The 144,179-nt window shown below is 38.9% G+C and overlaps 9 protein-coding genes across 9 annotated transcripts; 4 read left to right on the top strand and 5 right to left on the bottom strand.

The window, feature by feature from the left end:
• The first annotated feature begins 10,269 nt into the window (after window positions 1-10,269).
• LOC149297728 (cathepsin S-like) lies at window positions 10,270-19,118 on the top strand. The gene is made up of 7 exons (XM_089488141.1): window positions 10,270-10,372; window positions 10,949-11,091; window positions 12,512-12,703; window positions 13,671-13,853; window positions 16,535-16,694; window positions 17,851-17,971; window positions 19,019-19,118. Exons 1-7 carry the CDS (start codon window positions 10,270-10,272, stop codon window positions 19,116-19,118), a joined length of 1,002 nt encoding a protein of 333 aa, XP_089344267.1.
• Window positions 19,119-28,445: 9,327 nt separating this feature from the next.
• On the top strand, window positions 28,446-34,123 carry LOC149297727 (cathepsin S-like). Its single transcript, XM_089488189.1, has 7 exons — window positions 28,446-28,548; window positions 29,224-29,366; window positions 29,743-29,925; window positions 30,574-30,756; window positions 31,781-31,940; window positions 32,673-32,793; window positions 34,018-34,123. The coding sequence occupies exons 1-7, from the start codon at window positions 28,446-28,448 to the stop codon at window positions 34,121-34,123; spliced, it is 999 nt and encodes a 332-aa protein (XP_089344315.1).
• A 10,119-nt stretch (window positions 34,124-44,242) lies between these two features.
• LOC149297726 (cathepsin L-like proteinase) lies at window positions 44,243-48,991 on the top strand. The gene is made up of 7 exons (XM_089488188.1): window positions 44,243-44,345; window positions 44,820-44,962; window positions 45,383-45,571; window positions 46,550-46,732; window positions 47,514-47,673; window positions 48,062-48,179; window positions 48,886-48,991. The coding sequence occupies exons 1-7, from the start codon at window positions 44,243-44,245 to the stop codon at window positions 48,989-48,991; spliced, it is 1,002 nt and encodes a 333-aa protein (XP_089344314.1).
• A 13,765-nt stretch (window positions 48,992-62,756) lies between these two features.
• Window positions 62,757-63,719, bottom strand: LOC149297725 (olfactory receptor 6N2-like). Its single transcript, XM_089488187.1, has one exon. It carries the CDS (start codon window positions 63,717-63,719, stop codon window positions 62,757-62,759), a length of 963 nt encoding a protein of 320 aa, XP_089344313.1.
• Window positions 63,720-68,158: 4,439 nt separating this feature from the next.
• Window positions 68,159-69,115, bottom strand: LOC149297724 (olfactory receptor 8U1-like). Its single transcript, XM_089488186.1, has one exon. The coding sequence runs from the start codon at window positions 69,113-69,115 to the stop codon at window positions 68,159-68,161; it is 957 nt and encodes a 318-aa protein (XP_089344312.1).
• Window positions 69,116-75,875: 6,760 nt separating this feature from the next.
• LOC149297723 (hydroxylysine kinase-like) lies at window positions 75,876-79,884 on the bottom strand. Its single transcript, XM_089488184.1, has 4 exons — window positions 79,542-79,884; window positions 78,564-78,706; window positions 77,447-77,630; window positions 75,876-76,333 (listed from the first exon to the last, which is right to left on the bottom strand). The coding sequence occupies exons 1-4, from the start codon at window positions 79,882-79,884 to the stop codon at window positions 75,876-75,878; spliced, it is 1,128 nt and encodes a 375-aa protein (XP_089344310.1).
• A 6,150-nt stretch (window positions 79,885-86,034) lies between these two features.
• On the top strand, window positions 86,035-97,686 carry LOC149297722 (long-chain fatty acid transport protein 2-like). Its single transcript, XM_089488255.1, is given in 11 exon segments — window positions 86,035-86,509; window positions 89,639-89,848; window positions 90,808-90,966; window positions 92,265-92,389; window positions 93,005-93,199; window positions 93,511-93,601; window positions 94,655-94,853; window positions 95,593-95,690; window positions 96,679-96,809; window positions 97,509-97,637; window positions 97,639-97,686. Coding segments are annotated over 11 exon segments (1,860 nt in total).
• A 1,022-nt stretch (window positions 97,687-98,708) lies between these two features.
• On the bottom strand, window positions 98,709-118,267 carry LOC149297721 (alpha-mannosidase 2C1-like). The gene is made up of 26 exons (XM_089488183.1): window positions 118,134-118,267; window positions 114,862-114,987; window positions 114,397-114,520; window positions 113,907-113,977; window positions 113,481-113,658; window positions 112,619-112,808; window positions 111,698-111,804; window positions 111,281-111,391; window positions 111,036-111,128; window positions 110,809-110,925; window positions 109,838-109,933; window positions 109,535-109,680; window positions 108,380-108,503; window positions 106,488-106,609; window positions 105,941-106,026; window positions 105,551-105,709; window positions 104,433-104,515; window positions 103,857-103,951; window positions 102,892-102,996; window positions 102,650-102,806; window positions 102,276-102,419; window positions 101,697-101,806; window positions 100,714-100,793; window positions 100,349-100,494; window positions 99,283-99,386; window positions 98,709-98,826 (listed from the first exon to the last, which is right to left on the bottom strand). The coding sequence occupies exons 1-26, from the start codon at window positions 118,265-118,267 to the stop codon at window positions 98,709-98,711; spliced, it is 3,126 nt and encodes a 1,041-aa protein (XP_089344309.1).
• Window positions 118,268-132,838: 14,571 nt separating this feature from the next.
• On the bottom strand, window positions 132,839-137,431 carry LOC149297720 (endonuclease 8-like 1). Its single transcript, XM_089488182.1, has 8 exons — window positions 137,010-137,431; window positions 135,757-135,876; window positions 135,495-135,558; window positions 134,793-134,892; window positions 133,966-134,090; window positions 133,717-133,744; window positions 133,399-133,457; window positions 132,839-133,195 (listed from the first exon to the last, which is right to left on the bottom strand). The coding sequence occupies exons 1-8, from the start codon at window positions 137,429-137,431 to the stop codon at window positions 132,839-132,841; spliced, it is 1,275 nt and encodes a 424-aa protein (XP_089344308.1).
• Window positions 137,432-144,179: the final 6,748 nt, after the last annotated feature.

Below are 144,179 nucleotides of genomic sequence, written 5' to 3'. Positions count from 1 at the left end.
TAATCACCACAGCAAGCAATTTTAATGATCCAGTAGATTGAATGAAACCCACTGTCCATCCCATTTGGTATTCAAAGAATTACCTGCCTTTTGAGGCCATCCACTGTTGTTAAATGATGCTCTTGTGCCTATGTCTTTGGCATACTTAAATGGGCCACCTGGGAAAAAAAATATATATTTTATATATATATATATATATATATAAAATCCCTGGCATTTTTTTTTATTGTAGACTTCTAGTATAAAGAATGCAATCATCCAACCACTTGGGGCCTCTGATGCATGAAAGCATGTAAACCTTGCACAAATTGAGCAAAATCTACAGTAACAGCAGACCAAATCAGGTAATTAAATCACAAATTATATACCTAATACAATGTTTACAAGGTGCTTTTGGTATTCGAGTATTGCTTCATGTTAGATATTAGAGACCTTACAGAAGTACAAGGAAGATTTTTTCTTCTTACTGTCACATCATGCTTTTTCTATCATCTTCCATTGAAGAATTTTGCAGGGGTTGTTTTTTGAAACAGTTTGTGTACAGTGAAGCTATTGCAACAAGAAAAAAGAAAAGTACATTTACAACATTTAGTTACATTGTTTGTTTTATTTTTGCAGTGAGGTGATTTTGTTGCCACTGGTTGTCATGATGCATTAGACTCATTAGAACATTATTTACACCCTGGTATCTCAAGAGAAAATTTGCATAAATTCAGTAAGTGATTGGTTTTATTCTATTTAATCGTATCATAGAAACTACAATTACTTATAGATAACTGCTCTAATAATCTTTAAAATTAGACAATATTTTTAATTTCTGCTATCAGGTCCCCCATACCATTTTACTCTGTGACAACAGTTTCCCCAACAGAATATTTTTTTAATATATCATTTTTAAGTTGTACTGTTGCCAATATAACATTTTTAATTTATAAAAAGCCAACATGTTGTTTTCTGCTAGAGTAAGGTACTCCCCTTGCTGGTGTTCCAGTAGGAAATAGAGAACATAATGCATGTCTGTTATGATTAATTAATCAACTGAACACCCATCTAAGCTTACTACTACACACTGGTTGACTTAAAAGGGAATGTTGGGGAGCTTTAACTAACATTCTAAATAAGAGATCTATACTTAATTTTGCAAAATGCTTATTGTGAAATATTCAAATTATCCACTAGAGGGCAGTCATTTGTTTCAGTAAACTGCTGTGGATACAATTTTGCATATGCAAGGTATTATGATGGTTAGAAGAGAAAAAATATATACATGTATACACATATTTCAGTGGGTAATAAAAGAGATAGCGTAGGTTTTACTGTACTGTCTGATATAATTCCCCCACCTTTTACTTGCTGATGCCTAAATGAGGGAGCCATGGCTCCTATATTGTTTTTTCTGTTGTCCCTGCATTTAATGTTCTACCATTTTCCATTTTTTTCAGGATTTTAAAGTTCAGCAAATAAAATACCAAGACAGATTGATCTGACAAATTTGGTCATCTACTCACCATGTCTACTTTCAATAATACTACACAAAATATGACAACAGCCAGACCTAATTCTTCGAACTCCGGTGTAACATATTCAATTGTTGCATGCTTTGCTGTGATACTGTGTATATTTGGGCTGCTAGGTAATGCAATTGTCTCCTGGATTCTTTTATTTAAGATAAAGAGGACCAAATACACAGTGTACATTCTTAATCTCGCCCTTGCTGACTTTCTCTATTTATTCTTTGTTGCCATTGTTATGCTTCTAATGGTCGATCAAATGCTAAATTTCAGAATGCAAACTAAGATGACACTTACAGCCTTAGAAATCATGTATGACTTTGGATACTTGTCCGGCATGTTTTTTCTGACAGCCATAAGTGTTGAGAGGTGCCTCTCTGTTCTCTTTCCAATATGGTATAAATGTCACAGGCCAAAGCGCTTGTCAACCATAACGTGTATAGGCATATGGCTCTTAGGTATCCTTTTATCGCTTATTGATAACTTAGTCTGTCCTTCAGCATCCTTCATGAAGGGTACACAAGAATGTACATCAGTACAGATTTTCACTTCCTTTTTGACATTTGCATTGGTTATTCCTTTGATGCTTATGTCTAGTTTCACATTAATCTACGTGATCAAAACCACATCAAAAAAATGCAGACCCCCAAAGATCTACATAGCTATCATAATTACAGTTCTGGTTTTCTTGATTTCTGTTGTACCTATCAGACTATTGTGGATTTTGCTTTATTTTAAGGTGTTAGCATCTAATGTATACTATGTGGCCTTATTCTTTTCCAGCACATACTGTACTGTGTTTAACAGCATGGCTAACCCTTTCATTTACTTCTTTGTGGGCAGACAGAGAAAAAGGAAGTTTTGGGGTTCCATCAATGAAGCTCTCAGTAGAGTGTTTAAGGATGATGATACTGAATGTTCTAATGGATCATATGGAAGTACCACTGTTACAAACTTGGGCTAGAGGGTAGCAAAGAGGCATAATGTTTCTGTATTTGGACTTATCTTAAATTATGCTAACTGTAAATATACATCACTTTATTACTTTGAATGGTAGACTTTGTAAGGTGCATTACATGTGCTGTTTATTTTCTTCTAGCAGTATGTATTTTACAAGTCATAACAAGGTTAAGATACAAATCCAAAACATGGATAGAACTTTTGGAAGCTGAAAAAAAGTTCACCTCTCCAGGAATATTAGTGGAAATCTGTTTTTTTTTTTATAATTTTGAGTAGTAGCATGCGTGAGATTAAGCTAAATGAGGAGAGTAACAGTATCACATGATCTACAAAAGGAGGTACCTAAAAAGTATTTGTAAAGTGCAGTTTGGTCCCTAGTCAACTTTGAAATGAGTCATTATTACATCTTATTGACTAGGATTTTAAATCAAATCCTGATCATTTAACACAATGATCAGGAATATGAGCAGGAATATGTAAAATAGACTATTTGCTGAACATAATGTCCCAGAGACACTACTCATTGTACTTCAAACAGATAACCACCTCTAGGTATGATCTATTTGACTATTCCTGTAGGGGACATATTTTATTTCAATAGAAAATGATGTTAGCAGATTGTAAGGTATAGGGTGAGGATTCAAGAAAACATTTCAAAACACTGTGTTTACAAAACATAGTGGCTAATACATGGAATAGCTTTCAAGTAGAGACATATAGAGTGGAGATGGCCACAAATGGCAGGAATAGGCCTACTGAAGTCTTGGCCAGAAAATAAAGTTAAATAAATCTCCATTCAAGTTCTATTTCCTTTTTTCTAAGTTGTATGATCTGTATTTTATTATTATTTTATAAAAAAAATCATACTACTTTAATACTATAATACTTTCAGAAAAATGATTTTATTCACTGCACACAAATCAATGAACTAGATATGTTGATTTATATATATATATATATATAAATAAATATGTAGAGCATACTGTATATTGTGATGCTACTTCATCAATCATGTAACATTTCTTCTCTGCATACCTGGGAACTTCTGGGCTCCAGCTACCCAGAGCCTTCCCTTGCAGGACGCGGCCAGGACTGCCCCCTGACGTCAGTGGGCATTCCCGCTGAGGTCAGGGGCGTTCCCGATTACATCAGTGGGAGTTCCTGCTGATGTCAGGGGCATTCCCGATGACAGTGGGGGCATTCCCGCTGATGGCACCGGGAAACACCCCCATTTAAAGGTAAAATGGGCGGGGGGTGTCAAGACCAAGGTCCCGCAACCAGGAGGATTCGGGTCGTGACCCGAAGTACTGGAGAAGTGGTGCTTCACCCGGCAATCTCCGGGTCAAACCCGGAGAGTTCCCAGGTATGCTTCTCTGCCATGGTTTCCTGTTACATTGTTTTTAAATACACTACTGGCTCAGATATTTTATTAATGTAACTATACACCCATGCTATCAGTGCCTGAGAATGCCAAATATCAAATGGATTAAACATTCATTATATGTTTTTATGTGTGTTGCAATTTTACTGTGTTTCTGATTGTTGTCTTTTTTGTCAAATGTATAAGGCATATCTGGGAGAAAGAGTAGCATATTGGTGGTATAAGGCATATCTGGGGGACAGAGTGTCATATAAGCGGGTATAAGGCATATCTGGGGCATAGTGGCATATAGGGGGTATAAGGCATTTGTGGGGGCAGAGTGGCATATAAGGGCATATAGGAAATATAGAAATAAAAATCCATTTTTCTAGATTATAGTTTTTATTAAATAAAAAAAATAGTTTATATTATTGTGCATTATCTTAGAAAATGTGGTTAAAACTCTTTGTTCCAATTAATGCATATCATATTATATTGTGGTCCAGACTGGCCACAGGACACACTGATGGAATACTCACTTCACGCTTTCTCTCTATTACAATGTGAAGAACAGGTCATAATAGGCTAATAGGAGGTACTGACATATGTTATTCAGATTAAGAATCCAACATTTCAAGGATATAGCTGAGTCTGTACTGTAAGAACTAGTTCTGCCACCACAGCAGAGAAAAAGCACAATCCACATAAATAAATTTAAATTAAAAAAGCATTAAATATATGTCACCTCTTTAATTTTAGGATTTAATGATGTTCCATGCAAGATTTATCTCCTCTCGGGTATATGTTACGATTATTTCGTCAGTGTTTTGTGGTCAAAGAGTAGTTTAATATGCATATGTGTTTCATAGTTCATTACTGTGGAAATTAAAATGTGTCTGAATAAATTGAATAAAGTAAAGAGTTTTCTATTTTGCTGTAACTTTTTTTTAAAATGAATTGCATATTTAAGACTCTACACATACAGGGGTAGTAATTGAATATGTATCAAATATAAATTAATGTGGACACACGGGCTCTGATAAATATACAATTATAATAAAACACGTTACACTGAATTCTCAGCCATGCTGCAAAATAATTTTTTTCTTCACCGTTCTGAAATTTCTGGCAGTAAAGTACTACCAATGAAATCAATGGGAATATGTCCTGGCAGCTTAAGTAGCGAATCAGTGGTAGGAAAGTGCTCCTATTTATATCAATGGGAAGACTTTACACATGTGCGCCCGGGTCTAAGCACAAGGCCCTGCAAGCACTGTTCAGCAGAGTGGTGGTGATTACATCATGTGTAGGGAGATGCATTTGGCTAAATTCATCTTCTGTAAGATATTTAACTGGGGATGGGGAAAGGGGTACATTTATTTGGGGGCATTCTGCAGAACCCCCTTATGCATTTACAAAATGGACCACACGCAAATGTAAAGGGACCACCCGGGCTGCCTTATTCCCTAGCATGCAATCACACCCTCAACCCCAACAACAACAAAAAAAACACCACACTGACTCTGCAGATACGGAGGAGTCTATCAGAGTCAGTGACGTCTTCCTTCCGTTTGACCCTAGCTTGACTCCCTGTGAGACATCCTCATGCCAAATGCGCAGGGCATGAGCACAATACTATGCCAATAGCATGGAAACATTGCATTGCAGGTACAGAGCAACTGAATAACACTCCAACTCAACATTATAGGTATAGATCAACTAAAAATTACATACAAACTCAGCATTGAAGCAATAGATCAAATAAATAATCTCTGGAAACCCTAAATTGTACATGCCACACAGCCCAAATGCCAGTCCTGGCACCCAGATTGCACACATATGACTTGCCCATAAACAGCCTGCCTGTGCCATCTTTGCCCTCACTTACACAGCCATGCTGTCCCACACATATACATAAATAAATACATACTCAATTACACACACTCTTATATTCACGCATTCACAAATACTTGTTTATTCACTCATTCATACAAACTCATGCGTAAGATGGCTGGTGTGTCCCTTTAAGTGTAGATGTTTCCATTAAGTTTCAAAGTAGCATTTTAGTTGGTCATGGAATCACCAGCCACACATTTTCTATCTTAGTTTAAACCATTAAAGCTTTAGATTGTGAGATCTTTTGAGCAGGCTCTTCTTATCTCTTTCTGTATGTCAAATTGTTTTCTTATACACTCTACAGAGCTGTGGAATATGCTGGCGCTATAATAAACAATACATATTAATAATAACAAGATTATAGAATCAAACCTATTGCTTCCCTGTATTTAGCATGCATTGTAGTAATACACCTTCTTACAGTGAGTTTGTCCTCATGTCTTTGTCTCCTACCTTCTTATACATAACTTTATGTTTTTGTTGTATCTGAGATCTGCATTTTCAAAGTGCTCTCTTCAGTATATATATCTGTATTATATTTAATGACATTCAGTTTTTTGTGGACATACAGGTCTGCCAACAGTCCAAAATGTCTACCCTTGTCTCCATAAAAATATGATTCTATAGTCTAATGCTTAATCCAACTAATATGGAATCCTACTTTATAAATGAACACATGTACAAACAGGTAAAATGAGCCATCCAGACAAGTTGGGTGATGGCCGTTTTTGTTATCCTACAGTATACATTGCATGCTATTGATTTATTCTCTCAAAACCTTGGGGATATAACTGACAGGCTAAATATTCTTTTCCTTGAAAAAAATTATAGCAACAAACATGTACGCAGTTTATTGGTTCCTAGAGATACGCAATATTATATAATAGCTAACATTTATGTTTCAGCTTTCTGTTTTCATATTCCAATAAGCAAGTCCCCACCCTTCAAGAATGTTTATTGTTTAATTCCTATGATCACAGTCAAGACCATCCTGACATCTATCTCTTCATACTGTACCTATCACTGTATATTATCTAAACGAATACCAGTATGGTTTTAGTTCACTGATAGCATATGAGCATTTCATATCAATAGATTTAAAGATAGTTATCATGAGTAACTGTTATTCTAAATGGGGAGAGGGCAGTACAGTGTTAGTCATCAGAATGGAAAGAGCAAAAATCTAATCAAAATAGCATTTATATATAATTGTAGTCAATCTGACAGCCTAATATTTATGTATCTAAAAAGCAGAAATCTATTTTTTAGAGCTGTAAAGTGGACAGATACAGCAAAGAAAAATTGTGAAGAGTGTAAAACAAAGAGCCATAGTCCTACAGTTCTGTCAGGCTCCACAGAACCATTAACATTATCCTTTTACCTGGGTTGGACTAAAGACAGGTATTACTGTTAACCATTAGTGTAAAGACATCATATACTGTAACACTCTTAAGAAACATTCTAATAATGAACCTTTGCTTTCGCATTAGCTGTACAATAAAAATAAATGTGAAAGTTACAAATTGTCTGGTGTGTTGCTTCAATGAGGACTTATTCACCAGCTGATTAAGGTTTTTTCATGTTATAAATAGAATTCGCAACTAAACTTCTTCCTAAGGCAACACAGCACAGATATTGATGCATTTACTACATTGCGACTGCTGATGATTATTCTCTTCTCAAGTCTATGTAGTGTATGACATTTAATCCTGGGTGCTCACTTAAGTCAACAGGAACAAAGGACTATGGTATATTTGTAAGTTGTAGTGTACTCTGGTCAAGTCTGACTATGCCTAGGCTGGCAGGTCCAGAGGGGCAATTAGGTTCCCCTGTGTGCCACTGCTCCGTAGACCATAGATCAGCTTTCTTCCTTGCAACAGGTTCATTTACAAGATCTATGCCTAGTTGGCCAAATTGCTATAGCAACCTTACCCAGTGCAAGTAGACTTACATTGGTTTAGACAGCTCACACTGTGTGGGGATCATGAGACACATCTGTAACTGGGTAAAAGAATATAGTTCTCAGATTTGCAAGGAACACAAACCCAGTGGTCTGTAGGGACAGTTAGACATGAATCCAAAATACTCTTTTATTTACTATGTTCTAAAGCCATCTATTGGACAGTGATGACCAATCCAGAAGAGTGACACTGGAACAATTCTATATTGTTAAAATGCAGTCTAAAGTATGATGATCCTGTTAATTACACATAAAATACCACTAAAATTAACAAAAATGTTTAAATAAAAAGTTGTACTTTTGTGATATGTATGACATTTTTTGCTTTAGTCTTTGAAAACCCATTCTAGGATTTGAGTTCAATATCATATCACACTTCCTCTAACATATCTGGTAATCAATGGACATCTTAACTGCCTGAATAATTATCTTTGTTAAACTATTGTGACAAAACAGCTTTTAACTAAGCCAAGGCAAATGAATGCTAAACCTTTGTGAATAACATTTTCCTTTTTTATAAGAATGCCCTGCCATGAAAGTCTTGGTTTTAATGGTTGGTTCTTTTTGCCATTATTTTTAATGTGTTCATCGATGATGTTCAGAGGGGTAGGTGAAACACTATGTGAGTGTAGGTGCACAAGGCCCAGTACACAACCTGTGTTTTCAAGATGATGCATGCCAGGCATTTCCAGTACAGATTTAAAATTACATAAAAGTTAAATTAAACATTAAAGTTATAATTAAAGTTCATTTCATGGTGAGATTTAAAAATTTAAAGGATGGAACATGGTATGTATTCAAAGACACGGTCAGTAAGGCACTACTGTAGGTCAGGCAGATGTTGAGATCAGGTACATCAGCTGGTATGGGCAAATAGGAAAAGTATGAATGGACACCACAGAATTAATGGATTCCAACCTACCACAGTGTACACACATACCGAATACTGTTGAGCGTTAGGGGAAGAACTAAGCTGCCATTCATACAAACTTAAAATTGACTCATAAGGTACAGAATAGAAAAAATAAATCCATTTGTAAAAGTAAAATAAAAAAAAATCTATATGCTTCCTCAAAATTGATTTGTTTGATTTGAAAAGGGATACCTTCTGGGCACATGACATTACTTAGAATAGAATGTGCTAAGGGAATATTCTACATTAAATATGGTAAACATTGTATAGTGTTAGCATGAGTGTTTGTGTTAGTATGCATGTGCGGGTGTTAGTGTATGGTGTTAGAGAGTCAGGGTCAGGGAGAGTCAGGATGAGCCTAGAGTTCATGGCACCTGGAAGAGAGTGCCTGTGTATTTATGTGAAAGAACATGTTGTTAGAGTGATTCTGCGTATTAACATGTTTGTGTAGTTTTCCCCTGAACCTCGGTGAACAGGAAGAGCCTGACTGGTTCTGTATAATGCATAGTTAAATCAATAGGAATTCTTTAAAGTCTCCTTCTTGCCCTTCTTGCTGGAGAAACCTACAATTGTTGGCCCTTCATAATTAAAATAGAAGAGAGAACAATGAAACCACAACTCTTAAAACACTGCAGCCAACTTTCCATTTAGTAAATAACCCCCCCCAAAAGATTTAACCCTGAACACAGGAACAGACCTTTCCAACACACCATTGTTCATGTAAGAAAATCTGCTACAAGAGCCTGCAATCATTACCTCTTTGCCAGCTGATATGGCCTAGATAGCATAGATATCCCTCTAAGTAACTTTCAAGAGTTAATGTATAATCATATGTACCACTCACAGGTAAATTATCAGACCACTGTTCCAACTAATCACACTGTGCAAAGGATGTTACCTATCATGCTACTGTTAGTGCTGACTTTGATAGGAGGGTAGAGATATAGGGGGTGCAGAGTTGTTTTGGCTCTGTAGGTCAGGCTCAGGAGTTTAGATTTGATTCTGGAGGGTATGGGGAGCCAATAGAGCAGCAGATGAATAGATATCCCTCTAAGTAACTTTCAAGAGTTAATGTATAATCATATGTACCACTCACAGGTAAATTATCAGACCACTGTTCCAACTAATCACACTGTGCAAAGGATGTTACCTATCATGCTACTGTTAGTGCTGACTTTGATATATAAATACCACTAAAACAACCTATGAACATACACTATAAATAGTTTCTGATTGCTTTTCTGGTCTTGCATGAATAGGTTTTCCCTTAACATTTGGGGCTTTTGACTCCTGTACAGCACTTAACATCCTTGTATATGCTTGAACTTTTTTAGAAACAGTCATGGATTGTACATAAAATCTTATCACTATAAATCAAACTGTTCCCAATAATCTGATTGGCACAGTTCTGATGTAGTTACCGATATAATAAAGACTAGATATAATAATGGAAAGAAATGCAAAGATATAAATAGATGCCAGTGGGTAGATATTTTATACTCAAGACTCACTGCTGTAAAACATGACAGTCAGGTAAGTGTTATAACATAAAAATATAAATGCCATATTAAAATGCAATTGGATATAAAAAATTATTGCACATAGCTTTACTACAATATTAACTTATTGTTTTTGCGTTATTTTTTATTTATATATTCTCTCTTTTAGGATGCATCAAGTGAAATGTCTGTTGCTGCTCTCAGCAATTGCAATCTGTGTTTCATCCTCACATTTCCTTGATGCAGAGTGGAATGTATGGACATCAAAATATGGTAAGATTATTTAAACCAATAATACAAAAAATATAGTTGTTTTTTTAAACACACAGGATAACAATCAGTATTCTCACAACTGGAAGCAATATTGTGATGGTTAACTTGTATTACTCGTTTGTTCTTCAAGTTAAGAATAACAAATTGTAGCTAAATACAAAAAAAATGTTTTACATATCATGGGAGATGTACTAGAGTTTGAATACCTAATTCAATACAGACTCTTTAGAGTTTACAGAAAGTGGATCATATATTGTCTTTGAAAATACTACACTGTAAGTTTAATTAAAAATGAATAAATAGGGAAAATTACTAATGGTAAGCCAACTTCACTTGAGGGCATTTTCCTCACTTTTTTTTCCATCATTTACATAAAACCGATTTTTTAGCATTTATTTTTTATTTTGTTTCTAGATATTGAATTTTCAGGTCAGGGTTTTGAAAGAGCCAAACCTGCCTCAAAATCCATGCAGCCAGAGGAATATTGAGCAAATGAACCATCTGTAGTTGTCATACTGTTAATATTCTGCACATTGGTTAATGATTAGATTTTTATTAAACATTTAATTGCTACAGGGAGACAATACAAAGATTTAGAAGAAGAGCAATTTAGAAGAACAGCCTGGGAGGCCAATTGGGAAAGGGTTCAGAAACACAATCAGCTTGCTGACCAAGGTCTCTCCAAATACTGGATGGCTGTGAACCACTTTGCAGATATGGTAAGTTTACAGGTTTTTAGGAAGACTTTACAGATATATACCCTTATTCACTGTGTTGGTTTCATTTGCAAAAAGTGTACAAAATCAACAATACATCTTTCAACTCTGTAATGCATCATGTATAGTGCTGTGAGAATATTACACAGCAAGTCTTTTTTCTACCGTATATAACTTGTATCATGTTTGATCTCTGTGACCAAGAGTATACTGTGTCCAAATGAGAAGAGACAAGGGACATTGCTAGATCAAGCCTCCATAGGGCCCTAGGCAACTCAGTCTGCCCCTTGATGTTTATAAATATAACCCAAGAATTTTATATATATATATATACACACACAGTTTCACCCGTGATATCCTGTTTATACAACTAGATCAGGTGTGTGATTACAGAATTGTAGTGATGGATAAAACTTTTACAAAGCTATTAAAATTACTAAAATATATTGTCTCACATTATCTAGAAGAATTATGTAATTATACATAAATAGCATAGTTGTATACTGCTTCAAACAAAGTTGGTTTTCAGAGAGCTTTTGAAAGTCGCGTACAAGGGAGGAAGTCTGACGGAATGAGAAGTGATATAGCCCAGATGAAATCCTGAATGCATGAGTGAGAAGAGGGAATGATGGTAGGAGGGAGATGCAGGTTGTTAGAGTAACAAAGAGGTTAGAGATGTATTTGGATAGGAGGGTAGAGATATAGGGGGTGCAGAGTTGTTTTGGCTCTGTAGGTCAGGCTCAGGAGTTTAGATTTGATTCTGGAGGGTATGGGGAGCCAATAGAGCAGCAGATGAATAACGGTGACAGAGAAAGATTAATCTAGCAGCAGTGTTGAGGATGGATTAGAGCGGTGAAAGGCTGGAGAGGGGGAGTCCATTTAGTAGGAAATTGCAATAATCCAGACGAGATCTAACAATGGGTGGATTAGTATTTTGGTTATTTCTTGTGTGAGGAATGGCCAAATTCAGGAGATGTTTTTCAGGTGTAGGTTAGGGACTGCTAGTGAGGGATGAAGGATGAGGGATGAAGGATGAGAGCAGAGTCTAGTGTGACACCAAGGCACTGAACTTGGTTAGTTGGTTAGATGGTGGAGTTATCAAGAATGATAGACATGTCAGGAGTTGTGGATGGAGGAAATGGTGGGATAACCGTAAATTCAGCCTTTGGTTGATTGTTGATAGGTATTTGACTCATTGACTTATATTCCTATATAATGTACAGTCCATTCCTACATTTATACTGGTAAGGCCAAGAAATGATAATTGGTGATATTTTTTTTTTCTTTCATCTACACACTCTTTCACAAAGCTGAACTTCTAATGGAATCAAAATCCATGGCCTTTATTCTTTAAAAAAATGGGGTACAGGATGTTTATGCTTCTAACTTTTATCAATTTATTTAAAGAGTTTTATCATTTCAGACAAATGAAGAACTGAGGTCCAAGAGCTGCCTTATGTACTCAGGAGAATTTTCAAAGCCGAGTAATATTCCACAAAAAAGCCTCAATGCAAAAAATCCTAATATTCCAGAAGAGGTTGACTGGAGGAAATCAAATTGTATTACTCCTATTAAAAACCAAGGAAACTGTGGATCATGCTGGGCATTCGCAGCGGTAACAAAATAGATACATTTATCTTTTTATTATTAGTTCTACTGCCATTAAGTATAGTTACTTGCAGGGCTGGACTGGCTCATTAAGATCCCTGGAACATTTCCCAGTAAGCTCCAGGGTCGCAAAACAAAATATGACCCCTCCAGTGTGCAGCAGCAGAATCCTTAGATACATGGAGAGGGAGAAAGTGAGCAGACACTGTGTTAGGGAGAGTGGGAATGTGTATATGCGAGCAAAACAACACTTGCTGCAGAATCAGTATATAAAATAGATGGCAATTTTATAAGACTACTTTGTATGTGTCTTGTTAGACACCAGAAAGAGCCCTAAAATATGCTTACTAGTGATAAGTATATTTAATAGAAATTCATGCAAGTTAGTTGGGATATGATGATGTCAGGCATTTATTAAGGGTGATTGTGCACATATAATGTATATGATGCACAACAGTGCTGCTTTGTATTCCCAGTCTGGCCCTGGTAATCATACACTTGTACATTGCTTTCTCTGATTTCGTGTTACTCTTGTATTTTGCTTTCACTCATAGGATTTTGTGTTACTCCTGTACTTTGCTTTCACTGATAGGAGTTTGTGTTACTCTTGTATTTTACGTTCGCTGATAGGATTTTGTATTACTCTTGTATTTTGCTTTCACTGATAGAACTTTGTAAGTTTGTGAAGGGTTTCTCTCGTATTTTAGCTTTCACTGATAGGATTTTGAGCATTTTAATACCCTAGCTGCTTTTTGTTTTCTTTTTCTATTGGCCACCTATTATTTATTTTATATTGTCCTGATTAGCTAAGCAATAACATGTTTCCTGAGTAGAATAAAAAGTTGTGTTATTGTTGTTTTGTTCATGAATTAAAAGCTAAGTGTTAAGATTATCTCTACTTTATCAAAGTTAAGGCAGCAACATTTAAATTGGAACACACATATAAATATAACGTAAATATGTGTACTTTAAAGATTGGTGTAGTGGAATCCCGTTTATGTCTAAAGAATGGAAACCTTGTCCAGTTGAGTGAGCAACAACTAGTGGACTGTGACACCAATGACGGTGGCTGCTGTGGTGGTATGCCATTATTAGCACTACAATATGTGACAGAAAAAGGTGTAATGAAGAGCCAAGATTACGAATACACACAGAAGGTAAGTCTCATAAATCATTTTGTAGACATATTTTAGCTTCTACCATACCCATACTGTCCCTTTATCTTGCCACACCATCCAACACAGGTGCCCTGATTTGGACACAAACAAAAACAGGATAAACCTCGCACAAGGATCACCAACAAACCTGTGAAACACCTGTGTGCTTATAAAAAAGTGTGAACGTACTTGGGTATCAAAATATATACCTTAAGGCAGATCCAAAAAATAATAAAAAATGATCTGCAAAACAAAATATAAGATGATTTCTTTGTATTGTGCCCTGATTTGGACACCTGAAATGTTAGCATGTAAACTTTTTTTTCATTCATTGTAAAATCATCCTATTGTTCTCATTTACAATTGTAATTATTTGTACCACCATTAGTTTGTTCTAGTGCTCTTGCCACTTGTTCAGTTTTATGTATGCTAGACCTTGATCTAAATGTGACAATGGATTTAGGATTTTACTCTCAGTCAGCAAAATTATTCTGTATCCATCTAGCCTTTTATGTATCTGTGTGATTACAAAATAGCCCATCTTAACGTATTTTAATGGTAATGTTAATTTGTAAATTGTCAGCTTCAATGTAATCATTCAGTTTGACTCTCCTCTCGTACTTGTGGAAACATAGGTAATATCCCTATGGTGTAATTGTGGAAACATAGGTAATATCCCTATGGTGTAATTAACTTTGGGAAGGTATGTTACCTTATTATATCTTGTATTCTGTGTTCCTCTGTTGTTTTCCCACAGCTACAGTTCTCATCTTGCCTCCTCTTATTCTTCGATGTTCTTTCTTCTTCTTTTGTCTTTCTCCATCCACATTTCCCTGTTATCCAGGTACTTCCACAAAAATGCAGAGCCTCCACCCACTCTCTCTCACACAATTGGAGGAAGGGGAGAGGCTGTCTTTGCGGGGTGCACCATGGCTCTGCCCTTTTGCAGAAGTACTCTAAGAGGATAATTTGTGAAGAAAGATTCTGGCCCTTTTGTGGAAGTACCTCAATAATGGAGATGATACCAGAGATAAGAAGATGAAGAAAGAAGACAGATGAACAAGAAGAGGCAAGAGAAGAAGCACAGCTGCAAGAAAAAAGACTGGGACATGGAAGTGGTTTGCAGAGAAGGTAGGGAGACATTGAATGGGAAAGAGTGTGAAAGAGCATGAGTGAGCATGAAAGAGTGAGAGTGAGAGAGCATGAGTGCGGTTGAGTGACAAGCCCCTGGGCTTAGATGGTTGTGCATTGGTGACCTCACAGATCTGAGGTCTGAATAAAAGACTACCTTGATTATAACACAATGTTGTTTTTCAGATTAATTTTTACTGAAAAAACGTATTTTATAATCATGCAAATACGGTAATTGTGATGCAAAAGGGGCACCTAACATTATTGTTGAGTTCATGTAGAGAACTTTTTAAGAATAGCTTTTCTGTAGAGAGGGAAATAAATACATATTTGGTGGGTAGATACTAAATACTGGTCATCAGGATGGGATGTGTAACCAAAGCTGCAAATTTATAGTATGAGGAAAGGGAAAATTGATAGCATTATCCACGGCAATCAGTGCCATCTTTAGGAATAAAGGATCCTGGGCAAGCCTCCCTAGTGGGACCCACCAGCCAAGTCATACCCACCACTACTCATGTTTTCTGCTGCCATATCTGGAAAATATTTCAAACATCAAACCACAGCTGTTAAGGGCATCCAATGGACAGCTCCTGTGGACCCCTAAATTGAGCTTGATCCGAAGGTAACTGACTACAATATGTGGCAAAAATCACAAGGTTATTTTTCACATAAGACATGTAGTTTTTGTTATAGATACACCGATCAGCCAAAACATTATGACCACCTGCCTAATATTGTGTAGGTCCCCCATTTTGAGGACATAACAGCCCTGACCCGTCGAGGCATGGACTCCACTAGACCTCTGAACATTAGCAGCAGATCTTTTAAGTCCTGTAAGTTGCGAGGTGAGGCGTCCAGGGATGTATCCTGGTGCCATGTTTTCTCCAGGTAAGGGATGCACACACACATGGCCATCCACATAATGTAAACTTGATTCATCAGGCCAGGCCGCCTTCTTCCATTGCTCCTTTGTCCAGTTCTTATACTCATGTGCTCAATGTAGGCGCTATCTACAGTGGACAGGGGTCAGCATGGGCACCCTGACACGTCTGTGGCTACGCAGCCCAATACACAACAAATTGTGATGCACTGTGCGTCCTGACACCACTCTATCAGAACCAGCATTTACCTTTTCAGCAATTTGAGCTACAGTAGCTTGTCTGTTGTATTTGACTACTTTGGCCAGCCTTCCTTCCTCACGTGCAGTTGCACCGCTTTTCCTTCCTTGGACTTTTGACCACTTTTGACCACTGTAGACTGGGAACACCCCAGAAGAGATGCACTCTTTGAGATGCTCTGGCCCAGTCGTCTAGCCATCACAATTTGTCCACTTGCCCATTTTTCCTGCTTGTAACACATCAACTTTGGAAACAAAATGTCCACTTGCTGCCTAATATATCCCACCCACTGACAGGTGCCATGATAACAAGTTTATCAGTGTTATTCCCTTCATCTGTCAGTGGTCATAATGTTATGGCTGATCAGTGTCAAACTGGAATTTAATAATCATTTGTAATTGTAATTATTTTAATTATTTTCTGGAACAGAAATTTACCTGCTTATACAAACCTGATGAAGCAATTACACTGAATGCAACAAAATACTATGGTGTGCCTGGAGAAGATAACATAGCAAGTTCTGTGGCATCTGAAGGCCCAATTATAGTTGGATTTGGAGTGGACATTGAGTTTTCTTTTTACATGAAGGGTAATTTATCTTCTCCTGCAATATTGATACTTATCAGTGCTTTTTTAGAAAATGATTTGTATGTGAAATAGGTAATCTATTTGCATACTTCCCCAACAGTAGGTAGGCAGTAGGAAACATCAAAGAAAGCAGATTGAAACAGGATACTAGACAATTTGATTGAATTCCAAACCGCAAACCGGACTAGGCATACTACAATCAACTAAGGGCCCACACATTCCTCATGTTATATATTTTGCACTTTTCTTATAAACAAGTTTGTATAATTATTATCATATAACTTGGTATATATATATATATATATATATATACAACCAAATACAAAAAGGAAGCACTCACCTGAACTAGCATTAATTATAAGGGGGTGCTGCTGAAGACCAAAATCATACACAATCTCTAAATCAGCGCACACACATCAAATAGATTATAAACTCTCATGACTGTAGTTAAAACTACTTAAAAACACCTTTCTAAGATGACAAAATTGGAGTTTTAGTCACATTATATGGCCATATTATGCTAAGCCCACCACTACGCCAAAGTACTCCAATGTAGGTAGGTCCTAACCTAAATACTGTTGCTTATATATATATATATATATATATATATATATATATATATATATATATATATATATATATATATATTCTTTTGTCCCAGCTCTTAATTGACTCAGCAGGCGTTCTCGTTATTTACAATAGTTGATGTTTCAATGTTACTGTGCATTAACAGGGCTGTCAGACTCCAGCTGCAGTGTTTAATGATTTTATTAACAGATCTTCTTAAAACATACTATATAAACTCCAACTTATATTCAGTGCACATGTGTCTCATCCACTTAACTACATCCTGATTAACTGCAGTCCAACACATATTAAGCTTCCCCCCTGGAACCAAACCCTCTCTTTGGTTCCATACATATTGATACAGTTGATACTTCATATTAATGGGTTAAAAGTCACATTTGCCATAAAATTATAAATAGGTAAAATTAACTCAATTACAAAATGATTGTATATATGCATTTATTTATTTTTTACTAGTACTGAATCTGGAAATATCAAAAGCTTTGAAGTATATGCTCTGAAAATGTGGGCAATAACTTTTTGAGTGCAATTCATATTCGTTATATTTTGGTATGATATTTTAATAACAGGGGTTTATGACGGTGGCTGTGCTCCTTATCCAAATCATGCCATTATTATTGTGGGTTATGGAACAGAATATGATAAGAACAATGAGGACAATAATGAAGATTACTGGTTAATAAAAAACAGGTATGTTGCTGACCTACTGTATATCCATACCTGGGAACACTCAGGGTTTTTGAAGGGGTGGATTCTCAGGGTCATAAAACCTGGAACTGACTCATTTGGATTCTACCCCTCATATGTTAATATATGACTTCCAACTGGTGCTTTGCTATCCTTCAATAATAACAAACCAAGGTTTCCATTAGGACTGGTTTTAGTTCAATTAACACATTTGACGATTCACTATATAGAATCTTTATTATGAGCTATTAAAGGGCAAATATTTCAAGAGTCTCAGGATCAGCTCATTTAAAAAGTTCCCATGTATGCCTATATCAGATCATAATATGGTTATATGGCACACTGAATACTGTTGGAATACATTATGCGCAGTTCTAGGAGATTGTTTAGTTTCATTTGCATACGATTGGGTTGTACCGGTATATGGTATTTTTCTAGATTTTTTTTCACGCAAAACAACCTCCTTTTTTTATTAAAACATTTTTTGTCTTCCTGTAATTTGAACAAATGCCATTTTGTTTTTTTGATATAAGTATAATAAATTCAAATGAAACAAATGTAAGTGAGAGTGAGGCAAGGCTAATAGCTTGCCCTATAGTAAGTCCCCACTTTCAATGTCTCATCAATCACCCCAGTGGTTTACGTCTGGAATGGCATTTTGTATGGGATCAGTCTTATATATTGTAGATAACTTTCTCTGTAATGGCATAAGTACACTAAAAACAATTTAGACACTCCTGAGTGAGGCTTTTCCATATCACAGTTATCACACAATGCCATTTTGCATATTTTGAAACATGTTTTACAGTTTATAAACATAAGTATAGTAGGTGCCTAAAAGTAGTAAAGGGATTACATGATCAATCCATTGGTTCTTCAGCACCACCAGCAGATTCCAACTGTCTATGAATATTTGTAGAAACAGTTATGCATTTCTATCTGCCATTGCTTTCGCTTGGGACCTTTCCACATTGTGAGGTGCAGGACATCAGACCCTACTCCAGGTGACAATCTTAACTTTTTTTCTTATTTCCTTTCTTCTTCTTACAGCTGGGGCGAACAATGGGGAGATGAGGGCTATGGAAAAATAAAACGCAATGTTAACAAGTGCAGTATTGCTGACATGGCTGCCACCATTGATCTTCAATAATTGTCTAATGTCAAGTTTCTGCTGGATAAACCGCTTTTTATACAAATATCTGATCCTTACAAATATATTTTTTCTCTTTTTATTGAATAAATTGTCAAATGCTTTAAATTGTTACTTTATAAAATGTGCTAATAAAATAACAAGACAAATAATAATTTATGTCTCTATTCAGGAATGTATGCTGCATTATACCAGTTGGGGATATATGTAATCACAATGTTTTTGTCACGACTGCCATGACCCATGACAGCGCACACCGCAGGAGTTTTTAGACCTGATACGCCTAGCAAGAGGTTGAACCCCAAGATGACAGGGACTTTGATGATCCCAACAGTGTGGAGACTCAGGTATAGGCAGGTGTAAATAGGCACTGAGTAAAGGTAGCAAAGCACTGCAGGAGTAGCCAGGTACATGTATAGGTAATGCTGCAGATGCCTGGACAGGTACCACAGGATGCAAGGCCAGGTATGCAGGAGAGGTAGATAGCCAGTGACGGGTTTGGTATACTAAACAGGTAATCAGACAAAGCCGGTACACAAGAGTGGCTAGTCAGGTTAAGCACATGTGAGCAAGGTAAAAAAATCGCAAGGTAGAGGGCAAGCCAGACAAGCCTGGAGTCAAAATAGAACTTCAGGAACCAATACACCAAAAACATTCAGCAGCACCATACTAGGGTGCCTCTACATAGCAGTACTAGATTTTAAAATTGCGCGGTGCAGGCATGCTGGCTTCCTGACAGGACCGCATAGCAGAGAGCACAAGTTTGCTTGGTAATAGCGGGTCTCAGCAGCATGACTTTACCCCTCACCCAGGGCTGGCCAAAACTTCCCAGGTTTGTCAGGAAACTTGGAATTAAAGCAGAGCAGGGGCATGTATATCACTCAAGGATACCCACAATCTTTTTTAATCCCGCTCCCGCTGGTTTTTATGACCAATCCCGCCCACTCCCGCAATGTGGCTGTTCTTCTACTCCCGCCCGCTCATTTGTGGCCAATCATGCCCGCTCCCGCCACATTTGTGGCCAATTAAGCCCACCTCCTTACCTGAACTGCAGATTTCCTGCGCAGTCCCGCAAGGCTGCCCTCGAGTTGCTCCCTCACAGCATCTCTTCTCTTGCTCCGCCCAGGAACAAGGCGGAGTCACGGGAAGTGATGTCACATCATGTGACTCCGTTTTGTTCCTGGGCAGAGCAAGAGAGGAGACACTGTAAGGCAGCCTTGCGGGACTGCACGGGATTACCAGGACCCGCAGGTACAGTGCCTGACCGAATTGTGGAACTCTGATACTGGACTTGAAGTCCTGAAGTGTTGTGGCACCCGGAGGACGTTGGGGTGGCTGGAGCGTGGCCATTATCAGTGTGAGTTTGGAATACCCCCACAATACGCTCATGCTTGTGGTCTCCCCAACTCTATAAAGTGTAGCACTGAGAAAATGGACCTGACACTGTTTATAAAGTTTATAAATAGTTTGTATATAGTCAGGATATAAAGCAATGCATATAAAATTACTTTTATATAATCACTAATAAATAATACCAATCCATTAGGGAATTATCTATAGTCAAAGTATATATATATATCAAATGTATAAAAATAAATATATAGCCACTCAGAGTTGAGGCCTTGTGTTTTTCTTGTGCCAAGTGCAAAAATCCAATAGACCTCACATTGGCACAAGCGCCTATACCTATCACCCCTTCTAATCGATGTTTTCACACACTCTGTTTGAGACTGAAAGTGTTTACCCATCAGGGATTTAGGATCTCTATGAATGATGGACCTATGCTGTTCCCGTAAATGGAAGGCTTGTCTGACCCACATATTGATTGTGACAGATATCACAAGTAACCAAATATACTACAGTATCCATATTAAATTCGGCATAGGTTTTCAACTCATTGCATTCCTGTAGTTGATCATTTAACTGCATTTAAAATTATCAATGGCTTTTAACCAGGGTGCAGAATTGACCCTGCCCCAAGATTTAATACAACCAGTTACCCAATATTCTGGAAAGTTACAGACCATTCTCATAATTAGAGCATGATTAAGTAGTATTTAACTATATTACAAATTATTTTGTATTCTGCACTATAGGTAGTATTTTTACACTTGGTTTTGAGCAATTGTTCATGGCTAAAGTAATCAACTATTCGCTTTTCTGACAAAATCAGCCTCTTGGAATACCCCCTCTCCAAAAATCTATCTACGAGATTCCTAATTTTCTTTGATACGGCTGCTCAGTGCTACATATCCTTTTTAATCAAATAAACTGTTGTTTTGGTATTCCCCTAAACAGATGCTTCAGATGACCAGAATCTGCATGTAACAAAGTGTTCCGAGAGTTAGACTTCCTGTATACACCTATGGGGGCTTTTAGGGTGAGTGAGCTGGTCAGCCCCAACAGGAAGGTTCATGGGGGTCTCCAGTTCTCTAACTTGGCAGTTGATGGGGATTTGATTAAGGCGAAGATTCCTCATTCGAAAACGGATCAGGTTGGTAGGGGACCACTTTGTGGTCCTGCAAGGTTTGCCAGGGAGCCAGGTGTGCCCACTTACCACAGTGAAGGGCATTCCTGGATGTCAGGCCTAGGGTACAGGGGTCTCTCTTGGTCCATGGGGATGGAACTCCCTTGTCTAGGTGTTCCACCACTGTTTAGCAGGTTTGGGTTTACCGGTATCTGGGATGCCGGTAGCCATGTCAGGGATATAATTGATATGCCTATGCCAGCAGGTGGTGGTGTTACAGGTAAGTTATTTTATGTTGGTGTTATTGTTTGTTAAATGCAATTGGTTGGCTCAGATCCCAATTAATTCTAATGAAGTTTATTAAGTGTTTACAGTTATTTGCATATTTATATATCTAGATTATAGTAGTTTACTTGATTAAGTGACATATTGAGTTGAAAGTTTTGTGGACAAAATCTATCCATTAGCTAACTTTAATAAAATTGTTAAACTTTGTATTTGTGTGGTCTCCTTTATTTAGGGTTCAAAGGGGGGGGTATGCTGGCTTGGGTTCTACCTCATTCATGTGGTCAGTTAAAATGTGACAGAACCCATAAGGCTAAAGTCCTCCAAAATGATGGATTATGCATTAATTATATATATAAAAATATGTAAGCCTCAAGCAGTTAAACAACAGAATTTAGAAAATCTATGCCAGGAAGCATGACCTCAAAGATAAAAACAACACATTATCATAACAGATAACATGTATGCAGGGCCCAAAACTGACAGTTTATACATCAAAATGGACATATCTGGGGTTTAAATGAAAAAACCATGATGTCCAGACACCTCACACATTATGTAAGAAGAGACATCTCATGTATTAATTGAAAGAGATGGGCCGAGTCATATATAAGAAAATGTCATGAACGTGGGTTTTCATGAATTTTTAACTAGGTTAGTGATGTCGAACCTATGGCATACGGCCAGGTTGCCAACTGATGCCCTTCTGTTTCCTCTGCTCCCTGCTGCCACCCGCCTTGGTGCTGCCCTGAGTGAGGCGTTGGGAGCGCAAGGCCTCTATCTTGGTCGCAGTGCTAGCATTTCATGCTGAGCCCCAGAATATGATGTCATTTTCTGGCGCTCAGCAGTAAACCATTGAGCACTGTGGCACAGGAGCGAGGCAGAGGCCTCGCACTCCCACTGCAGGACTTCAGCAGGGTAAGTGAACTAAAAAGGAATAGGGGTAGATAGTGGGAAGGGGGATAGATAGTGAGAAGGGGGATATTAAAAATATTGAAATAAATAAAGAATGAGAATGAGTGAGTGACTGAATAATGAATGTGTCTGTGAATTGTGTGAATGAGTGAGAGGCAATTCAAAAACTGAGCACTGAGACTCATTCAGTGCTCAGTTATTGTACTGTGCAGACCCTGTGATTTTCTCTCCTTTCGTTCCTGATTTAACCCTTTGTGTACCAGACCCGGCTTGTATGAGATTGACCCTTTGAGTACCAGACCCGGCTTTGTATGAGATTGACCCTTCGTGTACCAGACCCGGCTTGTATACGATTGATCCTTCGTGTACCAGACCCGGCTTGTTCAAGATTAACCCTTCGTGTACCAAACCCGGCTTGTTCAAGATTAACCCTTTCTGTACCAGACCCAGCTCCTGTTCCACAGCCTGCTTCCTGCGTTCCGGTCTCCACCTGTATTTTTTGAGGAACTCCTCTAGGGTTCCCTACAGTAAGATTAGTATGGCATGATCTCCCTGAAGTAAACCCATGTTATTTCTGATCTTGAAATCCATATAATTTTAGATGTTCAAAAATCATATCCTTTAACATAGTTTCCATTATTTTTCCCAGTACTGATACAACACTTAGTGGCCGACAGTTGCCCGGCTCATCCCTTCTTGTGAATGGGCACAAAATTTGCTAATCTTCTAGGACTACTGTTAACAATGATTGGCTAAATAAATCTGTTAACATTTTTCAAGAAATTGAGGCAGGAGACATAGGAAGAAATTAACTGGTAGTTCTAAAGTATGAACTGTAAACACGTTAAAGGGGGAGTTTATTGTGCGAGACAGCCTCACAAAATAAGAGGCTAAAAAATAAAACATCTCCTGCATGGAAAATAGCTGAAGGGTGGACAAAAGGGGGACATGCATGAAGGTGATTCTACAGAATCCCCCCATGCATTTGCATGGAAGAGACCACACACATAGGACTTCTGAGCTGCCATTTGCATTTAAGTGTATGTGATGCTGGAATGTCCCTTTAAAGTTAGAGTACAGTCACATGGCATGTGATGGTGGCTCATGTAGAACAAACTTTAAAAAGGTTTGGAAACAGGACATTGCACCTTGGACGGCAAAGTGGACAAAGGGAAAGATCCCATTTACATCTTCGACACAGGTACTCAAGAGCCAAGGGAACTCCAGAAGCAAAAGGAACAAATGATATAGATGTACTAGGGTACAGGACACGAGAGCCGGAGCCAAACACAAACTAATGGAACTGTAGGAACTCCCAATACTGTTAGCACAAGGGTACAGGAGCCAAGGAGTACCACAGTGCAGGATTGTCGGAGCATAAGCACAAAATCACCTTCACTGGAAGCAAATCAGGCATGGAAATGGGCAGGTTTGCAAAAGAAAATAACAAGCTAATTGGATAAAGCCAGGTGTATGAACCAACTTTTACCTACGGATGTATCAATAAAAAGCCAAGAGGCAATATAGCTAACATATGAACCTAGGTGGACCTGATATATTATCATTACCTGTTTCAATCTGAAACTGTTTATGTTACAGAAAAGCACATCACATGTGACATTGAATCTAATGTTTCATATACCTTCAGAGTGTTAATCTGTGGAAGATTAACACTCTGTTAAAATTGTTAAACTTTAATAGATATTTAATATTACTGCTACAAATGTTAAAACAAGAATGGTAGCTAATAGCAGTGCCAAAAGATTAGTTATTCTAAAAAAAAGTTAGTTACTCAAGGGTGTGGACCATCCTTTCAATCAATTTGATAAGTACTTTCTCACCAAAACGCACTTTCCTTATCTCAACCCTTTAGTCAAGTATGATCAGGATCTACTTATCCTAGTGCATGGGCAGCTTTTCAGTTATTGTTGAATCTTAACTCTCATCATCATCAAACAGCTTCTGGTGTGAATGGATAATTGTGAATCATTAGTAAATATACACAGATGAATCTATTTCAAGCCTATGCTTCCATCTTCTGCATATTGCTATACTACAGACTAGACAGGTGGAAATGGTCCAAAAACCATTCAGACACAAGTTTTGGTTACTTTTTGGCCCATTTGATTTCAGACAACAAATTCCGTTTCCTGCACGTTTGGTTTGGATGAAAAATGTGGGTCATTTAAAATCTCCATCACCCACATTTACTCTCTCATACTCTCTGAATCTCACTTTTTCCTTTTGGTTCACTCTTCCAGTCTGTCATGATCCTACCCAGGCTGCGGAGCTGCATATCTCACTCTTGTTTCAGTTTCCCTGTTTTGCTTGAATCCATTCCTGGATTTCCTTTTGCACTGTTCTGATCTCCCATTCCTTGCTTCTGCTTCAGCTCTTTGCGTTTGCTTTGTATCCTGTATAAGGTGTGCCCCTCCCGTGTGTTCTGTTTGTCTCAGTCTGCAGTCTAAAGGTATGTCTCAGTGCTATGTGTTTGGGTTACATGTTTAGTTTGTTTCGTACCTCTGTCAGCAGGGATTAGCGTTAGGACCCACCGTCACTGGAGTACTTTGGCGTAGTGGTGGGCTAAGCAAACTATGGCCATAAGATGTGATGGAATCTCCAATAGTTATCAACCAGTCCTAGGCTAGTTTCTGTATTTTTGTTTATCAGTCTGTCCCTTATCCCCGGTAGAGGGGTGTCCTGTCCTGTTCATGTCTTGTTCCATGTAGTGCCCTGTATCATGTTTATCTTGCCTATTATGTTTCTTGCCTGGTCTCCCTATCCCTTGCTTGTTATGTTTCTTCTATAACCTCTGCTTAGCTTCCACACTCCAAGCCTGCAGCATCCTGCACATGAGTCTTGTGTAATGTCTCATGCCTGTTCCAGGGAGCCTGCAGGATTTAACTTCGTTCTGGACTACATCTGCTGCTATATCTGGGCGCTGGTGTGTGGCTGCACAACCCTAGATGTTCATCACCCGTGTGAGTGCAGTCGTCCCGCACCAGGCCCTGTCCTGAGACTCCGCTACTGCATACTGAACTCCTGAACTCCATCTTTGGGTGCGCTGGGTCATTACAGTCGTCCGTATGGACCCAGTTTCCTGACACAGTCTCTCTGAATGTCTCCCTACCTTCTCTGCCAAACACTTCTGCTCACAGCTCTGCTTCTGCGTCTCCCACCTTCTTGTTCTGCATCTTCTTTTCCTCCTTTTTCCTCTCTTCTTTCTTCGTCTGCATCTCCACAGACATAACCTCACGGGGGGGGGTAGTTATGTAACTTATGTAACTATTGTATCTGCTACCTTTGACAATGGTGCTGGTATACTCCGCTTCCGTGTCTCGCATCATCTTCTTCCGGCTACCAAAAAAAAAGAAATCGTGGGAAAGGACGCCACCAGAAGCTCAGCCATTTTTGGCAGAAGTTTACACAAGGTTATCTTCGGGCAAAATGTAGGAGCTTCCAGTGACGTCCTCTCCCGATCCGCCAATAAGTTGGAGAGGAGTTTTGGTGGGAGATGAATAAGCAGCATTCCGAGACACGGAAGTAGAAGTGGTCAACAGAGAAGATAGGGGGACATACAGAGAGTGTGAGTAAAACAATCCTGTGAACTGTAGATGGAAATTTTCATCTCTTTCGTGGGGGGGGGGGCTCCTTTTCAGAAGATGTGTAGACATTGACAAAATCAGCAAATTTCTTTCAATATGCAATTTGTACAAATCCGAACAGGTCTACTACAGACTTCCCTACCATCCCCAAATTTTTATTAAAATACAACTAGTGTTTTGTAATATATGCTTGTCTTTCCATAGACCTCATGAAACCTGGGGCTCCATGCAAGTATGCATTTTACTGTGCCAGTTACCCACAGCCTACCCTTTGCAAGACGCGGCCAGGTCTCACTGGCGAATTGTCACGTCACAGCGTACAAGGAGACACCGAAGTCAGGTAGGACTGGCAAAGGATGGTCCAGAGAGCCGAGGTCAGGATACCGGAGAGCAGGAACGTCGTGGGAATAGCCGAGGTCAGGATACCGGAGAGCAGGAACTCGTGGGAATAGCCGAGGTCAGGATACCAGAGAGCAGAGATGTCATGGAATAACCAAGGTCAGGATACCAGAGAGCAGAGATGTCGCGGAATAGCCGGGGTCAATAACAGAGAAACAACAGGAACGCGTACTGAGATAGGCACTGTCAACATAGGAACGACCATCAGAAGGCAATGTCTCTGAGTCAGGAAGTCTCTTAAATAGGCACAGGAGTTTAGGCACTAATTGGAGATGTGCCGCCAAATATTCAAAGTGCCGTTACGTCACTTCCTGCGCAGCCATCTTGTGTTTGGCGATTTCGTAATCTCCCCATATAGGTCGATGTAGTATCTGCAGGCGCCACTAGGTGGCGTGAAGAAGAACGTGTCCGGACACCAGAACAGGACCTGTCCTGAAGCTGCTGGGAACGCAGCGTGACGGAGGTAGGTCTTCCTTGCCGTGGCAGCGGCTGCCTCTGCTGTGCAGAGGCGGGGGGTCTCCCTCTTCTTCGCAGCGTCTGCGTCTGCCGTGCAGAGGCGGGGGGTCTCCCCCTTCTTCGCGGCGGCTGCGGCTGTTGTGCAGAGGCGGGAGGTCTCCCCCTTCTTCGCAGCGGTTGCGGCTGCTGTGTGGAGGCAGGGAGTCCTCTCCCCAGTAGCGGCTGTGGCTGCCGTGCTGAGGCGGGGGGTCTCCCCTTTTTTTGCGGCGGCTGCTGCTGCTGATCCGAAGCGGGGGGTCTCCCTCTTTTTCGCGGCAGCTGCGGCTGCCGGGCCGAAGCGGGGGGTCTCCCCCTACCTCGCGGCGGCTGCGATTGCCGGCCAGGAGAACCGGAGGATCTCCCTGCCCGGTACGTGACAGGAATGAGACGTTTCAGGACCCTGCTCCTGCAACATTGAGGATTTGGGTGTTGACCCGGAGAACTGGAGAAGCGGCGGAGAGTTCCCAGGTATGGCGTAGAGGTCTGCAGGATCTAGTCTGGGATTCCCATTTTCTCTTTACATGGGGGAACTCCAACTGACATCGGCAGAACTTCCCACTGACAGACAGTAAAGATATTATAAATTAAGTGACCTGTGCCCAAGCAGCAATATAATGTTGCTTAGAGTTGGACAGCTGATATCATTAAGTAACAGTGAAGTGTTAAGACCATGGTTCCAGATTACACAAACATGTGTTAGTGCTTGATCTCAGATGGTGGTTCACAGAGGGCCACACATCAAAACTAATTTCGTTTTTGTATGAATTTGCATTTTTCACTTTTACACTGATAAAAATGTAACATGTATGACAGGCACAGCTCTTTTTGTTATTTTCTTAATTAATTATAGATCTTATCATTGTGGTTACAACAGCTCCTGCTTATGTGTTTTTTTAAATGGAAGTATTGTGGCTTAGATAACAGCTCTAATGACAAAGAAAGGCGTATAAAAAGACATAAGCAGAGATCTCCTTATTCAGTAGGAACTAAAGACAATCTAGAAACCACAACGTTCAGGTAAATTATTATTATTTTTGTTCTCTCTATGTGGGTTACAAATATCTTACACCAAAATATAAGAAAATAAAATGTACATATTTATGACTTTTCATTTTAAATTATGGAATTATTTATAGAAAATATGTGTTATTGTCTTTTAGGATGCATTTCAACAAACATCTGTTAACTTTTTCTGTGATCATCATTTGTGCCTCCGCTGTTCATTTCCTTGATCAAGAGTGGAATGCATGGAAAACTAAATATGGTATATACCTTCATCCATACACTCTGCATGTATTTATTTTTCAGATTTGTTATTGATTTTCACCTTTTTTTATATTCTTCCTTTATTAATCTGAACTCTTTGTCTAATTTTGCAAACCAACTACTATCTTTTTTTGTAGGATCAAAACTGTTAAGGTTACTAGGTACTGAAATCATTATTCCACAAGTTTCACTTCTCTTGCTTTAAATGATTTTGCTTCACCAAAAATGACCTGTTCCCAGAAAATCTATAGTATAATGACATATATGGGCCGGTTTTATGGCATTTAAAACACAGATGATTCAGATAACAGTGGTAACTTCTCAATGATATACCCGTATGACTAAGGGACAATACGTATGGTCTATGTAAAAATTAAATATACTTGTAGAGTTATGTCAGGGAAGCCAAAGTTTTGTAGAAATGCCAGAAACATGTTGAAACCTGGATCTACAGAGTTATACTAATAATATTTTCTTTATAAAAGTTTAACGGCATCAATATAGGACTATTCTTTGTTTAAGAAAGAATATATATAGAGAGAGAGAGAGACAGAAAGAGAGATGTAATGTATAGCACACAAGTTGTATTTTCCAATATTGCACAGTACACATTACTGAAATATACCTTGACAAATGTAATGATAATTATCATAACAATTGCATCTCACCTTAGGAAAAAAATACCCCAATTACAACCAGGAATTATTACGGAGGAATGCATGGGAAGCTACCTGGGAAAAAGTGCAGCAACATAACAAGCTTGCAGACCAAGGTCTCAAAAGTTACAGAATGGAAATGAACCATTTTGCAGATATGGTAAATTAACAAATGTCTGTTATAGAAATATACACATATTTTATAGGTGATTACAATGCATGGATATTGAAAAATAACATTAAAAATGTTAAAAACATACCATGCAACACGCCAAGTTGGTGACGTTTTGAATTATGTCATGATGTCATGTTTATGCATAATATCATTCATGCTACTTACACTGGGAATTATTGCACCAATCTCCCCATAGTCTCAATGTATTTAGAAAATATATTTCGAAAACACATTTGGGATTTTAGATACCGTACCCATATACACTACAATCTCCTTTGTACAGCTTCATGTTTGCCTACATATTAACCTGAAAGACATAAAAGACCCAAGAAATGTATATTACCAATTTGTACTGTTTCAGACCACACGGAATTCAAAGAGTTGCTTTAAGAACAACAGAAAATCAACAATAAGGAATATTCCTGCACAAAGTTATGTAAGGAATACTAATATTCCAGAGGAGGTTGACTGGAGGAAATCAAATTGTGTGACACCAGCAAAAGATCAAGGGTCCTATTGTGGCTCTTGCTGGGCATTTGCAACGGTAAAATATATTTCTTTTCATGACGGTATCTGAATTTTGCTATGGGATATATCATATTTATATTGTACAAATTATTTTTTTAAGTTAGAAACTTTAGCATTTCTAATATAATTTGTTAAAACATGCACTAGGGTAAAGTAAGTCCATTTTGTTACTCATTAAATAGTGATCATTATGCCGTTTATAAGGTATGTAACAATGTTTTAAATGAAAATATTTATGTTTTGTAGCAAAATATATGTATTAGAAAACCCACCTTATGTGTATATGATGGAATCCATCTTAATTTCCTTTTTTCACAGTTTGTATGAGCCTCCTCAATAAACTTCTCCCACTTCTAAAGAAACTGAAATCTATTAAATATATGGGCCTTGCCACAATTTGCAGGAATCTTAAATCCTATATTTTATAATTATACAAAAGTTATAGTTGATTAAGAAAACAAGTATATTTTTGCAAAAAGGGTACAAACGCATTTTGTACTCTATTGACCCCAGCTTCCCAGCATTATTATTACTATGGTTCCCATGCTTATTGAGAATATGTGAAAGGAGGTTGGGAGTAGGGATGAGTGAATGTTGATTGACCTTCCTGGGAGTCAGAGTCCATCAGATTTACTTATAGCAAGTTTTTTTTTTGTTTTTTAAGGTGGGTGTGGTTGAATCACATTACTGTATTCAGAATAATGAACTTCCTTTGCTAAGTGAACAGCAGCTTGTGGATTGCGATGAAAAAAATGATGGTTGTTGTGGTGGATTCCCGGTCGATGCTTTGGCATACGTTACCCAACATGGAATTATGAGGAATAAAGACTATGAATATTTAGAAAAGGTAGGATTCTGGATCATCTTCTCTTTCAAGCGAACCTCTAAGTGGTTTTTGAGCGGTGGGTTCCTCACAAAAATGTTGTTCAATGATTTTTAATTTCAAACTTTGAAAAGAAACTTCACATGGGTCTATGTTAATTACACATAAAACAAATGTGTCAGTTCATAGTTTGGGGGGGGGAAAAATCTGAAATAACGTTTCTTAAGCTGAGAAACAAAATGGGACTCCATTAGGACAAAATGTAGTATTTATCATTTCTTTTGCTGGGCATGCTGTTGAAGGAAATAACCCTCTGGCCTATGGGGAGTTTGTTGGATAATTAATTAGATTTATAACCAAAACATTACCAAAAAAATGAAACAGGGTATATTACTCCTTATGGGCAATTTTAATTGTGTTTTTTTACACAGATTTGGATAAGAAATCTAGAAGACAGGAATATTTACAACATAGCTAGACAATTTTGGGAGTTGTTGGAGAATTATACATTATAGGACATATGGCATATATACAATCAGTCAGAGAAAGATTTTTACTGTCTCGTTGTACCTACTCCAGAACTGATTTAATTCTGTGGAAGACATTTCTGACTAGACTTCTTACCCTGGATCACTAGATGCTGAAACTGCCTTTGATAGGGGCACCTGGGAGTTTGTAAAATAAACTATGGGGATATCAGTCCTTAAGGGAAATGGAGTCTGACTAGAACAGCTGATAGAATTACTGGATCAACAAATGAAACCTCAATTTTGCTTAAAATTAACTGTATTGCTAAACTTAGGATTCAAACAATCTGCACAAATAACATGTTGCCCCAAGATCTCTCTTTCAAGATGTTGGTATTGATATAGTATGTCAATTAATCTGTTATATCAATAGGCAATATTTTATAAATCTTTTTAATAGTTTATAATTGAAAAACTATATTGACATAAAATAATGTCAATATTATTTAATGCTGTTTGTGTTTGAAAAAAACAAAAATAAATATAATAGACATCATTCAACATTTTCTTTCTTTGATCAGAAATATGCTTGCTCTTTTAACGACGATAAAGCAGTACATTTGAATGTGACAAAATACTATACTCTGCCTGGAGAAGATAACATGGCAGCATCAGTGGCATTTAATGGACCTATTACCATCGGAATCGCAGCTAGTGATGACTTTATGTTATATAAGGAAGGTAATTTGCATTGGACAAGAGTGAATACCGTATATCATAGAAACATACAATGTGGCTGCAAATAAGAACTATTTGGCCCATATAGTCTGTCTCTTTTTGCTGATGTAAAGACCAAACCTTAATCAGTCCTTGGTCTAGTCTATTTGGGACAGCCAGGTGCATATCCCATATATGTTTAAAATACATTTCCTTCCTACCTACCATACTCTCAGTATAATAAAACTTCCTTATACTACATCTAAACCACTAACACTCTAGTCAGACCATCCAGTCACTTTGTGATTAAAGCTACTTTCATTTATTTGGAGTCTCTGAATTTAGGACTAAACTGCCTCAGTGCAGAATAAAATTACAGACTTTGAAAAATGATCCTTCCAGCAAGTATTTTAAAACTTGATAGGTTGTTCAAAAAACTTGAAGATGAAAGTAAAGTGACTTGGGAAATTCAATGCAGTGTGTTTCTCCTGGGTTTTTCAGGTCTATATTCCTACAAGTCTACAGGGACTAAAACAAGGAGACCTTTTTTTAGATCAGACATAGAAACCAAAAGTCTTTTTAGCCCCTTCATTCTAGATGACAAGTATATTTTATCACATAAAGCCAGAGTTTAACACACAGCAAGTATGTAGTAGTGTAACTACCACAATTTCTCCTTTAGATTTTTTTTCATATTAAATGACAATACACTGTTAATTGTTCTGAATATCACTGACACCTTTTCTTTAACACTAGGTATATTTGATGGAGAATGTGCTGAAGAGGCAAATCATGCAATAATTATTGTGGGCTATGGGACTGAAAAGAGTGAGGATGATGATGAAGAAGAGCAGGAATATTGGATCATAAAGAATAGGTGTGTTATGATCTGTAACTTTCTTTATATCATATTCATTAAATCCGTTTTTATATGTCAGTTTTTAAAGGCACACTCCAGCCGTCATATTCACTTTAATGCATATAATAGCTGATTTGTCCCTTTGCATTTTCAAGGTTTACCTTTTGCATATGCATAGGGGCATTCCACAGAATCCCCTATATCCATGTGTTCCTTCCCCTGCCTCCCAGATTTTGACTGTACAGGAGATGTGTTCAACCAAACACATCTCCCTGCACATGACATACCCACCAACAGTCTGATATGGGTCTGCTCAAACCCCATTTTGCATGTGCAGCGAGTGCTCCTATTGATTTCAGTTGGGTTGTTCATGCTCTATTGGGTGAATGGGCAGAAACACCACAAAATATTCTGAAAAGCCTTCCCAGAGGAGTGGAAGCTGTTATAGCTGCAAAGGGGGGGGCCAACTAAATATTAATGTCTATATATTTAGAATGCAATGTCAGAAAGGTCCCTGTTAGTGTGATGGTCAGGTGTCCCAATCCTTTTGTCCATATAGTGTATATATAAAGCAGTAATTACCAGACAATCACAATACATATATAAACATATTGTGTATGTGAATATAAATATATATACCCACACACACATACACACGCACACACACTATTAGAGGAAGGCTGGCAAGGGACAACTACTTGATGTGTTTGCAATTTTATATATAGCCACCAGGATGTCTAATAAAGTAAAGTCTTACATTCTGTGATGCCAGGATCCTTTTTCTGCACCTTACTTTTGTTATAAATATTTTTTCTGGACAAAACTCAAAAGTGCACATGGTGCATGTTCTCTGTCAGTTGTGTTCTAGGCTGCTTTATTATTGGGTCACTTGGCTTTGCTTGCCCTTTGAGCTGAAAGTTGCCAGCTCTTTCCTGTACATTATTTTGACTGATTCCTGGTGTTACCATATAGCAATATTAGGGCTTGTCTAAATAATCATTTTGAGCATGAGGAAAGTGGCCAGTAGGATGCTGCTGATCACTTGTATGATGTCATACATGAGCACAAATGAAATGATTTAGATCCCCTGGGACAATAGTACATATACCTGTGTGAAATCTGTCCTGGAGATTTGAATATATTGTCCCTCATATCATTCATGTCCTAATATGTGTGTCCAAATATACGAGACTTGCTTTTTCATTACATGTTATTCTAAATGTTTGTATTTTTTTTATATAGTTGGGGCAAGGAATGGGGAGAAGACGGTTTTGGAAAAGTGAAGCGAAATGTTAACATGTGCAATATAGCTGAAGAAGCAGCTTCTCTGGATTTCACATTCCACTGAAGAAATGAATAAATTTTATATTGCAACAAATCTTTTAATGCTTTGCAGTTTTACCCTACACAACCTGTATGTGTATATATACATATTATTGCAGTATATTTCGGTTAATAATTAAAGGAATTCACGTTTTTCTGGTCTTCTAATTGGTTGTATGATGGAGCACTCCATCTGTTTTTATTCTATAATGGTTTATAGCTTTATCATATTATAATCACACCTATAACTATGATTTTAACATGTATATGTATTGTAAAATCTAACATCTAGAATGTTCCAATTTAGTCCATGTCAAACATTGTATCTCACTTATTAACCCTGTTTAATACTAGAAAGTTATTTTCAGTCATAACCATTATTTAATACCTAAAATAAGGATCCACACGTTATCACTCCTAAAATTAAACCAAAGTCTGATATTGCCCACAAGCCGTAAAAGTAGAATAGCGAGCAGATCAACGCTGAAACGTCTCCTACTGGACTCACCCTTTAGGAAACAAAACTATGCAGACTAGTAAACGATTCCAGAAATGTCTCACCATACTATTGATGGCCTCCCATAAATTTCAGTTTTTGTTGTGACAGCTGCCAAAGCCTGCATATTTGACCTCCTTTAAGCGCCTGCCGGCTCTACCACATCAGTTTTCACAAGATCCAATATGCACACTTTCACTTTACCACCACAAACCACCCAAACTGGCTCACAAACTGAGCCATAGCCTTGTTCTACATTACTCACCTACAAAACAAGGAAGGCCAATGTTGAACTATAGGGTTATCAAAGATCAAATACTGTATTTATGTCCAACATCAAAACAATTTTGTTGTGATATAGATTGCCTTCAACAAAACGTGAAGAGGGTAACTAACAGCTGCAAGGATCAGCTATGACTGCTCCCCACATTTTGGCTCAGTAGATACATGAACGGAAAATCAAGATGTTGCAGGTGGCTGCAGACAGCAACAAATGTTCATTTTAGTGTAAAAACTACACACCAAACCTGCTGAATGAACTTAGCAGCCTATTATAAGAAAAGTTAACGCCCAAGAAAATTACCTTCCTGACTCACCCAGGACTCACATTGTTTTTTTCTTAGGAACGTACCACTCTCTTGGTACTCCAGAACTGAAGTCTGATATATGAATAGAACCTATATGATTCTTAGTCATGACCTCAATGAGCTTCTTCTGGGAATGATCCTTTTCACAGGGAATGTGACACAACCTCCCTTTTTGTGTAATCTTATTTAAAGGTGATAATTGTTAACCTTATTTGCATGCGCCTACCCAGAATCCCTTTCTGAAGGAAAAGCAAGCTGTCTGGTGTCTGTAGATGAGTGTTTAATAATGCTTCTCCTACTCCTTAAATTTAAGTGGAAGGGTTTTCCATCACCTTTACCCACCATAACTTATGCAGTGTGTAATCTTATGTAAGGCAACATAAAATCTGTAAAATGAAAGGAAAGGTGCCATCCTTGTCTATTAGAAGAGGCCCTAGGCTGAAGTCTAAAGGTAAAAAGTACTATGAGGCATCCCTTTGGGAGAAAAGGTGATAGTACGAGCATAAAACAACTCTTCCCCCAGCCAGTTAATAGGAAATCAGTTCCCAACTCTCATGGTCCAAAAAGGCCAATAAGAAGGCAACCAAAAAAAGTGTGACTTCCAATAATTCGTAAATACCCACTAGTCAATCAAACCCCAACAATAACCATTAAATCTTTTGTTAGATCACCCCTATAACATTACAATAAAAAGTGGCAACATACACCTATTTATTTTGGGTGTATGTTTAGCTGTACTTTTCTCCTCACCCATTTAGTGTACCCACACAAGTTATATATTTTTTTTTCAAGACAAGAAGGTTTTCTTCAGATACCATTTGATCATATCATCCTTTAAAAAATAATAAAATATGATGGAAAATTGAAAAAAGAACAAAACTCTTTTTTCTCACTTGTATTTGAAAAATCTTTTACTCATCCAAAAAAGGTAATGAAAAAATCTGTTATATAGATTCTACAATTTGTCCTAAGTTTAGAAATACCCAATGTTTATATGTTTTTTTGCTTTTTTTCTGCACATTATGGGGCAATAAGTACAAGTAGCGTTTTGCTATTTCAAAATCATTTTTTTCCCAAATCTGGTCGTTCTGCCACATGTGCTATTTTGGGTATCTTTAAAGCCGGCCAATGCAATTTACCCCTTCAAACTATATATTTTTGAAAACTAGACACCCCAATGTATTTCAAATGCTGGTTTTTAACCATTTCCATGCACTAATTCTACTACCACCCTTTGTCAAACTTTGTGGTAGTCATTTATTTTGTGTTTTTTATCACAAAAAGTGCACTTCCGGTATGGATTTACAGCTCCTGGTGTATGTCACTGTCAAACAAGTCTCCAATATGTGTTCAGCAACATCTCAAGATGTAGTGCATTTTAATAATATGACTCCTGGGCCCGGTCACAACAGGGTTAATTACTTAATTATAGTCATATAACTTGTAACTTAGGCGTCAGGCGTCAACATGTACAGACCACTGTGCTGTATAGATAAGGAAACGCCCAAGCACATAAGAACAAAATGGCAAAGGACCTCTATTTAGTGTGCCTGGACAGCATCATAACATGGAGGGCTAGCCTGCGTCACCTAGAGATAACACCATGACGTAAAGACACTTGTCCCTGGAAGATTCTGGAAAGTTCCTAGAACAGCTATAAAAACCTAAGGCCGCAACTACCAACTTTAAAGCCTCGCCTGCGTTGTTTGCAAGAACATGCATGGGCAGCCCAGGATGGATCCAGGGATCCTTGCGTCAGAGACAAGTGGCTCTTCGAAAAGACTGTTCTGAGGGGTTTCCCAGTTCCTGCTGAGTTTCGAGTTAATCAACTTAGAGGAGTGATAACTACTTGGCTCAGTGATGTATTACTGTATTGACATTTGACACTATAGCATTGATTGCTGTGATATTGATTGATTGCTTAACTTGTTTTACACACATATATATATATATATATATATATATATATACATATAAGTTTACACACATCACTATTTTCTATCTGCTGTAGTAAGAGTTCTATATAGTAAAGTTTCGCTTAATAAAATGTGGCTTCAGCTGATAAATACAAGTGGGTTATGTGATATTAATGGTGACACCCCGCAAGCTGTAATGAATCAAAACTTTCCACAGTCCTTGCTCTCATCTTAGACATGTGGCTCTAAGACTCTGATTTTATGACCTTATGTTTCAACATTTCTTCTCCTTTGAAATAAACTTATCTCCTGTACTTCATTAAACCCCTTTTATATATTTAAACGTTTCTATCACATCCCATCTCTTCTCACCACCATATATATAGAGATTCCTTAGTCTTTTTATTTTTTTAAATGCAAACCATTTACTCTCAATATATTGGAAAGATTTTAAATGCAAACCATTTACTCTCAATATATTGGAAAGATACACAAATAAGTACAGTGGCATAACCACTTCTCTTCACTCCTCCGTTTATGCTACCCAACTTTTAGGAACCCTTATTAAATTGCCAAAAGCAACCTTTTCTATTTCCAGCCGATGCCCAATTAGCTTGGCAAGCACTCACTGTCCAGCCTCCTGCACCAGAAAAGTGACTTGTAGCCATAGGGCCTCACAAATAGAACGGTGAACAGCTTTATGCTGACATAATTGAATACGTTCAAACAATTATCAGAGGTGTTTTCAATTTTATTAAAATGAGCAGGATGGCAAACGCTTATAGCCAATGTGTGGAACTGCGACTTATTAAGCAATACTACCTTCTTTTCATCCTCCCCTTTCTTGTCCCTATAATATTGTAAAATTGTTAGCTCTAATGATATATGTTAATGAAACAGAAAGGAAGTTTAAAACTAAAACTTATTTTAAAGACATGGACAAAAATACATACTGTATTTGAAGTCCACAATAAATCATGATCAAAATGGTTAAAGAATAATTGAAGAAAAACAGGAATAATAAGAAAAAATGCTTTCCATTAGTAATTTTCAACCTCAGGCAAGGGCGAATAGTAATAGATTTACAGAAAAAAAGGATATAATATATAAAATAGTGGCAGATAGTAGAAAAATAGAAATGGAATAACACTCACACTCTCACTCACTCTTGCTCACTCTTTCGGCACAGAAGGTAGGGAAACATTTGTCCTTCATCTTCTCTTTTCCATGTTCTCTCTTTTATCTTCATCCGCATCAACCTGGAACGAACGTCTGCCAAAATGGTGAGATCCACTCGCCTGATCCTCCAATCGGGTGGAAGGACATCACCAAATGCACCACAGAAGTTCACCTTAGGGAATAATTTCAGGGACATACTCACATCCGATTGGAGAATTGGGCGAGAGGACGTCATCGGAAGTACCACCATTTTGGCTTAATTTTGCGCCAGGTTTTGTCCGTGGAGATGCGGACGAAGATAGAAGATGAAATAGAGAAGAGGAAGACCAAGAAGATGGGGCAGAAGTGGAAGTGGTCAGCAGAGAGGTAGGAAAAATTTAGAGAGGGTGAGAGACAGAGTGAAGAAGAATAAGAGTTTGAGAGAGAGTGAGTGAGTGAAATGGCTTTGTACAAACAGCCAAATTTGCTAAAATTCTGTAAATTTGCAATTCACACAAATCAGACTGCACAAGTTTGCCATGTTTTACACAGAATTTTGTCTTATTCATTTCATGCCAGACGGCATATCTTCCTGGCATATGTTGAAATGTGACAGAATTCCTCACAAAACGATGGATTATTACCGTATTTGCTCGATTATAAGACAAGGTTTTTTTCAGAGCAAATGCTCTGAAAAATACCCCTCGTCTTATAATCGGGGTCGTCTTATAATCAGACCTCAAATAGGTCTGACTATGAGACGACTAAGACGACTAAGATCCAGATCCCCCGCAGCTGCTTGCCCCACTTACCGGTGCTTCTGAGTCCCCGGTGTGTAGCCGGGGCAGCGTGTAGATGTCTACACACTGCCCCGGCTACATGACAGGGGACTCAGAAGCACCGGTAAGTTTGGAGGAGGGAGGGGGAGGAGGGATGGAGTGTTAAATGGGGGGCATAAGGCATTTCTGTAGGCAGAGTGTTCTATGAAATGCTTTTTAACCCCCTTAATGCCACTCTGCCTCCAGAAATGCCCTTTTAACTCTCTATACGCCACTCTGCCTCCTGAAATGCCTTAAACCTCCCTATATGCCACTCTGCCCCATAATATGCCTTTTAACCCCCTTAATGCCAGAGTGGCATATAGAGGTATAAGGCATTTCTGGAGGCAGAGTGGCACATAAGGGGTCAAAAGGCATATCATGGGGCACAGTGGCATATAGGGTTAAAAGGCATATCATGGGGCACAGTGGCATTTAGAGGGTTAAAAGGCATATCATGGGGCACAGTGGCATATAGGGGGTATAAGGCATTTCTGGGGCAGATGTGCAGGACTGCGGGGGCAGGTTGGAAAATAGAAGGAACTAAAACCAAAATATTTTTCTCAATCATAGCTTTTATTAAAAAAAATAGTTCACATGAAATAACATTTACTGGTAAAACTTTTTTTTCCTATAATGTCGTCTTATATTCAGGCTTTTACTTTTTTTTCCCTAAATTAATATTCAGATTTGGGGGGTCGTCTTATAATCGAGCAAATACGGTAATTATAATTATTGTATATAATTATTAATTATATATAAAATTCTTATTAGGGCTGAAACAACGAATCGATAAAATCGATAATAATCGATAACGGAAATCGTTGTCGACGATTTCCGTTATCGATTAATCGAGTGATCGATTCGTTGTTGGAGCACTCGGCTCCTTTTACTTACCTCCGCGAGCGTTCCCCGCTTCCGCTACACGCTCTGCACTCTCCGCCTTCTTTTAGTTGCGTGACGGATGTGACGCGTTCCGGAGGTAAGTATTCTTCATGTCTGTGCGAATCGCTCCATTCGCACAGAGCGGTTCGCTCTGTGCGAGTGGCTCCATTCGCACAGAGCGAACCGCTCTGTGCTAGTGGCTCCATTCGCAAATAGCGATTCGCGGGGGTGGGGGTGGGGTTTCAGGGGATGCAGGGCAGAGTGGGGGGGGGGGCAGGCCAGGGTAGGAGACTGAGTGCAGGGCAGAGTGGGGATGGGGATGCAGGGTGTGAGTGTGGGGGCAGGGCAGGAGACTGGGTGCAGGGCAGAGTGGGAGACTGGGTGCAGGGCAGAGTGGGTGCAGGGTGTGAGTGTGGGGGCAAGGTGTGAGTGTGGGGGCAGGGCAGAATGTGGGGGCAGGGCTGGGTGCAGAGCAGAGTTGGAGACTGGGTGCAGGGGCACAGTGCAAAGTGCTGGGTGCAAAGTGCCAGGGCTGGGTGCAAAGTGCCAGGGCTGGGTGCAAAGTGCCAGGGCTGAGTGCAAAGTGCCAGGGCTGAGTGCAAAGTGCCAGGGCTGAGTGCAAAGTGCCAGGGCTGGGTGCAAAGTTCTGGGTGCAAAGTGCCAGTGCTGGGTGCAAAGTTCTGGGTGCAAAGTTCTGGGTGCAAAGTTCTGGGTGCAAAGTGCCAGTGCTGGGTGCAAAGTGCTGGGTGCAAAGTGCAAAGTGCTGAGTGCTGGGTGCAAAGTGCTGGGTGCAAAGTGCTGGGTGCAAAGTGCTGGGTGCAAAGTGCCAGGGCTGGGGCAAAGTTTCTTGAACAGTAATAGTCCACCTCTTTTCAGAATGTTTGGGGTTATTTTGTTTCATAAATATTGTGTTTGGGTTTTTGTACTTTGAAAATATTGTTTTTTTATTACATCATAACAAAATAAGAATGTTAATGTAAATTTTAAGTTGTTTTTTAACATCCAGTTCATTAAATTATTTTAAATAAACAAAAAATTTGCATATTGTTTTTTTTTATCCGATTAATCGATTAATCGAAAAAATAATCGGCCAACTAATCGATTATTAAAATAATCGTTAGTTGCAGCCCTAATTCTTATAAACTTAAAATAGTTTAATGGAAAAAATGTTAAATGCGTTATTGGTCAAAGCGTTAAGATGAACACATTTTAGGAGATCTATGTCAGGAAGCATGATTTCAAAGATAAAAACAACACATTATCAGAATGGATAACAAGTACGCAAGGCCCAAAACTGACACTTACAGCAAAATGAACATATCTCGGGTTTTATGTGAGAAAAGCATGATGTCGAAGCACCCCACACATGATGCGTGAGGAGATATTTCATCCATCAAGTGAATCTGATGGCCCTTGACTTAAATAAGTACATATCATGAACATGGGTTTTCATGCCTTTTCAACTAGGTAGCAATTGATGGACTTTGGTTTTCTTCAGCTCAAATTAATAAATCAATATAACATTTTGACTTTTGTTTAGCAATATCCTATATAATTTAAGTGGGCAAGTGGCATTAGCTAACCACATCCACTGAATTTTAGCAAATGTTTGCCAAGATTTAATAATATTGTACTAATAAGGTATTATGAATATTAGTAGCTAATGAGATTGTTTGCAGTATTCAAAATTGTAATACAGCTGTTTGTCAGCCAACAAACCAGATTTTAAAACTGCGTTAAAACTATATAATTATAAAAGCACATTCCACCAGCTTAAATATATTTACTGTAAACTTCAAGTGAACCATACATTTTGAATCATTTCTCGTTTGTTCTATAGCTTATAAAATCCCCAATAGCATACCAACCTTTCCTTTCAGGTTCCTGGGACACAATGGAGTGGGGCTTAAAGAGGGCAGGACCACACGCTCTGCGTGACCCTGCAGCATTGAGTTCTAGGCTACCCAGAACAGATACTGGGGAGTTTGGAGCTCATTTACAAGCATTTAGGCCGTGTGTCTTAGATATACACAGTTTAAACGCAAAGATGTCTGTACACAGTGTAATGCATAGGTAGTATTTTTATGCCAGGACAGGACCGAATTTGATGGAACAGTAACCAAAAACAGGACTATACCAGCAAATTCAAGACTGTTAGCAGGTATGCAATGGAGAGAGTGGTATTCATTTTATTATATTTTATTTAAAATGTAATCCCACCTACATTTGCACAAAATATTTTATTAATATTTAGCTTACATAACTAACAGAACTTGGTTTACCAAGGTCCATCATCAACTAGCACACATCACAAGCTGTGACAAGATGCAAAAACAAGGAATATTTTTTTTCCCAGCTTTTATATTTCAAGGAATTGAAGCAGGAGACATAGGAAGTAATTAACTGACTAACAAAGTATGTTAAAGGGGAAGTTTAACGTGCCAGACAGCCTCACTAAAGAAGGCTAAAAAAAAGGAAAAGATCTTCTGCATGCAAAATAGCTGGGATGGACAAAGGGGCAGAATGCATTTGCAAGGGGAACACCACACAAATTTAAAGGGACTTCTTAGGGTTATATGCATATAAGTGTATGTAATGGCTGGAATGCTAAATTACAGTAACATGGCTTGCGGTGGTAGTTCATTTAGTTATTGTTGGATCTAAACTCTCATGGTATTAGGGAAGGAAAGGGGGGGGTTGAGTGGGGTGTCCCCCCCTTCCCTAATACCATCACTTGTTTTAAGTTATAACCTCTGTCATGTTGATCAGTATTAGACTTGTGCGCCGGTCAACTCTTCCTGTTCGTCTTCGTGGGGGGAAGAATCTTCGTATTCCGCGAATATTAGCCCGTTCCAGTGTTTGTTACGGGCAAATATTCATGTACATTCTTCATGTTCGGTTTTTTTCTTTGTTTTTTGCCGTTTTTGTAGAAGGTGTTAATACGGGGTTAACGCGGTACGGGCTACGCAGCAGCTTTGGCGCCAGTATTTTAAGTGGTTGATGGCAGACGAGCCCCCTGCTGGTGACCAATAGAGTCGCTCGTACAGACTTTTAAAATCCTGGTGCCGCAACTTGGCTGGGAGAGACCACTGGTCTCCCTGCTCCAAGAGTTAAAAGTCCGTACAAATGACCAGTAAAGTCCAAGACCATGGTCTCCCCAGGCCAAGTTGCGCTGTCAGGAGTTAAAGGGCCGTGCGAGTGAGCCTATTGGTCACCTGCAGGGGACTCCTCTGGCATCAACCAATTGGTTGATGCGAGAGGTGGCCCCTTCAGGCGACCAATAGACTTTTAAAATCCTGGTGCAGCAACTTGGCTGCAAGAGTTAAAGGTCCGTACAAACAACCAATAGAATCGCTCGTATGGACCTTTAACTCTTAGAGCAGAGAAACTATGGTCTCCCCAGGCCAAGTTGCGCCATCAGGAGTTAAAGGGCCGTGCGAGTGAGCCTATTGGTCGCCTGCAGGGGCCTCCTCTGGCATCAACCAACTCCTGACAGGGAACTTGGCGTCTCCCTGCTCCAAGTTTAACTCCTGACGGCGAGCTCCATTACTGGAGCGGAAAACCGTAGGTTCGTTGTCAGGAGTTAAAGGGCCATGCGAGTGAGTCTATTGTTCGCCTGCAGGGGCCTCCTCTCCCATCAACCAATTGTGGGAACATTTGGCCATTCAACCACTAGAGAATGTGTGAGGTCAGGCACTGATGTTGGAAGAGAAGGTCTGGCTCACAATCTCCGTTCCAGTTCATCCCAAAGGTGTTCAGTGGGGTTGAGGTTAGGGCCATTCAAGTTCTTCCTCACCAAACTCATGTCTGACAATGCTAAGTGTGAAGAATATTCAAAATATCTTTAACTTGGATCATTGATTATGAGTTCTACACAAGAAAAAAATATTTCATTTCTGTATCAATTTGCATTTTTCATTTGTTCCATAATTACAATAATTTAAGGCATGGTACAGACAAAGCTCTTATGTGTCATTTCCTCAATTAGTCAGAGGTCTTATCATTGCGGTAACAACTGTTCCTGCTTATCTGATTTTTAAAATGGAAATCTTGTGGCTTAGATAACAGCTCTAATGACATATAAATAGAGCAGAGGTCTCCTTATTCAGTAGTAGTAGAAGAGCCACATCATACAGGTAAATTAAAATAACTTACATTTTCTCCCTAGGTAAGTTACAAATGGCTTATACTGAAATATAAGAAAATTGAATGTAATTTTTTTTTAATTTTTAATTTCAAATTATAGAGAGTTATTTATAAAGACTATGCTTTTTGTCTTTTAGGATGCATTTCGACAAACATCTGTTAATTTTTTCTGTGATCGTCATTTGTGCCTCCGCTGCTCATTTCCTTGATCAAGAGTGGAACACATGGAAAACTAAATATGGTATATACCTTCATCCATATGCTCTGCATTTTATTCTTTAGATTTGTTGTTGTTTATTTTCTCCTTATTTGATATTTTCCCCCTTATCAAGACTGTATTTCCCATGTGAGGTACTTATAGTTTAGGAAAAAATTGGAGAGTTCTGTCAGGGAGGTCAAAGTTTTGTAGAAATGCAGGAAATATTGTGAGAAAAACCCAGATTTACTTGTTGTACAATATTTTTTTCTATTGAAATGGCACTGTTGACGTTCAGATAGAGAAAAAAGTTTACAGCTTCAGATATTAGTTATTTTCTTTACAAGGTTTAACTCCATCATGACAGGACTATTATTTAACATTTATATATCTATATCTATATATATATATATATATATATATATATTGAATTGTATACAAGTTATATTTCTTCAGATTTCAAAACTATACTTTGACATATTTTATGATAATTATAGTAACGAATACATTCTACCTTAGGAAAAAAATACCCCAATTATAACCGGGAATCATTTCGGAGGAAAGCATGGGAATCCACCTGGGAAAAAGTGCAGAAACATAACAAGCTTGCAGACCAAGGTCTCAAAAGTTACAGAATGGAAATGAACCATTTTGCAGATATGGTAAATTAACAAATCTGTTGTCCAGTTATTCCATAGAGTTACCACTAGAAAAATACACATACATATTATATAGATGATTATAATGCATGTAAATTAGAAAATTCAAGTGAGATTACACTTAAAAACCTTGAAACATACCTCGCCATATCCCAAATTGGTGATGCTGTTTTTGTTGTTGTAAAATGTAATTTATGTTACTTACACAGGGGATTATTGTACCAATGTCCCATAATCTCATTTTCTGCCATCACAAAGGCTGCAAGCATATCTCCCTGTATATAGGAGAATAATATACATATGGAGTGTTAGATAATGTGCCCATATACACTACAATTTCTTTGTACAGCTTCATTTATAATCTATCTATACATTAACCTGAATTTACATGAAATGTAAAATTACCGATTTGGACTGTTTCAGACCACAGAGGAATGGAAATCAAAGAGCTGCTTTAAGAACAACAGAAAATCAACAATAAGCAATATTGCCACAGACAGTTATGTAAGGAATACTAATATTCCAGAGGAGGTTGACTGGAGGAAATCAAACTGTGTGACACCAGCTAAAAATCAAGGCGGCTTTTGTGGATCTTGCTGGGCATTTTCAGCGGTAAAAATATATTTCTTCTATATATTCTTCTTCTATATTTCTAATATATTTTGTTAAAACAAGTGCTAGGGTAAAATGAGGCCATTGTGTTACTCATCAAATAGTGAACATTATGCAGTTTATATGGTATTGAACATTGTTTTAAATCGAAATATTTATGTTTGGAAGCAATATAGATATCACTTTATCTTTATATAAATATATATATATATATATATATATATATATATATATATATATATATATATATATAGGAGAAAACCCAGCTTATGTGTATATGATGGGAGCCTCCTCAATAAGCTTCTCTGACTACTAAAGAAACTGAAAAATATGAAATATATGAGCCTTGCCCCATATTTCACAGATTTGAGATCCTGCATTTAATAATAATTATGCAAAAGTGATAGTTTATTTAGATAAACAAATATATTTTTGCAAATAGGGTATAAATGTAAAAAAAACAAGGTGTGTCTACAGTGCTTAAGTGATAGTAAAGCTGCAATTTGAACTGATACCCTTAATCACAAACAAACATATAAAAAAACATACAAATGGTGTACAAAGATGCACTTCTCATAAAAAAAACTGTAGAATTATGGTGTCCCCACCATGTGAACTATATAAGAAAGGAAGGTGTTCAAAAATGCATAAAAAGGTACAACATTTTAAATGTAAACATAGGATAAGGTTGAGCTTGAGTGCAAATTGGTTTTAGGGTACGAAGGTACTTTGTACCATATTGACCAGAGTTTTGGCACTATAATGGTGTTACATTCAACCATGGTTTCCATGTTTATTGTACTCCCATTGAATTAAAGAATGGATAGGGTGAAAGGAGGTGGGGGGTAGGGATGAGTAAAGGTTGCTCGACGTTTTTGAGAATTTCATAAACAGTTAAAGAAAGTGCCAAAGAGTCCAACAGATTTGCTTCCTTCTCATGCCATTTTTTTTGTATATTTTTTTTATTTTTTTTTTAAGGTGGGTGTGCTTGAATCACATTACTGTATTCAGAATAATGAACTTCCTTTACTAAGTGAACAGCAGCTTGTGGATTGTGATCCAAAAAATCAGGGCTGCTGTGGTGGATTTCCGGTCGATGCTTTGGCATACGTTACCCAACATGGAATCATGAGGAGCAAAGACTATGAATATGTGGAAAAGGTAGGATTCTAAATCATCATCACCCTAGCAGTTTTTTAGCTGTGTTGTTCATTTAATGGTGTTTAAACTTTAAAGTGGGACTTTACATTTGAAATAATAATTTCTCATGTTGTGGGAGAAAAACATTCTTAACAGGGGACTCAATTAGAACAAAAGTATGATAGCACTTTGTATTCTAAGTATCATTCATTAAACTTTTGTTTTAAATAAGGCAGTTGCATACCTTGCCCGTCATACCCCCAGCCACCCCCAGGACTTATCGACATAGTCGCTGTCTGGGATATGACATACTATCCCAGTGCTCCCCCTGCTGGATGCACAGCACCAGGTACAACATGCTATGGAGAAAACCACCATCCAATGGCAGTGCAGTCACTGAATATATATGTTCTACACATATGCATACTAAATACCAACCATTTTTCCTTTTTAAGATGGCTTGAGAATATTGGCTTTAAGCTGTAGAGAGCTCCAACTCGAGTGGTGAAAAGCAAACTGTCAAATAAATAAGCAAAAATTACCTTACTGCACTAAATGAAGTACATTTAACACACTAAATACAAATCATTTTTAAAATCATATTTTAAGGAGGAAATGCTTGGGACTTAGATGTAATTTAGAATTTAGGCACACTTTGTAGAAAATATATTACTTCAGGATGTTTTGTGACAAGGATCTAACACCAACATTTATAATATGTAGCTGAGAAGCAAAAGTATTGGCCACTGTACTATATAATGATAGAATACATCTTATTTAACATTTTCCTTTTTTCAAACAGAAATATGTTTGCTCTTTTAACGAAGATAAAGCAATACGTTTGAATGTGACAAAATATTATACTCTGCCTGGAGAAGATAACATGGCAGCATCGGTGGCATTTAATGGACCTATTACCATCGGAATCGCAGCTAGCGATGACTTTATGTTATATAAGGAAGGTAATTTGCATTAGACAAGAGTAAATATATAATAGATGTGACGGCAAATAGGAACCATTTATCCAATCTAGTCTGTACATTTCTCCTGATGTAAATACTAGGTGGTAAACAAGGTTTAAAGGGATGTTGACAAAGGCCATCATAGATTTTGACTTGCTGGTTCATGCACAATTTCAGAGTGTCTACATCACCAGTGATCAGTGGTAAAACTATTATAATGATGCCTAATGAATTTCTATGAACTCAAGTTATGTTGGAAAAGATGGTAATCCTATTAATTAATTTTATCATTAATGATAATATGATATCTTTAAAATAAAAACACATTTAGCACAAGAACTGCTAATTGTTCTGAGCATCACAGATACTTTTTTTTCTATAACATTAGGTATATTTGATGGAGAATGTGCTGAAGAGGCAAATCATGCAATAATTATTGTGGGTTACGGGACTGAAAAGAGTAAGGATGATGAAGAAGAGCAAGAATATTGGATCATAAAGAACAGGTGTGTTATTAGCTGTCAATATATTTATATCATATCTATTAAATTTGTTTTTTATATGTTACATTTTACAGGCACACTCCAGTCATAATGTGCACTTAAATGCATATAACAGCTGACTTGTACCTTTGAATTTTCATGGTTTTTCTTTTGCAAATGCATGGAAGGATTCTACAGAATCCCCCAATATGCATTTGCATGTTCCCCTGCCCCCCCAGTATATATGTCCAGCTGATTTTCTGCACCTTGTTTTTGTTATAAATAAATTTTTTTGGACAAAACTGAGTGCATATAGAGCATGTTCTCTATCAGATTTGTTTATTATTCAGTCACTTGGTTTAGCTTGACTTTTGGACTGAAGGTGACCAGGTCTCCCATGTGTATTATATTGACATATCCCCAGAGTTACTATAAGGGCTTGTCTAAACAATCATTATGAGCACAAGGAAAGTGCCCAGTAGAATTCTGTCAATCACTTGTATGATGTCTTGCACAAATGAAATTATCTAGACCCCTGGGACAATAGTAAATAGACCTGGGTGCAATCTATTCTGGAGATTAGAATATTTTGTCTCATATTATTTATACGTTACATTTGTGTCTAGGTTTATGAGACTCTCTTATCATTTATACCCTGTATTTGTGTCTAAATTTGAGACTTGCTATCTATTACATGTTATCCTAAATGTTTGTATTTTTTTATATACAGTTGGGGCAAGGAATGGGGAGAAGAAGGTTTTGCAAAAGTGAAGCGAAATGTTAACATGTGCAGTATAGCTGAAGTTGCAGCCTCTCTGGATTTCTCATTTGACTGAAGAAGTCAATGCATTTTTATATTGCAACAAATCTTTTACTGCTTTGCAATTTTACCCTACACAATTCATATTATATAATTGCAAAAGCAAATTTCAGTTTATAATTAAAGGAATTCAAGTTATTCTGGTCTTCTGTCATTATGAAAAATGTCAGCATTGTCGCTTTACTAATCTGAATGTCCAACCACAAACCACCAAAACTGTCTCACATACTGAGCAATATGCTTGTTCTCCTTCACCCTTATGTGACTAACACCTTCAAAACAAGCAAGCTCTCCAAAACAAGCAAGGGACAACATTGGACCATAGGGTGATCAAAGAGGTAAAAATTGATCAAAGGCACAAAACCTGTATTTTATGGTATTGTATCCTTGTGCTATATATATCAATGTGCACATTTGTCAACAAAACCCGCAAAGTGGGTCACTAGCAGCTGCACGGATCAGCTCTGACTGCTGCCTACATTTTGGCTCAATAGACACTTGAAGGGCCAATGAACAGGATACTATAGGTGGTTGCAGACAGCATCAAAGGCACATTTTAGTGTAAAAATCTATTAACTTAACAGTGTATGTAACAAATGTGAGCAGTTTTTTCCCTGTGACTAATGGGTTAACTGCTGGTTTAATTAAAACAGGTGCCCCAGGTTTAATATGTCATGATTACTTGTGGATTTCAAAAAAAGAAGCAAAAGGTTCATCATTTTTCATCTGAAATTTGTGGGGCAACTTTAGTCACACTCTCTCAAGCTCTCTAAAGGTTTCTCTACCTTCTCCAGAGACATAGAGACATAACCCTTCGGGAACTTCTGCCACATTGGCAGCACTTGCAGTGACATACTTTCCCCAAACAGATGACAGGTCATCACCAAAAGCCTAACCTAACTTCAAGTGTGGGCAAAATGTCTGAAAAGATAAAGGAGAATATAAAAGATAGAAGAAGAAGAACATGGTCGACAGAGCATGAGAGTGAATGAAAGGGTGAGAGTGAATGGGCCCCGTGTAACAAATTCCGTTACCAAATAAAAAAATTAATTTGCTTACCAATGTTCAACACAGATAGTTCTTTGGCAGATGTGTCATATTGCAACTTAGACACTTGCCTCTTGAGTCATATTTTTTCTGGCACACTTGGTATGAAAAGATAAAGGAGAATATAAAAGATAGAAGAAGCAGACATGGTCGACAGAGAATGAGAGTGAATGAAAGGGTGAGAGTGAATGGGCACCGGGTAACGAATTCCGTTACCAAATAAAAAAATGAATTTGTTTACCAATGTTCAACACAGATAGTTCTTTGCAGATGTGTCATATTGCAACTTAGACACTTGCCTCTTGAGTCATATTTTTTCTGGCACACTTGGTATGACATTTTTTGCATTAATCTACTACCGATGCACTCAGTTTCCAATGCAAGATGGCCTTCCATGGGGTCCTTACAGTCACTCTTTGCTTTATTGCACACATTCTTCTCTAACTTCATAACTGATTTGGCTTTGCTGTTAGCTTGAGGATGCTGTGGAGATACACTCAAACTACCATTCAGCAGCAAATTTTCTAAACTGAATGTTTGCAAACTGGGGCCTATAATCTTGAATAATAGATAATCACTGGTGGGAACTAGACTTGGGCACCAGGAAGCTCTTCGCGTTCGTCTTCGTGCTCGTCTTCGGGGGGAAAAAAATCTTCGTATTCCGCGAATATTCGCCCGTTCCCGTCTTCTCTTGGGGCGAATATTCGTGGACATTCTTCGTGCTCGTTTGATCTTCGTTTCCCTCCCGGTTGCCTAGCAGGGGTTAACAACAGATCGGAGCAGCAGCAGCTGCCGTGAAGGAACGTGTATGCAACTCTATTGGTCGTTTCGGCAGGGGGCTGGCCTGGCATCAACGAGTGAATTGCAGAACGCACTTCGTTCGTTGATGGCAGGCGAGCCCCCTGCCGAAACGACCAATAGAGTTGCACACACATACCGAGGTGTACTGTACACAAAATGACCTAGACAAATGCTCCAAGGAACTTGGCCTCCTTTTTATCTTACACAGTCACACATCCATAGATGTTTAATAAAATAATAGGGATTATTTTACATTTTTAAATTGATTTTGGACCACTTGTAATACATGCCTAACATTTGCTACCTATTTACAATGGCAACCACCCAACTTTTACTGGACAGGACTGGAAAAAAGCAGGACTGTCCACCAAAATCTTGGGTGTGTTGGCAGGTATGCGGATGGAAAAATGAACAAAAAAATAGCTTAGGGTTAATGTACGGTTATGTTTAAGATTAGTAGCAGTGCACTGGTTTGGTTAAAGATGTATTATGTCTAAATAATAATTTAATTTTAATGGGTTTTTAAAAAAAAATTAGGGGTTTATTTAAATGTATTTTAAAGTTAGATTTATTATTTAGTACTTTATTATATTTATTTAATGTTTATACTTGTGCTACCTACCGAGCTATAACTACCTACGTGTATTTGCATACCTAGTTTAGCTAAATTAGATGGGACAGGACTGTCCCTGAAAAAGTTGGGTCTGTTGGCAGGTATGTGGATGGAAAATGTTATAGGATTAAGTGTGAGTTATAGCTTTAATGCTAGTTAGTGTAGAAGTGAAGGCCAGGACAAATAACAAGAGGAAAGGTCCTTGGGATTTGTGCATTGTACGTGTGTGTGTTATGTGTGTTATGCATATGTCACTGTGTTATATGTGTTATGTCACTGTGTGTGTTATGTTTGGTTGGTTGTGTATCAGAAGGAAAATAATGAAATGGAAATGGAAAAGAAAATGGAAAAAGGCGAATGAGTGGGCAATTGGCGACCCACTCACCTGTTTCACCCCAGAGCAAAGCATCCAAACACTGTCAGTCTTAGACATTTGGCAGCAGACTTCCAGAGCTCAGACATAAGGTCCTAGCGTAAGCTGGCTACTCCGGCGGAGGTAGCAGGCGTTGCCACACCGCAAACAGACGCAGCCAGGGGGGAGAAACTGCCCTTACCATTAGGGACATTTTGGGCATGACTCTAGCCAGGAAGCGAACTGGCAGAGAAGAGATGCTGGCACCACCAGCAGCATTGAAAAATGGGAAAGGCAAATGAGTGGACAATTGGCGACCCACTCACCTGTTTCACCCCAGGGCAAAGCACTCAAACACTGTCAGTCTTAGACATTTGGCAGCAGACTTCCAGAGCTCAGAAACTAGGCCCTAGCGTAAGCTGGCCACTCCGGCGGAGGTAGCAGGCGTTGCCACACCGCAGACAGAGGCAGCCAGGGGGGAGAAACTACCCTTACCATTAGGGACATTTTGGGCATGACTCTAGCCAGGAAGCGAACTGGCATTGAAGAGACGCTGGCACCACCATCAGCAGCAGCAGCAGCATTGGGAAAGGCGAATGAGTGGGCAATTGGCGACCCACTCACCTGTTTCACCCCAGGGCAAAGCATCCAAACAACTGTCAGTCCTAGACGTTTGGCAGCGGGCTTCCAGATGCTCAGACACAAGGCCCTAGCGTAAGCTGGCTACACCGGCGGAGGTAGCAGGCGTTGCCGCACCGCAAACAGAGGCAGCCAGGGGGGAGAAACTACCCTTACCATTAGGGACATTTTGGGCATGACTCTAGCCAGGAAGCGAACTGGCATTGAAGAGACGCTGGCACCAGCAGCAGCATTGGGAAAGGCGAATGAGTGGGCAATTGGCGACCCACTCACCTATTTCACCCCAGGGCAAAGCATCCAAACAACTGTCAGTCCTAGACGTTTGGCAGCGGACTTCCAGAGCTCAGACACAAGGCCCTAGCGTAAGCTGGCTACACCGGCGGAGGTAGCAGGCGTTGCCACACCACAAACACATGCAACCAGGGGGAGAAACTACCTTAAACATTAGAGAGAAAAAAAATTTACTTTCCAAGCTAAGAGCTGGGTAACCCAACTTGGGCAGATTGAATTTAAGAAAGGCAATCTGCTCCATCAGATGAGGTGCTGTCATGAACCGGGGACACAGGTAGATAAGGAGCCCAGGTGCAGGGGATACAAGGGGCTCTGTCTGTACCCCACGATGCATGATGGCTTGGGGTTGGTACAGACAGGCGCAGGAAATAAATCAAAGACTGAAGATGCGGATTAAGAGTTGTATTGCATATGATGGTACAACAATATAGCAACAAGGAAAGTCTCTTGGCTGAAAGCCCACTGTATGGGGCACACACGGCAGGGAGCCCTCGGGATGGGGCACACACGGCAGGGAGCCCACGGGATGGGGCACACACGGCAGGGAGCCCACGGGATGGGGCACACACGGCACGACTAGAAGCCCTCTTGCAGGGCACACGACTAGAAGCCCTCTTGCAGGGCACACGACTAGAAGCCCTCTTGCAGGGCACACGGCACGGCTAGAAGCCCTCTTACAGGGCACACGGCAGGTTGCCCACTTGCAGGGCACACAGCAGGTTGCCCACTTGCAGGGCACTCGGCTTGGGAGTCCACTTAGTGGGGCGCTGGCCGCAACTCAGGAACACAGCAGGTTGCCCACTTGCAGGGCACACGGCAGGTTGCCCACTTGCAGGGTACTCGGCTTGGGAGTCCACTTAGTGGGGCGCTGGCCGCAACTCAGGAACACGGCAGGTTGCCCACTTGCAGGGTACTGGGCTTGGGAGTCCACTTAGTGGGGCGCTGGCCGCAACTCAGGAACACGGCAGGAGACAAAGCAGGAGCAGATCAGGAACCAAAGCAGGGCTGGGCAGGTTTATAAAGGTTGTCTTGATCATGAAATCAACTGCAGCTGGACCTGATAACTAGTCTGAGTGGTTCTGAGTGTTAAGGGCAGCCACTAGTGGCTGAAAACGTAAAATGAGTAGCACAAAGTTTAACCAAGTCCATACAGCGAAGGGTGAACGTGACAGGTGCCATGCGTGAGCGCTGTGGACTCAGTATGTTTCCAGTCATAGAAAACACGCGCTCACTTTGAACAGTGGTTGGCGGACATGATAGAAGCTGCTGCGCAACCCATGAGAGTGCAGGCCACACACTCTCAGGCGCAGAAGGAACTTCACAGAGGTAAAGTTTGACCATTTCAGCAGCACTACTCTCCTTTCTGCTGCTAGCTCTGTCAGATGGTCCAACTATACTCCCAAGTGCCTCTTCCCAAAATGCAGCTGCTCCACTCAGCTGTGTTGTGCTGCTTGTGGCACTGCTGCTGATGCTGCTGCTAGGAGTAGCAGACCACATCATCTCTTCCTCCTCCTGCACCTCTCCCTCCTCGGACAGCATTCCCATTTTACGCTGCCAGTCACGCACCTTGTTGACCAATTGCTCCCGGTAGCTACTGAGAACATTGAATTTCAAAGCTAGCTTTCCCTTAATTCTTGGATCGCAAAGGCACGCTAGCATCATTTCGGGACTCTCTTCCATGCGTTTGCGAAGGTGTACTTTTAGCAGATCCTTCAGCTTCCTGACTATGGCTGCTACGTCAGGATGTAGAGTGCCACCTTGAACAGCCTCACGGTTTTCAAGGAACACATCCATCTTGCTGCCTAGATGGGAGAACACTGGGATTACCTGGGCTAGACTGGCAGTGTTTGAGCTTAAATTTTCTGTGGCATCCCTGAATGGTTTAAGGACTGCCACTAGCTGGGCGATCACTGTCCAATCCTCTCTATTCAATGGAGATGTAATCCCAATATTGTGCTCTGAGGCAAGATTATGGATTGCCCTCTGCTGCTCCAAAATCCTCTCCAGCATGTCTAACATGGAGTTCCACCGTGTACTGACTTCCTGACGTAGGCAGACCTGACCTCTCTTGCTCTTCTCTCAAAAGTTGGCTAGCCTTGACACTATGGTGAAAGTGCCCAGCGATCTTTCTGCAGCGGGACAGAACTACTGCTACCACATTAGTTCCTTCTGACATTGCTGCCTTCACTACAAGATGGATGATGTGGGCTGCACAGCGCACACCAACAATATGACCATCTCGCAGCGCTTTCACCATATTGGCACCTCCGTCAGTTACCACAAAACCAACTTCAATATTGGTGCCCGCCTCTGCTCCCACCCAAAGGCTAAACATTTTCCTCATTGCATGCAGAATATTTTGGGAACTGTGCTTTTCATCCATCACTTCTGCATGGAGAAGGAAAGATCGGTAGCCTGCTGCAGCAGCTTCCTTAGACACACCGGGCTGCCACCAGTGTGCTGTCAAAGAAAGAAAGGCATTCTGGCCGCTAGGTGCACTCCACAAATCTGTTGTGAAATGAACACACTGACCAGCAGCCTTGGAAAGCTCCTCTTTCACTGCTGCAACACAGGACCGATACAATGAGGGGACAATGTTCCTGCTGAAAGTGGAACGTGACGGAACTGTATATTGTGGAGCCACAGCCGCCATCAATTGTTTGAAAGGCTCCCCTTCGATCATAGAGAAGGATGCCCCTCCAACAGCAATGAACTGACCAATCAGTCGCGTTACTTTATTGGCCTGCGGTTTTCCCTACAAAGGAATGAGATCGCTTTGGTTTGGGACCCCTCTGAGTCTTGCTGCTAATTTGGCTCTGCTTGGTACCTTGCATGCTGCTCGTGGATGGGGAAGATGCTGCTTGGGGCAAAAGGCACTTCTTTTTACTCACTGGGCTAGTAGAAGTACTAGTTGTGCTACCCTTTAACTTTGAACTTGCTTCTGGTGCTTTAGGCTTTCCATAAAAAACCATAGAGCTTGTGGGCCTAGCCGCACTACTACTGCCTGTTTTTGGTGCCTTTCCTTTACTTGATGATCCTTCAAGCAATGCTTCCCCAAATGATAAGCGAAAGCTTGGCCTACTTGGCCGACTAGACTGACGCAAAGGCTGCATCTTAGAACTGGTGCTGGTGGTGCTGGTGGTGGTGGTGGTGGTGGTGGTAGATGGAGCTTGTCCCTCCTTAGTCCCAAAAGGAGGATCCATTTCAAATTTTGTGTTGTGTGTGTAGTGTAATGTTTAAAAAAACTTAAAAAAAAAAAAAAAAAAAAGGGGGGGGATAAAAAAATGAAAGAGTTTGAATTTACATGGGCCTTAGAGCCTATCCTACTACTATGCTAAACCTAAAGCTATATTAGTATTCTAGTCTAACTCTAGGCAGACGCTCTCAAGCCCACTAAGCTAAAGTGAGGTTAAATTATATATAATATTATATTATTAATAGATTAGAATTACTTATATTAGGGATTATAGATAGACTATAGTTTATGAATTAGAAAGAATTACTTATATATATTATAGATTATGAATTAGAATTTATATTATATTATATAATATATGATAGATTAAGAAGATTAAAGATTAGAATTATTTTAGTACTACAGCTAGTAGCTTGAAGCTTTGCTTAGTACAGTTGTTGTGGTCACACAGTCAATGTTTCTTGAAAAGAAATTAGACCAGCCCCGGAGCAAGAAATAGGTGTAGGGGCACCATGACCGGGGAAGGAACGAGGAGCACCCCATGACCTAACAAGGGGTTAAAATATTGGTTAGATACATACATCCTCTGTGACTGCTTGGCCCCTGTGTGAACTTTTGCCCCCACACTCTGAATGTTCAGGAACAGGAAGAAGGGGAGGGCACTGGGTGTCATCAACTAAATAAATTTGGGAACCTGCTCACAGATGAGCTTGTAGGTTTTTTAAGTAGGCGAAATTCCCACCCTCCCTTCCCTCTTTTTCTTTTGTTATATCGTCTTGTGTGGCGGTTGGTGTTTACATTTTGGTCATTGTTAATATGTGGTTGACTGGTTCGGTGCTTGAGACAACTATCTAAGGTATGGTTGTACTCGTGGTGCACATGCCTCAGGGCGGAAGTGCAGAACACTCCCTGGGCACCTTGCTCAGGTGATACGTTGGGTGACGTGTGGTTGCTGGGCTTTGGACGCCGGCAGCCTCTACAGGTGACGTGGTTTGTTACGCCCTTACCAGCCCTATAGATATACGGTGTTATATGGTTGGCTTGTAGCCAAGAATTTGTGGTTTATAACGTTTAAGAAATATGATAATGAGTGTCACGGTTGGGGATAATACCGGGATTTTGACCGTGGCCAAATTTATCCAAAATCGAACAATAAAGCAATTTTAATTACATACATTGTCTATGTGTCTTATTTGGGGAATGGGGCCGAAGTTGACGATACTAAGGTCAAGAAATAAAATAAAATGTCACAGCAAAACAGTTAGCTTCACTGCTTGCTGAAACACACAGCACTTATGCGGCTGCACTCACTAACCCAACAAGTTCACTTCACTGATGGACTGAGGTGAGCAAAACCCTAAGGGTACTTTTAATGAAATTGAAATAAAATGTAAAATAAATGAGAAAATCTTTGCAAAACAGTTAACGTCACTGCTTGCTGATCAAAAAAGAACACAGCACTTATGCGGCTGCACTCACTAGCCCAACAAGTTCATTTCAGTGTTGGACTGAGGTGAACAAAACAAATGAAATAAAATGAAAGATTATTAATTAAGAAAAATTGACTTGGTCTCTTGCTGTTGCTAAAACAAAGCACAAACTATAGAGCTGCAGCACCAGTACTAATAAGATTAGCTGAACTATACGCTAGTAGTAATTAATTAATATTATTACTTTTATTTATAGCTAATTTAACTATTAGGATAAGAATTATAGAATTATTGATATTAATTAATGATTTTAGATTAGATACTAGTAGATGTCTTGAATGTCTACAGTACACTCTACACTAGTATACTATTACTAACTATAGTATATATAACTGACAAATATATATATAATTTTATAATGTATTCAATTATTAATTATTAATATTACTGATTTTAGATTAGACACTAGTAGATGTCTTGAATGTCTACAGTACACTCTACACTAGTATACTATAGTATATAATATATATATGACTGACAAATATATATATATAATATTATAATGTACTATTAAATTATTATATATTCTATTAAATTATTATTTATAAATTCTATTATTTAATTTATTTAAGCAGGACAGGCAGTAGGCACTAGTGCCAGCCCAGGGCAAGGGCACCCCAGTGCCACTGAGGCACTGGGTGCACTGTCAATTCAACAGCACTATACACTACAGTTGATGACAAATTAAATAAAAAAATAATTAAATTAATCAAATTATTATTATTAAATATATTAATTAAGTAGAACTGAAGTGTGGATGAAGTACACTGTGAGAAATGGCAGGCTAAGGCTTACCAGTCTCACACAGAACAGAACAATCTCTCTGTAACGCTCGGATGCAGCACAGCAGCGTTGCCAAAGCAGTCACAGCGAAAAATGAATGGATCTCTCAGGCAAGCTCTGGTCTTATAAAGGCGCCTTCAGAATTCAAAAAACAGCAGCACAGGCATTGGCCGAGACCCTTAGCGTGACGTCACAAGAGTGAGCTGATTGGACAGACGAGGATCAGCTCACTCCTGTTTGAAATTCGTCTTCTCCTACGTTTTGCCGGCACTGTATTCTCTTCGGCGTGTCTTCGGAACGAACAAAAAAACGGCCTCTTCGTGCTCGTTTTCATGTTCGCCCGAAGACGAATGCGCAAGTCTAGTGGGAACACGACTGATAACAGTTGAGGCAGGACACATTGGGGCTGACCCTAGTTCAGGGGCGTCCAAGTTTTTTCTGCAGTGGGCCCCTTCATCAGAATTGTATACATGCGCGGGCCGCACTCATTTTTCTGTGAGAGAAAATATGGCCTTTAATAAGATATGCAGATTGAAATAAAGTAAATGACACAAAACCTTTACTTTTCCTCTCACTGATTTCTGGGCCTAGAAAGTTTTATCCTCTGAAGTGACTACAGATTCAGGATTCTGGATAAGTAAAAATTAAATAGCTCTATTTATTCTCGGGATGTACTGAAATGAAAATTCTTGACCGAAAATTCAGGGTTCACTTGAAAATGCCCCCCCACACAGACCTTTAAAAATAAAACAAATAACCACACTTTTAATAAAAGTAAGTAGCACACCAAAATTGTACAAAGATATTAAATAACAATGTTGCCGTTAGCAATCACACTCCTGTCATGCCAAGTCAGCCAGTGCATGCTGAAACCTAGATAGCTGCCCCCCTTGAGTATTGATGCTGCCAGTCGTATGGAGTCTGCACATCACTTACAGCCACCCTGTACCATGCCCCTTTACAGGGGGCCCGCAGGCCCCATGTTGGACGGGGCAGGGGGGTAGATAGTGATAAGGGGCGGGGGGGAGGCAGTGAGAAGGGGCAGGGGGGAGGCAGTGAGAAGGGGGGGGAGGCAGTGAGAAGGGGCAGAGGTGGTAGATAGTGAGAAGGGGCAGAGGGCAGAGATTTTCTTCCTTTCTTTTTTGGGGGATGGGGGGGCACCAGAGGAGTAGTCCGCACAGGGCGCCAGAACACTTAAGGCCGGCTCTGGTGGTAGCTTTGTGCTTTACCTCTTCTCTCCAGATTGCTCTTCTGATATGATTTTACTTTACTTGAGATGTTTCGGACTATTCATTCTTGCAATTTTCAAGCTATTCGTATAGTTTGCTAGTTTGTTTACCTCTGCACTGATATTTGTCTTTGTAAAGAATTACATGTGCTACATAGATCAAAATGAACATTCTAACAATAATAAACACAACAGTACTTTCCTTGAATTAGAGAGTCTGACTAACTAAAATGCAATTATAAGGCTTTTAGCTTTTTTAAAGTAGCAGAGCCTTCCAATAACAAGTTACTACACTACAAAATCTAATTTTGTGTTCATTTTTTATAGCATTTTTAGTGTTTTTGCTCTTATTTTACAGAAACAATAAACCATTTCCGAAGGAGAAAACTAATCTTAAGTGTGCATTTCTATCATTATTCCACTTTCATGGAAATGCTTTAGAGTGTTCAATTTCATCCAAAGAAAGATCAAAAGCGTTTAAGAGGCGATCAACGATCGCCTCCTAAACTTAAATGGTGTCGCTGGAATGCCTCGATCAGGAGGCATCCAGCGACACCAAACACTTACCTGGGGATGGACTGTGACCGCTCCGGAGAGCGGTCACAGCCGCAGCTGCCGGTGATCTTCTCCATCAGCAAGATGGCGGCGGTCCGGGAAAATTCAATAAAGAAAAACAATAAAGTCTAAAAAATTCGCTAGACGGTCTCCAGACCCTCTAGAGAACTCTGGCTCCACTTGCAGGTTGAATATAGGTACTGCATTCAACCATGCAAGTCAATGGAGCTCAGCTTTCTAATCACAGTGTGATTTGAAAAAATAAATTAAAAATAAAATAAAATTAATAATAATTAGAAAAAAAATAGTAAAAAACCAGTAAAATGTAAAAATAATTTCCCACTGATGTCACTATCAGGGGAACCTTCAAGTTGAAAAAAAATGTTAAAAAAATAAAAAAAAAAGGCAAAAAAAAATATATATATATATATATAAAAAATATATTTTTGTGAGCAAGTCCTAAAATTAGCATATTAGCTTAAAACAATTCTCGCATGGAAAGAGTTAAAATACTGGCATATTAAATGCCCATGGGGTGTCTACTTTTAAAAAATGTATGATTTGATGGGGTAAATTGAATTGGCCGGGTTCAACAAGGTCCCAATTAACACGGGGGGAAGGATGGCCACACATCTAATTTCCAATTAGAAAAATGCACACGTACCAAATGTGGCCTTTTAGTTCCCCCCAAAAATGACAAACCCATGCATGTGGGGTATCACTGTACTCAGGAGATGTTGCTGAACACATATTGGGGTGTCGTATGACAGCGGCATATACCAGGAGCTGTAAATTCATACATAAAGTAGGTGTGTGTGGGAAAAATACACACACAAAAATACTACTGCAAACTTTGAAAAAATGCTGGTGGTAAAATGTGTGCATGCAGAGTTAAAATACCAGCATTTAAAATACCCTGGGGTATCTAGTTTTCAAAAATATATGGCTTTATTGGGCATACTGAAATGGCCCGGCTCAAAGATGTACCAAATAGGGCATGGGCAGTGGATCCCCAAATGCCAAAGTTCAACATTGAAAAATGTGCATGCCCCAAATGTGGCCCTTTTGCCCCCGAACAGCCAGGCAAAATCATTCATGTGGGGTATCACTGCGCTCAGGAGATGTTGCTGAACACATATTGGGGTGTTTTGTGATAGTGACATATACGAGAACTTTTTAATTCATACCTGAAGTAAAATGTGTGTGACAAAACAAATGGAAAAAAATGACTATCACAAAGTTTGACAAAGACTGGTGGTAGATATGGTGCATGGAAAGAGTTAAAATACTAGCATTTGAAATACCCTGGGGTGTCTAGTTTTCAAAAATATATAGCTTTATTGGGCACACTGAAATGGCCCGGCTCAAAGATGTACCAAATAGGGCATGGGCAGTGGATCCCCAAATGCCAAAGTTCAACATTGAAAAATGTGCATGCCCCAAATGTGGCCCTTTTGCCCCCAAACAGCCAGGCAAAATCATTCATGTGAGGTATCGCTGTACTCAGGAGATGTTGCTAAACACATATTGGGGTGTTTTTTGATAGTGACATATACCAGAACCTGTTTATTTATACCTAAAGTAAAATGTGTGTGAAAAAACAAATGCTAAAAAATTACTACCATAAAGTTTGACAAAGGCTGATGGTAGAATAAGTGCTTGGAAAGGGTTAAAATACCAGCATTTGGAATACCCTGGGCTGTCTAGTTTTCAAAAATATATGATTTGATGGGGTAAAATGCATTGGCCGGCTTCAAAGATACCCGAAATGGCACATGGGGGGAAGAATTACCAGATTTGGAAAAAATGGCTTTGAAATAGCAAAACGCTACCTGTACTTATTGCTCCATAACGTGCAGAAAAAAGCAAAAAAACATAAAAACATTGGGTATTTCTAAACTCAGAACAAATAGTAGAATCTATTTAGCAGGTTTTTTTTATTACATTTTATAGATGAGTAAAAGATTTTTCAACTAAAAGTTAGAAACAGTCATTTTTTTCTAAATTTTTCACCATATTTTATACTTTTTTTAATAGTAAATAATATGATACAATCAAAACAATGTCATCTAAAGAAAGCCCTTTTTGTCCTGAAAAAAACAATATCTAATGTGTGTGGGTTCAGTAAACGGGAAAGAAGAAAATTACAACTAAACACGAGCAGCGCAGAAATGTTAAAACGGCCATTGTGACGAAGGGTACAAAAAGTAAAATCAGCCTTTGTCACGAAGGGGTTAAACTGACCCTGTTTAGGTGACCCATTCTAATTGCTCAGACGCTGCTTAACACATTCCTGCAGTGTCATAATTGTGGAGAGCACACAGAAAAAACTTTATTTTTATGATTCTATCATGAAAATGTAACAATATTTCTGACCTCATAACTCTTAATAATCATTTTATAGCATTCTTTGAAGATACCTGCTTGGATACTAGTCATCTTCCACCCACATGACCATCTTGTCTGTCCAAGTTTCCAGATAACGTTCATGGCAGGATCTGACCTCCAAAATGGAGTCAGAACCATGGTTTGATTTTCTTATATACAGTATGCAAGATGCCACCTTAACCCTCACTATACCCTTAATAAAGGCATTTGCATGATAACTTAAATATAAACAATATACAATAATACAGCAATTTCCACAAGTAATACTTATTATGCTGGAGCAGTTTTTATGAATGGATGCATTTTTCTAAAGCAAAACTTGAACAATAATTCAATTTTACAACAGAACCATGTTATTATCTGAAATGTACATTGAACTCAAGGTACACCACTGGGAACTATTTTTTTCTCTGCTTAACTTTTAATGTGAAAGATTTTTTGAGTGACTTTTTAATTTCTTTGTTTCTTAGACTATAGACAAGAGGATTCAAAAGTGGAGTCAAAACAGTATAATTGATAGCTACCAATTGGTCATATCCTGGTGTATACCTTTCTCGTGGTCTTACATACATAAAGGCTACACTCCCAAAGAAAATGAACACAACTGCGAGATGAGCTGTACATGTTGAAAAAGCTTTTTTTCGTCCTTCTGCTGTGTTCATCTTTAATACTGTGATAATAATTTGAATGTAAGTCAGTGTAATAAATATAGAGGTCAACACAATGATGCAAGAGTTAATGATAAAATCAGCAATGACATTGAGATATGTGTCCGTACAAGCTAAATGCAAGAGAGGTGATAAGTCACAAAACAGATGATGGATATTATTCGATCCACAAAAGGGCAGCCGAGAAACTAAAATCAGTTTAGTAACAGGACTCAAAAAGCCACATAAGAAACATCCACTCATTAGTTTTTTGCAATACTTGAAAGTCATAATAGTTGCGTATCTGAGAGGGTTACAGATAGCTACATAACGATCATATGCCATAACTGTTAATAGGTAGTTTTCAGTGATTCCCAAGGAGTGGAAAAAGTACATCTGAAAAAGACAGCCCATGAAGGAGATATATGCTCTGCCGGCCCAAAAAATTACCAATATTTGAGGAACTGTTACAGCAGTATAAAATATATCCAGTAAAGATAGCATACCTGTAAATGTGTACATGGGTGTGTGGAGATGTGGGTCAAACCAAGTGACAAAAGCTATTGTTATATTTCCAAAAATTATGAGCACATAAACACAGGCTAGAAACCCAAAAAGAAGTTGTTGGATAGATCCAAGACTTGAAAATCCCAAAATGACAAACTCAGTAACAGTATGGTTCATGTTGGATGAAAATAAATGCTGTATTTCCATGTCTGAACAAACAAAAACATGTCATCTGTAAAAACAATTAAGTTAACTAATGAGGTCAGTTACACAAATGCTATAGCTGCATTTTACTACCTGTTTTTCTCTGAAATATTAATATAATAATCATTTTCTCTCTCGTAGATGAAAATATAGAAAATGGTAGATTTCAAGGCTATCGTTTTACTGGAAGCAATTGAAATACAATAACTCATATTTCACCTTACAAAGTTTATTTTCGCAGAAATGGATTAGATATATGCATATAAATTGAGTCACCTCACTTGTAGAATGCTAATATTCTTTGAGCTGATATCAGTAAAGCAGGGAAGATATTGATTAGTGATTACTTCAAAACATTAACTTTGAGTCTCAGTATTTTCTTGCTGATGGTGTTCATCTCAGGGAGCAATTATGCTGATGACATAAGAAACAGAGTCAAATATAATTGTACCCACTGACGCAGCTCTTGTACATTGTATAATATTCTATACCTGGATTCATGTGTCCTTCAATGCTAATGAACATTGCCACTTATTAATTAAAAATGTGATACAATTTATATGTATTATTTACGCCAGTTATGCCAGCCAATCATTGAAAAGCCCCTTTCTTCACTCTATTAATTCTTAAAGGATTATCTCACACTAGCAATTGCTTACCTGCTAGTTTTACATGCTTTATGAAACATGATTTCAATCATTGTACAAAAAGCTTTTAAATCCAACATATATACCATTGGTAACACATCTTAATCTATAAACAAGCAAATCCCCAAAGTATTTAAATAATTATCTAATGAGTAAAAAGAAACATATACATTTAACAATCCAAGAAAATACTTTTGAGAATTTTGATGTTTTTTTCCAGTGCTACCCAACCCTTCCTGTCCAATTATTAAAACAAAATATTTTTGTTGTGTTATCATGCGGAAATTGTGATATTTACATTCTTAACAAACCAAACAAAATCCTAAAAAATATAATGCATTTACAAGAGTCTATTTCTGATATTCCACTGCACTGATTTTGTGTTTTGTGAGAAATCTTCAGACAAACTATATTTAAATACAATTATGGAACATATGGAATAAAATGTATTTAAATAAAATTATGGAACATATTAGTTATAAAGAAAAGATGGAAACGTTGAATATGCTTACGGCATAAAAAATGTGTCTTCGATATTATGATTATATTATTATACACAGACTTACAGGAACAATACTAAACATCCTTTGATGACCTGTTCTTTAACCCTTAAACGCCCCTATGGACATCCAGGTGTGTCCTTAAAAGGTGTGCCAAGATTCCTTTCATGAGGTACCTGTATGCCCTGACTTTATTGCAAAGATAGGGACATCTCCTGAGCATGGGATGTCAGACCAGAGCTGCCATAAGAAGCTCTGCGGCCAAGGAGGGGGACACAACCTCTATCTTTCATGAGTAAAGCCTTAAATGTAAATAACTTTTCAGGTGTTTTACTGAATTTTCAGGGTATGTTTTAAATCAATTCATACATCAATTAATAGTTTTAGTCAATAGTCATTTTGCCACATTACTCCCCCCCCCTCCCCAGAAAATGAGCTTTATCTCACAACCTTTGCAATTTGAGAAACCAAATCCATGAACTTCTAGGATTGGTTTGGGAAGTTAAAAACTCAGCTTGTGCAAAATGTCAATTGATTGATTGATGGGCACATTTTGGTGCATTAAGCTCGTTTTATATAAGGCTGTTCACATTAACTTTTTAAAAAACGTGTTAAATGTGAATAATGCTTAGTATTCTTTACCCAGAGTCCTGATGTCTTCAGGATATTTTTGAATAGATGGACTCTTGTTTTGTGGAAAGTTTAGAGCAAATCAATTAATAGTTTAATTCATTTACCTATGTTAAGCCATATCATTAATTTGCAATTTGGGGTTCCAAATGCCATGAAACTTTGTAGATTCTTAGGTTTGGGACGTTAAGTTAACTAAGGTTGTGGTAAATTTCAAAGGCAAATGATTGATGTTTGGGCACACTATAGTACATTAAGCTTTTTTTACATTAAGCTGTTCATGTTAAATATTTTAGGATTGTAAAAAAAAGTACTTACTTATGAATTACTTTTGGAATGCTTTACCAAAACTCCTGAGATGGTCTGTATATGTTTGAATAGATGGACTCTTGTATTATGGAAAGTTTGGAGCAAATCAATTAATAATTTAATTCATTTAATTCATTTTCATATGGTAAGCCATATCATTAATGGAAAGCATGGAGGAAATTGGTTCTTTTTTTTGTACGTTAAGCCACATTAAGCTTCCCCCCCCAAAAAAGCTTAAGACGTGGAAAACCAAAATTCTTGAAACATATAAAATAGGCCTGGATATCTAAAACTTCACGTTAAATGTTTTAAGATGTCACCTTAAAAAATCCTCACACTGTTCTAATAAGAGCATATAACTTTATATGTACATATATTTTTGTACACTTCCAAGTGTGGCTCATTCTTTTAACCCATTAAGGACAATGGGTTGTCCTTAAACCCATTAAAAACAATGCATTGTGAGCCCGTACATCTAATGCCCTTGATAAACATTCAACATGCCAATGTAAATGCTGTGTGGTACAAGTAGTGTTTACAGCATGGTATTAATATAAATGTTCTATGTGAATCAATGTGTACATATATTGACAACAAAATTGGGCAGAATGATTGTGCTGATCTGTTGTCAAATTATGTGTTTCTATATGAAATGTTAGGTTTATATCATGAAAATAAAAAACATAAAACCTATGCCAGTGGCCAATGCCCATCCTAGCACCTTGTCGCCTTATTATCAGAAACAATTAATGTATTTATTATAACAAAATAGTAGCAGATTTGAGAGTACTAAATCTAGAGCAATCAACACAAACAAAAAAAGATTTCTGTTGATACCTTGGACAGGTAATGGCTTTCCAGTGCTTAGATGTAAGGCTCCTTGTTCACAGCTTTAACATTTTTTGTTTATTTCCATGGTTGTTTTACAAATAGCAAAGAGCTTGAAGAAAATATCAGATTATCAGGATTTTTTTATTATTTTTTTAAAAATGAAATACATTTCAAATTATAAACAATCATAATATACAGTATCACATTTATTGTTTTAGAGATGAGCTATCCATACAGCAGTGTCATGGTGTCCATGTCACCATATTTTGGAAATTCATCAAACATAATTAAAATACTTTAATTCTACTCCTAATCTTAATAAAATTAACATTGTTCTTTTTGATTTTTTTTTTCTCCCGCTGGTCAGTAGGGTTTTATACCCATTTTTGTGACATTTGGGTAATTTGTAAGCAAGATATTTTTTTCTGATGTTAATTAAAATAAACTGAAAGACAATAACAATACATTCTAATTAAATATTTATCAACATGTGAGCATGTTGGTTTCTTGGCGCCTGAAAATATAAAAGCTTTTTGTTTCCAAAACAATACATTAATGATTGATCAATCAGTGAATGAATCAGTATGAGATCAAAGTATATGGTGAGGCTCTTTGTCATCAAATTACTTATAATACAAATTATGCCTTCATGATGCAATAAATAAATTGTTCAAGTTAGTTGAGTTGATCATGATTCTGCAGAATCAACCAAAGTTTAGAATTACTGGGTGTCCTTAGTACTTTGTTTACATTTAAAATATGTATGTATTTTTATAAACGTATTCATTCATACATGGGCAGTTAACACTTTTACAACATATTTTGACTTTTCTGCTAAAAAGGGAAAAGATCAAATATTTCAAAGTTGAACCAAATGGCTATAAGTACACATTATAGAAAAAAACAGTTCAGTTAAACAGTGGTTTATTTAAGATGTTTGTGTATACAAAAAGCTAGCTCATAAAACATTAATACACATACGTCCCTGAAATACTAAGAAAGACACAGATACCTACACATACTCTAGTATATCTTCATATATATATACCCAAGCCCATTACGAAAAAGTATTTATTTTATATAGCCATTAACATAACTAGAGTAAGGCAAGAGATGCAGGTGTACACCTGTAAAGGTGTAGGGACACTGTCCATAAATCCTATGTCAGTGTACATTACTTAGCTGTAAAAGGGCAATACAAATTGGTTAAATAAGCTTTATTGGAAGATACAGAGATTATGTTTCCAGTACAAATCCCTTGTAGAGAATGGTAATTAGGTTTCATCCAAAAAAATGGCATGATGTCATAAAAAAATGAAGTCACTGTGAAAGCACATGATGTGCTCAACATCACATAGTACCCAGTCCCCCATATACAGCAGAATGGGTTTTGTACTGCTTGCCTTGCCAACATTACTTATAGGTGCTTCCCTTTACTTTTGCCTTTGGCCCTCTGTGTGCCCCCTATCTATTATTTCTGGAGAGGCCACTGTGTGAAAGTGTCATATATTAGGGTTTGTGTAAATTATAGCCACTTTTTATTCCTGATACTTTGCTCTATGCATCTTGCACGAATCTTTTTAAATGCCTCTTTAACTTGATTATTTCGCACACTATAGATTAAGGGGTTAAGCATTGGAATAATCATGGTGTAAAAAACAGATACAAACCAATCTTGGGTCTCTGATGAGTCTGATGGAGGCTGCAAATACATATAAATGACAGTTCCGTACAGAATGAAGACAGACGTTAGATGTGATGAACACGTGGAGAATGTTTTCCATTTCCCTTTAGCTGACTGTATTGTTAATATGCTTGATATAATAAATAAATAAGAAATAAGAATTGTTAGAAGAGTCAAAACATCTGTAGACCCCACCAGAATGAACAGGAGGAGCTGAACTAATTTCTTGTCCCCACATGCTAATTTTATCAAGGGCGGTCCATCACAGAAAAAATGGTTGACTCTATTTGGGCCACAGTAATATAAATTCAAAATAAAGCAACAAAGAATAACAGATAAACCAAAACTTCCTATATAAGATATTGCTAGAAGCCAGTAACATAATCTCGGTGTCATTACAACTCTGTAAAGCAAGGGCCTACAGATAGCCACAAATCGATCATACGCCATAGAAGCTAGGAGAAGTAATTCGGTAATTCCAAATCCAGCAAACCAAAAGAGCTGAGCTGCACAGTGGCTGAAAGATAGCACTGTATTATTAGTTAAAAGGTTTGCTAAAGTCTGAGGTGCGATTACAGTAGCGTAACATATATCTAAAAAGGACAAGTTTTTTAAAAAGAAATACATAGGGGTGTTTAGTAGCGGATCTGTTTGAATAAGGGCAAATATACCAGAATTACCAAGCACTGTTACTAGGTAGATAAGCAGGAAGATACCAAATAAGCAATACTGCATCCGACGATCTTCTGTGAAAGTTTTAAGGATGAACTCAGTCACTGTTTCATTCTGCTTTCCCATGTTTTTCTATGGATCATCCTAAGAAACCGAACAACACAAGCTTAGAGTATTAAGTGATACATTCATAGCAAAGAAAGAAAGTGTTACAGGTTAGGTAGCTCACCTAGGTATCGTATTAATTGTTTTCTTGGTTTTTTTTCATGAAAAAATGGATTGCCTGCATTTAGTCCCCCAGATCCAGATTTTCTTGTTTCCTGTAAGGTGTGCACCTATGGAGAATATATAAAGTATATATATATATATATATATATATATATATATATATATACACACAACGCCGCACAATTTTGCATTCATCAATGTATGACTTCCCATACAAACCGAGTTCCGATGCATGCTAAAAAAATATGCAAAAAGATGATGTCAAATGCAACCGTTGCCGAGAAAAATATGGCAGATAAAACACATACCTTTTTATAATCCTGAAGTATTCAGTAACATTGCATGGAAATCTGAAAACATATACAGTTATATTATATCTACAAACTCAGATTGCCTTAAATATATAATCAGTGGGTTTTCCACATAACATTTCTAATTGATTCCAAAGGGGTTTGCAATCTTTGTTACATATATGGAAAAAATAAAGCAATTATCAGTATCATAATGATACTGTATATTTTATTTCATGGGAGCTTACTAGTTAGAAATGAAACACACAATGGAATTCATCATCTGTATTAATTTACTGAAATTTGTTTTAGAGCAAATTCTGGTGAAATAAAATATTTCGCCAGACCTTATTAATGTGTTATTGGCTTCTCATCAGTCTGGTTGTAGCTTGATGTCCAGGGGTTAATTGGGAGGAGGTTTAATCGCACCTCCCCCAACACAGTAATAAGGTTTTGGTAGCAGTATAAACTGCTTTGTGTGCCCACTATGTAGGAGGTGAGAGGAGGTTCTCACCCTATTGAGAGTGGGCCATGACGTGGCGGTGAGCTTAATTATGCTTTGTCCAATTCATATAACCAAAACCTCTCATTTATATTATGTTTATATATTTGTTGCCAACTTTATTAGGCTAGGTTTCCACTTGGGTTTTTGTCCTGCGTTATTTTCTTGATGAAAAACGCCACTGCATTTTCCTGCGTTTTGGCGTTTTTTTCTGGCGTTTTAGCCTTTCTGTGGAAATTGCTTTTTTGACCTTAGGCAGTTTTTCCAGCCTTTACACGTTGGAATTTTCACCCAGCTAAAAGGGATTAGGATAAATGGCTCCTCCTGATGTCATCTCCTTGGTAGAGTTCTACTTAAACACGCCCTGGCGGACCCTTTTGTCTCTTTTCTGTGGTTTGTAAGGCATGCTTTATTCCGAATGTCTGCTCCTCTAGGAAGATTGGCCCCAAATGATGGTGCAATTTGTTTGCTGTTGCTTTTGGCAGGCAGGATCCAGTTGGGTATGTTTGTTTGTAATGGCATGTTTGTTCCAAATGGTGTAAAATTCAATATGAACTTTGTTTTGTGTGAACTGTTTGTTTCCAGCCTATTTTTCGTAGGACACACAGATACTGGGTCCATCCTCTGCATTGTAACTGTGGAAAAAAAAACTCCATAAAAAACGCCAAGGCAAAACCCACATGGCTTTTTCAGGCTAGGTTTCCACTTGTTTTTTTTAGCTAAAAACGCCCATAAAAACGCCAATAGCGCCGCCTGGCGTTTTTTTAGTGAAAAAACGCAGCAGCCAGATGTTAGCTGTTCTTCAATAGGAAATCGCAGAATGCCATATCCACTTGGCGTTTTTTTGTTTGGCGTTTTTTCAGTCCTCTTTGGCGTTTTTCTGCTTTTTTGGGCTCTGTGGCAGTTTTTCAAAATCGCAGCATGTTGACACTCTGGCGTTTTTTGCAAGGAAATCTTGGCGTTTTTCTCCAATAGAAGTCTATGGGAGAGAAAAAACGCCATGAAAAAGCCATGTGGGTTTATTGCCTTGGCGTTTTTTATGGCGTTTTTCCACAGTTACAATGCAGAGGATGGACCCAGTATCTGTGTGTCCTACGAGAAATAGGCTGGAAACAAACAGTTTCACACAAAACAAAGTTCATATTGAATTCTACACCATTTGGAACAAACATGCCATTACAAACAAACATACGCGACGCATCAACTGGATCCTGCGTGCCAAAAGCAACAGCAAACAATTTGCACCATCATTTGGGGCCAATCTTCCTAGAGGAGCAGACATTCGGAATAAAGCATGCCTTACAAACCACAGAAAAGTAACAAAAGGGTCCGCCGGGGCGTTTAAGTAGAACTCTACCAAGTAAATGACATCAGGGGGCAGATACTTGCCATTTATCCTAATCCCTTTTAGCTGGGTGAAACTTCTAACTTGTAAAGGCTGGAAAAACTGCCTAAGGTCAAAAAAAGCAATTTCCACAGAAAGGCTAAAACGTCAGAAAAAACTCCAGAAAAAAACGCCAAAACGCAGGAAAATGCAGTGGCAGTTTTCTTGGCGTTTTTCATCAAGAAAAAAAACGCAGGACAAAACCCAAGTGGAAACCTAGCCTAATGGGCGTTTTTGCAAAAAAAACCCAAGTGGAAACCTAGCCTTAGGGTGAGAAGCGCAGAGAGTTTTTGTTTTATGTATACTCTGTATAGCCAATACACCGTATTTGCAGCATGCTCACACCTGTTTGGTTGGTCTCTTTTTACACATTTGTATTGTTTGAGCTAGCTTAGCGCACCAACATTTTTCTTTGCCTTGTTTGCATATATATAAAACATATGCCTTTGTGTGTAATCTCATCTGCTCCATACTCTCTCCTTGAATGTCAGAAATAAAATATGGTCACCCCAGCCCTCACTTGTAGATGCATTTCTAGTCTCCTGCGATGCTTTGATGACATCTTTGTCCCCAAACAGCTTGTCTGCACCCCCCAAACGTTTTGTCTGCCACCAGAAAACATGAGAAGAGAAAATCCTAGTGGTGTGGAGGGAGGGTCATCTCAGGGTGGGGGGTCATCTGAGGAGGAGGCCTAACCATATGTTCTATAAGGGGCCCCAAAACTTCTGATGGCAGTCCTCCATTTCAATAAGATTTACTTTAAGCAGCAACATCGTAGGATTTAGGGAGGGATCCAGGCCCACATACATACACATCCATGCTACAAACATACACAATTGTGTTTAATACACACATGCACTTACACATACAAACTTATGCTATTACACACACTTACACACTAATGCCATTACATATACACACACGTACACACTCATGCAATCATATGCACATTCACTGTAACATACATGCATTTATACTCATTCACTTCATCTCTCCCTGCCTCCTTCTCTATATCATTCTCACCCTATATCTATATCATTTTCACCCTTCATGCCTCCCTCCCTTCCTCACTCCCTTACCTTTCCCATTACTCCCTCCTCTAACCCTCTTACCTTACCAGAGGCTTCTTTCTTGCACAGTGTGTGTGAACACCTGGGTTTACCAATCCCCACACACACTGCATTTCCTCTTCCGTGAGCTTCATTTTTTAAGAATTTCGAAGCTTACAAAGGCACCCCAGTCCCATGTCTACTGCTATGCCCACCTGTATTCCAATCCACTGTGCCATCATCTTCGTAACTGCTACCAAAATGTGAACTGCTGTATACTACTAATCCATAACCACAGCATGGAGTAGAAAGGACCTATAGCCCTCCTATGTCTATCTGTCAATCACTTATTCTGTACCCTCCTACACACAGTCCCTTCTAGCTTTGTCTGCTGAAAGAGTACCAAAACAGGTTGTAATGATGCTAAATCCAGATTGTATGAATCCACGTGCACAAATCTGCTAACTATGACCCAACAACTAGAGGAATAACAAGACATTTTTACTGGAAACATTTTATTTTGGAATTTATATGAGTAGCTGTTCTATGGTATATTCATTATTCCTCCTAGCAAGATATCCTGGTCTCCACAAAGCATTTAAACTTGCCAAGAGTCATTTTTGGTTGCCTGAATCTTCAAAGAGTGTTGTAGCATATGTGAAACCTGTTCCAGATGCAAGGGATCTAATGTTTGTCTGCTGAGATTATTAGAGTTGTTAGCAGTTCCCGATCTTTCCTGGATATCTGTCTGTAAGTAGACTTACCTGTTTCCAAAGCTGTAATTTATGATGGTAGTGATGGACTGCTTGACTAAAATGTTGCATTGAACCCCTCTCCAGTTGTTATTGTTCACACCATCATTAAAGTAGTACAACTGAATGGTGTTCCCTTTACCAGAATTTCTGACAGTAGTCTGTTTATGTATGATTGCAGAAGCATTTCTGTCACACACAGTGTATTGAACACACATTGTTTACTGCATTTCAACCAATGACTAATGGACAAACCAAGCATACGACCCAGACCCTTGACCTGTATTTGTCCTCCTTTGCAAGTTAACTGGAGGATATCTGGGCCTCATATAACGAAAGGCAGGCATGACTCAACTGGACTGTCACCTTTTTTTTTTTGCAAACTATACCTATAACCCTACCTTGCTGGTTCCCCCATAATTACATATACAAACTGAATACCCACCTACTCTCTTATTTCAATGCTCTAGAATTATATCAAAAGAGCTTAGACGAGCCATGCCTCTGCTGTCAGTCACCATTACAGACCATCTCCATCCTATGAACTAGGTGACCATTATTTTCTTTTTGTGCTCCACTAATATATTGAGGATCACCTGTGCATCTATGAAATTGGGAGCAAGGATTGTGGAATTGCATAGTTTTACTGCATCAAACCCTCCTACCAGGGGTGTAACTAGAAGCCTCAGGGCCCCGGTGCGAGAATCTGTTAAGGGCCCCCCCAACCCAATCGACCCTCCTCTCACACCATCTACCCCCTCTCCCCCGCTTCTCCCCCCCCTTCTCAGGCTATCTACCCTATCCCTACCCCCTTCTATCTACATTTTTTTTTGTTTTTATTTCCTTTTATTCGCCAACCTGACCCCCCCCCAGTTATGCACATCTGCCCCAGGCTTGCCACTCTACCCCCTATATGCCTCTCTGCCTCCAGAAATGCCTTATACCCCTATACGCCATAAAAGGCATTTATGGAGGCAGAGTGGCATATAGGGGGTTAAAAGGCATTTATAGAGACAGAGTGGTATATAGGGGTTACAAGGCATTTATAGAGGCAGAGTGGTATATAGGGGTTAAAAGGCATTTCTGGAGACAGAGTGGCATATAGGGGGTTAAAAGGCATATCATGGGGCAGAGTGGCATATAGGGGGGTATAAGGCATTTCTGGAGGCAGAGTGGCATATAGGGGGACACACTTACATACACACACATGCCGATTTTTTAGTTTTTAACAAATACAAAAAAATATTATACAGTTTGTACAAAAAGTACATTAGTTTACTGCTCTTCTGCTTCTCTTCACTTCCGTCCTCTGGTAGCTGCACACAGTTCTCTTCTCTATCCTGACAGGAAGTCACCGACCCGACATCCAGTGCTCCAGCAGTCTGAGTGCGAGGGGGCGGAGCTTTCACCCCTCACGCTGCTCCCATCACTATGCGGCCATCAGATTGCTGGGAATGTAATCTAAACGGCCGATGCGTGCTGATGCCGCCGGCCGGAGTTACTTTAACACTTTTTTTTTTATGTAATATGGCAAGCTGGATCGGCTTGCCATATAAAGTAAAAAATAAAAGTATTAAAGCAGAACTGGCCGGCGGCATCAGCACGCATCAGCTGTTTAGATTACATTCCCAGCAGTCTGATGGCCGCATAGTGATGGGAGCAGCGTGAGGGGTGAAAGGTCCGTGCGAGGGGGCGGAGCTTTCACCCTTCACGCTGCTCCCATCACTAGGCGGCCATCGCACACGGCTGCTGGGTGCTGATGCCGCCGGCCGCTGGCCGGCACTGCTTTAATACATTTTTAAAATTTAATTTTAAAATTAAATTAAAAAAACAAGTATTATAGTAGCGCCGGCCAGCGGCATCAGCACCCAGCGGCCGCTTAGATTAGATTTCGGGCAGCCTGGGGGGCAATTGTCCCCCTGCCCAACCCACCCCTGGCGCCGGAGGCGGCTTCCAATCCCGCTCCGCCGGCCGAATCTGCGGGCCCACCGGGAAATTTCCCGGTATCCCGGTGGGCCAGTCCGGCCCTGCTTGGGCCCCCTTGAGTGGCAGAACTCCAGGGCCTGGTCGCAGTCGCGACCCCTGCGACCCCGGTAGTTCCGCCACTGCCTCCTGCCTAACTATTGGCCCTACCACTACAAGATTTTTCATTTTTTTGCAAGTACCCCTTAAGCTTCTAACTCATTTCCAACCCTTTCTCCACTTAACATGAAAAAAGAAAACATAGCTTCATACATATGCTCCAAAATGTAGGTAGACTAAAGACTTATAAAGAATGACATTATCGTTAGATATTCAAGAACTAGAATAACTAAGGGATGAGGAAGGACTTATTTGATAAATGGATGATGGAGCAAGAGTGGTCTCACCATGATTGGGATAGCTTTTCTGGAACTAAGCAGTTTGCACACCCTGAAAATTCTGTTATATTGAAAATATGAGAAATATATACATAGCACGCATGCTGTAGAAGCATATTTGATATACAAAGGGGATTCAGTTAAATGTTCATCTTTAATAATTGCAGTTTGGTTGTTTGTACACTTTTTATAGTGGTAAAGAAAATGTTAATATAAAAGTAGCTGATACATGTCCAACATACAGTTGTACAGCTTGTATAAATGTTGTACTGTTGTAAAATTAAACAAGCATTATTTCAAATGAATTTCTAGAGAAATATATCAGTGTGCTTCTGAGTTATATGAACGTGCGGTTTCCGACCAAACCTTCTCTACAGCTTCTTTGCCTATCTCTGTCAGAGTCACTAAATGCTTCCATCCAGTTTTTGCCGTGATCATCAAATATTCTTCATTCTGTGGACATAACAGGACACTGTGCCTGGCCATCACAAGTGACTGGGCAAATCTACAACAAACCAAGTTGAATAAAGCGTCTCTTTCTTCTTTTGTCAGTTCAATAACACTCTCAAATCCTGCGAGTGCATATCCCCCTGCACAGATAGGATCACTGCTTTCAATCATCATATACATGATTGTTATTGCAACTTCAAAAATATAGTAGCCTTCACTCATATCGCTAAAGTCCAGAACACCAGACACTTTGTACTGATCACATCCAACAGAAGTACTGGTCTTTTGCATTAGTATATTATAATCATTGAGGTCTCCATGATTTATACCTAAAGAAGAGAAGCAACGTGAACAGACATTTTAAAAACATATCCATTCTTGTCAGTAAAGTCCACTAGATCCCCAAAGAAGAAAAGTCAGCACAAACATTGCAAGTAGTAATGTTTTAAGCTATTGGTTTCCTTTTAAGTCAGTCTTGGTTTGTGCCGTGCCACTCACCAGCTTGGCCACCTTTATCTGACATAATTGAATAATGGGGTGTGTATGTGTGTGTGTATATATATATATATACCGTATATACACACACACACACACACAATAAAGCAATATTTTTGTTTTTCCAAATTCAGTATTTTTACCAAAATGAATATTCCTGCAAAAACAGAACATTGCAACTATTTCCTATTTATGCTTTAAGGCTCTATAACTTTATTTGCTGTACTTTTTTTCAAGGCATGTTTTGGACTCAATTTTTTAAAAGATACATTAAAAATTCATCATTTGGACTACCACTTTGACACAGGATCGACGTACTTTTGGGAAACTCAGTCGATTACCATCCCTTAGTATAGCCTTTACATTCTGGTTGGAAGATGTGTGTGTGCCTGCCCCAGAAGTGGCTGGCCCCATCTCCCTGATGTTGCATTTACCTCTGTATCAAAGTGTATGTGAAAATGAAAGGTGCCTGCATGCTAGACTAGCTTGCCAGCATGCCTGAAAAATCTTCTGATCCCTGTTTAAATTCAAGGACTATTACACATTAGGAATGGCACATATTATGCAATATTATTGAATCTAAAATATCAAAATAGCAATATTGAATGTACAATATCATATTGTCCCTGTTTTCTTCTTCCCCAGTGTTAAGCCTCTGCCACCAGTGGTGGTGGCTCTTCCTATAAACCTCTGTAGTCTAGTCGCTCAGAGATCTGTTCCTTCATTGGCTCAAATCCAAGGACAGGTGGTCACGAGCCACAGAGTCACGTAACATCATGTTATGTGACCCTGCTACCTTCTAGCCTCGGGGAGGCAGGAACGCAATGAGGTCACATAACGCAATGTAACATGACCACTTGGCTCATGATCAAGTGCAAAAATCTGAGCAGCCATTCTAAATGGAATTGCATCAAATTAAATCCCTTTTCAGTAAACAAGATACTTACATTTGCGAAAGTTCTTTAGGTTTGGTGCCACGGATGTCTCGTACTGTTTAATTACTCCTTCAATGAGATCACGTAATCTCTCCTCTTTAATTGCATGAACATAATTCCTTAACAAGGGCGTGTTAGACAAGTTCCAAATAAAATCTCCCCGATCAAATATTTTTTTGTTTGAAAAATTGAATTCCTAATGTGAAAAACAGAATTGTTCCTGAATATTAAAATATACTCTTGTAATTGTAACTTTTGCAAATGGGCTATAACATGCAAGTTATGAGTAACTACAAAAACAGTAAGTAAATCAGATACTTTAGATACTTTAGATTCTGTCCAAAGCCTTGGTGCAACTTAATTTACAGGCTGATTGGGCACAGACAAAGAAGAATTAGAATGTATTCTCACTGGAAAAAAATATACTCCATTCACTTACACACTCAAGTTAACGCACTTACACAATCATAATAACACAAACATACAGCTTACACTAACATACACTTACTCTTACTTATATTCACTAACATGCACACACTTCCTCTCGCACCACGTACACCTACACATCCATGATAACACACAAATACACAATCATGTGTGTATACATACAGTGGATATAAAAAGTCTACACACCCCTTAAAATGCCAGATTCTTGTGATTTTAAAGAATGAGACAAAGTTAAATCATGTCAGAACTTTTTCCACCTTTAATGTGACCTAGAACGTGAACAATTCAATTGCAAACATCACAAGAGCCTGGTATTTTAACAGGGGTGTGTAGACTTTTTATATCCACTGTACATTTTCATTCCAACATACATACATAATCCCTCCCTTACCCTCTTACTCACTTGCTCCCTCACAGCTATGTTTTTCTGGCTACTCGCACACCGTGCCAGCAGCCTCGCTTTTACTGCTGGGTCAAGTATCCTCACATTATGTGACTCTGCTGCTTTGCTGCCAGTCTAATGTTCATATTTAATGTTCATTAATTTTATTTTACTCTTGAATGCCATAAATCATAAGCAACTGTGTGCAGTACAACAAATGATCAAAAGAGCTAGATAAACCAGTTTTACACAACATCAATATTTTTATCAAAAAAAGCAACTGAACTGGAGATAGTGTACCTTATTTAAACATTCATCAATAACTGCTGCCATTCGCCCAATGTTAAATAAAATGTCAGGTGTCGCAACAATTTTAGCCACTGGTGTTCCGGGCAAATAGGTCAGCAATCTCACCACATGTTTCTGTGTTGCAGATCCATTGCCTATAAATAAGAAATACACATACTTTTATTTTATTTGGCTGAGATTATATAAAAGTAAAAAGTCCACTAGGGGGCGCTCGTATGTTCCATTCAATGAAAAATAAAACAGAGAAAAAAATATATAGTGGCTGTTTCTATACACCACACACACATTGGTATCCTACCAATGGACCCTTCAAACCAGAAGAATATACGGATGTGACCAGATTATCGCCAGAAATTACGGGCATCTTGACACTTATTTAAGTGTAAGTATATCTCCACTTGTTGCGTACCTAGCGCTATATACACAATACACTATTGGATTCTTTTCTGGTTTGTTTCCTCGGTATATATTCCTGTATATGGACCCCAAGGCCATCTCTATGACGCACTGAACCCCATCAACACACTGTGAGTGGGAAATCTGCGATACGCAGGGCATAACACACTGTTTTACTCCTACACTATATATTTTTTTCTCTTTTATTTTTCATTGAATGGAACATACGAGCGCCCCCTAGTGGACTTTTTGCTGTATTACTTCAACACCCGGAGAGTGTTGCTTAAGGGTTGCAGCTGTGGTTCCAGATACACAAGGAAAGTCATTAAGGTTGATTATTCCTACCATTCACTATCCTATTCCCTATACTGGTTTTTCTCACCTTTTTTACACATATTATATAAAAGTAGTAAGCAAAAGATATCACATTACATTTATTTTTCGAGCGCCAGCAGAATCTGTAGCGCCATAACACTATATAATTTGCCAATAAAATAAACACATATTATTCATACTGATACAAAAGCAGAAGAGGACACCGCTCTTGTAGTAAGGGTGATGTGGAGATCTTACCTATCGCCTCGTAAGACAGGATTTTACCAGTATTTGTGAAGACAGGTCTAGGAGTAGGAATCCCCACGTTGGATAAAAACATCATGACATGTGTCTGAGCTTCAATCAGTTCTACATTCTTACTGTCTTCACCATTTGTGATCTTCATTACATATTCTGGGCAGTTGCAGGTCCCGTCATTTTCTGCTCGTATATAAAAATTCTGGTCATCGTAACTCGGAAGAGGCTTAACTCCAGAGGCTTTTAAATTAAACAAGGACTCAGCCAGCCTAATTACTTGTGATTCACTAAGGCATGGCTTGCTGGCCACCACTGAATTTCCAGATTCATTTTCTGAAGACATATTTGGTCTACGTATAAAAAAAGACAACATCAAGAAAAAGCATATACAATGGACATATAGCTAATTATAACTACAGTATATATATATATACATACATACATACATACATTTTTTAACATGCATATAATGGGTGATTTTTCGCAAACTATTTCCAATATTAACTGTGGCAACTATATGTTAAATATATTTTTGGATTGATAAGATATGGTATATGGCATAGGTAAAATTTAAGGCTAATAGGAGACCCTGCACAAAATACTACAAACATCTATGATCGAACAGGTTTTGATATGTCCCCGATCCCTGGAAGCCTAGCTTAAAGTTTGCAACAACACCTAGGACCTATTTATACCCAGGACTGTATCTATAACAAGGGGACATCCTCTACGGCTGGAGGAAAGAAGGTTTCTACACCAGCACAGACGGGGGTTCTTTACAGTAAGAGCGGTGAGATTATGGAACTCTCTGCCAGAGGAAGTGGTGATGGTAAACTCAATAAAAGAGTTCAAAAGGAGCCTGGACGTGTTTCTTGAAAGCAATAATATTACAAGTTATGGATATTAGATTAATAGGGACAGAACGTTTATCCAGGGATTTATTCTGATTGCCATATTTGGAGTCTGGAAGGAATTTTCCCCCTGGTATGGGGCAATTGGCATCTGCTTCATAAGGGTTTTTTGCCTTCCTCTGGATCAACACAGTAGGGGCACAATATGTATATAGGTTGAACTTGATGGACTTTGGTCTTTTTTCAACCTTATGAACTATGTTACTATGTTACTATGTTACTAACACAACTCCCTTCAATGAGCTGTCACTATAACTGAACTCAACGCAGACCGATCAGTCATAACATTATGACCACTGACAGGTGAAGTGAATAACTATGATAATCTTACTGTCAGTGGGTGGGGTATATTAGGCAGCAAGTGAAAATTTCATCCTCACAATTGATGTGTTAGAAGCATAAAAAATGGGCAAGCGTAAGGTGAACTGGCAACAGGGTCATGGGCGGCCAAGGTCATTGATGCACGTGGGGGGGGGGCGAAGGCTGGCCTGTGTGGTCAAATGCTGGTTCTGATAGAAATGTGTGAGAACACACAGTGCATCGCAGTTTGCTGCGTATGGGGCTGCATAGCCACAGACCAATCCGGGTACCCATGATGACCTCTGTCCACTGCGGAAAGCCCTTAATAGGGTACATGAGCATTAGAACTGGACCACGGAGCAATTTAAGAAGGTGTCCTGGTGGGATGAGTTGAGTTTTCTTTCACATCACGTGTGTGTGTCGCTTACCTGGAGAACACATGGCACCAGAATGTATCCATGGAGGCCCCCACCTCGCAGGTTACAGAACTTAAAAGACCTGCTGCTAATGTCTTGGTGCCAGATACCAATGGTCTAATGGATTCTGTGCCTTGACGGGTCAGGGCTGTTTTGGGGCAAAAGGGGGACCTACACAATGTTAGACAGGTGGTCATAACATTATGGCTGGTTGGTGTCATTGTGCCTAGAAAAGTGTTATTTTCCCTCTGCTTGTTATACTGTTGTACTTAACCCCAGGGTCAGTTTTCGCAACAGTTTCTAGTTAGGCCCCTGGTGGCCACCATATTCACCCAACTATTTGCTCATCTATTAAATATAAGCCAGTATCTATAATAGAATAACACTTACAAAGTAAAGGTGGTAAAAACTATACCTTTATTGGCTGACGTATAATGCCACAGGCAGGCTAAGTGAACCCGTCCGTGGAAACCCTCCCGATGTGGCTGTCAGTGTGGCAAAGCCTGTCCTGGTGTTTGTGATTGGGTGTCAGTGTGGCAGAGCCTGTCCTGTTGTGTGTGTGTTTGGGTGGCGGTGTGGCAGAGCCTGTCCTGGTGTGTGTGTGTGTGGGTGTCGGTGTGGCAGAGCCTGTCCTGGTGTGTGTCTGTGGGTGTCAGTGTAGCAGAGCATGTCCTGGTGTGTGTTTGTGTATGGGTGTTGGTGTGACAGAGCCTGCCCTGGTGTGTGTGTTTGGGTGTCGGTGTGACAGAGCTTGTCCTGGGGTGTGTGTTTGGGTGTTGGTGTGGCAGAGCCTGTCCTGGTGTGTGTACGAACACAGAAAAGAAGCCCAGCACTCCAATCAGCTTCCAATCCTTAGGTTACTTTATTCAAAGAAAGCAAAACAAAAAAAGCAATGTTTCGGCCAAACAGGGCCTTTGTCAAGCTCAAAAGGCCCTGTTTGGCCGAAACGTTGCTATTTTTGTTATGCTTTCTGTTTTTGTTTTGCCCTTTTTCCTGCTAGCTCCTGGCTTCCTGGGAGTTGAGTGCTGAACCATTTCTTCTTTTTTTTAACTGTCCTGGTGTGTGTGTTTGGATATCGGTGTGGCAGAGCCTGTCCTGGTGTGTGTTTGGGTGTCGGTGTGGAAAAGCCTGTCCTGGTGTGTGTGTTTGGTTATCTGTTTCCTTAATTTACAGTAGGAACTATTTCATTTTTACTTATCCAGAGATAAAACGCCCTCCTGAATTTGTAGTGACTTCAGGGGACAAAACATTCAAGGCCCTGAAATCATTTAGTGGAAAAGATAAGGTATTGTGTTATTTACTCTATAATATTTATTTCAAGGATTAGTCGCACTGGTTTCAGGCTTCCCATGTTGAATGACCAAGTATTATGTATATGTATGTACATATATGTTTTTTCATAAAAATGGGCTGCTCAGTCTGAAATGCCCGGGCCTATTTTTTGTCCCAGTCCGGGCCTGCAGAAGAATAATACTTAGGAACTCCAGATTTTTTACACAAATTAGTTCACAGTCCGTTGGTAGCCATATAATGTTTAGAACAGGCTATCTATGACCATGTAATACCTAATCCAGAGCTGTGTTGGTAGAATAAACCTTTGTTATTCAATCGGAAGCTAGGGCAATTGTTTGAAGGTACTCTGAAGGTGCACTGTGGTTACTTTCACTGTAACTGTGGTTGATCAGGTAATTGGCGATCAGGGAATACAAGCACTGAGACATTATATATTAAATATTTCTAACACCAATTACCTATTTTGATATGTACAAAGATATAAAAATAGACTTTGTGTGTGTAAATGAACTGTAATCAAATCAATCCTTTTCTTCAGATGCTGCAAAAAATGATTGTTTAAAACAAGTCCCTAGTCAAAATTGATTAATAAGTGTAACCTTTTATTGGCCCAACAATAAAAAAAACTTTCTGGTCTAGGAAAGATTTTATATAAATACAACTCAGTTATGGGAGAAAAAAATCATTATAAAATAGTTATTTCCATCAAAAATGGCCATCACTTTTATAGATCAATGTCAAATCCTGGAGGTGCTGTAATAGACAGAATAAAAGAATAAGTTAAACTTGGGTCGTGGTTTAGGTCACTGAGTGGGGGAGGTCTGCGACATCATCAAACTTTACAGCTACTAAAGGAATTCTGTGACCGTGGAGTACTTGGAATTCGGACTAAACTCGAAGCGTCGGGAGATTTGCAACATTTGTTACAAACAAGCCATGAATACCGTCTAAAGTTAATAAATACTTCTGATAAACATGTCCCTTTCTTAGAAGGTACAGAGCAACAATATTTGTGATTGCTCAATGCAGTTAGTGGTTTTCTGTAAAGATCGGGTTTCAGAAGCTCGGGAAGTTTGGAATTCTTTTTTCTGGAATGAGCTACACAGAAAGCAAGAGCAACTTTCACAAACAGTTGGACTGCTTTCCTTTTAATGCTCTTAAAGTAACACACACGGGATCGCTGCTGTTCTGGAATCGAATGGGTTAAGATTGTGAGAGTGTATCTGCCACGCGATCTAATCTTAGTGCCATATAACTGTACCTGTCACTCAGCCAGTCGTGCGTGGGTCAGATCCTTCGTAAAGCAGTGTGGGCAGCGCTCCTGCGTGGACGCGCTGTGGACGTAGCAGGCTTGGATCGTTATTGTATCCGCTAATCACAGAATCCGATCATCCTCCTTTCGGGACTTGCAGATTTCCTTGCACGCAGCGTGGATGAAATGAACTTTGCCCACTGTCACGCCAGAGACCTCCCCACAGTGTAACTTTACCTTACCCCGCTATGGAAGCTCGTTAACGCTTTAAGAGCCAGAGACTTGAGTAACTGGGAGTAGTTGCCAACCGGTTACTGCCATTATCAACGATAGATTGTAGTTTCTGAATGTTCTAATGTTTATTACTATACATTTAGATTCGTTGCCAACAGTGGACGAAGTAAAGTAGCCAAAAAAAGAAAGGCAGACCTGGCTAACCCCCTGAGTGCCTGATGGCTGGGTTGGATGTGTTGCACACCCCTTGGTTGATATGAGCCTCAAGAGATGTAATTGACCCTTGGAGTCAAAATACTGTAAAGCAGAGTTTTGCATGGATTGTTCACCCAGTAACTGGCTCTGGTTTATCATCCGTGAAACGATGATGATGATTTACACTTAAATCTTAGACGAAGCCAGCATGTAGAAAGGTTATGTGCCTAGTGTTTTAGGCTCCTGGTTAAGGGAGGGCTGGCGGGTGGGCAGGTGCCCCCTGTGCCCCTTTGGCCCACCCTCTGAAGCTTTTATATATATATATATACATACAATGTTTTCATATATGTGTAAAAAGTGTCCTAAATTGCACTGAAAATGACCAGGTTGATACCTTACTGAGCAAAATAATATACTCAGCTTGAATAACAAGTAGAAGAAAAAATCTTGTTTGATCTGAAACATGAATCGCAATCCAAAATCTCAAACCTCCAAGCAAACACTTTAAATACTGTAAACTGATATTGGGACCAATTTAGAATAATAGCATTAGTTCTCAAGATCTATAACAGAACATCTTGAGGTTGTGCAACCTGAAATATTTCATCAGCCTAAGATTCTTGTTTTATTTAGCAGTTAGGTAAACTAATTATGTGTATGTAAGCAGATATATATATATAATAATTTGTGACATTTAATACTTATCCTTCCGCTGTTTGGTAGCAGATTTTTTTTGCAAAAAAAACAGCACTGGAAGCAGGTGCCCCTAGGCACAAATCACTCATACAGTTGCATACACTTGTTTTTATTTTGCTGTGATTATGATGATGTTTGGGTTATGGCGTCATATCCCGTCGCTCCGCAGATGGCAGCCATGGAGGTTGTGGCAGGGGCTTACTGCCCTGGGTCAGGCCTAGGGCAATGTCTGGGGTTAATTAGTCACTGGTGTTGGGTACTGAAATATAAAACGTAAGATGGAGGTAAAATGCATATCACCCAGTTGACTCCTTGTAGATCTAAACCGGCATGCAGTGCCCATATATGCCTACCAATAAAGAATGCTTATTTTTTAATATGCATTCTTTCATTTTATCCCCTATAGGTTAAGGTTCTTTCTTTTAGGAAAAGCTGTAGCATACTACCCCTTCATATTTCAGCTCCCATTAAAATCAGTGAGTGTGCTTTCTGCGCGTGTACACAGCAGTATCATTAGGCCCCCTGGAGCTCCTGCAAGTCTATGTGCTTAGGGGTGGAAGAAGAGGCAAATGCATATGGGGGGGTCTGGAGGATCTCTCAATGCATTTAAAGAGCGAAAAAAATGTAAAATTGAATGAAAAACTCAGCTACCAAATGCATTGGAGTGCATGTGATGGCTGGCGAGTCCCTCTAAGGACAGCAGCCTGTTATGTTGCCAGGTGATAGATTCCCTAAGGGAAGCAAATGCATCCAAGCATTTATACTATATGCGCATGCCGCTGCAGCAGTTTAGGGTGGTAACGTAATATTAACATCTTGTTTGTGTGTCGGAGAGCTACCGTATGTGTGCTTTTCTAATACTTAGAAATAGAAGCACCACTGACGTTTACTGATCTGTGACGCTTGAAACAGGGCCAGCTATGGATTACTAAGCAGTTCTAACTTATTTTGTTTTCCTCCAGTTATTGACAACACTGGCGAATATGACACCAATACATGAAATGGTTAAACGTGTGAAGGAAAACCTCTACACATCACATGAAACTGTTAAGGTTCAGAGTACAGAGTTATTTGTGCAGCACACTTACAGACTTCCATAGCTCACACACCTCTTTACCATTGTTTGCAATCCAATACAGCAGGTGGCTTTTTTTTTTTTGTCTTATTTTAGTTTTTGGGTTTTTTTTATTATTAAAATGTCTGCTCTCAAAGCAGCGCTCTTAGGGCTTCCAGTTCTCTGGCTGTTAAAGCGGATGTTTTTGCCCTATCTGTGGAAGGACATCGTCTTCTTTTACAGATCTTTCCACTATTTGCTGTATGTACAGCGTTGTTTGAAAAAGAACCCCCCTTTTTGCATGTTGGACATGTTTCTGCTTCAAGCATCAAGACGGCCTAATAAGACTTTTATTTTTTACCAAGACCAGACTTATACATACAAGGAGGTGGATCTTAAGAGCAACCAGCTAGCCTGGACCCTAAAACAGTACACAAAACTTGAACAAGGGGACTGTGTGGCCATCTTCCTTGGTAATGAACCGGCCTACATCTGGATATGGCTAGGGCTGGCGAAGTTAGGCTGTCCAATGGCTTGTCTTAATTACAACATTCGTGCCAAATCATTTCTACATTGCTTTCGTTCCAGTGGTGCTAAAGTATTAATTGCTGCTCCAGGTAAGACAGAATCACATAAAGTCATTAAGCTGGATTCAATGTGATAACCTGTGATTTAATCTAGTCCATTATTTCCAAATGACATGGACTAGCGTGTACAGCTCTACGGGATATGATGGTGCTATATAAAACAATAAATACGGTAATAATAATGTAATAGGTTCTGGTCATTAATGTGTTTTCAATTGACTGCTATTTTATCCATTATTTGTAGTTGAAATATTGGTGAGATACCAAATGAATATCTTACAGTGTACATAAATATACATACCAGCCCAACATAGAACTCGAGACATACAATGTATGGAAGGGACCTAATCATGAGTTCACCAATATTTTTTTATCTTTTATCCCTTTTCCCATTTCTTTCATTAAAATGTTGGGGTGATTTCCATACCTGGGAACTTCTGGTCTCCGGAGACTTCCCTTGCTGGACGCGGGTAGGACTGCCCACTGACGTCAGTGGGAGTTCCCGCTGATGCCGGGGGCGTTCCCGCTGATGTCAGTGGGAGTTTCCGCCGAAGTAGGTCTCACTGACGTTGGGGGCGTTCCCACTGACAGCAGCGGGAAATACACCCTTTTTAAAAGAAAAATGGGCGGGAAGCGGTGCATGTCAAGACCCCGCTCCCGCGATCCGGAGGATTCGGGTCTTGACCCGGGGAACTGGTCAAACCCGGAGAGTTCCCAGGTATGATGATTTCCCTAGTATCTGCCTTCTGTACATTGTATATCTCATGTGCTAGTTTGGGTTGGTATGTATTCCAATCAGCCATAACATTATGACCACCTGCCTAATATTGTGTAGGTCCCCCTTTTGTCGCCAAAACAGCCCTGACCTGTCGGTGCATGGACTCCGCTAGACCACGGAAGGTGTGCTGTGACATTTGCAGTAAAATGTTTGCAGCAGATCAATTAAGTCCTGTAAGTTGCCAGGTAGGCCAGCCTTCGCCTCCCACGTGCATCAATGAGCCTTGTCCGCCCATGACCCTGGTTCACCACTTTTCCTTCCTTGGACCACTTTTGATAGATACTGACCACTGCAGACCGGGAAGACCCAACAAGCTGCAGTTTTGGAGATGCCCTGGTGCAGTTGTCAAGCCATCACTGATCCTCACATTTTTCCTGCTTCTAACACATCAACATGAGGATGAGATTTTCACTTGCTGCCTAACATATTCCACCCACTGACAGGTGTCATGATAACAAGATTATCAGTGTTATTCACTTCACCTGTCAGTGGTCATAATGTTATGGCTGATCGGTGTGTGTTTGTGTACATTGTAAGATATTCACAATATAATGCTGTACAAATAGTGGTATGATGACCTCTTTTTGCATTCAAATGCTTTCATTTTTTTAGGTAAGGTATCCAAGTAAATTACCAATGGGAAATTTGGCGGAAATGGTATTTTCTCCCTTAACTATAAAAATATAATTAACCATGGTTTGGTTACTTAAGCTTTTGGACAATTTGTTTTCAAATATCGTGCTGTGTTTGGGTCACAACACTTAAAATATATAATAAAGGAGAATATAAACCCATACTTTTAGAGCATTTAACATTTTTCTTTATTTATGTCAGCACACCTCCCATTGCAATAACATATTAGTATGCGGCCCGCGAGACCTCGAGGTGCGGCCCGCGTAAGATCGGCAGCCAGGGCAACCGATCTTACGCGGGCCGGACCTCGAGCCCTGCTACATACCTGTGGGAGGGTCTTCTGTACTGCATAGAGGAAGCGGAACCTAGAAGAGTTCACGTGACATCACATGACTCTGCTCCAGTCCTGCTTCCTCTGTGCAGTACCAGAGAACACAGAGGGAGGCCGTGCCCTCTGCTGAAGTCTGTGAGCGGCATCGAGGAGCCGCAGTGCAGGTAAGGGGGTGGGGGAGGTTGTTTGAATGAGTATGCGTGATTGAGGGAATGAATCTGTGAATGAATGAGTATATGAATGAATGAGTGTGTGTGATAGCATGGATGTGTAAGTGCTGGAACCTAGGCATGATGGGACTGTGATTGCTGTTAGCAATCACACTCCTATCATGCCAAGTCAGCCAGTACATGCTGAAACCTAGCTAGCTGCCCCCTTGTGGATTGATGCTGCCAGCAGTATGGGGTCTGCACATCACTTACAGCCACCCTGTACCAGCATATACTGGCTGACTTGGCATGATAGGAGTGTGATTGCTAACAGCAATCACAGTCCCATCATGCCTAGGTTCCAGCATTTACTGGTTGGATGTGTAAGTGCTGGAACCTAGGCATGATGGGACTTTGATTGCTGTTAGCAATCACACTCCTATCATGCCAAGTCAGCCAGTACATGCTGAAACCTAGCTAGCTGCCCCCCTTGAGTATTGATGCTGCCAGCCCTATGGAGTCTGCACATCACTTACAGCCACCCTGTACCAGCATGTACTGGCTGACTTGGCATGATAGGAGTGTGATTGCTAACAGCAAGCACAGTCCCATCATGCCTAGGTACCAGCATTTTCTGGTTGCCTGTGTATGATAGGAGTGTGATTGTTGTAGCAATCACACTCCTATCATGCCAAGTCATATTGCTAGTTACCTACTTTTATTAAAAATGTGAGTTTTTATTATTATTTTTAAAGGTGGGGGGTCATTTTCGGTTTTGGCTAAGTGAACCGTTAATGTTTTGGTCCAGAATTTTCATTTTAGTGCATCCCTAGAATAAATAGAAGTATTTCATTTTTAATTATCCTGAATTTGCAGTCACAAACCTTTCTAGGCCCAGAAATCAGTGAGAGGAAAAGTAAAGGTTTGTGTCATTTACTTTATTTTAATCTGCATATTTTATTAAAGGCCATATTTTCTCACAGTGAAAAATGAGTGCGGCCCTCGCACGTATACAATTCTGATGAAGTGGCCCACTGCAGAAAAAACTTGGACACCCCTGGATTAGAATAATAGAAATACTTTTATGAACTTTTACCTGTAAAGTTTTGGTGCTGTAAATTAGAGATCAAATAATTTATTCAGTGTTATTTAATAAACTCTGGTTTATATAATCTGATCATTGACATTTTTTGTGTGTATACTTATATGTATTATTTGCATCGAAATTTAGACTTTCCTCTTAATTTGAAACTGTTTTCTTTGTAAAGAGTTACAGAATGCAGTAGAAGAAGTACTTCCAGCTCTGGCTGAAGAAGGGGTTCAAGTCTTTTATGTGAGCAGAGATTCACTCACCAAGGGAGTGGAGAGTCTACTTGATAAAGTGGATGCTGCTTCTGACCAGCCTGTCCCTAGATCTTATAGATCAGACGTCAGACCTCAATCTCCAGCTTTATACATATATACATCTGGAACCACGGGTAAGGCTTTTACTCTTCCCACAAAGTGCGGATGACGCAAATGGAAAATACATTCCCATTAAGCTATACCTTATCAGCATTTTGTTAGACATGTATAGATCATATTTTATATTGCAATTACTATTTGATGGGATAATCGTGTTATAATTAAAAAATCGCCACTCATTCTATATGTAGTAACTTGACCAGCAAGATAAAAACTTTATAGGCACTATTCTGTAGACAACATCAGCATGAGTGCACCCAAAGTGCATAAGTCAAACACTGTCTGAAAACAAAATGGCAAAGATTCTTGATAGGGCTCATCTTAGAGGCAGTCGTTTCCCATGCCATAGACGGAAAGATCTTCCTCCTGGTTACTTCCGAACAACTGTTTAAATAGTGTGTTTCAGGGTTTCATAATAACATTTCCTAATTAATTTTGTGGACACAAAGCCGAGGGGTATAGTGCTGGTTATGTTGTACTATTAAACCTGTGACAATTCTAGATACTTGTTGCTTACATCCTAAATGATAGTGATGGCAATAATAGTGTATTTGATAAGTTGGAATCATTGCGTGTCCCTGGAATTTAAAGGCCAGTGGCCGCTAAACGGCATACATGTGGCTACCAGCTTGATACGCATGTTAAGTTTTATGCTCTCGCAGTGTGTGGCCATGTTTATCCAACCAGCAGCCACACATTGCTGGACATGATCTGCCACTGGAGCAGCCACTGACCGGACATGTGCCCAATGTGCCAGATTACTAGTTTGGGCCTATGCAAGAGCGTAAAAGTATTGGCCTGGAAATAAGTCTCACTTTTTTGCAGATTTATTCATAGAAAATGTAATGCATAGCTTATAATGGCCATAAATAACTTGCCATAAATCAAAGTTTTATTTCAAAATTGGTCCAAGAAGGTCTTTTCATGGTCCACTAACCGATGTCCTTTTAATCTTGCGTATGTTTTATGTCAGGACTCCCAAAGGCTGCTATTATATCTCAGGGTCGGCTTTTGATAAGTTCATCGCTGTCTACCTTATCAGGAATAAAATCTGAGGATGTGGTATACATTCCACTGCCTCTTTATCACAGTGCTGGACTCATGATCGGGGTCCGTGGATCCATTCAACAAGGTACTGTAAGTTCAATAAAATGCTTTTGTTATAATGGAGTTATTAATAGCTATAGGGCAGTGTGTTTTGTTATATGAAAGGTACATGGTGAAATCAGGTAAAATTGGACCAATATTGAGAGCAGGGGTCGGCACAAACATTGCTCATGGTGGACATTTACTGGGGTCTGTGAGGGACAATTTAATGATGTTCTATGGGGAACAATTTAATGATGTTCTATGGGGAACAATTTAATGATGTTCTATGGGGGACAATTTAACAATGTTCTATGGACCTTCACAAACCTTGCCATGGACACAGGTGTCTTTGTACAGACACTTTGCCGATTGAAAGAAGATACACAGACAAATGTCATCCTAGCAGGGAGGTATGAAGATAATATACTGTACATTGCACTTTTGCTTTCTAATATTATTTCCTATTTTTTATACATTTCTTAAATGACATTAATCATTCTAATGTAAAATGCAATGGGTATGGGGTGTGTTCATTACAAAATTATTTATAATGTACTCAGATTTCATTCATATTCATTAAACTGCTACATTCTGAAATAAAGATAATGTTTTTAAACACATTGAGTGATTCAGGAAGGGATTTACAAATTGTTTGCAATTTACAAAAACAACTCACCTTATTATAATATATGATAATATAAAAATATAATATCTAGTTTGCTAACTACCATTGGTACTAATTTCCAAATATAACTAAGCTTATAATAGTACTGTTCTGTTTAATAGCTAGTTTAAAAACTATTAGATAATGCAGATCATTGAATGGACTGTAGGTTGGTGCGACATGTAGCCAGGAAACCCCTACTGTTAACAAAGATAAGTGTTTTTTACATATTTCAAAGTGTTTCAATGTATACAATTTGTAGTGAGAATTACCAATGGCAGAAGGAAAATAAAAAAAATCTGCGCTGATGGAGGCCTGGGCACTGTAGGGTTTTGTCTGCTATCTGGGCTATGTTCCCTTTCTGTATATTTTTGTTCTAGTTCATTGTTTCCAGCTCTTCACGGTCCAGATGAGACCAGATGTTGAACATCATTCCAGTCTGGATTGACCAAAGATAATTAAGGACTGCTGTTCAATGTTCTCTGATTTTAACAATAACATATTTTTTTAAATCATGCTCAGAATGTTCCATTTTTGTAACTAAATGCAGCATTATAAAAATTGTGATTCACTTTATGAATGTTGTGTTATGAGCTTTATTGCCATTTCCGTCTTTTGTCTTTGTAGGGTGGTGATATAATCTTATTTTTATTCTTTCTTTTCCTTTCCCCCCACAGGTGCAAGCCTTGTTCTGCGCGGCAAATTTTCGGCAAGTCAGTTCTGGAATGACTGCAGGAAATACAATGTAACGGTTTTCCAGTACATAGGGGAAATCCTACGGTACCTGTGTAATACCCCTAAGGTACAGCTAGCATTTAAAATAAACTAGCCGGATGTAGAGAATCTAGAATTCAGTCTGGTTTTTTTTTTACAAATGTTATATTGTAACCAATATTCTAATACTATAGTTAATAACAACCCTAACTTTGCTAAAATAATCACGCATGTGAAATTATAGAATTTCTGCCAGCTAGCCTCATATTAAGGAGGAAGTAATTTTTCTTATCTCAATATTTAGTTCCAATTTTGGAATATTGTGTATTTTGTGCAGCATCTGTGCAGAGATAAATTGAGCCTTGCATATGTTCTGTGCTAATTCAAATTAGTGTGAGCAGAAATGTCGCAGAAGCACACGCAAAACCTATCTCTACATTCATTTTTTATTGCGGCAGATCATAGATAAAGCTGAAATGGAGCCAGTATGTGGAATAATGCAATTTGCATGTTGGTGGCCAATTCATTTTTATTTGCTTTTTTATTACTTAGTTTATTATGAGTGCAGCTCTGGGTTTTTAGATGTTCTAACAGAAATACTATAATACCCTAAAATTGTTCCTTTTTATGGTTATTTTTTTTTTTCAAACAAAATACTCAAAGCCAGATAGTGTTGTTGGATAATCTGTACCATTTCTCCCAGAAAGAGAACGATAAAGATCATTGTGTGCGGCTTGCACTGGGCAATGGTCTCAGGCCTGATGTCTGGAAGGAGTTTCTCCAGCGCTTTGGTAACATCAGAATCTGCGAATTCTATGCAGCAACGGAAGGAAATGCTTTCTTTCTAAATTATACCGGAAAAGTAGGTGCTGTTGGTAGATCTAACTTCCTTATTAAGGTGAGTCCATTTTTCTGGCATATATTCACTAACATGGGATTTGAAGGAGAGGGAACACTTTAACTCACTAGCTTTACTGTGTGTTATGATCATGTGAAAGCCTGAGAGGCTAGTCTTCTGGATTATGAGATCATGGTACTTTCTCCTTAGCACAGAGCGAGAGAATAGTCTGTTATTCTAATTTTCATTTGACATCTGTCGAGATTGTTCAGGAGCCACTGGTTCTGAACCTTAACTGCACTCACCTTACATCACACTCAGTCAAGAATTGTGTTCTGAAGTTTCCTTTGCTTTATTTCCCTTTTTTACAGTACTTTCGACCATTTGAATTGATCAAGTATGATGTGGATAAGGAGGAGCCGGTGCGAAACTCCAAAGGCCGATGTGTGCGCGTGAAAGCAGGTACAAATGTGTGCAGCAGCAACAGCTAGGCTTGCAAATATGCAGAATTATCTTTATAATAGGTTTTGCAACCCACCTGTTTGGGGCATGACATCTTCAGTGATGCAGATGTGAATCTCTATGTTACTATTGTAATTGCTTCCTCATACCGCTTGGCAGAACCGTATTTTTGCACATCACCTGTGACTAGGCACTTAGCTAACACTTCATTTTGTTTTGTTCCTTTTTTTTGTACTCCAACAATATAAAACACTGTAACTTCTTTGAACCGTATAAACTTGGTCTAATGTAATTACCACAGCATTTAAACAATTGTCATAATTCTCAACCGAGCCTCACCATTATGATAGAGAAAGTAGAGAGATTAATTTGTCAAACACCATATTCAAGAGCTCTCATTAACTGGTGTTGTACAACCCAAAGGCTGGTCCTGGCTACACATGCAATCTCACAGGGTTAATGTTGGTCAATGTTTAGTGTGACTGCACACATGGAGTTTCTTTTTCAAGGGTAGGATGTCCTTTCTGAATGCAGCAAAGTAAGAGGAGAGCTCAAGAGAAGATGAGCAGGTGCCATTGAAGAGAAACATCTCAAGTCCCTTAGTGTAGACCTAGCAGGATGTTGAGCGTGCAATGCTCTCACAGATAGCTATGTAAATAGATATCAGCGTGTGATAAAGTCTTAATGCTGCGTGCCAGGCATATAGGCAGATAACTCTCCAGCTATGGTACAACATCCATAGTCCAGTTGCTGGTTGAGGTTCTTGGAAGTGATTAGTTAACTATTTCTTCTTTAGAGATTTCAGAAGATTTAGAAAACAGGTAAAATAATGGCATACTATGGTACACACACATGGCAATTCATGTTTCCGCTTGAGAGATCTATCTTTACAAAACATATATTATATTTTTGTGTTATGGTTTTCCATTTTCCTTAAGTTGGTGAAACCCCTCCTGATCTGGTTTCCCTTCATATAAGTTAATGAATGTTATTTGAATATTTTGCATAAAATTCATTAATGTAGATTTGTGTTTTTTAACATTCTTGTTGAAGGAGAGACTGGGCTACTAATAGCTAAAATAACCAAAACCGCCCCATTTGTTGGGTATGCCGGAGACAAGTCTCAAACTGAGAAAAAGAAGCTTCATGATGTGTTTTTTAAAGGAGACCTTTATTTCAACAGTGGAGATTTATTAATGACTGATAAGGAAGGGTTTGTTTACTTCCAGGACCGTGTGGGAGACACATTCAGGTAAGATATCATAAAATGTTTTAATTTTCAATAAAAATAAACACATTTTTGAGCAACGGATAAAGTCAATTCAGTTGCGTCTTCATCAAGATACGATATACAATGCATAATTCATTGTGCAAGAAAACTTTGGGAAACTGCACTGATTTTACTATTATACATGACCAACCAAGTTCTTCCTGCAGTAGAAGCTCATTGCATTGGGGACTTCAATATGTATAATAACATCAAGGAGTTGACACCACAACTCCTCCGGCAACTTTCCCTAGTGAATAAACTCAAATGTCATGATAAGCAAAGATAAAGCTTTTGTGATTATTAACTTATTGTTCATTGCCAGCTCATTTTTGCATACTTTTTCATGAATACTGATTGTAGGTATGTAAACACAAGAGTACTAAACCCAAAATATTGGGAAAGAAGAAACAATTATTTTAATTAAAAAGTTTTCCAGCAATGAGAGACAAAAAACCAATCTAGCTGGGTAAACCTGTGTTAACTTAAGGATCACAAGTAACATGGCAAGGCACATTCAATATATCACACACCAATTTATTTATATGAGAGGCATGTTGCAACCCTTTTTCCTTAAATGTTTATAGAGACAGCATAGTGGAAAGTTAACATTTTGTGTAAACTGTTGTAACCGAAGACCATATGCTGATATCTTGAGCTGCATTATCTATTTGCATTATTACCACTTTCTGTCCGAATAAGTTACGTTGTTGGTTTTTTCCAGGTGGAAAGGGGAAAATGTGGCTACTACAGAGGTGGCGGATATTGTGGGGATGGTTGATTTCATTGAAGAAGCAAATGCCTTTGGGGTTACAGTCCCTGGTAAGAATTCTGTAGTGAAGTTCCATGGATAGAGGTGGGATGAGAGCCACACTTTACACATTTGGCAAAAGTTTAACGAAAATAAAAAACATTGTGACACTCTGAATACATTTATGATGTATACTACCAAAAGGTTAAATAAGGCTCCAGTGTAATCGTTAATATTTTTTGTACCAAATAATATGGAAGCATTACCAATTATGTTAATCCAAATGCTAGATTTAAAAAAAGTGCTTACTACAGTAGCCTTTGTTATGCCATGCAAAACACAAAGCATCATTTCTGTAATTTGGTAAACTGTCAGTTAAGAATACAGTGTGTATGCAACAAAATAAGACATTTGACACACCTAACTTTGGACCTCTGCTCAAAGTTCAGACCTAGCTACAGAAAATGCAAATGTTAACAGGCATGGTCAAGGTTTATCTTTTACACTTCACTAAGAAAACACCAGTGAATTTATTTTATCTACATAAGTAGAACGATAGCATTACAAGGTTATATTTTATAGTGCTTTGGAAAACACTGCACAGTCTTCAGAAAAGATCAAATGCTGGTTTTAATTTTTCCTTACATACCACACTGATACAAACAGGCCCAGGCACACAAACATACCCAAGCCAAAGACATACCCGGACACACACAAGAAACTCACTTACCCTGTGCAGCCTCAGCCAAACTAACATACTCAGACACATACACATACTTTCATTAATATATCCGCAGCCACAAACATATCCAGACAAAGACATGTGCACACACCTACAAACACACAGGAAACCCACTTGGTTCATTGGATTGTGGAGTTGTCATCAGTACAGCTGTAGGAATTGTGAATGATGGAGATGTAGGAATAACCATAAGCTCTTCTTGGATAGGTTAACAATCAAAAGGTTTTCTTTAACACCTTGGACAGTTAAAATTGATTGACAATGTATTTGACATCTGTTTTGCAAATAAACTAATACAACTGTTTTATGTTTTTCAGATCACGAAGGAAGGATTGGTATGGTCTCCATCAAACTTAGGGAAGGCAAAGAATTTGATGGTGAAAAGTTGTATGAAAACATATTGGATTACTTGCCCAATTATGCCAGGCCTCGCTTTGTGAGAATACAGGTATGCTATGTTTCACTTTCTGAAGAAAGTTCTTCTCTCTAGAAAGGCAGTCGCAACATTCATTTCATGGCATGTTATTACATAAAAGCAATTATTTTATTTTTTTTAAATATCTGAAGTTTTACAAAATTACCTAATCAGGTTGGTAACTAATGCATTTTCTTTCATAGAAATTGCATCATCAACGTCGTAACTGCAAAAATGAAGGTCTGACATTTTGTTCACACCTCTGTATAGGAAAATTCAAACATGAATTATCTTTGATGTTCTTTTGGACACCCTTGCTGAAAGGAAACATTAGTTACCATTAGCAATCTTTAACAATCATAGATTCATGTATTTTCTGTAACAATACCTTGGTACATCAGTAAGGTAGTTGGTGAAATGGGCAGCAAGTTGGAGTGGTTCATTTTTTTTATTTTTACATAATGCAAATGCAATATCTAGAAAAACATCAGGGTTTTTAGTTCATTCTCAGGCTTTTAGATTGTGATAGTACATTCTGGACCCAATTCCTTTATATTCTACTCTGACAAAAGGGTGGCATCATTTAAGCATTAAAAGTATATTGTTTTAGATTAGCATTGATGAAAACAGGGTTTCTTTCCTTAATTTAAGGTCAGATCATTCAGAAAGTTCTAATGTACTGTGAGTCTATGCAATGCTAGCATTTATGGTTTTAAATATTTGCTTGTGCAGAACACCATGGAAATTACTGGTACCTACAAGCAACGTAAAGTAAACCTTGTAAAGGATGGATTCAACCCACTTACTGTTAAAGATCCACTGTATTTCTTAGATGAAAGTGAGAAGAGGTACAAGCCAATGGGATATGCATATTTACAGCGCAATTATGAATAAGCAACTGAAACTCTAACAAGAAAAATAACTTTTAGATACATTCTTGATCAAATAAGGGTTATGTGCATCCATGGTCAGTGTTTTGTATTTCAATATTTAAAAAGAAAATAAATGACATTGTTTTCTTTCTGCATGTTTTTTACTGATCTAATTACTTTATGGATTAAAGATCCATAAAGCTTTGTGATGGCAGACTGTGTACCTTCCTTTTTCTTTTTATTTTCCTCTCCTTGTCAGCGGCAAAAAGGGAAACAATGTCTCAATTTCTCTATGATGCAGAAATTAGAACAGAATATGACCTAATCAAAAAAACTGCCAGATGTATAGCTGGACATAGGTGTATAGGGGTGACTAAGCATGGAAGGAAGGAAACTCTTGCCACTGACACAGCTCATTGAGGGGACAACATGCAAAGTCTGCATGATGCTAAGAGATATGCAAGGGAGATGGGGGGATTCTGCAGAATATCCTCAAATGCACTTGCGCCCTTCTGCATCCCCAGCTAAATGCATCTCCCTGCCTAGTAAGCCCCAGGACTTCCTCTAGTGAATGCTGTGTGCAGTGATCTTTTAGAACTCAGGGCGCGTGTGTAAAGTCTCTCCATTGATTTCAAAAGCAGCACTTTCCTGCCACCGACTGTCTGCTTTAACTGTCAATCAGCAACAGGAAAGTTCTCCTGTTGACTGCTTCAACCAACCAATCCATGGCAACATATGTCAGATAATGGAGGAAGAATGAAGAAAATCATGGCTGCAAATTCTGTCAGGAAATCGCTTTTTATTTTTTTTTGTTTTGGAAGAATAGATATTAAAGCATAAACAGAGCATGCATTCTTCTATAGTAGAAGTAGATGGTGCCTTTATGGTTAGAGAAAATGTAAACGTAGAGAATGCCCTTTGTGGAGAATGCTCTTGGTCTACAAATGCATTCATTGTAAAGACTATTATTCCAAAATGTTATAAAGAATGCTTTTGTTTTAGAGAAACTTTCAGAAAATGTATTAAACATTCCAAAAGATCCAGATATGGATAAATGAATTCATCTATTCAGAACTAACAGGACAGTCAGCACCTTGAATGGTGTGAAGGACAGCTTGATGCCTCTGTCCCCCAGTGCAAGTTGCGGTGTGCTGTAAGGGCGTTCTAGTAGATCACACCTGAAAAGAACAAGACTGCATTACCAGCTGTAATTTACATATAAACCAAGATTGTGTTGTACTCCAGACTCAAAACACTTATAAACAAGCATGTCCCATAGCATATTATTGTACCTTTATCTTACAATTATATATATACACACACATATATATATATATATATACACACACACATATATAATGTGTATATATATATATATACACATATATATATACATATATATACACATATATACATACACACACACACAGACCTACAGTCTGGCTTTTTTTTGTTTTTGTTTGCTTAAGTGACATGAATTATAGTTGCTAAGTGGGGACCAACTACATATTAATGTATACGTATTTAGAATGAAATGCCGTAAAAGTCCCTGTTGGTGTAATGGTCAGGTGTCCCAATACTTTTGTCCATATAGTATATTCCTTATTTCAGTACACATGGATAAATCTACTTACAAGAATACATCTTTCACAGGGAGAAAGGTTTGCAGCCAGGTATCCACGGTACTTCCGTAAGACTCGTATAACCTCAGCACAAGAGAGTTAGGCTGATTCTCTGCCTTGGAGGATAAATTACTTTATTAACATGACAAGTAGTTAAGTACCCATAGGAACTGACCTTTTCAGACTACAGAACAAAAATTTGATTTCTCACTGGATCAACAAGCTTCAACCCTCCCCACACATCCTTGTTTCAAATCTAATCCCTGATTACAGCAGCCCCATCACTGAGGTGCAGTCCATACCTGCTATACAGTCTATAGCCGACTGCAAAGTCTGCCCAGTTTTGTTAAAAAAACAAATCCCTACGTGCACCACTTTCTCAGCCACATATTAATTTACCTGAGCTCCTGGTGTAGCGGTTGGTATAGATATTTCAGAAAAAATTACCTATTACCCTAGGTTTTGTCACTGGTTACTCCTCCACCTTCCACTGACTTTAGCATTAGTCCCCATGTGTACCATTCAAAGTGTACAGAAAAAGAATGTGTGCCGATAAGCACAGAGCATTGGTGTTAAATCATACAATTGTTCTATGCCCGCTATTCAAAATCAAACAATCTGAGTGCTGCTTCAACAGCCCCACAAACCAACTAGAATAAATAAAAAAAATAGTATCTGTGTAATCACACATTTGATAAAAAAAAAAGGTGTCATACTTCCCATTTACAATGTTCTGTCAATCATAGTCCCTCAGGGAAAATAGCACACTTACATAGTGTAGTAACTCTCAAAATGTACCTCTGATCCTATGTTTAAAGGTTGTTGGGAGCCCATGCATTTGAGCATTAAAATGCTTTTATTAATGTAAGAGTTTCTTACTTTATTAAAAGTACATCTTGTGAGAATTACTACGCTATAAGTGTGCTATAACTTGTGTTTTCTCAAACACATGATTATGACTATGATTCACAAAACGCTAAATGCGAAGCTTTTGACACTTCTATAAATACATCTATATACATCTATAAAGAGTGGGTGTAAAATCCCATATGAAAACTTACTGAAGTGTAGCACTTACCTGTTTGACTGTTTCTAAGACCACTGCTGGGGAAAGGACAGTAAAGGCACTCCAAGAAACGGGTTGTACAGATGATGACTGAGTGGTGAGGAGTGGAAAACAGAAGCTGTATGCACTCTGGATAACTCTAGCTTCCTGAAATGATCCTGAAATTTGAGAAAATGAACAAACAAACAAAAACCATCTGTGAGAACCTGTCAGTTTTACACAAAATAAAGAAAAACATCATTAAATGTTTAGTAAAGCAATTCCTGTCCATCATTCATTAAATTCTTAACATGAACAGCACATAACGATTAGAATCTAACTGCAGGAAATCTTGTAAATTATTTTAATTACAGCAATGTTGTGGCAAAAATACATACCCACATGTGGCATAAGTGCATAAGAAAATTCATGATCGCCCATATCTGCGGTGGCATCTGGCGACTTTGGTGCTCTTAGACTGTTGATAAGAAAAGGCAAAAACATACAGGTATACATTTATAAAATGGGACACAATAGCACCAGGGTTTGTCTGGTGCATTTTATACTACATACAGTCAATTAATATAGGTTTCCCTTTACTATTCCAAATTCAGATCATTTTGGAATGCCATTACACCTCAAATGCTTAGAGCTTAAATTTAATACAAAATTCTGGTGGTGTTATTTTTACCCATGACATCATTCTAATATAACAAGGGAAAAGTGAAGAAATTTGAACGTTATTGATCCATACCCATGTTTTTTGCTGGAAAATTGCTATTAAAACAAGTACTAAAAGGTTCCGTTTCAATTTCCTAGCTGTTCTAAAGCACTATTTATTCCAAAGGACTGGAATACCAAGAGAACAGAAGTTATTTAACTGAATCAGGGGCAGATCCAGAGCCTGACCTCAGAAGGGAGAGTCACACTAACAAACACACACACACACACATTTACTTACCCAGCCACACACACTTTCACTTACATACCCAAAGACGTGTTCACACTAACATACCAAAAGATGCATGTTCACACACTAACATCCAGACACACAGACATAGAGGCATGTTCATTTACTAAAATACCCAGACACACATGTTCACACTTTAACATATCCACACACTAACACATACCCAGACACATGTTCACACACACTAACACATACCCAAAGACATGTTCACAAACTAACATACACAGACACACACTAACAAACCCAGACACATGTTCACACACACTAACACATACCCAAAGACATGTTCACAAACTAACATACCCAGACACACACTAACAAACCCAGACACATGTTCACACATTAACCTACCCAACATACCGAAAGACACAAGTTCAGATATAATCATAAAAAAAAGGGAAGAAAACTTACAGTGACAGGCTTAGAACATTTCCCAGTACAGAGCAACCGTATTTACAGTCATTCAGTAAAGCTACTCCAAAACCATGCTCAGAGAGGTCCATCCAGCGATGAGCCCAAACCTGGATTAAAGAAGAAAGATATGGATACCTTTTTTTTTTTACAGAGCCCTTTAGAGCAAAAACAATTAACTACTATTACAATTGAAGTTTATTTCCTATTTTGCAGAGTGATTAAACTGCTAGAAAAATCATATATATGGATTATACCTTTAAAATTCAAAATAACGTCATTTCTTTTACATTTGAAGACATACAAATAAAAATTACACTGCACACGTTTTCTAAAACTTTGGCACAGACATTTTAACGAAGGTCATCTTCATTAGGGCAATATTACGGAAAAAAAATTCAGGCATGCATTTATGCCAATAAAGACCATCTCCGCATTTGCACATATTTTTTTCTCAAAAGTGCATGCATGTTTTTATTTAAGATGTACATCTCCCAATTTTTGTATATATTACACAGGATATTGTGAGAGAAACCCATTTATGTATTATAATTCAGCGCACTCGTGAAAGCCTCTTACCTCATACCGGGCCCAGTCCCAAGAGGTGTTTCTGTGCGTTGGCCTCTGAAGATGACCAAACTGAATCTCGTAGGTTGCATTTGAGCTCTGCACCTTGGCTGGAAATTCCACCTTCAGGAATTTGTGAGCCTCCTGCCATTTCACCTTTTGAGAGAAATTGGTGGTTTATTCACAAAGCTGAATCTTTTCATCTCACCAGCTTAGAGATCCGATGTGAAATATTATCCCTGGAGCATCATATGTTTCTTATATTCAAGGGGAATGCGATCGATATCACAATAGGAATGCTTCTAGTGTGCCGCAATTTTACAAAAATAAGTTTCAATTGTACAGTTATAGTTTGCTTACGATGAAAAAGGAGTAAGTTTGTATACCTTGGTATTAAATGTGATGTAAGGAGATAAAGCATCGAGGGCTATCTCCTGTACGATTGTGCTCTTCTCACTTATTTGCAAAGAGAATGTGACGGCTCCTCTCAGTCCCCCACTGCTGCTAATCTCCACTTTACTACGGAGATTTGTTATTGGCTTTCTGCAATTAGATAACACGTAATGTTATGCCACCTAGCCTGGAAGATGCATTGGCATGGATAATAATTGATCAGTCAGTCATTTACCTGGTTTCTAGATGATAATCCATGACATCCCAAGCATCCCAATAAAGGGGGATGTCATCAAACAACACAAACTGGTTTCCACAGCAGTTTTCAGGAACAGACTCTCTGAAAGAAATCATGTATTAAAAGAGAATTACGCCATGTTAAAGTACTAGACATTAGTTTGGCTTTGTTATGAGAGATGACTATTTATATTTCTTTATTGTCACTTCCCAATCCCATTCTAGGGTCAAAGTACTGAGATGTATTCAAATTAATAAGAGCAACAGCAGACAGTCACATGTATGATATATAAACACTGGTGTTCTTCCTAATGATTCCTATTAGAAAATACAATAATTATACAGTTTGAGCATTAAAACCTAAGTAACGGTGTGTAGAGATTAAAATAAAATATTACAAAGCCATCTTACACACACCATAGGATCAGCCGTCTTAACGTCTGTTCTAAATATCCGCATGAATATGTATTCCTATTTTACTTTTCTCGACCCAATTGTTAAACTGCTGATCAGGATTTAATATGCTAGGTGTACGACAGGCAGCCACAGATCAAAGCTTTCATGATGGAATTTAAGCCAATATCTCCAAAGCCATTACCTTGTACGTAACTGTGATAAATTAAAACCTATATTAATTGGTTTTCTAATGTGATTGTATTTTAAAGTAACACATGTAATGATATTGGGTTTTTTCCCTTCTGCCCTTTAAGCATTTTTACTTTACAACTCTCTTGGCACATGGCTTATCCTATTTTATTGGAAATTCAGGGAAATAATTGAGGGTTTACGGTTCTGATGTGGGTATATATATTTTGTATAACAGGAAAGGGTACACTGGTGTGCATGTGCTCAAGGGTACGGACAAACCACATGTATTTTCTTAGTAATGTCCAACACAATCTTAACCATGTGTTTTATATTACATTTGTTCTAATACATAAAAACAAAAGATATGGACAGTACCTATTGCTGGCCAGCAATCGCAGGGAAGTTAAACGACCAACTGAATCAATGTTGGCGCGGAGGATACCATTATCCATTGTTATAGAGTTATCTTCCTAGATGTAAACATAAAATAATGGCCATATATCAATTCACTACAATGGAAAATGAGCCTTGAGGATCAAAATGTCTGATCACAAATATCTAAAGGGACTGCACTAGTTGTTAGCATTAACCTTTTGGGTGCTATTGTTTGGCCCTCAATCAGACTGATGAAGGAGAGTGCAAAATGACCATATTTGCAGAAGTGTGTATTTTTTGGGCTAGACTGTTTCTTTAGACCGATTATGGCAAATAACCTCCATCTTGTGTATGTCTACCATGTGATATACTGCAAAGCGTTGCCTACATGGCCTTCCTGTGTCTGCATGTAAAACAACATATATTTTGAAATATTTCTAAGGGGAGCCGGGGCTTTTCAGAAAGAGATCTAGTTTTCATTACTTTGACTAGGGATTAATGAAGAAGACTTATCTTTCACCTAAATACACAACAAAAAGTGACCTTATATTTAAAAGAACAGAGATCTGCACTTACCTCCCTCAGAACAGTGACCAGAGGACTGGGGCTAATGTTTTCAGGCCTTACTACATAACCCATACCAGGCACCTTCACAAGGCCTGAAAGAAACAAGTGTCAAAAACAGAAAATATGAAGTTACTTAAAACATGTAAGGAACACAGTTTCCACTGTTGGTACTTGTGTTTTTAGACCTGCTGCAGTCTGAGTTACTGGAGGTTCTATTGCATTCTCAGTGAAACAAACTTTGTTCAGCTTTCTATTCATCATTAAACACAAATGTCAGCTGGAAAAAAACGCGATCTTTAGAATAATAAGCATATAACTCTCTGGGAAAAGGGGTTGAGTGAACCATTTTTTGGGCGGCACAAGGGAACGTGGGATAACTAGTTAGGGACGGTGAAAAGAAGGAGAGCGCAGTGAACAGAAGTGTTCTGGGTCAGGATGCTCAGAAGGAAACTGCTCCGTCCGGGAGAATGCTGTGAGCTGAGAAGCTTCCCAAGGATGAAGGAGAAATTTAAATAAATACACCATAATTTGAATGCTAAAGTATTCCTTTTGTTTTGTATTATATCATGTTTGGTGTGTGTTATACGTTTTATAACCTGTAACAGTGACCTAATTCAATATCAATATACATTTTTCTATACACTTGTCTTTGCGCTTTATTTGTTACAAGCTTATAAAATGCATCAAATGTCTTTTGTTTCTAGTGTTACATGAAATACAAATGTTAAAATAGACATGTAAATAAAATGTTAAAATAAAATATAATTGTATTTTTCATTGAAATAAGACATTTTGAAGTGACCCTCTTAGCAGCTCTTATGCCGTAAAATAATGATAAAAAATGATTAGGACTCTACTGTATCAAATATCAAAAGTCACTTTTAGCAGAATGATTGTACTTATCAGTCCATTTGCATCAGTCCTAGCATAAGTAAATTCATTTATTAAAACTGCCTAAAGTTTCTGTCGTTTGGCTATCTGTGTAAGTGCGTTTATTAATGCTTTTTTTAAGTGTGAGACAGAATGGTTTCTGATATCAAATATTCTGCCCCAGCTTACCCTAGTAACTTTAAAAACACGCATTAGCAATAGTTACCAAAAAGATTAAGGCACATGCACTTTTATACCCAGTATTTGATCTCCTGAAGAAATGACTTCTGTTCGCTCCCAAGGCAATGTGTTTATTACAGCGACAGACTGACTGGCAACAGGTTGTATCAAGTAAGGTGCTTTGAGCACAGCTTCAATACATCCTCTTAGAAGCTCAGCTCCTTCGGTTTTTATTTCTGTTTAAAAACAAAGATGAGGACATTGTAAAATAGAACATCACATAATACACAAATCATAAAGCATGTAATGTTGTATATTGCAATAGACACTTAGGCAAATAGTTAAAATAGTCAATTGGGGTAGACCAAGTGAAACAAATAAAAGACAGACTTGCCATTGAATTATTATTTTGTTAAAGGTTTAAAAATACTGCTTTTTTTTTCGCTTTTAGCCATTTAACAACTCACCTTCATAGATCTTTAGAGCATCATCAACCACCTCTTCAATACAGCTCCCAGGTAACACATCATGAAACTGATTTAACAAAAGGAGCCTGCGAGGGGCAGAAAGGAAAAGGAACATAACAATATCTGTAATCATAGGAATGTAATCTGTAGTACTTGTGCATTATACTTTCTTTGGTAAAAAAAAAATTGTTTTAGAATTTAAAAAAGTATACCAACATTAATTATTCAGAAAAAAATATACAAACCATAATGTATACAATTATTAGTACTGAAAGTTATAAATGACACGTTTTCTGTAGTAGGTAAGCAAATTTCTAATTGTAAAACGTTCTAATGAAATAATTAAAAAAGATCTGCTGGTGTTCAACAGATAAATTGTAACTCTGTATATATTTTCTTGGTAAAAGCCTATTTTTCCAAAACAAATATCAAATCTTTTGTGTGTCAACATTTTCAGAAATTTTACATCCCTTTATGCCTGCAAAAAGTGAAGTCTTGCGTATAAATGAAGAGACTTCACACAATATAAAGAACTCTTTATAAATACCTCCAAAGGTGCTGCAGTTTAGCACTGGGATAAGCAAATGACTTGTTCTGAGCAAGGGCAATAGAGCCGAGGATTTCCACATCATGGAGTAACTGCTCACATCGCCGGTTCTCTTTCTTAATCTGGAAAGTTAACATGAACACTTTCAAGCTGCAAATGTGACTGGTGACCCCAGCCTTGTTTAAAAGCAGTGGTTCCTTGAAAAAATCTACCACGTGGAAAAAAAATAAAACCACATGCATGTGAAGAATATATATTATCATTTCATTACACCCATTTGCTCCTCTACCACAAGGTGCTGTCACTTTGCTTAACATAATACTGTTTTAAATAGATGCAGCTCTAGGACCCTACTGCTCAATGTTAAAAACCTTCCCAGAAACAACCATATAAATATTTTGCCTCATTCATATTTTTTCAGGCCAAGCTTCACTCTCATGTGACACAAAAGCAAGCAGTAATAATCAGCTTCCACAGAAGCAGAAAAACATGTTTCATTTAGTTTTACGTAAGTTAACTTTTAAGGAAATGGTCCATTGGAAATGTGTGCACTCTGCCCTCCAGCTCTGTGTCCTGTGGCTAGGTTTATATTTTTTGTGTGTCAACTGGTGTGTTTCTTTACTGTACATTTCTTTTGCAACTGAAAATATAACTTAAAACATGGGGATTTCTGAATTATGCAGTTACAATGGTGCTACTTGAAAATGCACACAGAGCCGGGCTTAGATGTTCCGGCGCCCTGTGCGAACTACTCGTCTGGCACCCCCCCTCACTACCCCCCCCCTCTGCCCCTTCAAACTACCCCCCCTCTGCCCCTTCAAACTACCCCCCCTCTGCCCCTTCAAACTACCCCCCCCCCTCTGCCCCTTCAAACTACCCCCCCCCCTCTGCCCCTTCAAACTACCCCCCCCCTCTGCCCCTTCAAACTACCCCCCCCCTCTGCCCCTTCAAACTACCCCCCCCCTCTGCCCCTTCAAACTACCCCCCCCCTCTGCCCCTTCAAACTACCCCCCCCCTCTGCCCCTTCAAACTACCCCCCCTCTGCCCCTTCAAACTACCCCCCCCTCTGCCCCTTCAAACTACCCCCCCCTCTGCCCCTTCAAACTACCCCCCCCCTCTGCCCCTTCAAACTACCCCCCCTCTGCCCCTTCAAACTACCCCCCTCTGCCCCTTCAAACTACCCCCCCCTGCCCCTTCCTTCAAACTATCCCACCCCTCTCCCTACTTCTCCTTATCCTAACTTACCTTGAGGAGTCCTGCCGGCATTTCATGTCGAGCGCCGGAATAGTCCGGCGCTCAACATGAGATGCCGGCACCGCGACGGAGAGTAAGGGGCGTCGGGCGGTTCCTGAGAACTTCACGAGCAACCGCTCGGCGCCCCTGCCCGGGACATAAATGAAAACATTGTTTTTTTGGTTGTTTTTTTTAACTTTATTTAACATCCTCCATGTTAAATAAAGTAAAAAAAAAAACAACTTTATTTAACATGGAGGATGTTAAATAAAGTTAAAAAAACCAACAACGGAGGAGGACCCCGCGGCGGAGGCGGAGGACCCCCGCGGTCGCACACCCCAAAGGCCGGCCCTGAATGCACATATCTCATACCGCTTGTTTTCATCTCTATGTATTCCTGTTTCTGGCAAAATATCGAAACTTCTCTAAAATGGCTGGAGTGCATGAAAGATGCTTCTTTGCGTGTTTCTTTATCAGCTATCCTAGCGTACTGAAAGGCTCCCCTCGCTTGCGATGTGCAATTCGGTGCAGCAGCAACAACTCTTCTTGTAGGCTAGAGCCTTTTATCCTAGTTGATATGTAGTTTATGTGTGTGTTACTATTAACTTTAATAATTATTCACAAAAAGGAATTCTGATGCACCAGTATTGTTGACTTACCTGAGCTTGCGTGGTATATGTCCCGTTGTGTAACTCAAGAAACAATTCCCCTGCCCAAGTACAGAGCTGAGAAGTGTCAGTCTCCACTGCAGAAAAGAAAGTGTCTGGAGTTGACAGCTTGACTCTGTAACACAATCATGATGAAGAGGATAATAATAGTCTCTACTTCTATTATATGTTTTAGATATGCTAGTGCAATGTTTTATTACATCTCATCCCCCATAAAAAGATCTAAAGGCAACCGCAAATATGGTCACTAGGGTTGTTGCAAAACCAGGTGGACATCTATCTATGATGGGAGTATTAGCCCAGGACAGCATCCATTGCCAGGCCCTCTCTGACCACCATCTTCACTGTGGGGCACCAAGATATGTCATGATCCTTCATTTCCTTCATGTCCTAATGGTGCTTGCGTCATGTAATCCATTTTATGAAAACCATGCTTGCCGAAGGTCTTTATAGTGTAAACGGCCCAATCAGGAAGGTCAGAGATCTACTTTACAAGTCGGTTCTTTTGCATTGACACATTCTCTACACAGCAAATGCATGTGGATGTAAGATGATGCATGGAGACTGCTAGACTACAGAGAAATGCAGCTGGGTGGGGGGAGTTTCTCACAAAGCTTTTAGAATATTTTCACAAGAAAATATCAGAAGAAAACAAAAGAAGCAAAAATCGCTTCATTTCCTCAGTAAACTGGTTAACAACTTGGACCAATGTGAAATTATATATAACTAGCTAATCAAATTGGTTTCTAAAGAGTGAAAGACATTTATGGTACAGTGGACTATATCACTACTGCATGCTGCTGTTCCAGATGTATTTAGCAGCCTATTTAATTTATCACAATATATTGTAGGCTGGGTAAATTTCAGCAATTTGGTGTCTACACACCTGCAAACCATGCCGTTTGAATCTAAATCATGCAAATTATGGTTTTGTATCCAACAGCTCTAAGATTCTGCATAACCGAGTTTCAGTTCTGCTTATTCATATCAGTCAAAATTATCTAGATACAAATAAGAGTTATTTTAGTCCCTAAAAAAGCATTAGCCTTTTTGTGATAGTGGATTAACTTTGCACGCATGAATGAGTATTCGTATATATATATATATATATATATATAAATATATAAAACACAACTGACCACTGACCTGGGTAAACCATCTGTATTTTCCATCCTTTTCAACCTCCCTAGCATTTTTTCTGTAGGCCCTCCTCCTCCATCCCCAAAGCCATAGAGGAACATACTAGTATTGATACGACCTTTATCCCTATTGTTCTTCACAGTTTTCAAAATCTATAAGAAAATGAGTATTTACGGTTTATCCACAAGACAATTCCTTATTTCCTGAAACAACATATAGACGAAAGTATCAAGCCAGACATTACAGATCAAATGAGTAGCCAATAAACATGAATGTGGCAAGAGAAAAGTACTAAACACAGTATCTCACCTCCTCTACAGTGCCTTTCATTCCATATGAATCTCCAGGAGGAAAATGAGCCAAAACCTCAGAACCATCAATGCCTTTCCAATGAAATGTATGATGCTATGCAACACAAAATAATGAACAGCTCAACACTTATTATGTAAATTCAGAAATTAAATATTTTATACATTCTACCAATCCAAGAGACACAAAAACAAACTGTGGATAATGCCTTCTATGTATAGCGTATTGGCTTGATTTCCCCCCCACTTTAAGTCTTTAAAGTGGGGGTGCGGCCTATAATCTGGGTTTAGCACAGGGATGCACAATTTGTATTGCTCGACGACCGTGACATGCAGTTCCGAGTGCCGGGCAGGTGTTTTTTTTTTTTTTCTTTTTCATTTAGCCCTGCTGTGGGCAAGCAGTGGGGTTAGGATCCAGATCCCCCACAGCGCTGCAGGGGACCTGTATTATCCGCTCCAGCACCCAGTGAACGTCTGCGCGATGTGCCCAGACAACCTCCGCTGCTGTCGGCACTTCCGTCGGGCTTCTACGACGGAGCATCGGCATATAAGGGGAGCAGTGGGGCATATAAGTTAGGTGCATTATGAATTAAGTAAGGACCTTAAAATGGCTATTGTTTTTCCAAATATCTGTTTCTATATAACATAACATATGCTGACTAACTGCATAATAGATACCAAAAATTTGAAAATACATGTATTCCTGTTCATTAGATAAAATACTGTTTTACCATTCCACTAATGTGTGTTTTTTCTCTGAAAATACATTTTTCTTGCGGCCTATAATCAGATGCGGCCTGTAACCGAGCCAATACAGTATTTAGATATCTGGGTAAATAATATAAATATTATATAAGTAACAATATTGTAGCATAAAATGAGCATTCATGAAAAATGAAAATATTAAAACGGCAAAGCAGGGAAACATGAAATCAGCCTATATCAGGTCATCCACCAAAAAATAACACTTACTGGGAATGCATTCACTAGACTCCAGCTGAGCTTTTGAGTAAGGAAACGCTTGATCCCACAGCCATTCATTAACTGGGGCAACTGAGCAGAATATCCAAAAGTATCTGGTAACCAGAACTGCGGAAAACCAAAAGAAACCAACTAGTCATCTTCAGTAAAAAAAAATGTAAGGACAGTGAGCACTTAAATATTTATTTTTAAGTGAGAAAGTAAGGATCGAAAATGACCTCTGAGCATATCTTGCCAAACTCCTCAAGAAAGAAACGTTGACCCTGCAGGAACTGTCGCACCATGGATTCACCACTTGGGAGGTTTCCATCCTATAGTCATACAAACAACATATAAAACCGTCACAAACCATTTCAGTGCTACAATTATAGAATATAATGTCTGACAAAATGACCGAAGGAGACTAAGTAGATGAACATTAATTTATTGCAGTTGGTAGTGAGGATATGTAATACAATCTCACCATTTCCACCCAAGTACCACCAACAGGTATGAACTGTCCACGTCTGGCATATTCTTTAATTTTGTCAAATAATCCAGGATACCATTTTTTTACCCATTCCAACTGCTGAGCCTGTTGAATAGACAAAGATCCCATATGTTATTCGTAGAGCGTTCAATAAATAATTAATAGCGTTAGTAATATCTGTGTCAACGTTAGCTTTTACACATTTTTTTACACAATTAAATTAAGGGTCGACGCATTTCCTTTTGAATCTCTGGCTAAATTGGATACAGTTTCAGGTTATTTTCTGTGGCAATACTACAGCTGTATTCCAAAATTTAAGATACACAGGTGTGCTGTCAAATATTGTCTATTCTGACAGTTAATAAAATTGGAATTGGGATTCCTTCCCGCAGCTGCAAATTACAGACATACTTGAGAGCATGTAAACATGAAGTCTGGGTATTTCGACATCAGATGAAGCGCAGTCACCCAGCTTCGGGCACATTTTCTGATGGTTTCTTCATAAGGCCAGAGCCAAGCTGCAAAAACAAAACATGTGACAGATTTAACACAAGAAAAAAACCTTCCCAAGACAAATTGTAAAGCACTCTTAATTATTGGTCAAAACACTAACTTACATATGTTACCTTGTAATAACATTTTTGCTCAGGAATCAGTGATGAAAATTGTGCCTTTCTGTCCGTCTTACTAAAAAATAAATGCTACTTTAAAAGGGACGCTCCAGCCATATGCACTTTAAAGCGGTGTAGCCCCTTTAAAAGTTCATGTTGTCTGCAGAATCCCCTTCATACACATTTATCCCTTTCCACACTCCCCAGCTAAATGCCATGCAGGAGATGCATACGGCCAAAAACGTCACCGTGAGCACACTGTAGGTATGTGTGTGTGTGTTAGCGCAAGTGTGTAAGTTTGTCACGGAACTTCAAGGGTCCCGTAGGACTATCTTTTCATAATGTACCTGGTATGTCATTGGTCATAAAGGAGGTAATCGAAAGGGTAAAATGAAAACATAATTGCATGACTGTTTCTGTAAGCTGCATTACACACGCATTAGACATTCAAAATCATGTAAATGCAACATTAATTTTAGTTACTGTATTATTTAACTACATTGCTAACTAAAAAGCAGTAATACAGAAACTACTTCATTTGTTTCCTCTGCTTCTTAACATAAAATATTCTTCCGAAACACTACTTTCTAGCATGATTGGTGACTTTCACAATAACACACTAAGAAAACAAAGCTTGCATTTGCACAATTTAAATGTTCTCAGCTCCAACAGTTAGTGGAGCAAACAGGCACAGAAGAGACAGACACGACAATTACGTTACCAGAGTCAATGTGGCAGTGGCCCATGGCACAGATAACATGTTGGCTGTCTCCATTCTTCTGGCTGAAAAAGGAGGAAGATAACTTGTGCACAGCACCGAACGAGCTATGGTCATTCACGTCACACAGGTTAATCATCTGATTGGCCACATACAAGGCCTGAAAACTTCTCTGATTATCTTCGCCAAGCAACTATAGAAGAGGATAAATCATGTAAGGCTTTGGAAAGAACTACATATTCCACAAATCTAAGGAAACTATATTTGTGACTGACTCTTTTTCTTATCCTCATTGAATTCATGTCATCATTAAATGTATCTCACCCACACTCCTCTAGACCCCCAAACTTGACTTATATTATCAGTCTGACGATGCCTCCTCTTTATTTTACATACCATTGCTCATCTACCGAGATAAGGATGGGAAGTGGGAAAAAAATTCTGCTTGAGGGAGTTACATGGAAACCTTGAAATGATGATAACAATAACCCTTCAGTTAAAACTCCAGCAGGAAAAAAATACATAAAGAAATATGTCAACACAGTTTATCTGCAGGTGTTACCATAGGATTGAAAGCCGTATCTACTGCTGCTTTTGGGTTTGTTTTTTTGAGGATTCCTCAGCTCTAGTAGCTATAGAGACATAAGTGTCCTGAAACACACACGCGCCATGTAGTAACTATGTGTATTAAAATGCATCTTTAAAATTATTCAAATTAAAGCTTTTTTTATTATTATTCCTGCTCTTATATGACACATCACACCCACTAGATTATATAATTTTAAAAAACCTATAACAATAGAAAATATCAATAAGGGGTAGACTGTATTCGGTAATGTATGCTATCATATGAAGTCTTGCTTACCCTGGCCATATCATATATAATTTCAAAATCGAGAAGTAGCTCTTGCACATCTCGGTTGAACACTGCAAGCTCAGCCTTCTGCAGAGAGAACATTTTGTGCGGATCCACTGGTGCTATCATACTACCTTGCCCAGCACCAAACAGCCCGTTGCAAGCCATCTCAATGTAGAGAGTCATGCTGTCAAGAAAGAACAAAAGCAAAATCCATGATTAAAGCAAGCATAAGTTCTTCAATAAAAAAAAATAAATCTGTTAATTGCCTATTATAGTTAAAGACAAGGATCTAATAAACTGATTATTATTTAACGCTACATTTCAAGAAATAAATAAATCCATTACATTACTGCTCTTGAGGATGAAGGATAGCATGTAAAGTAAATAAACAAAGAAGTAGATAAATGTATTGTAGATTAAAAAAGTTCTCACCAGTGTGGATCCTGTTCTTTCAGTTCACTGGTCAACATGTAGCTTGTTTTCTCCCCCTCCTTGGTTAGCCCCTGTTTACACAATATATTGAAGAATACCCACGATTAACATTACACAGTTTATTCTACAATAACAGCTTTTTTAGTTTCAAAAACAGACCAGGAAGCAGCACCAAGTGCCTTATGACTTTGGAATAAATTGAGGTTTTATGTAAATCAAGGTCCAACAAAGATGAACTTTCAGAATTTAGAGATCAGCGGACCCAGGTAATTCAAGGTAATAAAAGAACTCTTCTAAAGCAAGATTAACATCTAACTTCTGTTAGCTTCACATTTAGACATGATCTATATGAACATGTTGCCTTGTAGGTGTAAGGTTTAAACTGAGTTTGAGCCCCAGAGTATTCCCCATAAACATGTATGATTTAGTGGGGTACTGAATGAAGACAATTGGGGTTTTCATTCAAAAATCAAAAGAGAAAATGTCTCACCTGGACTGGCTCTCCATCCACCCATACCATTCCCTCGCCATCACTTTCCCATATTAAATGCACTTCCTTCCCTACCCAATCTTTAGGGATGGTCAGCTGCACTTTAAACCAACAGGTCCACCATCTGTAAGGGAAAACATATACCATGTATCCCCATGACAAAAAAAAGGTCTTTAACTGTATTAGTTGAAGGGTTTACCCATGTCTGTTTGAATCAAGTCTGTAAGAATATAGGTGTCACTTTCAAACAGATTGCCTAATCATCCTAACCAGGCCTGTGAGAACAAAATACTAATGTGAATTGAAACAGCTAATTACTTTCCAAAACCTTACTTTTTCATTCAATTTTTTTATATCACACACTGACACGAAGTACATATTTGGGGGTTTGGACAGACTATGACACCAATTAAGGAATGCAACAAAGATTATTAATCCACTTAAGTTAATGTTAATGACACTCACGTAGGGCCAAAGATCTTTCCGATCTGCGCCGTTTGAAACTCTTGCTTTATTGCTTGCTCATAAGGAATCCGTTTTTGCGTTAAGTAATAAGAAATGGAATCCAGTGGACATGTCGCACCAAACAACCTGATATAACATAAAAAAGTAGCGTAAAATACTAAACAACAAAAGTGAGAACCGGTAAAGGTAATTTCATGATCTAAATGTTGTTTAATATATACATCTGTCTTCGGACAAAGAAAAAGTATTCGCAATCTCCGTTGGACAAGCAGAAATCCCAAGTACCAATATATTTACTGACTGCATAAAGTTAAAAAAATGGTCAATATTAAAAAAAATATATATAACTTTAATATAAAAGGTTCATATCCATCAATGGAAGCACACATTAATTAAAATAAAAAAAATATTCAAGTTTAGCCTTTTTTAACCCCTTGATGACAATTGCCAGTCCGGGCACGTCACGGAAAAACATGTCGTTAACGACAAATGACGTGCCAGGACCGTCATTTGTTAAAACGGGTAAAAAAAAATAAAAATAAATCGATCCGTGATCGATTTTTTTACCCAAACGGCGTTCCTGTAATGCCTCGACCTCGAGGCATTCAGCAACGCCATGATCGGAATCAGGGGTCTTGTCTGGCCCCTCCCCGGGGCGTCAACATCCGCCATACAATGTATGGCGGCGGACGCCCGTTTTAAAAGCGTTTAGGAGGCGATCAACGATCACCTCCTAAACTTAAATGGTGTCGCTGGAATGCCTCGATCAGGAGGCATCCAGGCACACCAAACACTTACCTCTTGATGGACTGTGACCGCTCCGGAGAGCGGTCACAGCCGCAGCTGCCGGTGATCTTCGCCATCAGCAAGATGGCGGCGGCCCGGGAAAAAAAAATAATAAAGATGAAAAGGTTCGCTAGACGGTCTCCTGACCCTCTAGAGAACTCTGGCTCCACTTGCAGGTTGATTACAGGTACTGCATTCAACCATGCAAGTCAATGGAGCCCAGCTTTCTAATCACAGTGTGATTAGAAAAAAATTAAAAATAAAATAAAATTAATAATAATTAGAAAAAAAATAGTAAAAAACCAGTAAAATGTAAAAATAATTTCCCTCTGATGTCACTATCAGGGGAACCTTCAAGTTGAAAAAAAATGTTAAAAATGTTTTAAAAAAGGCAAAAAAAAATATATATATAAAAAATATATTTTTGTGAGCAAGTCCTAAAATTAGCACATTAGCTTAAAACAATTCTCGCATGGAAAGAGTTAAAATACTGGCATATTAAATGCCCATGGGGTGTCTACTTTTAAAAAATGTATGATTTGATGGGGTAAATTGAATTGGCCGGATTCAACAATGTCCCAAATAAATAACACGGGGGGAAGGATGGCCATACATCTAATTTCCAATTAGAAAAATGCACACGTACCAAATGTGGCCTTTTAGTTCCCCCCAAAAATGACAAACCCATGCATGTGGGGTATCACTGTACTCAGGAGATGTTGCTGAACACATATTGGGGTGTCGTGTGACAGCGGCATATACCAGGAGCTGTAAATTCATACATAAAGTAGGTGTGTGTGGGAAAAATACACACACAAAAATACTACTGCAAACTTTGAAAAAATGCTGGTGGTAAAATGTGTGCATGCAAAGAGTTAAAATACCAGCATTTAAAATACCCTGGGGTGTCTAGTTTTCAAAAATATATGGTTTTGTTGGGCACACTGAAATGGCCCGGCTCAAAGATGTACCAAATAGGGCATGGGCAGTGGATCCCCAAATGCCAAAGTTCAACATTGAAAATGCACATGCCCCAAATGTGGCCCTTTTGCACCCAAACAGCCAGGCAATATCATTCACGTGGGGTATCACCGCGCTCAGGAGATGTTGCTGAACACATATTGGGGTGTTTTGTGATAGTGACATATACGAGAACTTTTTAATTCATACCTGAAGTAAAATGTGTGTGACAAAACAAATGCAAAAAAATGACTACCACAAAGTTTGACAAAGACTGGTAGTAGATATGGTGCATGGAAAGAGTTAAAATACTAGCATTTGAAATACCCTGGGGTGTCTAGTTTTCAAAAATATATGGCTTTATTGGGCACACTGAAATGGCCCAGCTCAAAGATGTACCAAATAGGGCATGGGCAGTGGATCCCCAAATGCCAAAGTTCAACATTGAAAATGCGCATGCCCAAAATGTGGCCCTTTTGCCCCCGAACAGCCAGGCAAAATCATTCATGTGAGGTATCGCTGTACTCAGGATATGTTGCTAAACACATATTGGGGTGTTTTATGATAGTGACATATACCAGAACCTGTTTATTCATACCTAAAGTAAAATGTGTGTGAAAAAACAAATGCAAAAAAAATGACTACCATAAAGTTTGACAAAGGCTGATGGTAGAATTAGTGCTTGGAAAGGGTTAAAATACTAGCATTTGGAATACCCTGGGCTGTCTAGTTTTCAAAAATATATGACTTGATGGGGTAAATTGCATTGGCCGGCTTCAAAGATACCCGAAATGGCACATGGGGGGAAGAATTACCAGATTTGGAAAAAATGGCTTTGAAATAGCAAAACGCTACCTGTACTTTTTGCCCCATAATGTGTAGAAAAAAGCAAAAAAACATAAAAACATTGGGTATTTCTAAACTCAGGACAAATAGTAGAATCTATTTAGCAGGTTTTTTCATTACCTTTTATAGATGAGTAAAAGATTTTTCAACTAAAAGTTAGAAACAGTCATTTTTTTCTAAATTTTTCACCATATTTTATACTTTTTTTAATAGTAAATAATATGATACAATCAAAACAATGTCATCTAAAGAAAGCCCTTCTTGTCCTGAAAAAAACAATATCTAATGTGTGTGGGTTCAGTAAACGGGAAAGAAGAAAATTACAGCTAAACACGAGCAGCGCAGAAATGTTAAAACGGCCATTGTCACGAAGGGTATAAAAAGTAAAATCAGCCTTTGTCACGAAGGGGTTAACTAGTTATACGTGACTGTCAGTGTAAAAATGTGTTTATTTACATAGTATTTGGTCAGGTAAGCAAATTTATTTGCATGGCGCTGTATGGAGGATATGATGTTATATAAATATTCATAATTTATAATAACAAAACACATTCCTAGTAATTGTCAGCCCTGCAGCCAAGTCCATACAAAAAGGACCACGATCCTACAGCAGCACAACAAGCAAAGCTAACTGCAAACCCGCGCAAAGCAAGTACTGAAATACCGCTGTGAGCTCGTACTTTCCCCTTAAGTTGCAGTCAGTAAAATACACATCAGAGATGAATTTTTCCACTCGCTCCAGGGTGGCCCTCCGGTTCTTTTGCACCAGACACGTCTCGGGACGCATTGGAGCTGGCTTCCCCTGCGGCTCCATAATGAACCTACGATTCCCCGCACTGACAGAGTGACAGCTACTTCCACAACCGGAAACCGGAAAGCACGATGTCACTCTTCTGTATGGAAACTCTATTGCTGGATATTACAATTGTCACTACTGACACATAGAACTGTTGTGGATCGTCAGTAGGTCCATTTCCGTGTGATAGAACACGCCTCGATTGCTCAGTTCTAGCAAACAATGCGGTCCCATAAGCCGTTTCACGAAACATTAACACCTAGTGCCCCGTGGAATGCTGGGATTTGTAGTTTTTACTCTGGCACGTAAAAGCAGGATTATTGTTTACAATTAATTCCTGGGGTCGCATGACCAACGGGGACCAATCCGAGTAGAGTTTTATTGAGTATGCGCCTACATCAAACTGAGGCTGCTGAGGGTAAGAGTATATTTTCATTATATTCATATAGGAGTGGGGTCGTATTCCATGCAGTACAGTATAGACTAATGCCTCTTTAAATGCATATATTTAAAATATTTATAGAATGCATTTTCAAGTTGAATTGGTGGCATTTGTGTTCATTGACACCATACAGTACATCACCCCCTCTCTGGACATGTGTCCACTATATGTGTGTGTATGTATGTATATATATATATATATATATATATATATATATATATATATAATTACACCTCAGCAGTGGGTAGGCAGTTTTTCCTTGATCACAAAGTAATTATTGTTAAATTGCATGCTTAATAAAATAAAAATAAAAGGAGCACATCCCTAGGATGCTGCACCAGGTTACGTCTGCTATAACTATAACACTGTAACCTTAAGCTAGTCCACAAGATGAAAAGCGGATTTGTGACCCCACAATGTGTGAAAAGGTCGAGTAAATGTAAGTATTACATTACGTTTATTTATATAGCGCCAACAGATTCCGTAGAGCTTTACAATCAAGAGTCAGTAGAAAATCACAAGCAATAATAAACTGGAGGAGAAAAGGAGGAGAGAGCCCTGCTCTTGGGAGCTTACATTTTCTGTATGTGTAAAAAGCAGCTTGGATGCAAAGTTGACAACTGGTTTTATCTTATCGCCATAGCAATCAGTGGGATTCTTCTGTTGGTTGGACCATTACACTGATGGCTATAGTTAAGACTACTTTTAACTCTTTGGTTTAGCATTAGTTATATATATAGAGAGAGAAAAGCCTTAAAAACAGCTTACAACTTACAAGGAAACTTGTATATGTTTATGACAAGTTAAGCTATATACTAATACATACCGTGCGTCATATTATCATTATCTTTTATTTATATAGCGCCAATCATTTCCGCAGCGCTTCTTACAATACATATACTCAAGGAGGATGGCAAGACTAGAACTGACAGATTAAGACAAATCGATACATTAGGTAGGAGTCAGTGCAGATGCCGAGCCATGTATACATATACACATTATATAATTATATCAGACTTTGTAACTTACTGCTATGAACTTGTTTATCATGATTTTGATTCCAACAAACTGTAATTGTGTGCGTACATAGTTATGTACCTAGTATAATAGCTGTTAACTCAGTGTTCTCAATATGTCCAGATACTGGGTTTCACATGTGAAATGCTGTTTTTTGTCTTTACCTTACATTCCTTGATCTATATATTTGTTTACACTTTACACATCTCATTAACTTTACTGTATTACATTTTCCTTTTTAATTTTTTTTTTCTTTATTGTGGTACAGTCATTTTATGTTTTATATATATACACGGTCAAAGATCATACATCGAAAGACTCCCACCCAATTATTTTTGGAGCATATGTGTAAGATTGTAGCCAAACACGTCCTTTCCATTTAAATCAAACTCATTTTTATTTCATTGTTGCTTATGATTAAGAGCGGTTTAGCAGCTTGAAACATGTAAGGCATTTGTATCTTCCTGCCTTTGATTCCTCATCTTCCCAATTTCTGTCCTGTCTACGGTTTCCTTTTTTTTTGTGGTTTGCACTTCAGATGAGGATTGCATGTTAAAGAAAGAAAATCTAGGCAGAAAATAAACATGGGCACAAATATGCCAACCTTTTGGCACCTCTGGTACACGAGGATAGATGTGCTTGACCCGGCATGCACCCACTATTTCATCCAGTCTATGCGCTTTCTAGCATTGCATTCTGGCGCATAGTAGAGCGGATCGTGGCTTTTTATGTAATCATGTTTGCATGTTTATCAGAAGTAGCTGGCGGCATAAAGGTAGAACCTACTAGTTATGATAATCTATTTTATTTCTAAATAAGGAGAATAGTTATCATAGGTTACAGTTCCACCAGGAACAATCCATGTTTACATTTTGCTTTTGTTCAATATTTTTAGGTCCCACTTTAAGTATTTGGCCAACAGTTAGCATGAACAAGATGAAAAATGAAGAGCAAAAGACTGAGATGATCTTGAATTATGCATTGGATATTATCTACATGTTGACCGGAGAGGTGAGGACTGTGTAAGAAAAGCATCGCTCCTGTATCCTCCTTGGCTGTTGATTTCAAACGTGAAAAATAGGACTTTTAGTTTTCATCGTCATTAAAGGAAACCCAGAATTTGGCATTTTTCAGGATAACATTATTGGTTTGTCAAGAAGAATTTCTATATAATGTATGGTACAAGGAAGCTGTTAAGCTTACACCGGGACAAAGGTTTGGGTTTGCATTGTGTAAGTGACTTGTGTATTGGCATGTAAACCAGGGGTGGTTCGACCTTAGGTGCACTAGTCCTTGACTAGAGTTGTGTATACAATTTTTGGGCAATGTGGTTAAAATGAATTACATACACACATTCTATTTGCTTCCGTGGTGATTGCATTGATTTCCAACTATGCTTTGCAATCGAGATTTGTATGTAACCCAGGGCTGCACCCTGAAAATTTCCTGGAGCGAGCACTGTTACTGCACAGTCAGCAGATAAGGAGTAGTTTTGAGCCATTATAACTTTACAGAGGGACACATTAAAATGAAATCCTCCTTTTTTAGAAATATACCATTGGGAAGAAGTGTTCCAGGCATAGAAAAAATAATATTCGACTGGTGGCAGAAGAGGTGAGCACTAGTGTGCCATTATACACAATACCATTCATATTTCATTGTGCACGTTGGACTGCTTTTTGCATGGACTCCAGTGTTACTACATATAAGTTGAAGCAGACATTTTTTAGTTATTGAAGTCTATTGCCTCATTTAACACATCAAAAACCAGGAAGCATAAGCAGGTTAACCTCTTGCATGTGCTCTGTAGCACTCCCATTGAAGCCGCAGCCAGTAGCATGTATGCCAGCAAAACTTACGCCTTATCTCCTGGCAGTGTATGCTGTTTGTCCGTTACAAAATTGTGTTTTCCAACACTTGTTTTTCTGTGTAAAACTTAGGAGGATATGATAGTGAAATTTACTATTATGAACCATTTCATGCTTGTTGAAATGCTTAATTTAAAAAGTTAACCTCAACTGTTTTATCACTTCTTATAGTGGCTAACCGATTTTGGAATAAAATTTCAATATTTGGAATTTGTGAACTGCCATTCCACGTTAAGCTATGGAAAAAACAAAATGTACTAAATTTTATTCTTTGTTTCTGTTACACATTGAAAAACAAAATGTTTCTTTGAACAATATATATTCTTATTGGATTGGATCTGCTAGGTTTATTGTGTAGCAATTCTGATGGAGTCATCTGTGCCGACATGAATTACGATTTTGGGTTTTTCATAGGTACCTATAAAGTGCGATGATGTCGCAATCTTTTTCACCAAGGAGGAATGGGAGTACTTACAGCAGCACAAGGAGTTTTACCAAGATGTGATTAAGGCAAACAAACAGGGCTTTAATAGCTTTCTGGTTCACAACACCTCAGGTAACGTTGCATTTGAATCATTAGAAAATACACACGAAATTGATTTTACTTTTAAAGAAAATTGATGACAGTCTTAACTATTCTCGATCAGATTCTACTTTTTATGACATTTGACGTCAGTCTTCTAGGCTCCCCTTGTTCATGCTCCAAACAGAGGCACTTAGCAAAGCCTGTTTCAGATAGATGGTCCATCAGCCCATCTAGCAGGCTAGAATGACATTAACAGATGGTTCACAGGCTGGGCTGTCTCTGTGAATACATGTTACATTAATAAATTCACATTGTTATTGAGACCATGCCGCCTTGTTTCCATTGCTCTAATGGAGTAGTTTGCAATGAGGCATTGGGAACCACCAATCAAGTAAACAGGTTTCTGTTTGAAACAATTAATTTATCTAAAAGAAAGGCATCAGCAAGCAAACACAATGATTGTTCTCTGATGGATAAAATAGGCATGACCGCTTCTTTAAAAACTAGCTGCCTTTTTAGCAGACATCATGGGAGGCAACATGTAATAATATTGCATGTTAGTAGGATGACCACATCAGCCATGTTTTCCAGGACACATTTCATTTTTACATATTGCTGACCAGCCTGGATAAAATGCTGCTCTGCAGTATGGAGGCTGTATGTCTGACTAATTGGTTCCCTTCCAAAAGTTTATATATCCTACATACTGCAGGGCAGCATTCTATCTGGGCTGGTCAGCAATACGTAAAAATGATGTGTGTCCTGGAAAACATGGCCGATGTGGTCACCCTACTTGTTAGGCAGTATGTAAACGGTGGATTTAGTTAATGATACGTGTTTATATTTATTCATACACGTTTACAAACATTTCAAAAGTTTAATTTTGTGGTTTTTCCATTTAAATAAAACTCAGGACTTTAAAAGAGGGCATAAAGGTTTTTTTGTCCTAATTTGAGAATTATTTATGAAAGTGCAGTATGGGAACATTACTCACCATAATCAAAATGTCTTTTTACCCCCAGGTACTATCCCAACACAGATTGGTAGAAACATAGATATACCCAATGTGACCCTACTCACACCTCAGAGTAGACACCGCTTTGTTAAAAGGACACGTCTGCATTTACCAAAATCGCCGCAGTTCACCCAGCTTGTACGCAACATTACTAATCTTGGAAGACGAGTAGCAAAAATTGACCGAAACATTTCCCACATCCTAAAGCAGTTTAAAAGGAAGAGTGCAACATATGATCAACAATACCCCGAGGGTTGGGTTTGTGAAAAGCTTGGTATCCCAAAGCATTTTAAAGAAGACGAGGTGATGTTAGGAGATTGCCAGGACCCAGAATACCAACCCTCTCAAACAACACTTCCAATATCTTCTTTTGGTCCTTTCTCTTACACGCATGATGTTATTGAACCACAATGTAAAATGTATGTTCAGACACAACCTGTTAACGACTCAACACCTCTTAATATCCCTACTCTCACTGTCCACTCTGAGGTTTCAGAACTCTCTCAAACTTTCAGTCCCTGTACAGCAGATTCAACTGGCGAAGCGTTACCAGACACCCCTCCGTCTGCAGTGTCCACGGTGTTACATACATCCTCAAAGACATCACTGAGCGCAGTTGCTACTGACGCTCAACCTGATAAAACCTCTTCTAATTTATCAAGAATTTTAGAAAAGAAGCAAGCACAACTCAACAATACCAATGCAAAAGATTATCCTGGAGAAGCAGCGTCCCACCCCGATGGTCCAGCAGCACTGCGCACTACAGCACGATTACCAGTCAAGTCAAGCTCATCCAGTAGTGATGTTTTAACTGTTAAATGCCCAGCATTTATAATTGTATCAAAAGTTGCAGAGGATCAGCAACCACAGTTTGAGAGCCTCCGTACTCCAGATTCTGTTGGAGAACCCTTACCGGATATTCTACTAGCAAGCATGTCTGCAGGGTTGTTGAACAACTTTAAGATGCAGAGTCGTGGACAACCCCATCGATACGCTCAGCTGTTATTTCAACACCATGTACCATATTCACTATATAAGACGTGGACACACAATACCAATTATGATGGCTCTCGCGGCAAGCATGCGCTACCTAAAAATTTAAAACGTCTAATTATTAATGAAACCTCAATGGCATTTAAAATGACTCCACCTGTGTTAAAAAAAATAAAAGACACTTTAAATGGACTGCTACGAATTCCTAGAACTGGGGGCTGGGATTCAAATTTTGTTTGAGTTTTTTTTTTTTAAACCAATGTATATTGGAAACAGAGACAAATGTTAAAAAAAATGTACCGTTTACATACGGTAAATTAAATTATTTTTATTACATTTCTTAACTAATAATATTTATATGAAAAATGGATGTGCGATTGCAAAAGCATATACATAGGATGTAGTTATCTTGATATCTGAGGAGCATTTAATACATTTTCATGTAGCATATGTAAAAGAGTTGTTAAATTAACAGTAGGAAAACCATTCCTAAGTGGATTTTATTATGTAAGGTATTGTAAGTTATTTAATGTATGCGTGTATATACACATGATATATAGATTAGGGCTGCAACTAACGATTATTTTAATAATCGATTAGTAGGCCGATTATTTTTTCGATTAATCGGATAAAAAAAAACAATATGCAAATTTTTCATTTATTTAAAATAATTTAATGAACAACTTAAAATTTACATTAACATTCTTATTTTGTTATGATGTAATAAAAAACAATATTTTCAAAGTACAAGAACCCAAACACAATATTTATGAAACAAAATAACCCCAAACATTCTGAAAAGAGGTGGACTATTACTGTTCAAGAAACTTTGCCCCAGCCCTGGCACTTTGCACCCAGCACTTTGCACTCTGCACCCAGCACTTTGCACCCAGCCCTGGCACTTTGCACCCAGCACTTTGCCCCAGCCCTGGCACTTTGCACCCAGCACTTTGCACCCAGCCCTGGCACTTTGCACCCAGAACTTTGCACCCAGCCCTGGCACTTTGCACCCAGCACTTAGCACTTTGCCCCAGCCCTAGCACTTTGCACCCAGCACTTTGCACCCAGCCCTGGCACTTTGCACCTGCACCCAGTCTCCAACTCTGCCCTGCACCCAGCCCTGCCCCCACATTCTGCCCTGCACCCAGCCCTGCCCCCACACTCACACCCTGCCCCCACTCTGCCCTGCACCCACACTCACACCCTGCCCTGCATCCCCACCCCCACTCTGCCCTGCACCCAGTCTCCCACTCTGCCCTGCACCCACACTCACACCCTGCATCCCCACCCCCACTCTGCCCTGCACCCAGTCTCCTGCCCTGCCCCCACACTCACACCCTGCCCTGCATCCCCACCCCCACTCTGCCCTGCACTCAGTCTCCTACCCTGGCCTGCCCCCCCCACCCCCACTCTGCCCTGCATCCCCTGAAAAACCCCACCCCCACCCCAGGGCCGGCCTTTGGGGTGTGTGACCTGTGCGACCGCACAGGGTGCCACACTCCAGGGGGCGCCGCCGCCACCGTAGCGTACCGCTGCCGCCAGCAGCGTACCTAGTACCGGTGCCGCTCATCAGGGGGGCACCCGGCACCCCTCCAGAGACGGACAGTAATGTCCGCCGCTGGAGGAGCAGGCTCGCAAGGGAGCGGTATCGGAGGTCTTTAACAGACCTCCGGCTCCCTTGAGTGATTTTAAGCCGGTTCAAGGATCTCCCTTGAACCCGGCTTAAAATCACTCAAGGGAGCTGGAGGTCTGTTAAAGACCTCCGATACCGCTCCCTTGTGATCCGCGCGGCAACAGCTGCTGTGCGCCGGGGTTTTTTGTCAGATCCCGGCGCACAACACTGAAGCCGCGCCCACCACTGTCCGTGCCCTCTGACCCGGAAGAAGACAGAAGAACTGAAGAAGAAGAACGAAGAGGAGGAAAAGGAGCTGTAAGGAGAAAAGAGGAAAGGTAGGAAAGCATGCAGTGAGAGTGGATTGGTATATGTGTGGATTGGTATATATGTGTGGATTAGTGTATATGTGTGGATTGGTATATATGTGTGGATTAGTGTATATGTGTGGATTGGTATATATGTGTGTGGATTGGTATATACGTGTGGATTGGTATATACGTGTGGATTGGTATATACGTGTGGATTGGTATACGTCTGGATTGGTATACGTCTGGATTGGTATATATGTGTGGATTGGTATATATGTGTGGATTAGTGTATACGTGTGGATTGGTATATATGTGTGGATTGGTATACGTGTGGATTGGTATACGCGTGGATTGGTATACGCGTGGATTGGTATACGCGTGGATTGGTATGCGTGTGGATTGGTATGCGTGTGGATTGGTATATGTGTGGATTGGTAAGTGTGTGAGAGTGATGGGTGTTATGCTGTACCATTTCCAATGTCTTTTTCATGATCTAATTATGCTCTAAAAGTACATCATAACTCCCATCATTCTATACTGTTCCATACAGTGGCAGAGCTGGTATATATGTGTGGATTAGTGTATACGTGTGGATTGGTATATATGTGTGGATTGGTATACGTGTGGATTGGTATACGTGTGGATTGGTATACGTGTGGATTGGTATACGTGTAGATTGGTATACGTGTGGATTGGTATGCGTGTGGATTAGTATATGTGTGGATTGGTAAATGTGTGAGAGTGATGGGTGTTATGCTGTACCATTTCCAATGTCTTTTTCATGATCTAATTATGCTCTAAAAGTACATCATAACTCCCATCATTCTATACTGTTCCATACAGTGGCAGAGCTGGTATATATGTGTGGATTAGTGTATACGTGTGGATTGGTATATATGTGTGGATTGGTATATATGTGTGGATTGGTATACGTGTGGATTGGTATACGTGTGGATTGGTATACGTGTGGATTAGTATATGTGTGGATTGGTAAGTGTGTGAGAGTGATGGGTGTTATGCTGTACCATTTCCAATGTCTTTTTCATGATCTAATTATGCTCTAAAAGTACATCATAACTCCCATCATTCTATACTGTTCCATACAGTGGCAGAGCTGGGAGGCAGAGGCCTTGCACCCCCACCGCAGGACTCCTGAAAGGTAAGTGAACTTCAAAGAGGGAAAGGGTAGATAGTTAGGAGGGCGTATATAGGGAGAAGGGAGTGAGACAGGGGAAAGGGGGTAGATAGGGAGAAGGGAGTGAGAAGGGGTAGATACGGCAGAAGAGAGTGAGAAGGGGTAGATAGGGCAATCATACTCCTATCATGCCAAGTCTGCGAGTAAATCCTGGAATCTGGGTATGCCTGGGCATGATAGGAATGTGATTGCTGTTAATCATATATATATATGATATATATAGACTTGAAAACCGAAGTTGTTTGTGTTGTTATTTGGAAAGTCCCTGGAGTGCCGGTAACTATTTTTGGACTTATATATATATATATATATATAATATTATTTAATTGTTTTCTCCTATTTTGGTGTGCTACTTACTTTAAATAAAAGTGTTAGATTTTTTATGGTGTTGGGAGGGGTCACATTCGGTTTTGGCCAGGTAAATGCTGCACTTTCGGTTTCAGTCCAGAATCCGTTTCGGTGCATCCCTACTACTAAGCCAGACAATTAAGTGGTAGGCCTAGACCACATCAATGTTTGGCGTAGTATATAGTGATTGGGGTTTTGTTACAAGTTTTTTTTCCTTTCTTTTTTTGGGATGGGGGGGCGCCAGAGGAGTAGTCCGCACAGGGCGCCAGAACACCTAAGGCCGGCTCTGCCCCACCCCCGCGAATTGCTCTGTGCGAATGGAGCCACTCGCACAGAGCGATTCGCACAGACATGAAGAATACTTACCTCCGGAACGCGTCACATCCGTCACGCAACTAAAAGAAGGCGGAGACTGCAGAGCGTGTAGCGGAAGCGGGGAACGCTCGCGGAGGTAAGTAAAAGGAGCCAACAACGAATCGATCACTCGATTAATCGATAACGGAAATCGTCGACAACGATTTCCGTTATCGATTATTATCGATTTTATCAATTCGTTGTTTCAGCCCTAATATAGATACACATACAGAAAGCTATACAAATATACAGAAAGCCCCTTTAAAATATTTTACAAACTGCTAAACCTTTTCATAGTTACTGTAGATTTCAGATAATACAGTTTAAAAAAGGGCTTCTTTTTTTTTTTTTTCCTCGCTGTATATTTACACATAACGTTGGAACTACTTAGTATTCTTTAAAAAATCCGAGAGACATTTGCTTCAAAAAGAGCGATTCTAACCATACATTTCTAGACATTGTAAGTATAGCCCTACAACGTCCCAGCTGTAGAATTTAAAAAAAAATGAATATTTTTTATTTTTAAATTATATAACGCTTGTTCAATTCAATTCCTGAGCACTTTAGAGTGATCAAATTTTGTATTTAACTGGGTATATACCTATAGAAAAAGAAGTGCTTATAGCCATGCAGTATAATTAGCTAGAATCACTGCTAAAGCAAGGACCCTGACTTAATGCTCAATACTCTTTGTGCATAATGTTCCCAAAATTCTGTAACACAACACATGGGTAAATTTTGGTCTGTGGCAAAAGTAGCATTTCTGATCACTTTCTTGTTCTAAAGGTTTCTCGCTCACTCCACATTTACGAAGACAGTTAAAACAATCAGCAACTTAACTATAAGGGAACGATTACTCAATGGTCATGAGTAATCATGTAGATCCTGAGAAACGCATAATTGGAAGACTGCTTTTGTATCCACATAAATATTTTTTATTCATGGTGTTTATCGTGTATACTACGGTTTAGACCATTTTCTCAGTGCTGTTCTTATCTCTGTATTTCTTAGAGTATATATTATTGGATTTAAGAACGGGGTCACCACAGCATAAAGGAGAGAAAGGAATTTGGTAACCGCTGGAGAATGTCCTGTGGTTGGAACCATGTAGAGAGAAATCATTGTCCCATAAAACATGCATACAACTGTCAGGTGAGAGCTACAGGTAAGGAAAGCTTTATGTCTACCATTAGTGGTTGGAATCTTCAGGATGCAGAGTGAAATACAGATGTAAGTTACTGTGATAAAAACAAATGGAGAAAGGAACAAAAAGGTAGACGCTAGAAGGGCTTCTAGTTCCACAGAGGCAATATCAGAGCATGCAATACTTAGCAGAGGTGCAAGATCACAGAAGAAATGGTCAATGATGTTGGAATCACAAAACTGCAAGCGAGAGATCATAACAACAGAAATAACTGGTATAGTCCAGCTCAAAATCCACGACCAGATAACTAGGCGAAGACGAAGTCTACAGTCCATGAGAGATGAATAACGCAATGGGCAACAAATGGCAAGGTATCTGTCATACGACATTACTGTAAGGAGAAGACATTCTGCGCTTCCTGCACAAGCATAAATATAGAACTGAAAAATACAACAAACTAAAGATATGGTGCCAGATTCCTTCCAGATAACATACAGCATTAAAGGAACAATATTGCAAGTGAGCATAATATCAGATATGGAGAGGTTGCCAAGGAAGAAATACATGGGAGAGAAGAGTTCGGGACTTGTTGATACAACTGAGATGATTAGGGCATTACCAACTAAAGTCATGCTATAAAGGATTAGGATGAGAAGGAACACATGTATTTTGAACCCATTAAGATTTGGAAATCCTAGAAGTAGAAATTCCGTGACCTCGGTCCGATTCTCTACATTCATCTTCTGCATAAAGAAAACTACAAGGTCACATAACACGTTACTTAATGCCAACATATAGAAATTTCCCTCTACCTATATAGTGATCTAGTTCCTAAAACCAGACAGTACCGTCAACCTGTAGGTGTTGGGACACAAAACCAAACTAACAGATTTTCACCTACATCCGTCCTCCAGTATTTGTAGAATAAAAAACACAAAATGCTGCAAAACTTCTACTATGATAGGCTTTTTAAAAACAAACAACGCTATTCATGTTATAAAGTCAAATTTCATATAAGCCATACATCTTGTGTGGGTAATTTACATGACCAATATCCATAGTACACAGATTTTAAAACTGAACTTAAGGTTAAAAATAGGGCCTTATCTTCATTACTTGTTTTAATGAATAATCATCAATTCTATATGCATATAGTGGGTCAGAACAAAATAAAACACTATGTCAAAGTATTTCACTTTTCGATTTGCTATGCATGGTTAAATAACCTAACCTTACACATGGCCAAACTGACATATTTCATGATTGCGGTCATGAAATAAGGCATATATAAGTAACTTAGCCTGGATCCAATGTAAATGTTTTTACGCACTTTATTTGAAACCAAAGTTGTACTTTTTTTATTCCTTAAACCCCGCGATTAAAATATGATCCCTTGGATACCAATTTTACAAAACTGTGTATTTTCGTGTGTAATTTACCTTTAATTATATGATCGAAGCGCTGAAAATTTTTTGTACCAAAGTGATTAACAGTGCTTTTCAAACCTACTCCTCTAGATTTAACACTTTCATAGCAAAATGTAACACAGAAACAGAATTCGGCAGTATATAACAACCATCTGGCCCATCTAGTCTGCCCATTTTTCCTTATGCAAAACTCAGGTCTTAATCAGTCCTTGACACTGTATGAGCCTCTAACACTTCTGATGGGAGGCTGTTCCATTTACCTACCACCTTCTTAGTAAAGTAAAGCTTCCTTATATTACACTTAATATATTAGATGTCATATATTCTTAACAACGTCATTCCTGTCACTGTTGACCACCCAAGCCCATCTGGGAAATAGTTATTTAATTTCCCTCATTCATAGTGCTTAACTGTGATGTGATGCAAAAGGGATACCATAGCCGCCAAAAATGCTTCATTCTTCTTTTTTTATTATCTAAAGTATTTGAATTTTTTATAATATTATTAAGAAAAATCAGCTTATGGAATCTGCTAGTGCTACATAATAAAACAAACTGGATATTGGAAAATATTGGACTGTACTTACCTTAAAGGGAAAGTATAATTTATTATCCTAATCAAACAAACACAAACACAGCCATTACATTTTAGTTCAACTGAATCGTTATTTTCTCTCCAATTTGCTGGAGCTTAGATATAGTTTTCTATTTCGCCATAATGAAAAATTTTATCTGAGTACATCAATAGTGGTAAATCAGTGCTTAGGAATGAATCGGTTTGATGGTGATATCCCCCATTCTCCTCCTGGCTCATTCACACTCACTGTGTGAAGTGCTTGAAGTAGTAGATAAAGATACTAGGATTTATCAATAAGCAAAGAGAGAATATTAGTGGAATATGAATAAATCAAAATATACTCTGCTATACACGAGGCAACATTTAAATACTATCTTTTATGTTACTGCTCCCTTATGGCAAAATAACCAAATGGATGTATTTCTTGAAGAAGACATGTATTGTGGTCGTCAGTGTCAGACAGAAGAAAATCTACGCTGCTTTATTGCAGTTACAAATACACAATCACACCTGCATTGGTTTTCTTTTATTTAGAAATGTGTCGGGTCCCATTGGTATAATCATTCATAAGGCCCATAGGATAAATCACCAATTAAAATAATTGAAAATAAACAAAATAGTATTATGAGCAATTCCCATATTGGCTTCACTGTTTTCTCCTCCCAGTTATGTGATTTGAACTAATCTCAACAGACAGCATGCATTAAGAGGCATTCAGTAGCATGGATCTGAAAGTTATACAGAGGTGGCATGGAACAGTAAAGGATAAAGAGTTATGAAAGGTGCTGACAATCACAAAGGGAAAATAAATTGGAACAGATAACAGAAAGGAGAAAGAGAACAGAAATTCACGAAAAGAACACTGTTTGTGGGGGAGAATACAAAATGGAAAGGAGTAGAAAGAACCTAAAACACAGTCAGTGGTTTAGATCAAAGATATTAAGTCTTAATAATTGGCCACATTTCTAAGGGAAACATGTGATCTGCTCATTCTTTTAGAATACAGAAAGCAAAGAGACTATGGCTCAATAATGGTGCCAACTTGATAAAGACCTCATTGTGAGGTCGAAACGTTGTTGTCCGTTTCCTTCAATAAATCTGTCTGATGGAACCCTTGAGTGCCTGGAGCCTTTTTCTATTTCAATAATGGTGCCTTGTCCTCCTCAGCCCAAAACTGCTGTTATTTCTGAGCATGAACCCCTAAATATGCCTAACTACAAAGAGGTGTAATTACTAAACTGAGATTTGCCAAGCCCAGCGAGATCCCACCACAAAAAGGGATTTGCTGGCTCTCAAAAATGTATTTTTAATGCAGGGAGACCTTCTCAATCACCTGATTAATTCAGCCAAGTTTTATGTCCTCCTGAAATTTAGGTTTAGTTTATGTACGATATAAGATCTCAAAACCAGTAATATTAGTGCTTTGAAACAACTGAGATATTACCCCAGGCTTGAACAAATGATTGGCTCTCTAAAAAAAAGTCCAAAAAAGACTATTTGAACCATTGTTTTTTGCTTCTTAAAAGTTTAAGAAAGCAACTTATAAAATAATTAGTGGTCCAAAAATAGATTTTTTTTTTTTAAAAAAATGCCATTTATTTCAGAATTCATATAAAAATGCATTTAAAAAGCTTCTACTTTAAAAATATACACGCGTACTTGGTTAACCATATACAGATGGGACATAAAGCAACATTTATAGAACACCATTCAGATGTGTACTATATTATGCATTATGCTACATGAAATGTTTGGGTATTTCTATGCAAAGCTCTCACCGCTGCTCCTAAGTCTTCTCAGTCTCGGCTTAGGAGAGTCACGCGTTAGGGGCGACTTTAGCCTCCTTGGTCGGACTTTTTCAGAAAAGGCATCCTTAGGTGCAGGTTTGCCCTTACGTGGCTGTGTAGAGGTTTTGGGTGCAGCTCCGCGATATGATCGTCTCCTACTAATCTTTTCTTTCTCTGGCCCTTCCAAAGCCTTTTTTCCTCTCTGTGGCTTTTCTTTTTTAAGTCTGCACTCTTTCTTCACTCTCTTCTTCACTGCGTGCTTTAAAGCATCGTCTTCAGTTTGTTCTTCCTCCACCACCTCTTTTTTCAGTTTTCTTACAGTATTTTCAACCTGAAAAAGAAGAATAGTGAAGAAGTTCCTACCACCATAATATGTTTCTTTGCACCCATGCTTATCATTTTGCATGCCTCTCTTTCGAAACTGCAGTGGAAAGACATCTCTGATGAAGTTATGAACCTTTAAGAATGTAACTACAGCCCCACTGCTCTGTCTAGTGATATTTAACTCAAGCAGTTAAAGACTATTATTTTTACCTTCACTGATCTCGATCCCGCATCCACTGACTTGCGCGGTTTTCTTCCCCCTCTGCCCCCTAATAAAAACATAATTTCATAGACATGAAAAATAGAATTCTACAGTGGAACAAAAACAGATTTTTAGACTAAATGGCTGCGCGTTCAAAGGGAAAAAGAGATAGCAAGGTAAGCAAAGATGCAAGCAGACTACATTTAATAGTGTGGTAGTACGGCTGTGATAAACATGAAAAAGGGGTAATTCTACAAGAAAACATTGCAATGCGAAGGTCATAAAGATAAGAAAATTAATAATCCCTCATAATACTCAAAACTCACCCTTTGGAGCAAGAGGTCCAGGATCCCCCTGTAAGGAGACTTATGTAAATATGTGGCCCCATAACTCTTCAGCAATTGTCACACACTAATTCCCCCCATAACTCTTCAGCAATTGGAACACACTAATTTCCCATAATGTTTCTTCAGTGGTATCCAAAACTGTAACAAACTACCTAATCCATCTCCCAACAGCATCTTTCCCTGCCAGGACAACTATTATGAACTACTGCATCCCACCACACTTCGCACCTGAAACCAAATTGTCCGTCCATTGCTGTCTCTTAGCGATTTCATTCCGGGAACATAGTAACAGCGCAACCAACTTTCGAATGCTGCATAATCTTCCGTTTTCCCAGTACCATAACCTTTTCCCCCTGAAGAGACATTGGTAAGTATAGTCTACAAGCCGATAAACAATATCTAACTTATCCCTCTATGTGAGAAACCTATAAAGTGGATCGCTTTCCTTAAATCCTATATTTTACATGCTACCATTCAAAAGTTTGGGGTCATTTAGCTGTATTCATGGAGGGGAAAAGGTCCATATCTACCTGTGCTAACATAATTGCAAAATGGTTTTCTAATGATCAATTAGCCTTCTAAATTTAAACTTCGATTAGAGAACACATTGGAGTGATGGTTGCTGATAAAGGGCCTATGAATATATTCCACTAAAAATAATATATTTCCAGCTACAATAGTCATTTACAACATTAACATCTACACTGTATTTTCTGATCCATTTCATGTTGTTTTAATTGTCATTTTCGAAGTGACACCAAACTTTTGAGCAGTGGTGTACCTTTAGTAAAGCTATGTTATGTGTTTACAGATGTGGGGTGAGGAGAAGTGAGAGTACTTGAGGATGGATAATTGATTTGATAATGCTGGCTACTTTTACCAATCTCAGCTGAAACTGAATATCCTGAAAACTATTACACCGACTTACAAAAGAACTATAGCTAGTTTAAATAAATGAATTTAATTATTGTAAAAAGCTGCGATGATGACAGCCCATCTGCATGTTTAGAAGCCTCCAGTCCCCTTACACTTCTTGCACTACCCTTGCTTCATACCAAGATTAATAACCTCTTTGGGCACCAAATGGCAGAGCTGCAGCAGATCTGGATTTTCCTTCTTTATCTTCACTTTCTTACTGAGGGAGACATCACTACTCTGTGGAAGACAAGAACAAAACGGCTGAGCAGTTTATTTTGAACGTAAAATGACACCAAATTCAGAAGTGATACGTCTACAGACACTAAGTTGGTGAAGAAAAGTAACTTTCACATCTAGGTTGCTGAAAAATCGCAATGTGAAATTTGAATGGAGATGCTTAAAGTAATAGATTAATTCATAATTAGATCATTAAAGTCCTGAAAAGTAGAAATGTGATTTGAGTCCAAAGCTATAGACTAAGATATGTCATTCAAACATATTGTTCTGATCACAAAGATGTAATGAGAGAACCGAAACTATATCTCATACTGTATCTCACCCCACAAGTCAAAATAGCACCCTCCAGCTTTCAGTTGGGTTAAAAACGAGTGGACAACAGTCTTGATTTTAGGGCCAACCATGCAAGCGCATTTAAAATCTGTAGCTGTGTAATCAACCATGCAACCCAGCTAGAGATTCACATGTATTTACTAGCATGTGATGTATCCGAGCATTATGTTCACAGTATATTAGTGACCAAACCTTTTAACACTAAGGGAGGCCCAAAATTTGGTATCCTATTATTTACAATATCACCACTGCCCCCTCTACCATCTGACCTGATTCTGATGCTTCAGAGCTTCCAGTAAAGTCCGAGCCGACACAAACGGAGGAATCTGTAACCTGGTAAAGACACAAAGAATAGACAAATTCAGCCACAGAAAAAGGTCAACGTCATGTTCCCTAATCACCAATACTAGTCAAACCTCCCATACAACAACAAAGACTCATGTTACCTATTAATAAAAACCCCTTCGCTGCAGTAGCTCAGATGAGCTATTCAAATGAAAAACAGAAGTCTGAACATCAAGGGTATCTTACCGAAACAGGATCTCTGCCCGCAGATAGTTTCCAATGCCGTTGAAATATTTCTGGTTCAACATAGCTTCACAGATCGGTTTGTCAAATGCTTTGTCAGACAGATTTTTCAAAATATTATCCCTGAACAGAAATTGGAAATACATGTCAAATAAATCCTATAAAATGTAATGATATTTGAAGTGGTGTGGTACAAATGAAACTAAACATCTTACGATATTACTCTAAACTGAACATACACTCAACATTCTCTTCACTGACTGTGTCATGTAAAACGCCTACGTTGAAGGGTTAAAGAGGCATCTTGCATGAAGAAGAAAAAAATGGTATATTTCTTTGGCCACATACTGCCATAAATCCTATCTGGAAACCTGGTCAGACCCCACCATAAGTTTAGTGGGGCAGGAGGAGCACCCAAGCAGGACATCTTCCAAGGATGCCAGATGTCCTGTGCTAAAATGCCATACAAATCTTACAGGGGATGCAGCATCTTGTATCTTCAGACTTATGATTGGAGAAATATAATTAGGTCTTCCTTAGTAGAATCATGACATGAAGAAAAATAATGGCTGGACTATATGACAGGTAGATAGGGGCTGTTTGGTTCCTGTACGTGTGTAATAACATTGACACGATCACCCCAGAGTTATTAACGTACAAGATGTCATAACAATAAAATAGGGTGTATTAATACGTCAGACAGGAGTTTACTGCCAGGTTTTAGGAGTGCCTGGGCTTCACACTACCCTCCCCATGTGACACCAAATATGCGTCTTCCATTCCAGGGAACCTGGGAATAAAACGTGGGATTTCTTTTTACCAACTTCAAGGCGAGGACTCATACGCTAATTGTATGCAGGGATTTCTTGTGTTTTGTAACTTTTATTTCTGTATGTCCTTTATTCCTATATTGTTGTACACAGCAACTATGAAAGTTTTTTTCTGATTAAACATTCAATTAATCAGTTCTGGCTCTGGGCAGGTAGAACAAGTTACAAAAAGGGTTAATTATATATGTCCGATTATTAAGGTGATTACTTTTATACTGTAATTCTGTTGTGTTTTGGATAACCTAAGGCCGTAACCATTAACCAGGAATCTGGTCTTATTAACCTTTTCACTCACACACTCCCCCACTGTCTCAGCCAGGCCCATTCAGATATCAAACACTGCTCTATATAATAAAATACTTCAGTAGTTAAATGGTTAGTCAGTCAATGCACATCAATAATATAACAAAATGTGCTCGTCCAAACCTGAATTTCTCGTATTCCTGCATCACACACGGGCCACGTTCTGGTTGCCACGAGCCGTTTACTTCCCAGGATCCAAAACGCCTCGGATCCACAAAGCAGAGCACCTCACGAGGAACCTCTTTGGTGTAGAAACGGAGATGGGCATGCTTGGGGATCTCATCGTCCGGGGTCATTGTGAAACTACCAGACATACCGAACCGAAAGACAATATGGGTGGGTTCACTTCTATCCGACACTGGGGTAAGGATAAGCTTCACCTCTTTCCCCCGAGACACCGAGCTGATTGTATACTCTGGACAGCTGAAAGGCACCTCTGCATTCTTGCTGACGGCTGATTTCTCTACCGCTCCTCCAAATATAACTCTGGCACATCTGGTGTTAACAAACCTACTGGCAAGATGGAGTTCTGGGCCTTCAGGCATTGTTCTGCAACCATTCAGAAGTGCAGATGAATCACATTAAAACATTAACAATGCTGTCATATTTCACACGTATCTCTGAAAATTAACATCCTGTTAGAAAGAGAACCTCTAAGTATGCCAACATATTAACAAAGGGCAAGCAATGAGTGATCCGTGTTCTGTGAGGCCTGGGACCTACATACAAATAATGACATGGGACAGCTTTCAAAAAACCTAGAATAACGTTTTGCCAATTTTTTTAGGCTATTTCCTTTAATATTCAAAAAACATACAGTAAAAGAAAATGTAAATAATACATAAATGACTACCCCCCCCCGTTAACCCACAAATGGAATTGTTTTCCTTGAAGCATTCAATTAAATGTAGAAATTAACCCCTGTGTAACTGTTTCCTTCTGACAGGGGAGACCCCAGGCTGTCCAAGGACATGTCCCCACCGGTGCAGGAATCACTGGTGGTACTATTATGTCCTCTGTCACCTAGAGCATGTTTTGGAGGACATAATAGTACGTCCTCTGTCAGGAAAGGGTTTTAATTGACATCAATGTACCTAATGCTCTAGAATTGTCATACACTTTGATTGTGTGTACTGTAAGCAGAGCTGCGCTATATAAATAAAATCTAATAATAATAAATAGCAATAATGTAAAAATATGTCCGACCAGCAGCGTCTTTCCCACAGATCTCACGTGCTCTTAGAAATAACAAATGAGCATCTGTTCAAAAGACGTAAATCATCTCCAGTTACCAGCAGCCCTGTCCTGTTTAAGGCTGATCTAAGAGAATACCTGGGTGCCAAAATGCAAGAGATCACCTTTGGTTAGAGGAGCTGTGCAGCCATGAAAACACTTCAAATGCAAACGATTTCAAGACTATTTTTTATTATAAAAAAAAAAAAAGTAATTCTAGAGGAATAGCTGGAACACTGAGTGACACAGACATACAGCACTTTGCGTGAGCCATGCAATAATTAAACTGGTGCTTCACAAAAACCAGTGTATTTAGTGGTGCTGGGTAACACAGTTACACGATTCACAAACACCAGTGTATTTAGTGGTGCCGGGTAACACAACTACACATTTCACAAACACCAGTGTATTTAGGGGTTATGGGTAACACAGCTACACGTTTCACAAAAAACAGTGTATTTAGTGGTGCTGGGTAACACAGTTACACATGTTTCACAAACAGCAGTGTATTTAGGGGTTATGGGTAACACAACTACACATTTCACAAACACCAGTGTCACTTGCGTGGGAGTTATATAAAGCTTTCCCTTCTCCTCCACATTCCTTCTATAGGAGGAATCACCTGAAACATGTCTGCTGTAGCCTCCATAAACCCAAAGCACATGCTGCTAATTTCTGGGTCTATTCTATTTACCAATAATAATAATAAATAATAATAATAATAAAAGAAAAAAGCTTAACACAAGGAATAGCAGATCTCACCATTCAATCACGATGCCTTCTGCTGTTATGAAACACACTCCTGCACCTCCGAGCCCCGATTGGTTGGCTAGTTTATGAGGGCGTGGCTTCTCGGCGCTATGTCTACAGGGACATGTAGTTCTCTTGAAACTCAATGCATGAGTTAACCCTTGATAAACACATTTCTGTGATAACAGGGAGACAATGAAAAGTGATGTTTCGGCGAGTCAAGATCCAATTCTGTTATTTATTTAGTGCCAGCTACCAAGAGATTCTGTTACACTGTACTTTTCATCCACTTGTTAGGACTGAGCAACACCTTGTGGTCAGGACAGTCTAGAGTAATTATGGTACAAAGCAGTAAAAGGCATACCTCCAGGCAGGCCCGGACTGGGACAAAAAATAGGCCCGGGCATTTAAGCCCGAGCAGCCCATATTTATTTATTTATTTATTGTTAAAGCCCACCCTTCATGTACCATCTTTGCATTTACTCATTCACACAAATCATTAACACATTCATTAACCCCTTCAATCCCCTATAGACGTACCGGGACGTCCAAAAAACGCCCACAAAGAAACCCCTATGGACGTCCCGGTACGTCCAGCCCTTCGTGCAGCGTCAGGGACACATCCCTGCCGCTGCACGGGAGTCCAGGCTGTCCCCCCTGCATCGCCGGCTTTCTGCTGCCCGATCTCCCGTAACAGCTTCCGGCATGAAAGCCGGTAAGCTGTTACGGTTGAAAGTGCCCGATCGCGCAGTTGCAAACGCGCGATTGGGCATTCCCTTCCGGGTTGCGTCACTGCTGACGTAACCCGGAAGGTCATCGGAGGACAGGATATCCCCTGCGGGGATATCCTGCCCTCCGATGAGGCACAGAGACGCTGCGATCTCTATGCAGGTCTGTGAGGACCTGCATAGAGATCACAGTGTGATCGGTGCAGGGGGATCGCCGGGAGGGGAGTGAGAAACCATCTCTCTCGCTCCCCCTCCCGTCCTGAAAGAGAAAAGCAGAAAAAAAAAAACGTTAGTCCATTTAAAAAATAATATTAAATAAATCATTAAAATAATAATATATATAATACAAAAAAAAATTATAATGTGAGCTGTGATGTCATTGTGACACCACTGGCATGTTCAGGAGGTCCCTAGGAGGACCTCTAACCATCTCTGTGTAAAAATAATATATAAAAAAAAAATGTAAAAAAATGAAAATAAAAAAAATATATATAAAAAAGATAATAAAAAAATTATTAAAAAACCTTACTTCCCATTGCCCTAGCATAACATCTAGCCAGTATAACCCTTCTGCCCCCGTTCACAACCCCCAAACCTGTTAAGCCATAGGCATAAAAATTATACAAAATTGTACACCTTATAGTATGCTCCCTGGTGCTGGGAAAGTCTGGAAAATCTATATAAATTAGGTATTTCTGAAATCAGGACACCTGAATTGATAAACTTGGAGGGGATTTTCCATCACTTTACCTAATTTTGTGAGGATTCAGAGGGAAAATGTAAAAAAAAATTTGTTTCATTTTCTAATCTTCGCTAGTTTTTACTAAATGTCTCATTCTAAATTTTCAGCTAATCATCCAACTATGGTATCAAACGAAAGCTCTATCTCTCCTTGAAAAAACAATATATAGTTTACATGGGTACACTATTCACAGGAAAAGAGAATCATCGCTAAACCGACATACCCCAAAAATGGCAAAATTGCTCTGGGCTTTGAGGTACCAAAAACCCCTGGGATTGAAGAGGTTAATGCAGCCTCACAAATCATTCAAGCAATTCATCCACACATGAATTCATTAATTGTCATACGCATTCACACAATTCATCCACACATTTATTCATTCATTCTCATACGCATTCACACTACCCCCTCTCCCCATCTTATCTGCCCCTTCTCACTATGTTCCCCCTTTTCACTATGTACCCCCTCTCACTATCTATCCCCTCTCCCCATTTCTCACTATCTAACCCCCCCCCTCTGCCCCTTCTCTCTGCACCCCCCCCTCACCCTACTTACCTTGTTGCCGGGGGGGGGGGTTTAACTTTATTTAACATCCTCCATGTTAAATAAAGTTAACAAAAACTTAATTTAACATGGAGGATGTTAAATAAAGTACAAAAAAACCCCCAGATGTTTTAATTTAAACCCTGTGCCTGACCTGGTGGGGGCTTCCCGACCCCTTAGAGTGGCGGACCCGGTCACAGTTGCGGCGGGCTTAAGGGGCAGGTGCCCCTTATGCCCTGCGTTAATACAGCCGCATAGGCCCAGTCAGTTCGGTCCTGACTGGGCCTATTTTAAGGTAGGGGCCTGGAGCTGCAGCTCCATCAGCCCCTAAATCAATCCGGCCCGCCCCACCGGGCAAACGCCGATTTGCCCGATGGCCAGTCCGGGCCTGCCTCCAGGTGTCCTCGTGACTTTCTGCTGCAAGGGTTTTTGGTTGGCCCTATATAATGCATAGTTAAATCAGCTTGAGGGTCTCCTCGCCCACTGATTACTGGATTAAACAGCTCAGCCTTTAATTATAGAGAATAAATCAAACTCTCCTGTAAACTCCTATTGCATAGGGGACTCTACAATAACAATATGACATAGCTGTATAATTGTATATAATACCACCGTTTCTGTTTACTTTTGCACTATAAAGTGCCATGCCTACAAAACTACTATACAGGAATGGCTGCACCTGCCCTGCACAATGCATTGTTTAATCAGTAAGTTGACGTTTAAGAAATCTGCATTATATTGGGTCATCTAAGCTATTTTAGAAGCTAAAGCTCAGTGTGTGTGAACCATACTAATGTAAAGTGAAGTCAGGGAGATGAAACTGCAACTCTCCTGCCACCTCCCACTTGTGAATAAACATAACATTGGCTATTTAGCGATGATTCTATTAGGGCTGCAACAACGAATCGATAAAATCGATAATAATCGATTATGAAAATCGTTGTCACCGATTTTCATAATCGATTAGTTGAATCGATTTTTATCGATTTATAAAATTATGTTTTTCAGAGCAAACGCTCTGAAAAACTCCCGTCCTTCTATAATCCGATCTCAAATAGAGATCGGATTATAACTCTAGAATCCAGACCCCCCGCAGAGCTGCAGGAGACCTGGATCCTCTCTGCCACCCGGTGAGGGTCTGTGCAAAACGCGCAGACATCCTCCGCTTCTCCCCTCCACTTCCGCCGGGGCTTCTATTACTGAACCCGGCGTCACGTGACCTTCCGGTGCGGCTTCCATCATGGAAGCCCCAACGGAAGCGGAGGGGAGAAGCGGCTGTCTGCGCGCATCACACAGACCCCTACCGGCTGCCGGAGAGGATCCAGGTCCCGCTGCAGCGCCTGCTGGGGATTTGGATTTTAGTGCGCGATGTGCACTGTGTACTGCCACTTCCACCTGCCCCACCAGGGGTTAATATATCAACAGAAGAAAAACAGGACAAGTAAGCAGCACTGGGTAAGTATTATCTTTATTTTTATGCTCATTTGCCCTGTGTTTCTTCTGTTGACATATTAACCCGGTGGGGCAGGTAGAATTTTTGCGGGATCTATTAACTATGTGCATTTGTGTTTTTTTTTTATGTCTAGAATATTTGATTTATTGTCCATATATTTATATATATTTATATTGTATTGTGTATTTTTTTTGTCTATATTTAATAAATATAAAAAAACAATTTTAGTGATGTCAGTTTTTCTTATATCGGGGGGGCATAAGACATATCAGGGGGCACAGTGGCATAAAGGGGCTATAAGGCATATCAGGGGGGACAGTGGCATAAAGGGGCTATAAGGTGTATCAGGGGGGACAGTGGCATAAAGGGGCTATAAGGCGTATCAGGGGGCACAGTGGCATGAAGGCGCTATAAGGCATATCAGGGGGCACAGTGGCATCTCAGTGGCATATAGGGGTAAAAGGCATATCGGGCATGGTGGCATATCAAGGGTAAAGGCATATAGGGGGCTATAAGGCATATCAGGAGGGCACAGTGGCATATCGGGGCACTGTGGCATATATATGGGGCTATAAGGCATATCAGGGGACAAAGTGGCATATCAGTGGCATATAGGGGGCTATAAGGCATATCAGGAGGGGTATAATGCATATCAGGGGGCACAGTGGCATATTTGGGGACAAAGTGGCATATCAGTGGCATATAGGGGGCTATAAGGCATATCAGGAGGGGTATAATGCATATCAGGGGACAGAGTGGCATATAGGAGGTATCCCCATTACCTCCTATATGCCACTCTGCCCCCTGATATGCCTTATACCCCTCCTGATATGCATTTCTGGGACAGAGAGGCAAGCTGGGGGGGAGATGTGCATAACTGGGCAAAAATAGTTTACATGAATATTTACTAGTAAAGCTTTTTTTGGTATTTTTTGAGTTCTTGTTAAAATATAGCTTTAATTATTATTATTATTTTTTTTTACCCGATTAATCGAAAAAATAATCGGCCAACTAATCGATTATGAAAATAATCGTTAGTTGCAGCCCTAGATTCTATACACAAGACTGCATTAGAATAGGCCATTGTCACAGAAGGTTTTTATTTGGTATGTAAAACCGCTGAGTGCAGGATTGGGAAGAGAATATCAGTTTGCCTACACTTTATTTCACTTTACCGTTGCTTTTTTGGAGCACTTTTTGTTACCTATTTAAATATAAAACAGTGATGTAAGATGCTTAAAAATATTTAAAGATAACATAGGGTCTACAACATGAATGTTTTATTACACGCATGACTATTATATAGAAGTAGTTGATATTCCAAGCAGATATTGCGAATGCATGTGCCAGTACTTTATTATACCTCTCCCTACTTATCTTCCACAGTCAATATTCCTATTTTCTCCCTCTTGGTACTTTTTTCCCCAGCGGTCTACTTTACCACATACAGACAACCTCCACAGCTGCCCGGCACTTCCAGCAGGGCTTCTATGGAGGTGCGCTGGCATGACATGACCTTCCGGCGCACAGTCATAGAAGTCGTCTTATAATCGAGCAAATACGTTCCTTGCACAATACAGACATCTCATTAAATTTCTGATGAAAATATTTTTTCAATTAGTCCTGAGCTGTAAAAGATGTCAGATAAACGTTTTCTGCTATACGGATTTGTGTATTTTTAATGTGAAACAATAATAGTTTTACACATGAGACAGTACTGGAAACATCCCGATGCTTTTCAAATTATTAACTCTTTAACAGCACATCTCAAAGATTGTAATGCAGTGATTTCCTAATGGTGGCAACCAAATGGCTCCATTAATGGCCCTTAGGAATAAACATTG

The sequence above is a fragment of the Sceloporus occidentalis genome, unplaced genomic scaffold (genome assembly GCF_023333645.1).
Source record: "Sceloporus occidentalis isolate IW3139 unplaced genomic scaffold, rSceOcc1.0.p SCAF_37, whole genome shotgun sequence".
In the NCBI taxonomy this organism is placed as follows: Eukaryota; Metazoa; Chordata; class Lepidosauria; order Squamata; family Phrynosomatidae; genus Sceloporus; species Sceloporus occidentalis.
The sequence above is the reverse complement of the archived record's forward strand: the minus strand, read 5'-3'. Positions and strand labels throughout refer to the sequence as shown.

Bases quoted from the DNA above. Each gene is read 5' to 3' on its own strand.
- LOC149297728 (XM_089488141.1), top strand. From the start codon at position 10,270: ATGCATCAAGTGAAATGTCTGTTGCTGCTCTCAGCAATTGCAATCTGT. The intron at 12,704-13,670 runs GTAACAAAATAG...TGTACTTTAAAG, and splicing joins CATGCTGGGCATTCGCAGCG to ATTGGTGTAGTGGAATCCCG. The intron at 13,854-16,534 runs GTAAGTCTCATA...TTTCTGGAACAG, and splicing joins ATTACGAATACACACAGAAG to AAATTTACCTGCTTATACAA.
- LOC149297727 (XM_089488189.1), top strand. From the start codon at position 28,446: ATGCATTTCAACAAACATCTGTTAACTTTTTCTGTGATCATCATTTGT. The intron at 29,926-30,573 runs GTAAAATATATT...TTGTTTTTTAAG, and splicing joins CTTGCTGGGCATTTGCAACG to GTGGGTGTGGTTGAATCACA. The intron at 31,941-32,672 runs GTAATTTGCATT...CTTTAACACTAG, and splicing joins CTTTATGTTATATAAGGAAG to GTATATTTGATGGAGAATGT.
- LOC149297726 (XM_089488188.1), top strand. From the start codon at position 44,243: ATGCATTTCGACAAACATCTGTTAATTTTTTCTGTGATCGTCATTTGT. The intron at 44,346-44,819 runs GTATATACCTTC...ATTCTACCTTAG, and splicing joins CACATGGAAAACTAAATATG to GAAAAAAATACCCCAATTAT. The intron at 46,733-47,513 runs GTAGGATTCTAA...TTTTTCAAACAG, and splicing joins ACTATGAATATGTGGAAAAG to AAATATGTTTGCTCTTTTAA.
- LOC149297725 (XM_089488187.1), bottom strand. From the start codon at position 63,719: ATGGAAATACAGCATTTATTTTCATCCAACATGAACCATACTGTTACT.
- LOC149297724 (XM_089488186.1), bottom strand. From the start codon at position 69,115: ATGGGAAAGCAGAATGAAACAGTGACTGAGTTCATCCTTAAAACTTTC.
- LOC149297723 (XM_089488184.1), bottom strand. From the start codon at position 79,884: ATGTCTTCAGAAAATGAATCTGGAAATTCAGTGGTGGCCAGCAAGCCA. The intron at 78,707-79,541 runs GTAAGATCTCCA...TCTTATTTATAG, and splicing joins CCTGTCTTACGAGGCGATAG to GCAATGGATCTGCAACACAG. The intron at 76,334-77,446 runs GTAAGTATCTTG...TCTCTTCTTTAG, and splicing joins CCTAAAGAACTTTCGCAAAT to GTATAAATCATGGAGACCTC.
- LOC149297721 (XM_089488183.1), bottom strand. From the start codon at position 118,267: ATGGAGCCGCAGGGGAAGCCAGCTCCAATGCGTCCCGAGACGTGTCTG. The intron at 102,807-102,891 runs GTAAATGACTGA...ATCTAATTGCAG, and splicing joins GATTATCATCTAGAAACCAG to AAAGCCAATAACAAATCTCC. The intron at 102,420-102,649 runs GTATACAAACTT...TTCTCTCAAAAG, and splicing joins ACATCACATTTAATACCAAG to GTGAAATGGCAGGAGGCTCA.
- LOC149297720 (XM_089488182.1), bottom strand. From the start codon at position 137,431: ATGCCTGAAGGCCCAGAACTCCATCTTGCCAGTAGGTTTGTTAACACC. The intron at 135,559-135,756 runs GTAAGATACCCT...TGTCTTTACCAG, and splicing joins CGGGCAGAGATCCTGTTTCG to GTTACAGATTCCTCCGTTTG. The intron at 133,745-133,965 runs GTGCGAAGTGTG...GTCTCCTTACAG, and splicing joins GACGGACAATTTGGTTTCAG to GGGGATCCTGGACCTCTTGC.